Here is a 139,852-nt window from a genome sequence, read left to right on the forward strand (position 1 = left end):
TCACACATACTAATCCTGAGCTTTCTATCGGCGATGAGGTAATCAGTGAGAACGGCATTCTAAACTTTATTCTCAATTTAGATAAAAAGAAGTGCACTGGTCCTGAAAACATTCCGAACAGCTTTGTAGTAAGATACTTTCTCTGGTGTTCCCGTTATTCGGCGGTTATCTTTCCCAAATTCTTCAATTCAGGCATTTTCCCCCTTTCGCCAAGGTCCTGCGTCTGCATAAATCTCGTGAAAAGCAATTTTTTTAACTATAGACCTATATCGCTTACCTCCAATTCCGGAAAGCTAACAGAACTTATCATACACAAGCATATAACACATTACCTTGAATTGAATAAAATTACCGCTAACATACAAGATGGATTTTGTCGTGGTTTCAGCACAACACAACTGGTGGAATTTTTCGCATGACATTATTAGAAATCTTGATATTGGCAATCAAATTGATGCGTTATTTGTAGACTTTCCAAAGCTTTTGACATGGTTATACACAACAAGCTACTAAGTAAACTAAACATAATTTTAAATAATCCTCGACTGATCAACTGGATAGCTAGCTTTTCTAACTCTCGCTCTCAATTCGTTTCATTTAATTCCACTTCGTCCTGAACTGTATATGTAACATCAGGTGTTCCACAAGGCTCTGTACTGTGACCCTTGTTATTTTTCATATTTATAAATGACCTTCCCAACAATATTAAGTCAGAAGTCCGTCTTTATGCCGACGACTGTGTCCTGTACCAGGTAATTTCTTCTTCTAGTGATCACGCCTTACCTACAGATTCCTTCAACAGATTTTGCACCTTATGTACAGACTGGCAGATGCGCATCAACTTTCAAAAAACCGTAGTAGTGTCATTACAAACAGCCATTTTCCTTCACAGCATGTGCACGCTTTCAATAACACAATAGTTCCCCCGGGCATAGCTGTACAAATACCTTGGAGTTATCTTGACGCACAACATGCAGTGGTCCCAGCATGCTGATCACATCGCATATATAGCACTAAGAAAATTAGGTTGCTTGAGATGAACATTATCTAAATCGCCAAAACACACCAAAGTAATAATGTATAAAACGCTCATTCGTCCTGTATTAGAGCACGCTTCACGCGTCTGGAACCCGTATAAAGTGTGCGACATCAACAAAGTCGAATCGGTACAAAGGAAGGCTGTTCGCTTCATTTGTCATCGCTACGATCGTAATTTTTCGCCCTCATTTGCAATGAATTCCTTGAATTTATCTCTTGTGTGTACAAGGCGACATATAGATTCCATTGTTCACTCATGCTGTCATCTAACTACTGATGATTACATCACACATGCCAGTGCTTTTCCAACCAGACGTCGCCACACCCTCAACCTAAAGCCTTTCTTTGCACGTACTAACATGTTTCAACACAGTTATTTCCCGAGAGTTGTCGAGTGCTGGAACGAGTTACCCGGTTCTGTTCCTCAATTGACACTGCGTGATTTTTTAGAAGCACTAGTGCGATAAGATTGCTTCCCCTTGTTGTCGTTGTTTTTTCTGTTATCTATTATGTTCAACTGCCCTTGTTTCTGTTTCTTATGTTTGCTGTACTCCACTCCTGCAATAGCCCTGAATAGGGCTGCAGTATTCGAAAATAAAAATAAATAAATAAATAAATAAGTGGCCTTTTAACAATGATCTTTGATTGCTTGGCGACTTCCTCGCTCAATTGCAATCAATAATTTTATTGGGAACAGGAGCTAGGCAAAGAAGGCGGTTTGGCAAACTGGCAATACTGGCAACACAATAAAGCCGCTTTCAATGCAGAATTGATATGACAATTAAGCTTAGTATCTTAGTGTAGACTATACCTTGCGTTCTTTTGTGTGTGGGCGTGTGTGTGTGTGTGTGTTTGAGGGGGAGAGTTGGAGGGCAACGCGCACTTTTTTCAAAATGGGTGTTGGCAGATAGCATATTTGTAGTCCGTGAGCAGGATCACTTAAAGTGGAGGATAATACATGTATAATATATGGAAATGTGTATTCCATTGAGTTTCTACTTTACACATATATATCAGCTTACGAATGGCAGCCGGTGTGTCTGCAAGGAATATCGAGTTGGAACAGATCTTGTGGATGGAACCACTTCGAGATATGCACCGGGAAAGATCGAGGAAAATGTATGGTTTTCCGGACATTTTTATGATGAAAGAATATCTGCTGAACAACTCGGTCGCTTTTCACACATCTTGATGCGCTTACAATGATGGTTTTAGATCAGTTGTTAGATTTGGATGGACGTAACGGAACACCACGGAGGTGGTCCAAATTAAATCGTAGTCCTCCCCAACAGCGTGATTTATAATCAAAGAGTGACATTGGAGTGTAAAGCGCACGAATTTCTTTATTTCTTTATCTTTTTTTCTGCTGAAAACACGTGCCTTTGCATGGCTATGAGAACTAGAGCCCGCATACATGTAGGAAAATCAAGTTGGACTCTTTCTATCCGTTGTGGAAGCGTGGCGCTTTTATGTTAATGCGCACCTGCGGCGTAGATAATGGGTATACACATGAAAAGGCTTAGAAAGGTTCACTTTAAGATAAAGAGAACCAGTCAGGACATCGCAGGAGCTGTAACTCTACACTAAAATTAAGGGCAAGATCATGACTATTAAGCAGAGATTGCGTTACATATCGGGCGCGTTCGTTATACTTGGTAACACTTTGTCCGATATCGGTTTCTGAATATGTCTTTCCGTGGTCGTTTGAGGTAAATTATCCGTAAAACTCACCTCTATGACATCAACGAAACTCCCGGTTACTGCTAAAAGCGCTTACCTCTGCAACGTTACTGAGTATTGCTGCGTTGACAACGTAAGGCGAATAAAGCTGTATCATGATAAATCGCGTGAATACGTTCTTGTCAACGCAAGTGCAAGATTTCGCATTGCCTGTTGCCTAACTAGTGTTCATGCTGCGCACGTAACATGGTGGCGTCTCCTTTTTAAGCTCGCTAGAAGGCAGAATGTCTGACATCAGTTCCGTTGAAGCTCTACCTGCCGCACCACACTAGCCATCGCCAAATTTTTTCCTGTTTCTTATTGATTCATTTCGACTTAGCTGCATGAATCCAACATGAAGCCACACTTTTTAGAAAACGCCATAATAGGCGCTATACGACGCGTTCAATTCGGCGGTAATTCAGAATGTCTATGCACGTGGTCATCTAACTTGTCCGCTGATCGAAGTGCACAAACTTGAAGCCAAGGTTCGAGATTAGCAACAATTTCCCGCACGAGCATTGCTTGATGTTCATTGCCACGCATTGGACACTTCCAGCGGCTAAGTCCTCCCGGTCAAAATATCACAAATGACCAGAGAAGAGGTCGGCGTCAATTTCCCTTTACGATGTGCATGTGGCAACAGCTGCAGGACGAAGTTCGTCTTTTGGAGGTCAATAATTCGCTCCGTGAACTTCAGGCTTTAGTTGTGTGAGAAAGAAAAAGCAATATCATGTCCGGTTTTCGACCAGTGCCGGAATCTCCCATTCACGCTCTCTGGCCACGAAATTGGAAGCCAACAAATTGCCGGGTTTCAGCTTTTTCTTCAGCGGCGTCTCCACGGCAGCTAGTGGAGGTGCCGACGATTACGTCAGAAATCAACGGACCAATCACCAGCGGTGATGGCGCCAAGAAAACGGGTCACCGCGGGAACGCTCTTTCTTTGTATGTTTCTCCGCAACTATGTGTAGGCATGCAAGTTTCATTACCTATGGAGTGCCGTATCTATATGAGTGCTAAAGTAACACATCGTAACTGTATCTTCAGAGCTTCGCGTTGTTTTTATTATCATGATGCAAGGAGATGTCGGAGCACATTGATATGGCGCCAGTTACTAATGGTCCATGAGCATGTTGTTCAGTTACATGTATAGTTCTGCGTGCTTTTGCGCAATTTTTTGCAAGCAGAAAGCAGAAGATTCGGTTAATACACGCACAATAAGCTTATTACATTGCAATCGAAGCAACACCGCGACATTACACAGGAATATTGAAAGCGCAAGGAGGTGAAGAACCTCAAAATACATATCATACAAAGCGACACTGAGAATCAAAAACATTGCTTTTATGAAAAATAAATAAGCGTTTTTATTCCTATCTCCCCCTCCCAAATACCTGTGTGTTCAATAGAAAGAGAGAGGGAGAGAAAGAGGGAGAGAGTGACGCAAATGAGAGAAAGGCACGGAGGTTAAGCAGAGTAAAAACCTCCGGTTTGCTACCAGGCACTAGGCAAAGGAAAAGTGGAAGTAAAGACGGAAAGAAGGGCGCGTACAGAAAGAAAGGCAAGAAATAAAAAAGCTGTCTTCAATAAATTTTCATTACTGCTACGACAGCGCAATTTGCCATAGACCCAATCACACTTGTCCCATGGCTTTGCCAGAAAGTTCGTACGGGGAGTGGAGTGGGTGGGGGGTGGGGGGGGGGGGGGTCACGTGGGCTTATAGAGTTTGCCGAGCTACCAAATGCCGGAATAATCGCTACATTGCCATTTCCAAAGATGCAGCACAGGAATTATTCAACGCTACGCAATGCCAAGCCAAGTAAAATCTATTTTTTTTTATAAAAGAATATATTCGTATGTCCCCGAAATTGTGCCCGAAATAACGGATATCAATGGTTCTCGGTTTTTTGTTTACTTTGTAAGCAAAGAATATCACACAAACTTTAGAACTATATCAGTTCGAAACCAGCAAAGCAGTGCATGCCACTGATATGAAAAATGTGAAGGTCATAAACGACCTAGTTGAGGACAAATATTGTGTGATTTTTTAATCTGTGATTGCGCAACATGTTTATTTGCCTTGTTTGACGCATTGTACAGGGTGTTTCAGCGTACTTTAGTCAGTGTTTAAACATATGCTGATGCACTCTAAGACGACGTGACCGAATGCATGTTGCTCACTTTTGTATGCAGTGTCATGCCATTTTTTGTATTTTGTTTAATCAGATAATTAGTGAAAATTTATTAACCAACTTCTGAAGCAACGAAGCTAGGAAAAAAAAATCCATTTAGAAAGTTGCAGCGCCGTTTGCACGTCATCCGAATAAGCAGTTTCTGTCTTCCTATTAGGTATTAGTGTTTTCCAGCTTACTGCGGATGCCCGCGAAATACAAAAAGAAAAAACGCGACATGCCCGCTTGCGTGTGGTGATTGCACTGCTCCCAAGTGTTCTGCGCATAAGCAGCAATAGCTCACTGCTGTTTAAGAAGCAACAGCGCAGCGACGCAAGCGTTGGTTGTTCGGTTTAAGCTAGCAGCCGTTATCGCTTGCGCTGCGTAGAGCGACTGACGGACGTGGTGCCGGCGGTAGGCGGCAGTTTCAGACAGCGATAAACAGACTATGGTGCATAGCTGTTAAAGCGCGAGCAATTTAGTGATGCCTTTTTTCCAACCAGGAAAAAGCAGACATGATCGTTGTCCCAGGAGCTTCAAGCGGACAGAGACGGCAAGCTGCAAGAATATTTCGAAGCTGGCAGCTGGGTACTCGACCGAACCCGATGACAATATTCAACACCTACGAGTCACTGAAGCAAACCAGAAGCTTCACAAGAAAGAGGCAGTGAGCTTCAGTCATAAATAATGAGGTTCGCTCCTACGTTTGTCTTTCGTGGCGGCTAATTCACACGCTAGCACGCGCAGCGTAGTGCACAGCTAGGTGTGTCGAACTCAACTACCTTGAGGATTTAAAAACAGCTGCACTGCACCCCTATCATCTGTAGTTACATCGGTGCCTGGAGTCAAGGGGTCCCCAAAAGATCCCCAAGTGGATTTTGATTCAGGAGGAGCAGGATTCTTGCTTTCTCACCAAGGTTCTCTGGACTGACGAGGCGAACTTTTCCCGAAATAGCCAAGTAAATATCCAAAACGCACACAATTGGAGGGAGCAAAATCTCCACGGGCTAGGAAGACCTCACCACCAATATCAGCGGTATTTTAACGTTTGGTGCGGTATTCATGACAGCACACTCATTGGCCCAGCATTTTTAACGAAACTCTGACCGGCAATAGGTATGTGAGTTACTCAAAGGGCCGGTTGAAGACTTGTGCTGCAACATGCCACTAGCCCGGCTTGATGCAATGTGGTATCAGCGCGACGGCGCCCCAGGCCACACCTGCTGTCAACCAGGAGCATGGCTTAATGTTACCTTCCCAGGGCAATGGAACGGGCCTGTCCTGTGGCCGGCATGGTCACCCGACCTCAACCTCCTTGAATTTTTCTTCTGGGGCTATATTAAACATTACGTATGCACCACGGTAATGACGGCTCCAGAAGCCTTACAGGAGAAAATTGCAACAGCATTTTACCGACAGTGCTCCAGCAAGTGAAAGCAATCCTTTTCAGAAGATCCCACTGTTGTATCGCTGTCGAAGGTGACCTCTTCGGGCACTTGCTGGGAAAGCGCATGAAAACTGAACGTAAATTCAGTGAAAGACGCCGGCTGGTCATTTAGGATACTCTTATTCTACCGTTTCCAGCCTTCCAAAAACTGGGTTTTTTTATTTAGGGATGTTCAATTAGCTTACAGCTATTGCGAAATGACGGTCATATTGCTATGGTAACCTCTGCGGCTGCTTATCGCTATAACGAACTGTCGCGAGGGGGAGCACATCGCTGGCGTAAATGGCACAGTCAACGCCTGGGTCGCTACCCTGTCGCCGTTCAAGCTGCAGCGCGCCTATGGCTGTTTGTGCGCGGAACGTTTGGGAGCAGTACAATCACGACGGGCAAGCGGGCATGTCACGTGGTGTTTTGTATTTCGCGGGCATCATCAGCAAGCTGAAATCCACTAATACTTAATAGATAGAAAGACAGAAACTGCTTATTCGGACGTTTTGCAAACCACTTTGCATTGTTCTAATTGGAACTTTTTTCAAGCTTCGTTACTTCAGAAGTTGGTTAATTATGCTTGACTAGAAATCTAATTAGGGAAATACAAAAAATAGCGTAAAATACTACATAAAAAATCAGCAACATGCATTTGTTCGCGTCGTTTTAGAGTGCACTCGCATATTTTTAACCTCTAGCTAAAATGAGCTGAGACACCCTGTATAAAGTAGCTTTTGCTTTGATAGGTAGATTTACTGGAGACTTATACTTATATTTAAATATCTTCTTGCGAGGTTTTGTGGATACATACAGTAAACTTTGTTTCCAGTGACAACTGTTTGCCCTTTATCAAGCTTTATCTTTGGATTTATGTATTCCATAGTATCTTCGCACTAGTAATGCATTTTCTGCAGAACTCCTGTTTTTTACATTCGATATCTGTTGCGACTACAATTTTGGTGCAATTACAATACACGACCAGTGACAGCTGCTCCTGCGCAACACACTGGAACAAAGGGCAGCGTCATTGAGGTTTTGCCCTTGCCGTTGCATATGTACAAAAATGTAAACAAGGGTCTTGAATGACAATGTTTCGTAAAAATATTTATCCTCAAGTCCTTCATTTCGCAGCCTTTACACATACCATATCAGCAGCATGCACTGCTTTGCTAGTTTCTAATTGATATAGCTCTAAAGCTCTTACGATATTTTATGTCCTTATTAAATAGATAGAAAGATGTGGAGGCATTGATGTCAGTTAATGGCACAATTTTTGGGACATAAGAATGTATTCAATTACGAAGAAATGCATATTTTACTTGTCTTGATAGTGCTTAGCGTCCGAGAATTCGTTTGTAGCATCTTTGGCAATGGAAACGCAGTTTTTATTCATGTATTTGAACACTCGACAAATTCTGTAAGGAGCAGGCTGAGCTCCAACGTGAGCCCCCCCGAACGAAATTTCTGGCAACGCCACCGATAAGCATTTAGACATTTGTGCCAGTGACTAACGAGTCTTGATTCCCGTCTCATCAAAGTTCTTGGGTTGCTGCTTTAAAACATCTGTTACTGACTTTTTCACGTCAACGTCCGTCACGAATCTGGTTCCCTCGCGCTTTATCTTCCATTGCCCCAAAATGTGCAAGTCGCAAGGCGACAGATCTGGGCTGTATGGCCAATGTTGCAGCGTTTCCAACTTGAACTTTACCAGTTTTGCGTTAACCTCATTAGCGACGTGGGGACGGGCATTTTCGTGGAGCGAAATGATCCATTCGTCAATATTTCACGTAGTTTGTTCGCGACACGCAGCCGATCGCGACACGCAGCCGATCCGGCATTTCACCATATGAGAAACAATTGATATTCACACGAGGTTTAGCAAATTCGATGAGTCACGCCACTTGCAATCGAAAAAAAAAGTTAACAACACCTTACCGGCCGAAATGATGGCATTTGGTTTGTTTGGGGTGGTGAATTCGAATGTTTCCATTGTAAGCTTTGCCATCGTGTTTCTGGCTCGTAGTAGTGGCACCATGATTTGTCCCCGGTTACAAATGCAGACAAGAAGTCGTCTGCAAAATTGATGCCGGATCAGACGAATCAAGGCAGCGCCGAACCTCTCCGTCTTTTGGCAGTGGTTCAAAATCTTGGGCATCCATTGTGCACACAGTAACCGATAGCTGAGATGTTCATGAATTATGGTGTGAACCGAACCGTGACTGATGTTCACACCCTCTGCTAGTTCATTGATTTTTATACCCCGTTCTTGTCTAATTAGCTCATGAACCTTTGAAATTGTGTTGGGGGTGGTTACACGGTGGCTTTGGCTCGGTGTTGGATCGTCTTCTGACAGTTTGCTCCAACGCTTCGCAATGGCCAATGAAATGCAGTGTTCAACTCACACAGGAGCCATAAGGCGACTAATTTCTTTTTGGGAAACACTTTCAGCTGTCAAAGACATCAGGACACCACGCTGTTCAACTTTTGGGGCGTCCGATATATCATTCAACCTTGTTCTACCCATTGTAAGAGAGCATTAAATAACATTTATCCTCACACCTGAGTGTCACTTCTATAAATGAGAGATGCCTGTGTGCTACGCGCTGTTGCGATAGTCCATGACGTACCAAGTTCCGTGAAGTTTATCTCACCGCTGACTACCACTGTTGCGAAATCGGGGGTCAGCGTGGCCAGCAAAGTTTCCGTTGTTGGTGCCGTGCCAGGTGCCGGGAGAAAATGGTTCAGAGGAAACGTTAAGAGAATGAAGAAAAAGGAATACATACAAAAAGGTACATAGCTGAGATTACAAAATGGCTACAACTATCGGAGCACAATATGTTAGCGTCTTAGCATGTCCCAGCGACACAGTTTCCGAGCGTCCTCCTTCTCAGCCATGTGGATTCGCTTTTTAAGCCTGCGTCGTCATTATTCCTGGTTTCCACCTATCTGGCGTCAGGATAACAATCCTGCGGTCGGTGAGGTGGTCGCCCCTTTCGGTGCGCCCCGTCGGAAACGCCCACCCCTCCCTGAGCACCAAACAGGAAAGTAGGAGGAGCGCACGCTGACCCCGACCCCGGCGGGGTCATGCCAATTTGGGCTGCTGACAGGCGTGCAAATTTGTAGCCTTGCAGCGACCTCACTCCGGCGTGTACAGGCCAATTGGGGCTGCTCACAGGTGAGACGAATGGAGGCGTGACAAGTGCATGTTGCAGGTGTAGCATCTACCCCGATTTGTAGGTCCACCGGGCAAAACAGCGCATGCCTCGCAGACGACAACTGAAGCGTCAAAGCGCGGGTTGGGTTGGCTTACTTCTATTTGACTCGCCCTCGTACATTACAAATGTGAAGTTACAATGGAATATACAAATGCATGGCTACAGCTTGATAAAGCGCAATAAAGTATCATCGGAAACGAAGTTCAGTGCACGTATACACAAAGCTGCGCAACGAGATGTCTAAATATACGTATAAGTCCCAATAAATCTACTCATTACGAAAAGGTAACTGCATATAATGCGTCAAACAAGGCAAATAAAGATGTCGTGAAAAATAGATTCACAGATAAAAAAATCCTGCCCCCTCCCTTCCTTCCTCCACTCCTCTTGATACATCGCGCGCGACGCAAGGCGGCGCGTTTCCTCCTCCCTTTTCTCCCTTGCACCACACAAGACTGAGCCACCATCGTCGATCCCCCCCCCCCCCCCCCCCCCCCCGTTCACTCGCGCATAAACCATGCGGCAATCGGTGTCGACGTTATCACCCTTGAACTTCATAAGGAACATTGACGGCGACGGCCGTAATGCGCCTGGCGTGTCAATACAACTGCTATCGCAATAATACAAAAAGAGTATCTGCCAACTGAAGCGCCATGTGGCCCATTACTTTACGCGAAACAAGAAGTGACAAAGTCGAACTTTCACCATGCGACAATTCGCTGCGCCGCAACGTCTTTTTTTTTTTTTTTCTTTATGGGGGAGGGCACCGAAATGCAGAAACGGAAAGGAAAGCATGTTGGGGGGGCCACAATCGAACGCCTACTTCGGGCACTTCATGTAGCTACCGAAGGAATATCGAAGAAAACTTCCAACACTTGGTCCACAGAGGACCCATACGCATACTGCTCGGGATCCTACACCACCGAGAAAAAGCATTCCGGAGAGGTTGCACTCAAGCGAAAACGCTGCACTCCATTGATGCCCCACAGTGAGGGCTGTAACAGAGCAGTAACCAAGTGTATTCTATCAGCTGCTGGTGTAAATTTTCGGCAGCCGCGTAATCCGCAACATGTCTCTTCAAAGGTTTAAGACGTTTTACATTCGGTTAATAGAATATTAGCTCTGTGTTTGGATGGTTCAATTTTGCGACACCAGGTGCCTGCCGAGCAGGGCGTTCACGATGGCGATTCTGCTCATCCATCAGAACTCCAAACTCACTTGACTTTACGGGTGCAAACCGGAGGCGCAAAAATTTCTTTGTTCAGAAAAGGTTCTCCTTGTCAGTAGATGTCTCGAATCACGGCGGCAGTTCCAATAGAATATATGGGTGATAATAAAGATTAAACGAGACGTGGCATATCCGTTCTGAATTTTTAACGTGAAAGTGTTTTATGCCGGGTCCGCCATCTACATCCTGCAACGGGTGTCGACGCGAACGCGTAATGTAACCTCTCTCTTGACAGGCCTAGATGGCTCCGCCATCTACGAGCAGGGAAGCGAAGTACTGCATCACTACTGTAAACAGCGCCCACAGTGAGCGCTTCAGTAGTGTCACTGCTGCGGAGGCTCCTACCGGCTGTAACCTGACGTAGACGGTGTAGGCATTCTTCTGAGCTCGCTAAGCAGTTTCCGCACATGGTTTGTATATCGCGTCCGACTAGTCTGTGAGGCCTCGTCACCTACGGGGTGAAGCTTCAACATGCGTTAGCAGTGCTTTCGCACCGGCTACCGTTTCCCTTGCGGTGGAACCAACGAAGAAAGCCGTTAACCGTAAACGTTAACCGGCGCAGGAAGGCAACGTTGTCGACGGACTTATCTCGCTTTTATCCTTCCTGAAACACGCCAGCATGAAGCACAACCCGTTCGCGCCGCACGCTGTGAACTCTGCCACTCGCGCTGCTGACGTTAAACGCGTCTCAGTTCAACTGGCATCTCAAGACTACAGTGCCGGTCGAAAATGCTCGTGCCTTCGCCGATGAGACTCGGAAGCGGCCGCCGCTCGGCAAAAGGACGCCGAGCGTCAAGCAAACCTGCAACACCATCGTGCAGCCGCAAATTGTGCTCCTTTCGATGCAGCGGACAGTCCGTTCACAAACATGCTCAGCTTCTGCAAAGGCGTGTACGATTCCTGAGAAAGAGGGATCAATCATACCTTTTTAAAATAAACTTGCGTGCTTCGTAAGATTTGAAGTCTCGTGGTTTTGAAAATAAATATGTGTTACAATTTTGAACTGCTAGTGTAAGAAAAAATTTGTAGAGGCATCCTGTGCAACTAGTAGAGCTTAAACAAATGAGTATTACGTTGGAATATCACAAATTTGGCTCCATTCGCGCCCAATTGGGGCTACGTCGTATTGTCGTGTTCTATGTTATTAAGGACTCGGGCACTACTGTGAAAACGTGCCATATATGCAATGCTTCGATTTTTGTATATGGTATATAGTTCATGTGGAATTGCGCCGTGATTGTGAGTCAGTGTTCGTAAAGTCTCTCGACTAATAGTGTTATTCGATTTTCTGGGAAGACATTACAGCCAGTTTCGTGTTTGTCATCATCCGCAATATCCGCGTCGGTCGTCTTGTCCTGATACCTAAGCACAATTCAACATCACTTCGTCTAGTGGAATGGAGGCCAATCACGCTTCTGGACGTTAACTACAGAACCTTCACACCTGTTGCGTCTTGACTCTTGGGAAGCCTGATGCCTTTCTTTCTGTATGTCTCACTCTTAGAGATATACATAATCTCTCGTTCGTTACGCGCGAAATAATGACGTAGACGCTGAACAGGTCAGCACGTGGTCTTCTTGGAGATAACTGTACCGCACAACAAAAAGACGCAGTAGTACGGCAGAGGGTGCACCAATGTGATAGGTCCCATTCCCAATAAAGAACAGGAAAAGCCACTGAGTACGTAGCTGTAACCACTGGGGCACTCCAAGAAGCTCTTCAGAAAAGATGCACTTAAAAAAAAAACAAAAAAAAAAACCTTCAGAAACTTTTCAAAAAAAAGAAAGAACACGTCGTGCGCTGCCGTTCCTCGACGCAATTTTGTCGATCGTCGACAGCACTCTCGGAATCCAGACGCCGCACATCAGCTACTCGTGAGTCATCATGGCGTATTCGTTTGCGTAGTCGACGTAGTCGTTGGCACCGCCGATGTCTCCCATAACGAAGTCCATCATAACACTGGAGGCAAACACAGCCTTCAAATGCGCCTCACCGGCTGGTTGTAGCCACGTGGGTTTCGGTCAGGTGGTGATCAGTGCGCTCGGCGTGTGATGGACCGACCCGAATTGGTTGTCACTCATGGCTCTGGCTTGCTTGGACTGGGCAACGACGACAACCGACGTCGGCGAGGTCCTTCGCCTGTGTGGCGGCTGTGTCAAGCTACGGCAGCAACTTGGCGGCGCTATTTGAATGCGCCCGTTGAGAAATGCACGTGAAGCGGGGCCTCGACGGAGCAGTGCTCGCCGATTGGCTCTGACGTCACGAAAAGGAGCGCCCCGCAAGTGTGACGTGTTGGACGTCGATGAACGCTGCCGCCTAGTAATCACTCCCGTGTTTCTTCAGCCTTTTTTTAAAGCGAAGCTGCAGGGACAGTTCCCGCAGTATCGCGTCCACGTGTTGAAAAAACTGACATCATTACAATGGCTCCAGCGGTGTCGTCTTCCTCCACGGCTTATTCTTTGGCGCCCCTCGGCGCTACCGCACGAACAAGCTGGTGGCACAGCTCCTGCGTTCTCAGTCGGCATACATTAATTAAGAAACACAAAGACATAACCAATTACGGGGAAAAATAATGAACCGTCGGAATTTACCCAGAGATAATCACCGGGGCCACACGTTTCAGCTTAGCTCGTTAGCCATCTGTACGGAGTTCTAGGGTATATAGTTTTTTTTTTCTTTCTGATAGGTCCTTCGTCCTAGGGATATCGGGAATGATATGCAGATCTTGAGAATTATGAAAGTCTAGGTAATAGAATTCCGTGCTGCTCCAGCCACCAGACTTTATTCGAGAAATCAAGAGAAAGTCTTACTCGAGCGCTTTTCGTTGTTCATTCATTATGTGGTTCAAAACAGCTTGTGGCAGATCGCACAATTGTATTCCTTGCGTTGATTTACAGGAAGCGACGGACATTACTTGGAAAATCAGTTGCAATGCACATACACTAATTGAATTATTCATTAAGGATAGTCTTAGTTCTTCATATTACGGCATGAATCGCACTGTAATAACACTAACCGGTGAGTTCGATAGAGGTATTCTCTTGCCAATAATTGTAAAGATGACAGCAGTTTTTAAATGTTTTGACTGTTAAAGCGGGCGACAGAATACACTGGCGTACCAATTACTTTGGCGCTTCGATACGTAAAACAATGTTTCTACAAAATGTTAAGACAACCAGGCATTGTTCCCAATCTTTTACAGTGCATATCTAGAAGCGGTGCCATCCACAATATCTATTTCAAGTCGATATTCCTTGTAGACCCACCCGATAGAATTCCTAAACTGAATGCACACGCCGAAATTAATAAAATTAGATTTTTATTAGCAGAACATTGTTAAAATGTATATGTATTTCTATTCATCGTGCATGCAATGTCCGCCACCTTAATTCATTTAGCTCAAGGGCTACACTAATGCTATCTGCCACAATTTATTTTAAAAAATTCTGCATAGCTTCACCACCACCACCACCCCCTCAAAAAACAACACCCAGTATAGCGTACAATAATCTACTAAGGTTGTCATATCAATTCGTTATTGATTGCAGCTTTTTTGAGACGTACAGTTGCTAGTTCGAATAGCCACCTTAATTGGTTGCCTAGCTCCTGGTCCCATTCAAACTATTATTTGTATTTCAGCAAAGAACACGTGGAGCTGTCGAACATCATTCTTAAAAGGCCGCTTATTCCCGGCATGGTCATTACAAATGGACATGCGTGTGGCGGTATAGATCAAGTGACTTTTTTGATATTGACACGTGTACTTATCTTTATCGGGCGACCACGTTTCGCCGCTTAACAACTGTAATCGCACAGTGCGGGACGCGCCTGCATGTATCCGACGTTTCTGGAAAGTTATCGATGCTTCTACCCGGCTGCCTGTTGTCGCCGAACCTCGCGTTATCTGATTTCATCGCTTGACACGAATTGTGTAGAACTTTGTAGAAGGCATGCGGGTCCCAACGATTAGTCTGGAACATTCGATGACTGCTGTATAAAAGCCGACGCGCTTGACCCGCTGATCAGATTTTCCGACGATCGCCGACCTTGTTCGCCACTATCGTTGTGCTATAAGTGTAGCCTGTTCTTGTGGGCACAGGTTCGCCCAATAAAAGTTAGTTTTGCCTTTCACAGTATCGCTACTGTGTTCTTAACGTCACCACCACGTGACATCTGGTGGAGGTGCTTTTCTTTCATGTACCGGACGCCCCCGACAAACCGTGATCCAAGCCCGGACCGCAAAGACAGCACCAACGTAGTCCCGGACCATCGAGCAAGCTGCCGTCTTCAACAACTGCCACCGGAGCATGGACTTTTGCCTGAAACCAGGAAGATCACCACCAAGTCCACCCCAATGGCAACCCCAGCATCTCCCATCGTGCTGCAGCAGCCCAGGGAGCCTCCGACGTTCCGCGGTTCAACGTTAGAGGACCCGGAAAGCTGGCTTGAGACATACGAGAGGGTCACTGCTTTTAACAAGTGGAACAGCGACGACAAACTGCGACATGTCTTCTTCGCATTGAAAGACGCTGCCAGGACGTGGTTCGAGAACCGAGAAGCCACCTTGACGACCTGGGAGCTATTCCGAAGCGGCTTCTTGCAGACATTCGCAAGCGTTGTACGCCGAGAACGAGCCCAAGCGCTATTAGAAACCCGGGTGCAACTACCAAATGAGACCACCGCGATTTTTACAGAAGAAATGAGCCGCCTATTCCGCCACGCCGACCCGGAAATGTCCGAGGAAAAGAAAGTCCGCCTACTCATGCGTGGTGTAAAGGAGGAACTTTTTGCCGGGATGGTACGAAGCCCACCGAAGACTGTGGACGAGTTTCTTCGCGAGGCCACCAGCATCGAGAAGACACTCGAGATGCGAAACCGGCAATTCGACCGCCGCACGAACTCGACAAACTACGCCGGAGTTCAGTCACTGGCCACCGACGACCTACGCGAGACTATCCGAGCTGTCGTGAGGGAGGAGCTACAAAAGCTGTTCCCATCATCACAGCCTCAAGTGGCTACGATTGCCGACGCCGTGCGTGAGGAACTCCAACAACAACTTGGAGTAGCCCCTGAATCGCCGCAGCCTGAGCCGCAAGCGATGACCTACGCCGCCGTCGCAGGCCGTCAAGGTCCCCCTCCGCGACCGCGCCAGGGCCCTGTCACGCCGCAATTCCGTCGTCCGCCGCCGCCGCCGCCAGCACGACCACCCGTCGCCCAGCGCACCTACGCGAGGAAGACGGACATTTGGCGCGCTCCTGACCACCGCCCGCTCTGCTACCACTGCGGCGAAGCCGGCCATGTGTACCGCCGATGCCCATACCGCGACCTGGGATTGCGAGGCTTCGCCGTGAACGCACAGCGCCCGAGGGAAGGTGAACGCCCTCGTGACATCGCCGACTACCTCGCCGCTACTCAGTGGAGCCCTCGACGCCCGTCCCGTTCGCCGTCACCAGGCCGCTACCTGTCGCCGCAGCGCCGACCATACACCGGCCCAGCCCGGGGCCGCTCTGCGAGCCCATATCCGGAAAACTAAAAGCAGCAAACGATGGAGGTGCGGTTGCTGTTCGTCGAACTGACGAAGATCCTCCGCCGCCGACGAAGACTACAAAGAAACCATCTCGACGACCTAATGACGACACGCCGCCGTCCCGACGAAGTCAGGAAGCCAAGACTACACCGCCGAAAGATGGCTTGACGACGCGGCGTTCCAGCTTCAGTTCAACACGACGCAGCCGTGATCCGACGCCAAGACCCATCTGCAACGCCAGACGAAGAACCACCGACCTCGACGTACTTCTCGACGGCCACGCAGTCACTGCCTTAGTCGACACAGGGGCCGATTACTCCGTAATGAGTGGACACATCGCCGCCCAGTTGAGGAAGGTTAAGACTGCATGGGAGGGCCCCCAAATTCGGACCGCTGGAGGACACCTCATTACGCCGACTGGAATCTGCACGGCAAGAATTACCATTCATGACCGGACTTACCCTGCCACCTTTGTTATCCTGCAACAGTGTTCACGAGACGTCATTCTCGGCATGGACTTCCTGAACCAACACGGCGCAATCATCGAGCTGAAGTCGCAGTCAGTAACGCTGTCGGAAGATCAAGCGATACCGTCGGAGAGCCCTCGTAGTCACCACGCCTTGAGTGTGCTCGAAGATCAAGTGAGCATCCCGCCTCGCTGCAGCATCGTTATTTCGGTCGGCACCGAAACATCCGCTGACGTAGAAGGCGTCATCGAAGGCGACCAACGTCTACTACTCGACCGTGAAATTTGCGTCGCAAGAGGGATCGCTCGACTGCACGGAGGAAACACGAAAGTGCTGCTGACAAACTTCAGCCAGGAGTTCAAGCACATCAACAAGGGCACGACGATCGCATTCATCGAGGAAATACAGGAAACCAGCGATGCGTTTGTCCTCTCGGATTCTGTCGTATCTACCCCGACGACCGTAGTTCCCGAGCCAGACTTCGACATAAATCCAAGTCTCCCCGTGATTAAGCAGCAACAGCTCAGATCAAATTTTCAGTACAGCAACAACTGGCAACGCGACCTGGCGTCTATAAATGCAGGGACAATTTCACCCCGAAAAAGGAAAATGCGTTCTCGACCCAAGTAATCTAAGAGGTGAGCTACCGCCTCTAAGGTGGACGCGCTGGGGAAACAAAATACGCACGCTTACATTTCGGGTGCTCAAATATTCTTCATAATTCCTCCCAGTGTCGTGCTCAGGTTTGGTAGGACCAAGTTCAAGACTACGTCACACTACTTTGTCAGATCAGGCGACACTACAGCTTTTTTGGCAAGCCACCTTCACAGCGTAGATTGGAGCCCATGATTGTAATTTTTTTGTCAAAATCCGGAGAAAATACAAGAAAACATAGTTCATGCTTTCTCAGAAAACTCATCACACTTTATCAGCAGCGCAACATCTGTTCGTAAATTCCTTCCCGTTTGTTGGGTCTTGACTTCTTGTATTACCTCAAGCACCAGCAACATGGTGGCACGTATTTTTGATCCCAAATTGAAACTTGCCTTGGTGCCTACCCTTTTCAGCTCCCGGATGTCTTCATCTCTTCCTTTGTTTTGTACATTGACATATTTTTGACAGATACCCCCACCAAAAACCGGGGTATTCTCCTCCTCTCCCCCATTAAGGGCGAGGTGACTGACCTAAGCTTACTTAAAATTGCTGTGAAGGAGAACTGTTGCTTTCCTGAAGTTCACCCATGTCGAAACGTTGGCTTAAACCGATATTTCATCTTCAACTACTGTTCGCCCCTCTAGGCCTCCAACTTCCTGTACGCTTCCTTCTTGTTCAGAAAAACCACTTGGTGGACACAGAACGGCAAACTACGATTGTCAAGCACTTCCATGCACTACTATCGCTGGTAGCTTTATAGGTGTCGAGGCTGTAGGTCGTGTTCACTACGAAATTATTCATACATTAAGGAAATTATGCCTAAACGTCCTCATTCTGAGAAACACACGTCCTCATAAGAATAATTCTTTTGCTAAAGGAAACATATCTAAAATTTATCTGCTTATTTATAGTTAGGTTTGCACACGATGGAAAAGTGTCGTGATATCGTGAGCGCTCGGCTTAAGGTAGGTTCTACGCGACCACGCTCAATCGCTGCAGCTGGAGTAGAAGTGGAGATGAAACCTGACTGCCCTCTTGCCTCCCTCCCTCTCTCCTAGCGCACGAACATCTCGCCGTAACATCGTCCCCCCTCCCCCCTCCCCGCTTACCTTATTGTGCGTGTGTGAAGATGCAGCACTCGCTCCCGCTTTCCTTCCTTGCGAGCGCGACAATACCACCCCATGAAGTCGCTACCCTTCTCGGCTCACTCTCGCAAGCTTTCGCTCCCACCTACAATGCAAGGCGCGTGGACGCGATGTTATCGACCTTGGATGGAACATTGTGGCGACAGCAGCGGAAATTGACCAGGAGGGTCCATAGGATTGCTATCTCAATAAAGATAAACGGGTGTGCGTTGTTGGAACGCGACGATCGGCCATGTGTCCATACTGCCAAAAAAGAGAATCAATAGATCAATATTTTTTATGTCACTGATACAAATTATTAGGAGAAAGACTTATAAACATACCGCTTGCTACATTAGGGTTAATCATATGATCAGAAATGATACTAACTTTCGGTGCGCCCGTTCTAGGTTTTAGCCATAAGGACGTGTTTGATGCCGTTTGCGGTCACATACAACGAACTAAACTAATAAATATTTTACATGTTCTCTTGTTTCTTTTTGTTTGTTTTTGTGTTTTTTTAATCGAATATGCAATACTTCAAACATTAAGTGACAGTTCAAGCTCACAATCCTTCGCCAATCCCCCACTGTGGGTACGAGCCATAGTATCAAGCAATCATCATCATCATTCACCATTAACTGGACGAAGAACCCGTACGCACCCACCGCCATGGTTCTGTGGTTCATTGCTGCCAGTGCGATATTGGGCGTGGTCTTCCTAGGCCTCTACAAGCAGAACTGGCCACTGTGGCCTTTGGGACTCGGTCAGCGGAGCGGCGACGACGACTTCTACGGAGCGCCACCGCTTCTGGTGCACAAGCGCGATTCTCGTAAGCTGCAACGAAAGCCTCGATTGCACGTCGCTTAGGACGCATTAAATAAACGTACCGGCGCGTGCGGGTTCGTCATTGTAAGGTGCGTGGGAAAATGAGCGTAGCACTGTGAGACTTCCTTCATTGCGCTCTACGGCTTCCAATATGTTTGCAATGAAGCTTTTGTCGTTTTCGAAGACATCTACTTAGTATCGATACCGTGGCCTAGACATGAAGTATATTTTGAATCTTGCGGAATGATTTGATCTTGTCGCCATCCTCGTTACCCCACTTCTCCCCTGCAGCCATGCTTGTCTCATTCGGCAGACAGGCGACAGTGCGCACACACCCTGCATTTGGTGTATGTTATCAGATGCGTTATCACAGGGAATAACAGTTTCCAGCACACCATATTTCCTATACTAACCCGCGCTAACATGACATATACGCTAATCTTACTTAACCCAACCTTACTATAGCTTGGTCCAACTTTCGAATTTCGACGTACCCATTGGCTCAGTGGTTAGCATGTCGTTTGACTGCCGAGATAGTATTGATAAGACCGTATCGAAAAAATTACAGGGTATCTTAATGTCTCTCACAAGAGCTGAAAGACGAAATTCCTCTTATCGTTAGGCTATTTCTCGTCATCGCTGCTCACTACTAAGCATTTTTATTCATTTGAAATCAATTGCGGTCATTACAAGTCGTCGTTAGACACGTTGGTCATATCAGTCATTACATGTCATTTCGGTCATTACTGGTCATTACTGGTCATTTTTAGTCATTTCTTTTCAATTGTAGTCGTTACATGTTGTCGTTAGACATACTGGTCATTTCATAGTCATGATTTGTCATTGCAAGTCATTTCAGTAATTATCTGTCATTACTTCTCACTACTGAACATTCTTGGTAATTTGTAATCAATTGTAGTCATTACACGCCCTAATTAGAGACGTTGGTCATATCCTAATCATCAGTACTCATTAGAAGTCATTACAGTCATTATTAGTCATTACTTGTCATCACAAAACATTTTTAGTCATTTCCAATCAATTTTAGTCGTTACAATTCATCGTTAAACATATTGGTAATTTGTAGTCATGCGTATTCATTACAAGTCATTAGTAGTTATTAGTCATTACTTGTCATTGTTATCCTCTACCAATCCTATTATAACATTAGCATTCGCAAACCCTAACTACCAATAATTTTAATTGCTTAATCTGTCTTCGTATGGCGTGATGACGCTTCGGCGGACACTCTGGTGGTCAGGTCTGCCGACCCAAACTACACCATGGGCCTAGAAAGGGTTACGCCTTAAAAAGCGTTAGTCACGAACACCATTCGGTACACTTCCAGGAAGGCGAGCAGTGATTGCCACGCTGAAGAGTAGCCGCCAGTGCACTTGAAGGTGGCGTTCCTTTCAGCTCCAGCCATGCAGAAGATTTCTCCCTTGCCGGTTTTGCGCAGCGCGCCCAGTCCTCGACGACGTCCACGCGGTGATCGAGCGAATCGACACACAGCGCTACGAGAGCGTCAAGCAGGCTCTCCAGGTGGCCCGTGTCGCACGCGACAGCATCCCGGCGGAGTTGCTCATCGTCATACTAGCGCTGGTGCTCGGCGTGATCTACGAGAGGTCAGCGAGTGATTTTATTTATTGCTTTCCGATTTATTGTTTCACGGGCGGCCCGTCGAAGCGTTACGGAAGTCAAAAGGGTAGAAAAGTGGAGTACTTTGTAGATTTTCGCGGTTACGCGACTATCTTAATTGTCCAGTTATTATTTCCCTTTGGTTGATCTTTTGGTGCTCTAAGCCATAAATACGAGTGGAGTTTGCTAGACGAGGAAAAAGGGTGTCGCATTAGGCAACTGTCGAGATGAAGCTACAAAGAAGAGGTGTGCTACAAGCTTTAATAAAGACAGAATCATTACGAAAAGTTTATTAAAAGAATATAGCTTTGTGTCTACTTCTGAAGGATATTGCAAGGTTAAGCGTGGGTTTGCTCATTTTCCACCTATCTACAGCAGAGCCAAAGCGCCAACATTCTTTAAATGAACATATCGCCGTTATAATTTTATATATCCTACTGTACATCTTCTCATTCTATAGATCGCTACTTGCTGGAGCAGTGTGTAATGTAAAGGCGGCATCGTGCAACCGGGAAATAAGGTTCAAATATTCCAGATGACGTAAAAGGCAGCGAAAAATACACAATCACAGAGGAAAAACGAAAGGAATCGGGTATTGAAAGTTTCCGCAGATCCAACGCAACTATAGAAATCTACGTGGGGTGGTTACTTAAGGGCTATAAAACTACGTGCAGTGCATATACTCTTTTTATTGTCATTTATATAACGTATATTCTCATGCCATAATAATGTATTTAATGAAGCAGCAGCAGCGTTGGAAGCGGTGGCGGTGGCAGCCGCAGCAGCAGCAGCAGTTGCAGATAACAGTAACAGTACCATATGCAGCAGCAGCCACCGCCGCTGCCGCCACGGTTAGTAAAAGCCGGCGAAGGATCCCTAACTTCAGAAATCTCGTCAGTTCCCCACAAACGTTTAGCGAATCGCATCTCCCTCACAGAGAGTAGTCATCTCTTCTCCTATTACTGAAATTTTTATGGCTTGCTAGAAGGCAGCGACGAACGCGAGGTGCACCTTAAGCGCACTGCCCGTCTATCGTTTCAGGTGTGAGGATACCTCATGTGTGAGGTGTGAGGGTAGAGACACCCTTTCATCCAGTTACCCAGTTCTTGCCGCCATTCGAAAGCGCCAGAGCCCTACTGATTTTCTCTGGCGTGGTTGTGTACTGCTGTGGCTGCTTGCCGGATGCCTTTCGTTGCCATGTTCCGGGCTATCCTTGTCTCTCTCTGTATGTGCATGCATGTGTCTGTGCGTGTGTAAGTGTGCGTGGGCGTGTGTGCGTGTTTTAATGTGCGCCTTTTTTCATATGTGCTCCTCTGTGTGTGCGTGTATGTGCTTATGAAGGTGTTTTTGTGTGTGTGCATGCGGGTCTTTGTGCAGTCTTGTTTTTGTGAGTGCGTTTGCACATTTCTTCGTGTGTGCGCGTGCTAGTTAAGGTACATGTCAGCGTTTGTGCATGCGCGTGTGTATATTTGTGCATCCATCTGTGCGTGCATACAAGATTGCGTGTGCATTTGTTCATGTGTGTGTGCAGGTTCATGCATGTTTGTGCATGTAACTGTTGTCGCGCATACAAATTCCATATGGCCTCTAGAGTTTGACTCTAGCTTTCAAAATTGGTGCAGTCGCTTCCGAGATGAAAGCTTTCTCCATTCACATGCACTTAGATGAGTGTCTGAATAAACCTTCCTCTTAAATGTCGAATTTTTGTTTGTAACTTTGTTGCGTATATATTACCAAGCCAAATAATTTCTTTGAAGAAATTTTAACTGGTGACATACTTTTCCCGGGGCAAGTGTGGGCGATTTCAAGAAAATCGCAAGGGCTTTCCTACAGGCTCACAGGCGGCGTTGTAGAGGTGAAAACCAAAATGGTGCCGGCGGACGCCGTGTCCCCACCTTAAAAGTTGAGCCTGCTATGGAACTATTGTACGAGGCGTAGCTAGAGTCTGTACACACTGTTATGAACGACCTGTCGGATGTGAGCGAAATTCAGGCAGACGTTGCCATGATAAGATGATTTGCCTCGGCCCATAAAAGGCTGTTACGATAAGCCTAGACATCGACCTGGCAAGTGTGAGAAGCGTTCAGGCGGGCGTCCCCATGTCGACATAATTGCCCTCTTCTTCGAAAGAGCGTCACCCTTTCTATTCCCCGAGCTGACACAAAGGGAAGGACGAAGAAAGGAAAAGCCGAAGCACAGGAGGTCGTCGACGGCAGAACCTGACGAAAGCACTAAAACTTCCACAGGCTCCCCAAGAATACATCGACGACAACAAGGCCGAAATGGGTAATTAAGACTGTCTTGACGCCTGTATTATCGATTTTTCAAGTGTGAGACATGTTCAAGAGGGCGTCACCATGTCGATATAGTTACCCTCTTCGCCGAAACAGCGTCATCCCTCATCACTTTTATTCCTCGAGCTGACACATGGAGAAGGACGAAAAGAAAAGCCGAAGGACAGGAGGTCGTCGACGGCAGAACCTGACGAAAGCACTAATACTTCCACAAGCTCCGAAGAAGACAGCGCCGACCACAAGACCGCGAGGTCTAATTTAAGGCTGTCCTGGCCACCGCGTTAACCAGAACAGCTCGAGACTGGGAAAAGTCACAGCCATGTACCAATGAAGGGAATACATTCTTTTCTACGTTTCTTTAATCTTCACGATGGCCGGCTTCGTCGTTGTTTCCAGATTCTTGCGGTGAAGACCCACCTCGCGCGGTCGAGATCGTATCAACACGCTAGTGTAGCTTGGTGGCGATTCTATAGTGTGCGTTGCGCGACTCGTAAGCGCAATCTTGGGTCACAGTTCGCTCAAGAAACATGGATCTTAAATATAACACCTCGAATTGCTTAAATACAACTATCAAGGTGAAGTCCTTGATTATTTCTGTCGTTTTATGCGACATTTCTCTTTTTGTTAGCATAAGCGTGATTACACGGCGGTTTTCCTAAAACTAGAAATAGTGTGTCCTTATAAAAAACCTAATAACAAAAGAAAACGGCGTTTAGCACGTTTTCTTTATTCTGTAGTTATGTGTGGCCGTTTCCGCGTTCCTAAAAGTTATAGGAGGGTTTTCCACTCCTTTCTTTATGGCATTCAAACCTTTGTCTAACCGACGTCCCAACACAATCATTCCTTATCTCTTCTGCATTCCCAGTTGCTGTCGTCGCAAGCGAAGAAGATCGTCGTCTAAAGCTTCCTTTAGTTCCGCTGCGTCATGTCGCAGCAGCTTGACCTTGCATGACCTGTTCGGTGACGGGTTGCTGATAAGCCCAGAACAAGGTATGCAAACGAGCGTGTTTAAACGGACACCAAAGTGAAACGTCACGTCAGCTTAGATTGATAGCCGTCTTTCTAAGCGTCATTTTTTTTTTGTTCATTTGGCGTCTATGAGTTTTTTGCCCCAGAAGAAATAATTACACACGAATAATTAAAATTCTTGAATTGCGCGATGAAAGACAAGGGCCTACAGGTTAATGTCACGTCACAAATTTTAAGGTGTCTTCTAGTACGCGGGCCTTTGTGATGCAGTTAGAGCCATCCAAACTGGCTAAGCGCAATTTTTTACAGTTTTCTTACGCGGTGTGCTTCATCGTTACTGACAAACAAATTACTGCACACGAGTAGACGCTGTGAAAATCTATGAAATCACGGCGAGCTATGGCAGGAACTTCAAAGTTGCTTCCCCACTTGTATTTCGTCACTGTATCGTTAGTGGTTTACCAAGTCCATTCTCAAAGTAATACTAGCCCGTTTGATATTGCCGAAACTTAGTTTACTAATCCAACGAGACTATAATCCTTCGCTTTAACGTGCTCGTTAGAGAACTTGTGTTTTCGTATTCTCGAACTAAAAGCACGTGTTCTACAGCTCTTGCCGCAACTTGATCACAACATGCTGGAATCGTTACTTTACTTAACAAGCCACATTTTGTGGAAAGCTAGAGTAATTTAGGAACAAGCATTACGCCACTAACTGCTATTTAAATGCCTGGGAAGATAATTTTTTAGGCATCCTAGAGGATTTTAGGTCGTTATGCTTTGATAACATTATTCCATACTTTCGAAATTTCAAAAATAAATTGAGCGCCACAACTGTGCAAGATCATTTGAAATTTCCTTAGACGTCTATGATAGCTGTATATTCACAGGAACGTTTAAACCGTACAAAGGTGCCATAAGATACCGTGTTTGGAATCATATAACTATTCTTAATGAAAAAGACATCTGGAAAGCTTACGCCTTACTTACATTGGATAAATCATATATAAGATACGTCCAGATCATGTTTTTTTAAATGTTTCCAAAGTGGGACACCTGTTCTTCGTGCATTGTTATGAACTTGCAAACTTTATGCTTCTTTTTATGTAATTTACAAACGCTTGGCAAGTTTTATGCAACAAGTGGGATTTCGGCGGAACGTTTTATTTCAAACACTCGGCAACATTGAGCTTTTGCAACAAGTTTGCCTGTTCAGCTATTATTTGATCAGAACATTTCTGCTCTTGACATGTCACTGAGATGATAACCTGTAGTTGGGCGCGAAGTAAGACGTCGCTTCGTAACAGTGATTTCACAAAATAAGCAAGCGGTTAGTGTAACTGGCATGCGTTTGACGGTTGTTGTTCCAAAGCTGCGGGAAACTACTGAGGCTACGGATACCAAAGGTGGTCGTCGTGCTTGCGTAGCTGTAGTTTTATGGCACGGACAAAATGGCGGATACGGTGCCTCGAAGGCATTGCAGGAGCGTCAGTAAACGGGGCGCGTATAGCCCATTTTCTCAAACGATACTCGACTGGAAACCATTTCTGCAGTTTGCACTGCTCACCACAGCGACCCTCCTCGACCGGTGTAGATGCCATGCGTCTCAAGGCGCGGCCTCCGAGATCGCTACAAACATGCAATCGTGGAGGCCGCGCTCAAGAATTTCCGTACAGATTGCTGATACACGGCCTCCGAGACCCAGCGCTCAGGATTACAATTTGCTTGCGCCATTTCGGAGGCGATGGAACTGACAGAACATCTGTGGAGAGGAGGCACTGCTATTCCTCGCGTTTTCTTTTTCTCTCTTTAGTCGAGTTAGAGTGTCTACTGGAGAAACGTTCTGAAACACGGGAGTTATTGCAGACTAGAAATGGTAATAAGGAAGAGTCAATATATCCCCACGGCATTAAAACAGTTGCGAGGACATATAACGCACCCCCATATCGTGATCCCCCCCTACCATGCTTTAGATTGCACGGCCTCCGTGATTGGTGCCTGTTTCGAATATAGGACGCCTATGCCAACAAACGGGCGCAGCCCGTCACGCTGCTGGGTATAGCCTTCGACATTCTTTGCAAGAACTGCCACCCGTCGAGCTCCCGGGTTTATCGAGCTACGCTGAAGCAGACAGCGTTGGTAACAAATTATCGGAACGTGAATGCTTGTTTTGTCACGATGCGCCTTCTGCGCTCACGTAGGCGGCAGACCGGACAGTCTCTCAACAAGCTGAGTGTGATTCTACAACGCAATTTGCCTAGCCTAAGAGTTGCTCTCTAAGATATGTCGGAACGGTCGCATCTGTACTCATTGTGCAGCCGCTCAAGATATTCCTAACTGCAAACCAGTGTACACACTTACGGATCCGTAAGGGTGCAAATTGGTCTAGAGTAGTGGCGCGTTACTCGAATATCACCTAGTCGATTCGAATAGCGAACGTTAGCATAATTAGATTCGATATTCGAATATCTATTATTGTTTTTTTTTTCGCACATTCCATAGATTTGGTGCAGATGCCCACGCAGTGCCACATGTCGCGTGCACACCAGAGCTCTTCGAGCCCAATGTGGGGATCGCACACACAGCGCCCGAACGCTCCAATTCGCAGAACGGCACGGGTGCCCCTGTGTCAGTACAAGATTGTTCCGGGTCGACCAGACCGATCGAAATGACAACACTACGCGGACAGACGGAGCTGCAGCCACAGCTGTCCTCACTCCGTGAATTGCGAAAGCATGTGCCAAGATCGGGCCGATTAATCGCCGATACGTACGCAGATCGTGTTGGATACGCAGCGACGAACTTCGCGCCACTTCAACAGCCGTCAATCTAACCCGCACGCGTGGTCTCGAAACCGATCATTGATGAGCCACCCGTAGGAACATATGTGCGGCAAGCAATCTGCTACGGCTGGAGGCCCATAACAACGTAGGCGAGCATCGAATTTTCGCCACGGCCGCACTGCACAGTCTATTAGGCCTAACGGCGCTGCTTCATCGAGCGTTGCCGACTAAAGTTACGGTTTGGTGGCTAATCAACGCAGATCTATTCCATGCAGCGGTACGACACGACGAAAGCCGGCATACCACCTCGCAAACGAAAGAACGGGATGGCACCAAAGTTGTTCACTGCCGCCATCATCGGGGCACATGAACCATACGGCGACATCTCGTACCCGACACCATATTCTTACACGGAGATCGGTTTCTTTTTGTATCTTCGAGCAAACCGCCACAAGACTAGCTTTGGATTTACAAGGCGGACGCAAAAGTGTCATGATAGGTTGCATGCATTTGCGCGGACAGCAGATGAACGAAGGGAGAGGCGGTAGCGAACTGGCCTTGACCCTCGAAATTCCCGAATCTTTGACTGGTGGTCAATTACGCCTAACCTGACAATGAAAAAGCCCGGCGTTTCTCTCATGACCGCTGGCGCTGGCTAGGAGTGAAGCGGTGTGGTCGAGTTACGTGAGGCGTGGTCCTTTCGTGTGTCTCCAAGATTGGCCTTGCGGTAACCTAACTAACTGGGACAGCCCTTCTGTATATTGTAAAAAAAAAAAAATGGAAAGCAACAATTTCTACGCAATAAATAAAAGTTTGCAGCAAAACGCAGGTACAAGATATATAGTCTGAGAATCTCTCTGGTAGACAGAACAACAAAATGTCACTGATTCATTAGGTTCAGAGGGAAAGAAAAGCACTTGAGTTTATAAAAAGTTCTGTTGATGAAAATAAAGAGGATTTTCCAGACCTTCATATAGATGACCTGAGCTGTCTTCAGTGCTGGTGCACTAAGTTGGTGTTCCTTTGTTAAGAGCAGACGTGCTGCATATCTGCATTTCTATGTACTTAAGTTACTGATAGCTTTCTATTTTGCTGTGCATTGTTAGGAGGCTCCGGAGCAGGTGCATAACCGCACTTTCTTGTCCAAAATCTGTAAAGAATAAAATCTGTGAAACACTTCCCAGTATTGGATATCCATTCAATACTGAGATTTTTTTAATGCTAAAACATCCAATGGCTCATTGAACAAAGAAGCCGGCTTATGCAGCAGCGAAACGGCACTTCAATTCATATTGGCTGCGACGCTACTTCACGAGCGCGCCTCGACAGAGCAGAGAGAGGGAAAGGGACCACCTGCTGTACAGTAGCGCGCCAGGTGTTGCGTGAGGGTAGAGGGCCTCGCCGCTACCGGCGTCATCCTCACCCTCGCAAGCCTTTGTTATCCGTGCGTACCTTTACCTCGCAAAGTCTCGCCTGCGTTCTATAGCCGGCCTCCGTAAGGCGAAATCAAAACGCGCCAAGAGACGCAACCTGCTCGCTTGTACAAGAGGAGTTCATAACTCGAAGGACCGCTCATCGCTGTTCTATTGGACATTAATCCTTTCACATTCACGAATCAGAAAAAGGGCTTAGGTATCCTCGGATTTTTTCTTAATTCGATTCGATATTCAATTCGAAATCCATTTGAAATCTACTATTCGTTATTCGCCTCCGCCCCCCCCCCCCCCCCCCCCAGCCTATAACTCACACCATCGCACTCTTCACGGGAGTGACGGTGTGATTTATAGACAGAAAGCACCCTAAAGGGTGCAAATCAGTTTATATACAAACAGCAAGTTATTTTTTTAACGCACCACAGCGCGCCTTCAGAGACACGTTGGTATCAGGTACGCGTGGTGCCACGTTTTAATCCCTCATGTGGGAGTGACCCTTCACTATTCTCAACGCAGCGAGCCACTACGGCTTCAGCGAGCAAGAGCCGACTGCTGCTGACAAGATCCAGGAATGGCCCCTGGGCGTCACGCAACGACATCTGCAAGGTGACCAGCCTCACAAGCGCGAGTGTGTTGCTACGAGGCTTAGTGAAGCCGACGAACGCAGTTTTAGAGCTGAACAGGAAGGGCAGCGTTCGAGGGACAGGTCCCACCATTTTTCAGCCGCCAACAAAGCTGGTGCTAAGCGAAGAGACGGTAGCGAGGTTCGGGGAAACCTTGCGGAAGATCTGTACTACCGTACTACTTCTCCGCAATGGAGCAGTAAATACAACGCCGAGGAAATTCCAGAACTCGTAGACTACGGCGATGAAGACCAGCCCTTACTGGAGTCGTCCGACGACTCTTCCGACTGCGAAGGCAGCAACGGTGAGAAACGACGCTCTGGAGGTGGTGTTGATGGTAAGCGTTATGCAATTTCTTTTTATTTCGAATTGTGTACTGTTAAACCGTGATTGACTTGGTTATATGTTGAGGCGACGTGTGCACGAAATTGTTTATTTATTTTATGTTAGTTTTATTTAAACTCGTATTCATTACATTTCAAACTGCAGTACTTAGATCAACAATCTTGCCAATTGTAACTGAGCATCTAGAACATAATTGTTGGTGATTTTGTACTTCTAATAATTCACAGGAAAAGTAGTATCGGAAATAAATGTTGCGTCCCGTTCCTTCAATATCATTCATCTTGATCGACAGCCAAGAACACGAAAATAGCTGAGAAGATTTTTTTACGGCAGACATGTGCGATAAGTGGTACAAACATGAAAACGGGAAGAAACTAGAAAATGCAATCAATGGAGAACACTCGGAACTAAATGGCGCAATGGCAGTAAACATTTACAGAGGCATAAAAAGAAACAAAAGACGTGTTATAAGTATCTAGATCACGAAAATAAAAACTGCGCTCACAAACCACCAGTTAATTTACTCGAAAAGGGAACCTCTTATTGACGCTGTTTCTTGTAATTACTTCTTCGAAGGAGGATGAATTAAGGTAACAAGATTATCTGTATGGTTGCGGGCGAAGTGAAATTGCAAGTTTATAACCATTCTGATGCTGGGCATGAGATAATAGTTGAAGGCTACTGTACGTTAACCGGGTGTATCTTTTGGGACAGTTGACAGGGGAAAGAAAAGGCTAGCCCTGAAGCCCGTCCTGGCCCTGCTGCATGAACAATTGGGAACGCACCAACAGCATCGTTTCTGATGTGCAATCCATTAAGTCCCTCGCCAAACAGCAGCTACATATTAGCATCACAACCAATTGGGCACTTCGAGTGTGCTTTGGGTCTTCACTTGCGGTCTTCGAAGCCTTGCAATTGTCTTCTGATACTTGGAAATTTGACCATGCACATGGATTATTTCTTTTGGCTGTGGAGTGTATTCTGAGAAAGGAATAGTGGAGATTCCTGCAATACGTAGAATGACAGACGCAAAAGGTAAACAATGCTGGAGCTTTCAAAGTTGTGAATGTAGATCCTCCTTCTTGTAAAGCGTATTTTTCTGATCTGGGGCAGCGACGGCCTTTGGTATTAAAGCATTTCATCAAAAAGAATGACTGTCAAAGGAGCACTGTTATAAATGTTAGGAAAGAAGCACCTTTCTGCGGTAAGGACTCCATACACGATTAGAACATGCAATCACGAATCCTCAGCCCAATTCAACACAGCGAACAATGTTCGAGCGGACATAGCTTGGTACAGACGTTGTAAGCGCGCGCATTATTGTCATACTCCAAATATGGCACGCGCATCACTTTAGTAACAGCCAGTTTTCTTTAGAAAATCTGGTACTTCAACATGCTTCGTTGCGCTCACCTTCTTGCATAAATCAACATCAAGCCATCTTCACCGAAAGGCATGTGTTGATAGGCTGCATTTCTTAACGAACAATTTCATATTCACTTCTGTTCGAGCTTCGTCACTGTTTCGAATGTGCCCCGCAGCTCGGATGCTGCCACGTTATCACTGTCATCACCACCCACTGAGACGCACGATAGAAAAAATGAATGCAAAATTAAATTCAACGTTACAAACGGGCAGCAGCTCTTAATAGCTTCAAGAGCACCATGAGCACTCCATCACTCGTTCGTGAGGCTAACAGTGACACAATGAAATGCGAAGTAAGTCTTTACAAACGTGCAAAAGAACTGCTTGCGGCCTTACCATGAAACGGCGACGAAGCAGCAGTGTCAGACGCAGGCAGAACAAGCCAACAACGATCCTCGGGCTTTTTTACAGGGAAACAACGTAGCGCGCCCGGCGACAGGCTCTGCAGGAGCTTAGCACGTGCTAGGTCGTGCCGCTTGTCAAGCTGCTAGCTATGGGCGTAGCCGTAGCCATAGCTGCAGCCATAGCTAGCCCTTCAGCTAGCGACGAAGTGGTTGCAACCAGCTTATCGGGAAACAAGTAGCGCCACCTACCGGAATCGGGGAACATCCAACGCGGCCGTGCAACTTCTCGAGTGGCTGCCTTTATTGTTTACAATGTTACTCGAGGAGAGCCCGTCGCTCATCAGCATATAGTAGCGAAATCGGATGATTGAGGCACGTTCTGGAATCTGCACCGCCGCCTTGGCTTCCGTCTAAAAAAAATTCAACGTCAAATGAATAAAAGCGGCCAGACGACAGTAGCTTTCATACCATTTTACGACTGCCAACTACCATTGATGTCGCTGCTCCCCACATGGTACAGGATGACAACACGTCGCATGTCCGCACGTAAAAACCAGGAATCTATGAAGTTCACAAAGAGGATAGATGTTCCTTGTTATTAGGTTCAATTAAACTGCGTTGCACAATGTTGGTCGAAATGAAGAATGGCAGACGGAACAAGAGCAAGAAGGTCCGGGAACTACCAACTGTAGTACAGGTTTTTGAAGGTGACCGTTTAGGTAGACATGGAAACTAGACGACAAGCTATAAAAAAACACAAAGATGATCACGTGATGAAAGCCAATACAAAACAATTGAGAAATACAATCATAAAACTAATTCCTAAGTTAGTCAAATTGCTTTTAGCGGTACCGATGGCTCTCGAACTTTGACTTGCACCGAAGCTGCTCTTTAACTGAATTTGCGCGCCGTAAGTTAACGTAAAGTGAGGCGCGCAATAAGGCGAGGGGGGGGGGGGAGCGAGGTGGACTATTGTTTAATTTTGATCAACTGGGCTTTTTGAACGCGCAATGAATGCATGGTTCACGAGGGTATTTTGCGTTCCAGCCCCTATCGAAATGCTCGCGCCGCGCCGAGGTCAAACCAGCGAGTTCTTGTTCCGCAGCGTATGCTAAAGCAATTCAGAGAGCTCGGCAGGTGGTGGGGGGGGGGGGGGGGCATAAATACTCGGATTACCTTTTGCGCCTCACCCGATATGCGCAGACCGCTCCGACGTGAACAACAGTGGCCTCTCGGAAGAGACTGCCTACATGGAGCTGCCGAAGTCCGAGCGGTCATCCGAAGCCGCGAGCATCTGCTCGTCGGACACTGCAACCCAAAAGGAGTGGCTCTCGGTGGCTGCCGCAGTCGATCCTTTCGCCACGAGTAATCCTCTGCCATCGCAGCAGCTGCGACCTCATAACTTATTCGGCCAGCTACTCGAGGCCTGCAGGCAGCCGAAAGCCTTATCATTTTCCGCCGTCCTGAAGGAACTGTGAGTCTGCGTAACATTGGAAGTACTTAGACGTACGAGTGACCCAAAAACTTCAGTTTAGCGACCGTTCTGCAGTGGTAACTAAATTGATACCAAAGCAATATCAGCCAGAAAAAACGCCGACGCACTAGATTCTGGCAAATATTTCAACTCTATAAGCAACTTAACGTCGTTGTCAAACGAGTGGGTCAGCAGGGAGGCGTGTCAGAGGTATTAGAGAAAGAATGCTAAAAGAACACAGACATAATGACATATCGTAAATGCACAGCATGTAGTTTTCCAATAGCATAGTACAGTTTATTGTCCTGAGATGGGGAGCTTCTTTTTTTTTTTCGGAAATTGGCCACACTCGACCACTGTGGTCATGATTGACAAGGAATGGAGTGATGCTTTTGTTCGAGTAAACACGGTGGTGAAACGTTGCAGTTGCGTGGACACCTGCGTGAAGCTACACGAGAGCGAGTACGCGGACATCTTCGTCGCGTCCACGGAGCGCGGCGACACCATGGTGTTCAAGGTATTCGACTGTGCGCGCATCGGGAAATACATGCGGTGCCTTATCAACGAGGTCCGGATTGGCTGGTGAGTCGCTGTATAATTTTCCCGCTCCGGGCTTCTGCATAAACGATCATTGACGTGCCATTTCCGATTTGACTTTTTTTTTTCTTTTGCGTTAAACGCAAGTAGTAGACCTCCAGCTCCCTACGCCCACCTCTCCCCATAAGAATGCTAATATAGGAAAATAACTCACTCACCCGCCGTGGTTGCTCAGTGGCTATGGTGTTAGGCTGCTGAGCACGAGGTCGCGGGATCGAATCCCGGCCATGGCGGCCGAATTTCGATGGGGGCGAAATGCGAAAACACCCGTGTACTTAGATTTAGGTGCACGTTAAAGAACTCCTGGCGGTCCGAATTTCCGGAGTCCTCCACTACGGCGTGCCTCATAATCAAAGTGGTTTTGGCACGTAAAACCCCATAAGAAAGAAAAAATATAACTTACTCAAATTGCACCTCCGTTATTTTCCGTACTGGTAATGGTTGTGCGGCCCAAAGTAGCTCCACAAAAACGAGCCCGCGCTGCCTACCCGCTTTACTACCTCCCCCTCACCATTCCCTTACCGCCCATCAGAGTTCAATCTGGCGCCAGATCCAGACCAAAGCATTTATTTCTCCATATCTGGCACATTTATTTCACCCCGGTCTCCATAATCCACAATGTACCACCTGCCGAGCGCCCCGGGCAGATCTTTTCCACTGTCTGTGGAGCTGCCCCACGCCCATGGCGGTAGAGCCTATTCCCAATCCTTCCTTTTCCTCGTGGGAGGCCGCTCTTCGGGCCACTTGCTCGGATGACCAGCTCTGGCTGGTGTACCGTGCTTGCCTAGAGATGTCGGCCAGGGGGCTCCCGGATAAAACCAATAAAGTTTTATCCATCCATCCATCCCTTGCAAGCGCGAGCTTGAGCCGCGATCGTCCGTTACTCTTGCGCCCGCTTGTGAAATACGCAGTTGCTGCCGGACCTGCCGAAGCACATTGCCCCCCCCCCCCCTCCCTCCTCCATTTTGTCCCTCCACGACCTTTTGCGCGCAGGGAGACGGCGCATTTGCTCTCCGATTTCATCCCTGCCGCGCGACAGATTAAGCCACGATTGTCAGTTCCCCTCGCGTGCTTTCATTCGCACATACATCATAAAGCGTGTGGTGACGGTGTTATCGCCATTGGACTCTATACGGAACGCCACGGAGACGGCAACGGCAAAAATACGCCTGGAATGTCCACATAATTGCAGTAGCAATAATACTACAAGGATTGTATTACTGATTTTTCTCGTGAAGAAGCTCGATGCTCTATTGATTAGACCACACACGCATGCATATAACGACAAAATAACTTGTCCTTATGTAGTGCAAGCTAGCACTTTTAGACGCTTTGCGAGTGCGCCGCGTCGCATAACTACATCAGTAGATATTTGGGCTTGTTGGTACAACATTTTGTAGTTCTTTTCCTGTAGCGCAAATAGCATAAGGGCGTAGAGGAGAAAACAGACACACCTAGGTGCTATGTGTGTGTCTGTTTGTTCCTCTACGTCGTTGTGCTATTTACGCTACAGAAAAAGAATGCATTACTACGCTTTACTCGCGGAGGTCAGAGCGAACACACTGCTAGCTTAAACAAACGGAGTTTCTTTTTGATTGCTTGAAAAATTGTACTCAGTTGGTGGACCCGAACTTGTTTGATGTAATTTGCCACGGATTAGGCTGTCCAATAAATTGTGCTCTTTAATTTGCCTTCATCTCTACAGGTTCCTCACAAAGTTGGCTGAAGGGCTAGAAAATCAAACAAGAGGCTTCCCTCAGCTCCATCTGTAAGTTTACGACAAAGTGCACAGGGCGAATTTTGCATTGAAAGCACAGTACAGGGGACTAATAAACCGTCTACACATTTTGGTAGGTTGCGCATGAAAAACTGTTTGCATTGCTTTGGTGCAGTAATATTGGTAAATAGAAAAATAACGACTATTCTTGCCGTTTTAGGGATACTATTAGAGAATATGAAATGAAGAGCACCTTACCTGCTTTCAAATTTCGTTCCCGAGCTGCAGCACTTGTGACGTCACGGATTCGATGACGTTTTTGCATGTTTATGACTTTTTGTGTCCATTTGAGTCCATCATAACTTGTAAGCTAAGTAGTGTATCTTTTTGCGAATATGCAATTCACTAGTTTCACGCCATCAACACTTCTGATGTCAAGGAGAGAGGTACCGTAAATGTCGTGGTTATGTTGATACCGGACTTCTGCTTTTGCTCGTTCTACGCCATAATAAACCTATCTGTGGAATACTTCGCAGTTGCAGGTGATCACGCCAGCTCGACCTAATATTCCTCTTGGTGATCATTTAAAGGTCGCTGACCACGAAGTTAAGCAGCATTAGTGGATTAAGTTTTCTTTAATATCTAAAGTGTTATCCATACGATGCGAGCAGGTTTAGGAAGGCTAAGTAATGTGGAGAAGCGACGGCCAGTTGGCGATATCATCTTGTCTTCCGCGCACTAACTTTACACAATATTCTGAATTGTGAGTGTGTTCCTCCATTTGATTGCTAATCGATAAACGAACAATTAATTGTTTTCCAATATAGGGGCAGAGTGCACACAGCGAGTTTCAATAAAGTATCGTGCTTTATATTAATGCCAACACAAAAAATATCTTGTAACCGATGACGTATTACGGACATGCTCGGCTGCAGGGAAATGGGAATTTGAAAACAATAAAATTTGGCCTCCAATTTCCGTTCCTGTGAACCACTCTTTTTTTTTTTTGCCGCATGAATCAGAATAGAGTTTTGAAAGAACGCTTCACGTGTCTGAAGAGATATTGTTGTGGTTCTATAGTGTTTCTTTAGCTGCCTGCAATCATCTCTATAAGAGACTCTTCATTGTTCAAATTATTAGAGAATTGTAGTGGATCCAGCATTCCGGCATGCGCGGGAGTTATGCCTGTTGAGTGTGGGCTAAAACGTGAACGGCCAGATTAGTGGCGTCAGCTGGTGGTGCAAAGCTGAACTAAACAAATACAGCCAGTTACATATTCTGCATAGCTACTGGCCTAAATTTTCGACAGCATCGCAATGTGTTCATAATTACTGAGCTGCCGAAAACTTGCACCTGCAGCGAAGCATAATACGGTAGGTTACTGCAATTTCAGCTCTGTTTTTGTCTGGTTGAGCTCTACGCCACCAGGCGGCTGCACCGCTCCGGCTGCTCGCGTTTACGCCTCCGCCCATCCGGCAATCTGCCCAAACCAGCCCCGTATGCCGGAATAGCGGACAAGCTGAAAGTCTGTATAGCTAAGCGATAATCAGTTGGAACTTCTCCCTGGTTGTTCGCCCACTCATTTCTGTAATACCGAAATGCATTGAGAGAAAGAAAACGAAATAATATAAAGCAAACACTTCACAGGAGGAATATTTGTTTTACGTTTTTTTCCCGGCTATCTTTCGCAGGACATGTTGCGTTTGGGACAGCTATCCCGTGCTGCTGGAAAGTGCATGCACCACCTACCTGAAGAGGAGAGGGTCGGCAGATTTCAGAGAGTGTGAGCATGCTATGATAGTTTTCCTTGCAGTATGTTATTTTCGTCTGTTTAATGAAAAAAGAGGCTCTCCTTGTCCCCTAAGCTGTTTGTCCTAACTAGTCTATTTATTCAGTCAAAAGACTCAATTGTCGCTTGGCTCGTCCTATTGCCTGCCTTATTGAGGCGTAAACAAAAGGCGAAGCATGCGTCTTCACTGACTTAATGAATGAATTTCGCGCCTGTGCAAATTCACCGTACAAGATTAAGGATTAATTTAGGGCTCTAGGTGTTCTGTTCTGCACACTGATGCCTGAATGTATTTGCGAAATTAGTTTTCAGCGCCTGGGCTTGTGCTGCATATTGACGTTTGCACATTCGACTACTATTGCTTCCAACACGCATTAGAAAGTTGTCCCTGCCCGGGAAATACAGAAGAAGCTCGATATGACAAATATGCATTACCGATTTGCGTGAGGTGAATCTAAAATGACGGTAGGCTTTTACGGACAAACTAGGGGACAGAGACGAGACCAAATAGACACTAGCGCTGGCTTTCAATTGAAATTCATTAACTGAACCTATTTATGTCCAACGCAGGCCGAGAAATGCTAGCGTTTAAGCGCGGACCGCATGATAGACAATCTAGCTCATATCGATGCGTCGTGACTATCCTATCGACCCACGCACTTCATTCCCAGGCGATTAATCTCTGCCGCCGCAGTGATTTATCTAGCCATATTATTGCGAATACATGCTTATAACAAATATTGGACATACGAAGGAATTCTCGTGTCAGACGTGGCTTTTCAGCGTGAAGCTTGAATATTTTGGGGTAAGTTTTCCATTGCGATGGTCATCAAGCCACGAAGCCAGAATACAGCTGGGTTAGAGTTACCTGCTGATATGAAGTGCATATTATTATATTAAGTGTCCCATCTTAGTTGCGACTCTTACTGGACACACCAACACTACTATCTTCATCATATATAACGTACTTCGCAGGACGAGGGTCTCTCAACGAAATCTCTCCAGTACGCGTATACATCAAAATTAGGTTCTTGGGACACTTTCACTGCTTACGGAAATTACACTTTCAGATGGACGAAAGCTGTACTCACCCTACGCCCTCATTTGCATGGAAAACGCTGGTGAACCGCTCTCCAAAATTACGGTAAGTTCCGCCATGAAATTAATATCACCTGCCGTCCCGATCACAGCACATCCTCATAAGTACAAATGCTTGTATGGTGGATTGGTCAGAAATTTAGGCTATGCCAACGATTGCGTCAGTTTTATATCTTCGTACTTGGAACTAAGAACATCAGCCAATTGCAAAAAAATATGCCATCTAAATATAACCATTCGAAGCCAAAGAAAGCATCGGCAAGGCAAGTGTCTTCATCTATAAAACTGTCGTATTTACAGATTAGCGCTCAATTTGATTCTACAAATAAGGTATGGGCGATAAGGTTCGTCAAGTAACGGTTTGATCTCGCCGTCATCAGTTCCTCGTACCGGGAAATTGAAATAAAAGTTTGATCGATTAAAGATACTTTACTGTGAGGTTTCCTACGCAGGCAAGCAAAAATGTGGCTGGTCGGCTAGCTGACTCACTTTGCAAAGTATAGTATAGCCTACAAGCACTGGTTATAATTGTAAACCCCGGATAACATTCCTGTCAGACTGAATATGTCAGCTTATGTTAAAATGCCGAAGTTAAACCGAATCGGGCTCGGTCAGTAGTAAAGAGTGCCAGGGAACTCCGTAGGCTTGTGGCTCCGGTTGAGCGAGACAAATTGTAGTTTCGACGGTAGCAGATGGCAACATCATCGTATCCTTATAGTAATCATTAACCAAATATTTTGTTGAAGACATCTTCAATATTATCAAGAGCACACTGTTTTATTTTATGACGGCTACCATTTTTGGCATGTGTCATGTTTATTGATTTGTCAATCATCGTTAAGACGCGCATAATGTATTTTGGCATTTTTGAAGTATTGTCCCCGATTCAATAGCAGGAAATACTGGTCCAATCCGATTCCGGGAGCGACGCGACGCGAATAGACGTATACATTCTCGGACGAACGCGAGCAGCAGTCATCACACCAGAGTTTACAATCAGTCGTGAATTATTAACCTACGCACTTGTCCCGTGGGCCACATTTCGGACAACCGTGTTCACCGCTATAGTTGTGGTGCTTGTATTGCTAGGCGCAAGGTAGCCACAAGAACATATCAATCTCTTAAGTCGAAATAATTCTGTGGTTTTACTTGCCAAAACACGAGATGATTATTGGGTACGCCGTAGTGGGAGGCTCCGGATTAATTTGGGCCACCTGGGGTTCCTCAATGTGCACCAAATGCACGGTACAGAGGCGTTCTTGCATTTCGCCTCCATCGAAACAGAGTCACCGCGGCCGGGATTCGATCCCGCGACCTCATGCTTAGCAACGCAACGCCGTAGCTACTAAGCAACCACCGCGGCTAAGCTGCTAACTCACGCTTTCGGCAGTTCTTTTTCTTTAATTTTTCTCCGTCACTACAACGTAAAAAAATCACTTCTGTCATACAGATTCAGCATTGTTCATATATTGCACTCATTAGCACCGCACTAAGTGCCCGCTTTGAGCATTACCCTACGTTAACTTTTTCTTCCTCAGCTCGGGCATTTCAGCAACGCCCTGCAGCTTCGATCCGTGGTCCAGCAGGTGGCGGTAGCCTTAGCGGTCGCTGAGGCAGAACTGGAGTTTGAGCTCCGGGCCCTGACTCCTGGGCACGTGCTGGTGAAGCCTGCAGGCCGTCGCGTAGCGCACTACCGCTTCATGAACAGCGTCTTGTTCGTCGAGTTGCACGGATGGGAGGCGTGCGTCGTGGATTTTGCCGCATCCAGACTTTGCCCGGGTGGAGGTGCGTGAATGGTTGTTATAAATATAGGGCTAAGCGTGCTTCGAGTAAAGAAAAAAATATCAACCAGACCTTTCCATAAAGAGCCTAGTTTGCTTTACAGAAACCTGTGATACATTGCATGCGCCAGGTGTATGCCATGATTCTATGTTTTATTAGCAGAACAGAGGTTCGCTAACTCTGGCTACTCTGTAGCTCAGAATTCAAGCATGTATACATGGCCCACCATTCGAAGTAAGTCGCGGATCCATCCAAATAATGCTTCACATTTAACCACACGGCATCGTCTAGCGTGGTTCCAGGTGGGTTCAAATGATCAATGTCATAAGTGCGGGAAATGTGAACTATGCAGCACATGCTGTTCGAGTGCATCGCCACGAAAGGCGTGTACTGCAAGCGTCAATGTTTTTTTCGGTGTAAAACCAGCGCTCGCTTTAGGAGAAATCGCACCCTCTTTTGAGCAATTAACTTTTTTGCAATTATCCGTCGTTGAATCGGACTGCTTCTAGAAAACTTTGTTATGTCGTACTTTGAGTAAAAATGCAATGTTTAACATCATCATTTGCAGCATCGTTATAACGTGAAGATAAATGGCGAACGAGATATTTTACGAAAAAAAATTATCGCGAGAAATTCTTCATCATTAAAAAAGTGACGAACATTCATCTGAGGAAATATTTCAACCGAAAAAATTCTTGAAAGGAAAGGAAAACCGTCATAAAAGAATTTGTGGATTCTTTTTCTGAGAGGGCACTTGAAGGTTTGCTCACGCAGTCATCTCAGACTGTGGCTGCTGCGTTTATAGTTATCTGTGTTCACTCACTGTATTTTTGGCAGCAATATATCTAACTTGAAATTGAGCAACTCAAAAGCATTGCAGGTATATTGTTCGTCCGACAATGGGTACTAAACTGTTTTTGCATGAAAAGTTGATTAGAAATGGGTTGGTCTATCAACTGTAATTGTCATGAGCGTGAACCACCTGATGAAGCCAAGACATACTTAAGAGTAAAGAAGAAGAACTGATTTCAATCGTTGGTTTAAAATTAATGAACTTGTGGTAAATCCGCGACCAACTTCATATTCTTCATGGAGGAAAGAGAAATCAAAGTGGCAGAGAACACCGCCCAGGTGGGGCCCCGTACCCACTTCTACGTTACGTATTGGGTGGTCTACCAAATTCCGGACGTGGTGTCCACTCTTCCGTTCTCTTAGAAATCTTTATGTATGCCGTACTTAACTGGTAAATTTGCAGCGGGCGTTAGACGCCTCTTAACTCGGTGTGTGATAATCTCGACATTTCGAATACAAGTCGAGTGACCTTTGCTACGATACGAGGACTGACTATGCGAAGTTGTCCAGTGGTCGTTTTGAGTGCAAATAGACGTGACAACAGTGCTCACTAGAGGTTCGAGCCAGAAAGGCAGATGCAAGCGGTGACTGTACAGAGCTGATGTGCTGCAGGGGAGCCGAAGTTGCGGCGGCGAGGCACCATATGCTCAGTGAAGGCACGGGCTTGGTAACCTCTTCTGAATAACTTCCTGTATTTTGATAAGCATGCGTCCACTTCAAGTAGCCTACGAATCCGTTAGATATGTTTAAGCAATAGAATATTTCACTGGAACAATCTCAGCATAGTTGCATCCATTAAAACAACGTGCAACACGGCATCATTGCTCTGTGGTACTTCAATATCTGGTGACGAGCTCGTCCGGCCCATTATTAAGGGTTTTTTTTGTTGTTGTCAGGGTGTGACAAATACAATGACCTTACAGTTTCTCTTTTACGAGCGGTTCAGTTGCAAACTCCATTTGCGAACTTCATTTGCGAACTTCATTTGCGAACGACATTACTTGAGTAAAATGAAATTAGGAAGCCTACATAATTTTTTTTCTACTCTATCTTTTTTTTTCTCAAGCACATTGCATGCGAATTTAATATTTCACGCTGGTTAGAGATCATAAACTTTTGGGTAAACATTCAACATTCGAAGGTTGTTTGTAATAATACTCGCATTTTATACGATCTGCATATTGCGCTATTGAACACCTCTACTAGCCACAGAAGTAGGGTGAAGAAGACGACTGCGGAGAACCGCGGCATTGTTGCAAACACCTCAACAAGTATGCAAGCCTATTTAGTCTGTAATTTGAAAGCAAATGCAACAGATTTGTGTACCTTGTCAAAAGTATACTTTCATATTCTGTAAATATATGGCATCTTCTATGCGAAATCTTGACCCGCCGTGGTTGCTCAGTGGCTATGGTGTTGGGCTGCTGAGCACGAGGTCGCGGGATCGAATCCCGGCCGCGGCGGCCGCATATCGATGGGGGCGAAATGCGACAACACCCGTGTGCTTAGATTTAGGTGCACGTTAAAGAACCTCAGGTGGTCGAAATTTCCGGAGTCCTCCACTACGGCGTGCCTCTATAAGAAAGTGGTTTTGGCACGTAAAAACCCACAATTAAATTTTTTTATGCGAAATCTTGAGTGCGAAGTACGAACCGATGTATGATGAGACGTACGCAAATGTGGCCCTTTGTGAAACCAAAGAAAAAAAAGTGGTGCCATACGAATCATTGGAAATGGCGCAATGCTCAGTTGATAACCAGTGCGCCTATTCGACATGACATCCGGGATATCGAAGGCGATGTGCTGAAATTTACGTGATATTCTTGAGCTTTGATGTGCCCGCGTCATTTGCTTAGGCCCTGTTGTTTTGTTTTAGGACCTTCTGTACGAATAGTAGATATTTATCCGCACTGCATATTTGCCAAGACTCTTCGCTAGTACAAGCTGCTTACGTAAAACTTGCATAACCAAGTAAGCCAAAGTTAAATTTCGTCGCAACTAACCTCTGTTTTCTGTTTTCTGTTTCCTTGCTTGACGGCCTTCCGTGGCATATTGCACAGCCACGTCTAGAAACGCACCGTATCACAGTTCAAACTGCTCGCAACATCTGTTATGGCAGGTGTGAATTAAATCTAAATGTAGCTTGATGCGCACTGTTTTGCCAACTCGCCGTATTTCCACGCTGACGCTCCGATACATCCGTACGTCATCAATTTAGAGAGACCGCACCACTACTGCCTCATTCACGCACCACATTTGCACGTGCTACCTGTGGCACGTGCCCTTGTGAAGGCTTATGCTCCGTTTCACACATTGGCAACGCTGCGAAGGCTCCTCTAACTTCTCGCATTCGCGACCAAGAAATAGTGACGCACTGATGAAAGTAGCACATAGGTATGCATCATGTGATTCGACGTGCCAGTAACTTTCATACTCTTGGGTCCCAAATTATGAGGTAAATATTACGCGGAATGCGTCCCGAACGCGTACCTATTCGTCACTGAACGCGCAATGTGACGAGTTTCTGCAACGCCTCCTAGCGTTGGTTTCTGCAAGCGCACCACTTGCGTTCGCGACCAAAACATTCTACATCACGTGCTGGTTAGCGCCGGGGTGCCCAAATAATGCAAATTTTGACGTAATCTTGTGTCCACAAGTTCTGGTTGTAATGCATGAAGTAGCTATTCTACAGTAAACGTCGCGGTTCAAAAAACAGCTGCACCGCGAAGGACTCTTAGTGAGACTTCTCTGACCACACTTCTTGGGTAACTTCCACAGTGCTGCATTCGATAAGCATGAAACGAAGTATAGCCAGCTTCACCACCTGGCTCCTGGTAGGTGGTAGCGGTAACTGTAGAAAAGTAGAAGCACATACCTTGAAGCGCTCTAATCTTAGTGTCGCCAATGTAGGATTCACCGATTACACGGCGAGTTGCACCCTGGTAAATGGCACTGCTTGGGGATATGTAATGCAGGCTGGCTGAAAACCTGCAAATAGCCGATCCTAAACACAGAAAGAGTGATGGCGCTGTAGTTCACGGTTGGCTTATTTCTAATTTTCTTTTTTTTTTTGGAAACAGGAGAGATGCCCTTCTACGTTGGCCTGCACGAACTCCCTGACGACAAGAGGAAGGCTGTGGGCGACAGGCTCGCTCTCATCGACAAAGTTATCAGGTGCGTTCAAAAATCGAGGCTTTTAATTGTTTAACGTTGTATACATCTTTGGAAGCAATCATCTGCCTATGAGAGACGCCGTATTTGAGGGCTTAAGGATCACTTGCATTCGCGAAGGTGCCGCCTAAGTTAGCTACACGAAAAAAACCAATGCTGCAGTTTAATGTTCACACTTCCTAGTCCATTTTATTTGGCGATCTGTTTGCTCAGAAATCGCTTTGAACACAATGCGTTCATCCTTCAATGGGAGCATGCTGAATATTTTGTGTGTCGTGGTAGTTCGGTTTAAACTCGTAGCCGCATAGGCCAGATTTTCAAGGAATAGCTTTATTCCGTCGCTTGTGGCACATTGGTATGTCGGAAGGAATTTGTGAACTCAGCGTGACAGAAATGAATCTATGGTGTCCGCAGCAACTTCCATCTTATCATACTTGTTCCTTCGAGATGTAGATAGAAAGATAGAACCTTCCCAACTAGTGAAAAAGCTCAACAAGTCCATTTTAGGTCAGAGTAACACCATATTGAGGGTCGTTCAACGTATGCTAATATTTTGTTTGAATTAGAATATGGCCGCTTTTGCCGGAAATTGACTAAGCGGTGGCATGCCCAAGAGTACAATGCCTTATGCCCATTGAGGGAAAACACGGCGAAGGCGAAAGATGGACACAAGACGATGAGCAAAACGAGAACAAGGTAAAAGCGGGAGCCTCTGAGCCACTTAATCGATTGGCCAGAAATATAAATTTCAGAATTGGTGTCCGTGCATGTATTTGATAAGTCACAACACTATACTGTAGCGGTGAAGGACCACGTTGTGTGTAGCTCAAAGAAGTTGGTGCTCAAGAGATGGCGCTGTCGACTACAAGAATATGCGGCTGTCGCATTAAATTATCTCGGCGTCCAAAGCAATCGCCCATTTCTGCTGGTTTTATTCTTTACGTCTGTTATTCGGGCCGAATTCACAGGGAGTCTGCGTCATGTATCTAGGAGCCGTACATGAAGTTTGAGGGGAAATTGTACGCAGAAGTTTTATCAACGTTTCGGAACATTACAATCTCATTGTCTCGTCCTCAGGCCCGACGCATCCCGCTTCGAGCCTTACACCAACGTCATCTTCCTCCACGACCTGGTTCATGGACTACTGGAAAAGCACAAGCAGATTTTCGCGTACGGCATGTCTTCCTGGACAAGCGCCGAGTGGGAAGCTTGGAAGGACCTCTTGCGGTGGTCCGAGGAGATTCCGGTTTTCATCAGCGCAGGAGCTTTTGTAATCGCCCGCATTGTGCCCAGCAATGTGCTCGCCGAGTCTACTCATATGACCGAAGAAACGTAGAGCCATTCCAGCCGTTGACTTCCGCGAGGGCTAAACTCTTCTGTTGATATTCAGAGAGTTGACGCTAACTAAAGTGGAATGAAACTAGTTTGTTGTGTAAAATACCGTTGTTTCGTAAGAGACTTTCTTTATTTGGCAAGATTGCTGTGTGGGCGGAGGAGAGGGTTGCCGGTCACGTGATCGTCGATATTGATGTGAAGAATGCGCTTTTCACTGCGGCAGGATGAAAATTCGTCGCCGACTCGTGAACAGATTCTGGGTATCGTCTAATAGAATATTTTGTTTACGAGATATTCTGGCAAAAGCGTGATTATGACGATTATGGTGATTTTTCCAAAGACTAGAGCAGCAAAATTGGAGATCCCTCAACAGCTTTAGCAGTGGAATGAACCCCTGCCGTGACCTGATACACACAAGAATTACCGCATAATGTACCACTTCGCTTCCTGTGTACATTTCTTTTTCGTTTAGCTCCTCATTGTCGCTCTTTAAAGTAGCAGGCTAAAAACTCGCACTTCCTATGGCCGCATCACAGATTAACATAACCATACAGCTTAAAGGTAATCCTCAAAGAACCAATAAATAAAATTGAGCATGACACACCTACGCTTCGTTCTTTTTTGCTTTTTTTATCCAACTGAGCGGTTTGCTAGTGAGACTATTGCAACCTACCTATTAGTGAATGAGTTCCCAGTGAAGAGTGCGGCTGACAGGGTGACCGGGCCTTTTTTTCATTCGTGACAGGCATTAAAAGCCTCCAGCGGAATGTGTTTTCGCGTGGAATACGAGCATTTATGAACATGCAGCCGGATGCAAAACGCGTAAAGTGCACTAAAACCCGACAAAACAGGTGGAAGACAAAGCAGCGCAGCGACGAGATGTAAAAATCGTGAGAAATAAATCTGCGAGTTGAACAGGCGAGCGACGGAACCTCGGTTTCGGAGTTGTGGGCTTCACACCTGTGCTCTTGGGACAAAGGAACGACGACACAGTAGTGCAAACAATCACAAGTGCATTTATTGCACCTTTCATAGACTAATGCTTGCTAGCCAATTTGCTATCCAAAATATGCCGATGGGCGCGCGACAAATCGCGAAAGTCCGACTCACCGCGACCGGATAACGAGCGAATATGTTCGCCCCATGCTGGACACCAACACCTGGTCGTGCGCGCGTACGTTCACGCGAACGGTGGCGCGTTCGAACGATCGTGTTCGTCCGTTCCGAGGTAGGCCTCGCGAGACGGTCTCGCAGACGCATGGATCGGCGCATGCGCAGAACGTCCGCGCCGCTTTCCGATCACCCAACCAGAGAGGAAGAGCCTTCTCCTTTCCGCGCCCAAGTAACCCCGCTGCTACGTGGCGTTAAGAAAGCAACACTCCCGCCATCTCTCGCAATGCGCTTCAACCACACCGACTGCCATGGACACCAGGCCACGCGGCGAAGCTGGATTACAGGAGACGGGAGCTATGCGGGAAAACAACATATCAGGGAACGTGTGAGAGTCACGCATCCCCACAGCGTGCAAACCACAGATTCTCGTAGACATGCCAAACCAATGTTGCGACACGTTCACAAACACCTGTTCATGTAAGTTGGCCTTGTACAGCTGATGACAAGTTCAAATAATGAACCAGCAGCTCTAATTCAGCCGTTGTATGCAATCGCTCATCACACCATTAAATTTAGAGCTTGACATAGAGGTATCCAGAACAAAATATATTTGATGCTGAAGCATCTGCAACTCAAAATAATTACACGTCATGTTAAATCTTACTACGATAGTGCTGCAGCATTTTCAGGCGAATGATAGTACAAAAAAGCCGGGAGACAAGGACAAAGGGCACGTCCATAAGATGCCACAGCATTGGATAAACTTAATCCTGTGGATGAAAACGAAGCTCGACAAACGTGGTCAGGTAATAAACTTCGGTGTTAACGTACTACAATGCAACTTCAATGTTTTGTCGTGAGGGTACGCGATGCATTGTGCCCGCTTGCTGCAGAAATGTCTAGGTTCATCGAATCGGGGATGAATTATCTCCTATCAGCGATCCTGTCCATGTGGTAACTCATATTTCGAAAATTAACGTAGGACACTTAATGTATGGTAAATTACATTACGCATAACGATATATTTTTTCGCATGTGTAGCTTTTTTTTTTACTGGGAACGTGAACCGTGAAGAAAGTCTTCATAGCTTTTGTGGTTCCACCTCTTCTTTATGAAACAGCGTAGTATGCTGCGTAGGACAGCAGCACTATAAACACCTCACCAGGCGCTGTAAGCCAGGCTTCTGCGATCGGCCATGGCGACAGACAGCGTCGACGGCTGATAGCTTTGTGTGCGCTGCACTGTTTGTCAAAATGAGCGGAGATTGGGGTTTTGGCCGCGCTCATGAGCAACTGCTATTTGGTCTTGTGCGTTTTATTCTGCGTAGGTGTCCGAGGACAAACCCAAACCCTATGTCAGCAGGGGAGTAAATTTTTAACCCGACTGGTACGCAGTATAAAAAAAAACCCTTAACTGGAATGCGATATGGGACGACGGGTTTCCGCCCATTTCGCGTTAGTTTTCCTTGCAGTTTGTGTTCGCGCCGCTTAGTTCGCGTTGAAGCTAGAGAGAACACGAAGGTCAATTCGCTCGCTGCTGCTGCTGCTGTCACGCTTTCTCACTCTAGAGTTGTGACACCGAGTGTGCGGGGTCATCGAGTGAGGTGTGTTCATATTTGCTTGTGCGCGTAACACCATGCTTGTTAGTTTAGCTAGTAAGCTAATGTTTACAAGGTTAGACTGTCGATAAAACTACTATCCGCACTTTGTATAGCTGTATATAATTTGCTATCGCAATCGATGCTGCAACATCTTTCAATACGTCGAATAGATTTCTAGAATTGTTGGGTCATTCGCTTACATTGACAATCACCATCAACGTTTATATTGCACTATTTCTTTTTTCTTCGCATATTTTATTCCACTGTTGGTGATTCAATTGTGCCATGCGATCTGTGATGTAAGATGCAGGGCGAGTCTAGGTTACTTCGCAATTTAAAACAGTCTGCTACATATAAATAAATTCTGGGCTTTGTCGTGCCAAAAGCAAGATCTTACCTCCTCCTGTATTGCGCCCACAGAGTGGCTTTGATTAAAAAAGTGATCAGCAAGTTTGTTCCTGCACAGCTTTTATTGAAGCATTTTTGACTCATTTTGTTATTTATAATCATCTTCTCATTTTGTGCCACGCAAAGTAATCATGAGGTATGGTGATACTTATACGCGCCAGATGTCTTCTGAAACTTGTATATGTGCATATACGTACACCTATTATAAAAGCGTACAATGTGAGTATCAGTGTATGTATATACATTTATCGCTCCCCTGTATTTATATATCTTTCTTTTTTTTTTCTCTTTATTTCTCGATATTGTAAAAGTTTGTACGCTGCCTGTCACGTTCTGCCAGTCAAGCCCAATGTGGCTTTGGCAGGCCTGATGAATGTATTTGGTTTTATAGAAATAATAAAAGAGATTATTATTATTATTATTATTATTACTATGAGAATCACCGTAGTGGTGGAACGCCGACAAATTTTGACCACCTGAGCTTCTCTAACTGCACGTTACACGGGAGTTTTCGCATTTCACCATCATCAAAACGCGGCGGCCGTGGCCAGGATTTGATCTCGTGACCTACAGCGCTAAGAGATGCCACGCCTTAGCCAATAATAAACCACGGCGGGTGTTCAGATAAGTATTCAGCGAGGCAAGAAGAAAGCATCTGACATTTCGCTCGTTTTCGAGCGCAGCTCATAGGCGCCCATTCCTGCGTTGAGCGTCGTCGTGCCTCGGCGTCGTGCCTCCGCGTAACCGAGCGAACGAGCACAGCGAATGATAGAGCGAACACGGAGCGCAGCGGCGGATGAAACACGGCGAGAGTGAACAGAGTGCGAGGAGGAAAGATGTGGAAGCCACCTCGAAGCACCACCAGATGGCACTCATGTCCGCGCTCCGCGGCAGTGGCGGGCTCGCCCATGTGGGCGAAAAAAAAAAAGAACCAGAAAGCACGCCTTCGCGCATATTGTTCTCCGCAGGCGTTTCCCGGTAAAGATTACGGATGGATAAGCTGCAGTTGCCGGGAAGCGGCAACTGTGTGGCCAATGATCTCGCGATATATTGAGGCATCGCACCAATCGGTGCAATGCCTCAATATATCGCGAAGCGGAAACACGTATAGAGCTGCGCCCAAATTTCGCATTAGCAAGTATCGTAATCGTCGGGGAATGTTTTCCTGTTGCTCACCGACGTCTTCTTTTTTTAATTGAAGCAGGTTCAGACACATTCTCAACGATGAAATAAAATGGTTCGTGCCGAACACCGCGTATATCTTTGTTCGTATGCATCTGCAGGTGGCGCTGAGCTTTGCGGCTGTTAAGGGTGGGCGAAAGCGCCTGCAGTGCTTGGAGAATGACTTGTGCAACTCGACAAGGCATCCTGCTGTGTTTGGAGGCACCATACATGCGTTCAACTATGACGCGTCAGAAAATCGGGTCAGGCGTGCCGATTACTGTTGCGGTTATCTCCGCGAGGAAAGTTGGGGCATACATCATGAACCGCGCTCTTGCGGTTGCAAGCTTTCGTATTTTGCGCATGTTGGGGAAGCTGTTAAGAATGGTGCGGGCCCAATATTAGATTACCAGAGTTATACTGCTTGGTAATAAGACTTCTGCCACCACCAGGATAATATTGTTTATTAGACATACGCAATTGATTAGCGAAAGTTAAACAACTTCCCAATTGTTTAATTCAGGGTATAATTTTTGATGATAAAACTCACACTTAATTCTATAAAACAGTCCATTCAACTGTTTATCATCGAGCTATGCCCAGCGGAATTATTTTTCACGCTTTACACGTACAGCACGATATGTAAAAAGCCGCTTGATTGAATGCCCGCGTGCCGAGACACTAGCTATCCCATCAGTGATTTCAAGGAACTGCCTACGCTAGTTCCACTCATGGGTTTTAGAAAATGAGATATGAGAACCGCAGCTGAGGCGCCTAATCTGATAAGAATGAGTGAACAGTATTTCCCATACAAAGGTGACCGAATGGCATCATCTGAAAAACGTAAAGCTCAAGCACGTGTCAATGTGCTATTTAAAGCTGATAGGAAAACTGCGTGTGCAGACGGAACGTCCGAAAGTGGTGAATGGCTGACAATACGAACCGAGGCGACTTTTTCTAAAGAACATGGAGTAAAGAAACACGTCTCGCATCACAAACAATGCAATAAGAACAATACATATAATTTTTGATTATTCCCAGATTCCAGGGCCTTATCTTGTGACTTTAAGAGCATAAGTACACGCGCCACTGCGCGTTTTCAACACAATTTGGCCTCAGTCGATGAAACAGGACGCCACGTATACAGAGGCGGCCACAACACGGGCTTCCAGTTAGGTGCTTGCAGAATGCCTTCCATGCCATGTTAAGAATGGCCGTACGGGGTGACAACGTGCCAGCTTTCAGCCCGCTGCACGTGTTCCAATCCGGCCGACGGGGCGCACTTCGGAGAACTGCGAAGGGCCGGCAGCCACGTGGCGCGCGATCAACTCAGGAAATTGGTACTTGGCCGAGCCACCCGGGACAAAGCAGAGTTCTACGAAGCCCTCTGACGTCGGCACTGAAAGCTGGGCGGTACCGAGAACTGTCCGGCCTTTTCACCTGTGTGTATGTGCGGCACGTGTATGTGAGCCCTCATCCTCCTCCAAGTCGACACACCTCATCCTCCAAAAAGGCGGGTCATCTTGAATGACGTCGAGCTATGACGTCGAGCAAGGGCTTATAAGCAGCGGTTGCCGGCTGCTAGGGTGTGCTCGTGTCGTGCTCGTTGTCGGGAGCTGAGTGCTCTTTGTCAAGATAGAAATGTACTAGTGAGCTGTGTGCTCGTATATGCTGTTTGCTGTATGTTAGTCTTGCGGGCTCCATATGGGAGTCGCGCTAGACTGCCAATTTATCTTGCTTAAAATGTTAATATGTAAATAAATCCTGTTCACCGAGTTCCTGTCTACGACCTTCATCTCCTTCAAATGGTGGCAGCGGCGAGATAGTCCGACGACTCTAATAGCCCGCACTCAAAACAAATGCGTAGGTGCACAGCGCGTTTCATGTAGTTCAGAAGACGGTATTTTTTAGATGCAAGTTCCTGGTTATTGAGTTCCTACGCGTATTATTCTTTGCCCGGCTTCTGCCTGCGCAAGCAACATGCTCCCAGGTTATCATTCCTGGCAATCATTCGTCGAGATTTCGACAAGTGTGAGTATTGAAATAAGTTACGTGTTGCCGGGTTTCACAAAAGGTGCCACAAACTTGGTCGCGTCGCTAGATTCAGTACACAATGTAAACTAACTGCTCCACAACGATCGACTTGCCTTTCGCTAACTGCGTCAAAGTGGCCGGTGGGTGAGGCCACCGAGCTTTTAATGTCCCGAAATAAGCTTTGTATTGTTGGGGCCCATGGAAAACATCACAAGCTTGTCCCAGTAACGGTCAGTACATTCTAAACTAGCTACGCCGCAGCGGCGGACCTGTCATTCGCTAACTGCGTCACAGCAGGCGATGAGGCCAGCGTGCCCTACGCCTAAAGTGCCTGAAACGCAGCGTACTCTGCCAAACAAAATGTCTTACCTTGCCATTGTCAAATACCACAGAAGCGCCATGTCGAAGAGCAGCACGGATGCAAAAACACGCCGAGACAATACACTTTACGTGAGCTACACGGAAAGAGACTTGCACGCCGGACCAACGAACGCTCACAGGTGTGGCCAGCCTTGCTTACCCGTTGTCGTGTAGGTGGTGTGCCTGGAGTGTCATTGGCTTGTCGTTAGGTAACGTAAGATAAAGAAGTCGCAAATTGTCTGTGCTTTCATACCCGCCGTGGTTGCTTTTTGGCTATACTGTTGGGCTGCTGAGCAAGGGGCCGCGGGATTGAATCCCGGCCGCGGCGGCCGCTTTTCGAAGGGGGCGAAATGTGAAAACACCTGTGCGCTTAGATTTAGCTGCACGTTAAAGAACTCCAGGCGGTGAACATTCCCGGAGTCCCCTACTCTGGCGTGCCTCATAATCAGATCGTGGTTTTGGAACGCAAAACCCCATAATTTCGATTTCTTGTTTCATACGCAAATTAATTTTGTTCTAGTGCGAAGGAATGAAAGATATTGTCTTTTAACTTCATTTCACATTCTTTTTACCGATGCCCTCTTCGGCTAACTGATGATGTGAACACTAAAGCGGGATATGTTTTCTCTTGCCGGTTTTCGCGGGGTGCCCCCCTCTTGTTGAAATCGTTTCTCCACACTCTTAAACAAATATACGTCCTTTGAGGTGTATATCTGACACACAACGATAATTGTCATCTGTCTTGCCCGCATTTCCTTTCTTTAAAACGCTGCGCTCGCTAATTTCCTGTCGAGAATGCTCTGTCGTGCTGGATGCTGTCTGTGACTTGGAAGTACCAAGCTCGCAGCGTTAGAGAAAGGAAATGCGAACAATACAGATGACGATTATTGTTGTATGGCAAGAAACGACCCGGAAGGTGAACATTTGTTTAAGATTTAGTGTACTCTGCCGAGAAACTGTTCAGCGATGCAACCTCAGCGTAGAAAATTTGACACTTTTAGTTGGACGTACGTAAAAAGCCTGCGTACGCTACAAGGCTGTGAGAAAGAAGTGCGCATGCGCAGAACGGAACGCACGTATTTCACGGATGCGTTTGTACGCTGGCAGCAAGATGCTGCGTGCGTAACGCGCGCCTGGCGGAGTGACCCTCTCGCGTGACCTCCAGCGGACGGGAGGTCATGGTGGCGGCAATGGCATCAGACGCGGGCAGCAAAAGCAAACGCGGCGCAAATCGCGTTGAAGGACGATGTTTTCATGCTAGCGGAGGTTCAGACAAGCGGTTTTACTTGTATGTCATTACGATGGCAACCGGCGCACCGATCACCGAAGCCACGCCGTTAGTGAAACTTACAGTATACATCTGACGCTTGGTGCCGCGTCCAGAAACGCTTGCACCTCGTGTATGGCATCTCTAGTTGACCAAGGCGTATCATGGCACTTTAAACCAAAAATATTGTGGCTCGCTTCCTTTGCAGCGTACGCAACTTATTGTGTACTACGTACGCATGTGCTGCTTACGCCCAACATTTAAAAAACATTTTGCACCTTTGGGGCTTAGCCCCACAACGATAATAGTTATCTATCTTGCCCGCATTTCCTTTCGTTAACGCTGCGCGACGGGTACTTCCGGTTCACGAATGGCAGCGTGACACAGCATTACCGACAAGCAAGTAGCGAGCGTAGAGTTTTCAAGAAAGGAAACGCAAGGAATTCCAGATGAAGATTATCGTTGTGCGACAAGATACGCCCCAAAGGGTGTAATATTTTTTAAGAGTGCAATCTTGCACTCTAAAAACCCTGTACACCCTTTAGGGTGTATATCTGACACGCAACGATAATCGTCATCTGCCTTGCTTGCGTTTCCTTTCTTGGAAACGCCGCGCCCGCTACTTTCCTGCCGGCAATGCTATGTACTGCTGATAACACGCATGCCGTTCGTTACTGGGAAGTACCGGGCTTGTACCGTTAAAAAAAGGAAATGCGGACAAGACAGATGACGTTTATCGTTGTGTGGCAAGCTATGACTCAATGAGTGTAAACTTAGAGTTCGTACACTCTAAAGAAAGTTTGCCCCCTTTGGGGTGTGTATCTGCCACAGAACAATAATCGTCATCTGCCTGGACGCGTTTCCTTTCTTTCACGCTGAGAGCCCGGTACTTTCCAGTAACGAACGGCATGCGCGTTATCAACATGACATAGCATTCCCGACACAAAAGTAGCGGGCGCGGCGTTTTCAAGAAAGGAAACGCATCAAGGCAGATGACGATTATTGTTGTGTGGCAGAGATACACTCCAAAGGGTGCAAACTTTTCTTACACTCTAGAAACAGTTGCACCCTTTGGGGTGTACATTTGTCCCACAACAATAATCGCCATCTGTCTTGCCCGCGTTTTCTTTCTTTAACGATGCGAGCCCGGTACTTCCCAGTCACGAACGACATGCGCGTTATCAGTATGATGCAGCTTCTCAACAGGAAAATAGCGAGAGCCGAGTTTTCATGAAAGGAAACGCAAGCAAGGCAGATGACGATTATCGTTGTGGGACAAATATGCACCCCAAAGGGTGCAACCGTTTTAAGAGTGTAGAGTGCAAGCAAAATGACACCTATTTGCTGCACAACGATAATCGTCATCTGTCTTGTCCACGTTTCCTTTCTTTAACACGGCGACCCGGTACTTACATGTAACGAACGGCATGCCCGTTATCAGCATGACAGAGCATTCTCGACAGGAAAATAGCGAACGCAGCGTTTTCAAGGAAACGCAAGCAAGATAGAGGACGATTATTGTTGTTAGGTAAATATACACTAAAGGTTGTACATTTGCTATACACTCTAGATTATTACACTCGCACTCTTAAAACGGTTGCACCCTTTGGGGTGTATATTTGTCCCACAACAATAATCGTCATCTCCCTTGCTTGCGTTTCCCTTCTTGAAAACCCCGCTCGCTATTTTTCTGTCGAGAAGCTGCGTCACACTGATAACGCGCATGCCGTTCGTGACTGGGAAGTACCAAGCTCGCAGCGTTAAAGAAAGGAAACGCGGGCAAGACATGACAATTATTGTTGTGGGACAAGATAAGCCCCAAAGGGTGTAAACATTTTTTAGAGTGTAGGCAAAGTTACGCCCTTTGGGGTGTATTTCTGCCACACAACGATAATCGTCATGTTCCCTGCTTGCATTTCCTTTCTTGAAAATGCCGCGCCCGCTACTTTCCTCTCGGGAATGCTATGTCATGCTGATAACGCGCATGCCGTTCGTGACTGGGAAGTACCGGGCACGCCGCGTTTAAGAAAGCAAATGCGGACAAGACAGATGACGATTATCGTTGTGTGGCAAAAGGGTGTAATTTTGCTTAAGAGTGTAAGAAATGTTTACGCCCTTTGAGTCGTATCTTGCCACACAACAATAAACGCCAACTGTTTTGTCCGCATTTCCTTTCTTTAACGCATTTTCTTTCTTTAAATTTAGCGTAATTTAAGGAAAGGCAAACCTAAACGAATGGAGGCACCATCTGATGCCTCGTGTCAAGCTCGTCCTAGCTAAGACAGTTCATTAACAATCACCCCACTATTCCTATGCTGTCGCAGCTCGTCAGGCTTATGGACACCACAATCGCCGAACGACCTCACGAATTTGACACGCTATGCCTTCAAAGCTTCCATTTCATGCGCCTAAAGAAAACGAAATCTTTAGTTAACCATTTATTGGCAGCTACAGTGAGAGCGCTGCTATAACGGCGATTTGCACTAGACCGGACACCGCCATGTCTGACAACGCTGTGTTTCAGCGTATGTAAAGGAAATATGTGAGGCGTAACGCTAAGAGGTAGAGCAAAAAGCCGTGTGGACCAGAGAGCAAAAGGGGATAGCTGATATTCCAGTTGATATTAAGAGTAAAAAAAGTGAAGCTGGGCAGGCCATTTATTGTGCAAGGCAAATAACCGATGGATCATTATAGTTACAGAAAGGGTGCCAAGGGAAGGGAAGCGCACTCGAAGATGGCAGAAAGTTAGGTGGGATGATGAAGTTAGGATTTGTAGGCGCAAGTTCGAATCTACTAACGCAAGATAGTACCGGGTAAGTGGAGATCGCTGGGAGGGGTCTTCGACTTGCAGGGGACACAAAAATAGGCGGTGGCGGCGGCTGCTGCTACCGCTGCAGCCGCTGCTGATGATGATCTATCGATCTTTCTACCTCTTAGCGTGACCCAGTGACCCAAGGTGTCTACCAACTTGGACTACTAAGTATGTTCGCCCTCCGATTGTCATCGTACCGTAGTCGTCACGCGATCGTCATCGTGCACGGGTCGTCAACCCAATGTCCCCATGTTGTCGTCACCATACTGTCGTCCTTATACCATCGTCATCATTTAAAGAACCGTCATCTCATTGCCATCATGGTCACACATGCATTCAGCATTGTCGCGTCAATGTGGCTTGTTGCATCCTAATGATATTTGCCTCATTTTGCATTGACTTTGTTCTGCATGTGTGTATTCTTAGGCTTCGGGTGTCTTTTACAACCTACGTCTGCAGATTTTCTATTGAAGTAAGCTCTTCTGTGCACCTCAATTAAGGCTTTGTTGCGGCTTCCTTGCACAGGATGAAGGAGAACACTAATATTATGCAGGTCCTACGTACTGCTGAAATCGAATTTACGCGGCGCATATTGCAGGTAGCTGGCTATGGCATCGACTCGGTGGCGATGCGCCTCTACCAGCTTTTTGACTCTCTCGATGACTTCGAGCGGGTGCTCATTGTGGACATGCTGAGGCTCAGAAAGAACGTGGGCTTGCCTAACTGCTCGATCATTGGGAAGACGTCGCCCTTCCTATGATTTTGCAATAATATGTATTACTGCATAAACTCGCATAATCATATGCGTTCAATTACTGCCATCATAATTAAAGAATCATCTTAGATACGAGATGCAGCTGCTTATCGATTCATTCCACACTGTAATGAATTCATTAGCACGTGTGTGCAGACTCACCAAGGATTCTACTCAGCCGCACTCACACGAACTCAGCCTCATGAATCGGTCCGAGACTGAGTAACTCTTGAGTGAGTTCACTGAGCCGTGCATAAATTACCTGATACGAAATTTGTGACAAGTGCGGTACATAAGCAGACAGTGCCTAGGGGGCATTGCTACATCGAATGAAAATAAGGACGATTGTACACATTGCTGCCACTTTCATAGAATTGATCGCTGCATGAAACTTTCTGCTCATGTGGATTTCAACATGTGCATGGAATCTGCATAATTTTTTTTCCTGGATGCTGCTGTCTATATTTGCTTTAGCGGGTGGGGACATTCTGAACATTCCAGCATAAAGTTGAATAAATGACAGCGGTGCAATATAGTGAGAAAAAAAAACACTTACATCACCGCAACTACAACAACCAGAACCTGATACAAACCCCTACGCCTAACAGGATGCTCATGAATGTTGAATACATGTGCAGACGGGATCGCACTTCGGCCAGATGGCCACCATCTTTCGAGAAAAAACCCAGTCCAACAACGCAGCGAGACCAAGCATGATCAGGCCGCTTGCTGGGTCCATGGGAAATAGGAACATACGTCGAACCTAGCAATTCTCGGGAGGTAGCCTCCAAGAACGCTGGAGCAGTCCGCAGCAGGCCAGTCAACCACTATAGGCAAGCACTTTCAATCTGTACTGGTACTTCGGCAGGCCTGTATTGTCTACATTTTAAAACTTGAATGTGGTCTCCTCAAAACTTCACAATGATTGGATTCTGAAACATGCAGAGGTAAATGGCTGTTCACGAAGAAAAAAAAAAAAGCTCATATAAAAGCATAGAGGTTATTTTCGCTCTTTAACACTTCCCCTCACAACAATATGTAGTATGCAAATGACATTCAAGCAGCTTTTCAACAGCAAGAAAAGGAATCGGGCTCCCTGTTTTAAGCATTGTGTTAAAAAGCGGGCACTACAAGCAAGCATAAGATTTTGCTGACACAATTCGTTCAGAAATGAGAAATTAAATTGTACCTTCACGCTTTCCTTGTGATTTCGTATTCTGGTTGATCAATTTAATTTGTAATGGCTCCTATTAGCATGTTGCAACATTGATCTAATACAGGTTAAGCACACGACTAGCTTACTAGATTGGGATGCTTCCTTTAATATACACTTGAGAAACATTTGCTCCAGTTGCTGAGATTTTTCGGTAATCTGGTGTTTTCAACCCTACCGGAACATAATGCGCTGAACCAGGCAGAATCAAACGCATGCCAACGAGATTGGTGAATAGTTGCGAAAGTTTCCTACTTCACGCTTCCCGCTACGAATACAAAATTCTAGCGTTATATTTTGTTATTAGACAAACAAATGTTCTCTTAATAACGTATTAATGTTTGCCGTGGGGCTACGCCGCCACAGTACGCAATGCAGCGGATTGATTTAAGCTTCTTGATGCTGATTCACGGGATACAGACAGCGCGAGACAGAGGACGCGAAAGTAGACAACGCCCATGTATGTTAAGATTTTATGATGCTACTCGCACAAGCCACGGTAGCTCCTAAAAAAATTTAGGCGTCGGCTTTTACGCCTCTCGAAATATTCAGAGGTATTCTACACACAATTACAGCAGACGCGCCGCGACGAACGAAGCAAGGTAGCATTAAGATTGAGTTTGACAACAATATTTCCATTCCACGCTCAGTAAACGCACACAGATCATTTGCGGCTTCCTTCAGGGGCAGGCGTGAGTTGTCGAGTTGGTGCTTGCTACTGCGTTTGATGCGAGAATATCGCTAGGAGACGGCAGCGCTTATGTGCACTTACAAAAAATTTGCACAGATATCTTTTTCTTAAGCAGGCGCTAAGCACGGGTTGCGCGAGGACCTCGCTGCGCTGACGCGGCGACTTCGGTGCAGCCTGATTCTGAATACTGCATATGGGATGATGGTATAGATATGTAGGCTTTCTTATAGATCACGTGCTAATTTCTAGTAGCGCTGGCCGAACTACGCGGACATAGAAAGTGCAAATATTCACTCAGCCAGCGGAAGCGATGGCGACAGGAGGCACGCTGAACTATCAGTGCTCTCTAGAGGCTGAGGCCGGCGTATCGGCGAGACATCGGCGCAACCGGAACCGCCATCTACCCGAGCCTGCTGCCGCTTTCACACGGCTTGTCAAGGTTACCTTGGGTGCGGCGTTTTTTCTGCAGCCCGCTTCTATCCCGCAGCGGCAGCGACGGCGAAAGGACGGCGAAGAACTACTCGCTACAGGCTTTGCCGGTTGGTTGTAAGCGTTTTACATATAGCGTACGCGTATGCACCATTAATGTCGTCGCTGTTGCTTCCTTGTGTTTTGCATGCAGGTAAACTGTGACAGCTTCGTTGTTTTGTGAGTTGTGCGATTCCTTCTTTGTTTCTGGGCTCAGGAAAAGGGACCTTTGTGGTATTGTTTGTATAACCAAAGCTGAAGTTTTCAAGGTCGCTTCTTCGAGCACGTAAATACAAGCTGAAGTCGCCAGCATTGGCGAATCTATGGGCTTCATGAATGAGCGCTTTGAACGCTTTAAGGCAGACGTTTAAGTATTTCGTCAGGAGCTGACTGTGGCGAAGGCTGAGAGTGTGTAGTGCTGTAAGGAGAACGAGGAGTTGCAGAAGGATCTGAGGGAAGCATATAAGGAGATCGTCGAGCTAAAGCACTGCACTAGAAATATGAGTGTTCAAGAACAAAGCCTTCTACAGACTACGAATGAGAAAATAAAGAAGACTGTCGCTAACATTAGAAAGTGCTGAGCAACTGATGTAACTGATAAAGCGATTGGCATCGCTCATCGTGCATTGCCCAAAGATGAAAAGAAATCAGATGTGGTCATCAAATTCCTCTCTAGAACTGCGCGAGACAAACTGTTGACTGCAGTAAAAAAAGAAACAAAGTTGGACACCAGTCATCTTGGCTTCGACACAAGTGACCCAATATATATTAATGAACATTTTTGTATGGAATTGAAGGTTCTTATCAGTAAGGAGCGACCAGTAAGGTGTGAAAGAAAGTGACATATCTGTGGGTGTCACAATACAGATTAATCATCTTTCTTGCATGTAGCTTGCGATGTTGATTTCGCTCAAGCAGCCTAAGCCATATACGATTTCTTTCGTTACAAATAACTACTGTGTTTTCATGTACATGTGAACTAGGGCCATATAAAGTAAAACTATTCCAATATGTTTTTATTCCAATCTCTTGACGTCAAATACGCTTAACCGCCGACGCAAGCATCAGGCGGTCATCCGCAGGGTTGTCAGAACAAATCAATCAAATGCTCCCCTCGTTCATAGGAGGACACTTTTGTTTGCTTGAAAAACGAATAACATTGCCTGCACTGAGTGGCTTGTGTTATTTAATCGGCTCACAAGAGGCGAGGAGCATGCTCAAGTGGAGAGGGATTAGATGGGGCCGAGCCACTGCACTGAATATCGATAACCGGATGAAGAGGGTGGTGCCGGAGTCTGCGTTTGGTCCGCTTTCTGTTAGCTTGCGGTGGCTCGTCGACAATCGCGGCGGCATGCAACGGAAGCTTAAGAAATGACGCTAAAACGGATCCTCAGCAGAGAAGAGTTGGCAGAACGAGTTCGTAAACGTGCAGAAAGTTCTCGAAAACGTTACACGGCCACGGAAAAGGAATTATTATAGGCAAGTAAACCCATGCTATCTGGCATGGGCGAGTAGCCAGTGCCGGAGCGACCGGCGGCAGCCATATTTTATTCCTTTCGGAACGGGGCAGCCTGCGGCTATTCAGAAGAAAATTGAGTTTTGTTCGGCACATTAATGCATCTTTAACGCGTATACGCGTCACTTTGATGCGGTAAGTTTTTGCTGTTTTGTGGCGTTGCGTGAGAGGGTGGTGAAGTGGGTGCAGCCCGAAATCTTTTGACCAATAGCCGAGGGCTAATGGCAAAAAGGCGTCTAATCAGAAATAACTATTTTTTTTGTTCGGTCAAATTATGCCTAATCAGTGCGTACACGTCATATCAGATAGGGAGCTATCGCGGTTTTCGCGACGTCGCCTGACAGACAGGAGAACTGGGGGTGGTCCAAAAACGTTTTTGACCAATCGCGTTGGGCTGATTGCATAATTGGAATAGAAAACTTTGGAATAGTTTTACGTTATAGCGCCCCTAAACTCGCACGTTACAGAACGTTGTAGACACCCACTTTTTTCCTCCACATTAACATGCAATCAGCCTTCTCGAAAGAAGAAAAAATTCTTTTATTTCTGGAAGTGCTCGATTTTTCATTTTATTATTATGATGACAGAGACTTGGTGACGCCCTGACATCGACGTCACCCATTTTAATGGATATAATGTGGTTAACCAGAACTGACAATCTAAAAAGGGTGGCGTGTATGCCTACATGTAAAGGCATGATTGAAGCATGAAAGGGATGAAAATCTCTCTGTGAACCGATGACAGAACCGATGACAGAAGTTTCAAAAGTATGTTTTTGTAGTAACGTATAGGCCTTCAGACGGTAACATTGATTTATTCAGTCAATATCTAGAAAACCAATTTTCGGTCGTTATTGACATCAATTACACATTAGTGCTCGGTGATGACTTAAGCATAGACATGTTGAGCAACACATATATACAGGCTCGATCTTCAGACCTTCCTGCGACCTTTTTTCCCAAGTGTACTCACTATGCAAACCCACAGTAGTACTACTAGTTCTGCTCTCCTAAACTTCTTTATCGAATACTGTTTCATTTATCCAATGCAGGCAGGGGCTCTTAGTGTCGCGATGAGTGATCATTTGCCCGTATTTTTACTCATGAAACCATTTACTTAAGGTAGTCATGCTCCCCCGGCCACTCATTTTCAACGAAAAAGTCTGTATGCGCTGTCGTATTTCATAAAGCCAGTTAGTGCATTAAATAGTTTAGAAGAACTTGTTGTTGGGCGAGTTGGTAGATATTAGCGAACATTGTTTAACTGCGCGAACAAACGAACCACAAAGAGAGCGAGGGACAAGGACGGGCGCAGTCCTTGCGCCCGTCCTTGTCCCTCGCTCTCTTTGTGGTTCGTTTGTTCGCGCAGTTAAACAATGTTCGCTAGTGCATTAAAGTTGAACAACGTATTATCATGTTCTTGCGCTGACCTCGTGTATGACTGATTCATTGATTCTTTGTGCTCTGTGTAGAAAAAAAGACCGCTGTCCTCATAAGGCCTTAAAAGGTCAAGTGGGCTGGCAAACTCTGGCTCAGTTACAGAATACCTAATATAATTAAAGAAAAGAGTAGGTTATATCAGGTCTTTCTCATAACGCGAGTTATGAACGCACTAAAAGCTTTAAGGTTTACAGAAATAAACTCACTAAAACACAAAAGCAAGCTAAACGTTGTTGCTGCTTCACAATGTTCGATGGTGTTATTGACACTAAAGGCATTGGAAATATACATAATTCTGCAATTTCATGTAAAAGAGAAACTGGTTATATTGGCGAGCGGTTAATTAACAATGAACTGCTCAAGCGTGCGTTAATAGCCACCAAGTTTAACGAGCACTTCCCTTGATTAGTCGATATCACCTACAGTCAAGGTTCTTTTGTCACTGACCCCTCCCGCCTTAAAATATTCGCTATTTGTTCATCCAACAGATAAACAAGAGGTCATTAATTTGTTTCAGTTTCAAAAATATTACTCTGTTAGACAACCTGTATTGTTAGGGCATTCGCGGAGTCATTGTAGCTCTTACAAAAAGTTATTTATGAATTCTGCATCAGTGTGTTTCAGTTAACCGAGAGCTGTCATTGCCTAAGGGTGTTACAATGGCGTATGATGAGGAAGGTACTGGGGCCCCTTTTATTGGATATTTCGGTTGATAATACTGAAAGAGTTGACAGCTCTGTGAATTGCCATTTATTCGGATGACACAAGCCTTTTATTCTGGTAGAACCGTTGCTGATCTTACTGTATTTATTAATGAAGTACTAAAAATATTATCTACTCACTGCAAAAAGCTTCGTACGCATATATTGCTCTAGAACTAAACAGGTACTGTTCCGAGCGACATCGGAATCATGTAAACTATCTCAGGAATTATTCTTTAAGAGTAATAAAATATAACTTTCCCCATTAGTAAAACAATTGTTAATTTCTGTAACCCATACTTTTTATGGGATTACCATACTGAGCACAAAGTCAAACATTCTGGAGTTCTAGCCTATTGCGTAGACGTTAACATATACTACTTGTATCTCAAGAACGTTTAGTGTAGAATGCTTTCTTTATTCTCATCTAAATTATTGTTATCTGCTTTGGTCAACAGGCTCTACAACGTCTATATATACTGTGGTCTGACTGTGAAAAAAAATATGTATTAAAGTATATTGCAGGTGCCTCTTATAATGCGTGCACATCTGAATTGTTTAAGAAGCTCCGAATCTTGATACTTGATTGTTGCTACGAGTACCAGCTATTACCGGTTTTTATATCTGGAATACGTAGAGAAAGAAGGTACATACATTGTAGGTAAGTTATTTGGCTTACAACTTAGTCCAGTCTGTCGTCTAACTCGGCATACAGAGAATTGGCATCTACCATGTTCTCGTGCAAATTATGGACTTCAAGCTCTTCCTTTCTGTCTTCCAAATATGCTTAATAGGTGTAAATTAACAATTGAGAACTTACATGCTTTATCAAAAACCGCGTCAGTTAATGATAATGTGTTTATTTCAGTAATTATAAAACATCCAGTTTTTGTGCTATGCAAATATTTTATTCATTCATTGTTGTGAAAGACCCCACGTGTACGTTTATGTACCGTTGTTTTCTGCTGCCTGTGCTTGTTTTGTATTGCTTTAGGGGTGATGAGGCTCGTCAAATTGCCTTTATGCAGTTTTTTTCCTTTTCCTACCCAACCACAAATGCGCATTCCTCATGTACCACGTGGTTGAATAGATAAACTGAAACACAAGACGACACACAGCCCTGAACGAAGAGCTACGAATAGCTATGAACGTGAGTCATGTCTACTCGCGCTGAACTTCGGGAATCGCTGTTGCGCAATCCAGAAAAATTTTAAACTTCAAAGCGTTTTTAAATTGCGTAACATGGATACCATTTGCCCTTTTTAAAGACAAGTTGATAATGACATAACGCACAACTTCTTTATTACAACATAGGAATTGTTCAGAGCGTACCACTGAAGTTGGGAGCAAGAAACCCTGAGCATTGCACCAGTCGCATCGTTGAAATCGCAATCGCGTGATAAAAGCCATCGGAAAATCGCATTGCGATGCGTAAAACTAAACCGGCCTTTTTCGCTCCAGTCGCAGCATGTGACATAGCTTTTATCTATACTTTTCTTTCAAATCGGGTACGTTTCTAGCCTCATTCGTGAAGCGGTCCCTAAGATAGTGCAGTCTAGTGATGTGTGTCAATCCAGATGACGACTAACATGGGCGCTACCGGCACTGGTGGTATCGGTACCACTGGTATCGCCGTGGACTATCGCCACATAGTAGCCTTCTTTTTTTCCCTCGTGGCAGCTAGCGTATGAAACCTTGCTGTTGACATGCAGCGCCTCTTGTCGAAGGTGAAGACACTGTAATTTGAGGTGTCACTGGCCTCTCCGAATAAACTATGTGGTTCATACACCCAATTCTTACCGCAAAATCGCTTAGGCAGACTGTCTTTCCTCTACTACAAATGGACGTTGTATCGCCGCCAAACATTTCTTTCGGCACACCTGTGGTGTTGGCCCTGAAAATCGCATGTGGCAGATAGCATATTTATATTTCTTCACCTGGATCGCTCGAAGCGCTGTACTTGCACGAGATATCGAGGTACATAGCCGACTAGACAACAAAAAATTACTCGTTAGTTTTTAACTAAGTACATTACTAGTGCATATTGCATGTTTACGAATTATGCAATTATCAAAGAATGCACGACATAGCCATTTGAAAAGAATTCTAAGGATGACATGCGTTTTAATATATGTGCCTTCAAACTAGGGGCAAGAATGCGCTGTTGTTTCATTGAATTATTTAACGAAACAGCTTGCTATGCAGCGACTGGTTGAAGCAACTGGAACGCCCATGTATTTGGTCGCACATTTGGGAGATGAATATCTCGGAAATAGTGTCACCTTGGAAATCAGTTGCATGCGGGCACGACACGCCTTTAGAGTTCACCGGCCAAAACTCGCAAATAGCACTATGTGCCCTAACGTACTTAATTAAGAATAATTAGAATTTTCAATTTCTCGTGCAAGTAATGACCGACCCTTGGGCGGATCCAATTTGAGAACTACAACCACGCGATCTGCCACAGGTGATATTTAAAAATTCTCTATGGTCTAAATTTCAACTAAAACCCGTAGTATAACGCAGTTTCCTTCGAAAGTGAAACCATTAACAGCGATACCAAAACATTTTAACAATACACGAAATCAAACTCTTTTTTTTTGTCATTTTTGTTACACTTCGGCATTCTCACGCCAGCCATATTTTGCGCTCGATTCCTGGTGCCAAACTGCAGTCCTCTAGGTGTCACTTTGCTCTGGTTTCGTGCACCATACGGGTCACGTTAAGGTGTCTGCGGCTTTGACCTGCACCTAAGTCTAAATAAGCCAAATTTTCTGCCCCATCGCAAGTCACGGGAATCGAACCAGGGACTTTGTGGTGAGCAGCGGTTCACCGCGGCTGGTGCAGGCGATGTACACAAGGCCACACATCTCGCATAGGGACACATGCGCTGAGCACAGGCGTCTGTCGGAATCGCTCGGACATGGAGCTGTTTTGATAAATTATGTCCACAACAGAGGCGGCATTCGGGGACGTCGGCATTCGATGAACTCGTGCTTATCAGCCTCACTTTTTATTCAACTGCTCAGGTGAGCAAAGGTTAGGGCTGGGCGATACTCGCAGACTCAATAAAGAAAAAAAATTCAGCTAATTTGATAATATACCGCCTCTTTGGTATTTCTCAGCACTATCGGCCTACGGATAAGCGCACGTGAGCCATAAGCCTGCCGTTTCGATGGCGCAGTTTCGAAGGTGCAGCCGCTGTCGACTTCAGAGAGCGGCAGCCAGGTTCAGAACGCTGAGACTAGATTCACTTAGTGAGGCCTATCCCAGCTGTGCGTATAATTTTCATCATTCTAACTTATAGTCCACATCATAATGAAAGCGTCTCACAGAAATGTCTGTTCATTGCAGCTCTTTAGTCATAACACTTTTCAAGTATAGACATAATTCATACATGATTATTTTATTTCACTTTATTTCCTTTAATTTCTCTTTGGCATTTCATCGACGCAGTGTCCTAAATATGTGAGCTAGAATGTGCCTAAAATTACCGATGAAGAATTTCCACGTTGCGGAGATAACGTGCACTTTTTGTGACTGCCAAGTGCAGCTGTCACTTTAGAAATACCACTGATGCACGACACTGGTCGTTAGCTATTTTTGTAATAACGCTCGGAACATGCGTGGTCATTGTCGTTGGAATTCTCACTTAATTTTCAAGTATTGTATAACGAAAACAAGGCTGGCAAGTGGTTATTCGTGTTCTGGCAGATTCGATATATTGCTCTCAAACAATAATAAGAATTTACTACAATGAGCTAAATATTCCTCTGAGGTGGGTGAAAAGACGCTAAAATATTCCGCGAGCAACTCCCTACATACGTCCACGAGAGAGTAAACCTTCCCGACAACTGGAGCGTATGTAACCGTAATGTTTACCGGGAAGCGCTGGCCGCGAACACTATGCACGAAGGCGGGCTTTCTAGTAGAAACAAGGCCTCTTGCTTGGGGCGCAATGTGGCATAGGCCAGCGCCATCTGGAGGACTTGCAAAGAATCGGGCGCGCCACTTTGCGCCGGACGACCTACTCGCAAGCCGGCGCGGGCAAATGTGGGACGCCGTGGCTGGTTTATGCATGGTAGAAACGCTGGAACACCGGTTTCTTTGAGTATTCGCGTAACACAATCATGTTTTCTCGTATAATCAAATAACAATCCGACACTATCGTGTGTGTAGGTTGTGTGTAAGTCGTACTTTACAATTTTTCTAGGTATTTTAGCTTGAGAAATCGAATTAGTAAAGTAACTTCCTTGCCGCACATGGAGGGCCTGGAATATGGATGGTTGAAAAATCTTTTGGCCGAAACGACGTCTGACGCCGACGCTGGAGTTTCTGCGACACGGGGTCCTTAACGCTCTCGCGGTAATATGAAGCTTCCGTGAAGTCTAGCAACGAAAGGTTTGTTTACGTCGCATGATCATTGGGATGCCGTTGACACTGCATGTTAGCTCAACTGAGAAGCTTGCGAGACAAAAGTGAAGTTGATGGTATCTAGTGCGCCCTGACAATAACAATGAAACGAAGGAACGGCCCGTCAGTAAACACATATAGTAAAGAGTACTAAAGCAGGTCGCATCACGCACGTAGGCTCATCCCCGTCGAGTTTATCACATATGTCATGAGGCTAAAACCTCAACGATAAGAGCGTCACCCATCTTAGGAGGCCATAGCATCAATAGCAAGGAGACGTTCGCACCAAGATAAATGATTTGCCATATACACTCTTCCTGCAATTGTCCATGCCATGAATGAGCACTTGGATACCACTGCCCAGATTTCCAAGAATGCCGGACACCACGTACTACATGTGCGGATTTGCGAGCGGCCTCAACTGGCGGCCCGTCAAATTCATGCAGCGCCTGGAGACCACCAGGGTCTGCCGGCTTTGTGGAGTCGTGCCGCAAAGCATAGCCGTGCTGCCTTGTGCGCACTTGTTGTGCGGCTCCTGCTTGGACGGATGCGCCAGTGAAGATGGCCACGCCTGTCCACTCGACAAGATCTCGTTCGAGGCCGAGTCGGACGTTTCGTGGGTAACCTTTCACCAGAAGCACATGGAAAAGCTGCAGGTATGGTCAGCCTCTTCCTCATTATCATTATTATCATCCTCCTATTCCTCATAAGCATATTCACTGGCATCCTAATTACAATCATCACCATCAAGTTATTCAATGCAGAGCGACGCTTCTCCCAACGATTTCCTATTATTCACATACTGCGATCAGCCGGCTCCAGTCTATGCCTTCAGATTTCATCAGCTGATCAGATAACCCTGTCACTTACCATCCTTGTTTCTGTTTCCCTTGTCTTGAAGCCTATATTAGAGATTTTTAAAGTGCCCGCAAACTAATTACCATTGGTAGTTTGCCGGGTTACGCGAGGCGTAAGCGCAGATGGCGTAAAACCCGTTTATTCTGGAGAGCAGCGACACTGTCCTTTTCGCACGCGCTTTCCTCCTCAATTCGCCTCTGATTTCACTCTCTCACGAGCTGGCGCGTTCTGTACGGCATGCTTATCGAAGTAGCGGCCACCGGGAACCGCGCAAGCATCAATGCGTGTGCTTGTTTCATTCGTTTCAAGCGTTTTTGTGGAATTCATCGCTTAATGGCACTGGTGCGATTATGGTAAGCTGCCGGTAGGCCATGCTGACGAATATTTTCGAAAATAGACTCCGAGACAAACTAGCCGAAACGCTCGGAAAAATGGCTGACAGCGGCTTGCTCTCGACGGTCGCACCGCTTTGGCCATCCATTGTGCGGCGGAGTACGGTATGCGGAGAGCTTAAGCAGTGAAGAAAATTCACGCTTTGATTTCATATCCATGGCTTTAAAATAACTTAAGAAATATAAGCAAGAAGATACACAATGGATTTTTACAGTACATACACTTTTACTGAGGGCACCAAAAGCACTTCAGCCAATGCCACTACGTGAGACGCATTCTGGCTTTGCCTGAAGATTTATTAAAGGAAAAGATGCATGCGCTTGAACTTCACTTACGTCGCTTTACAATAATCCAATAGCATGCAACATGTACATTTTGCGAGAAGTGAGGGGCTGGTACCCGAAGAAGAAACCTAGTGCACGCTGGCATTTTCACGTGCCGCAGGCAGGTGAGTACTGCGGGGAAGCTGCCGTCGCAGGTGCCTGCTACTCTCGATTGTGTGGGCCTTGCGTTTTTTCTGTTCACATAGGCTCTAGAGGCGGGAAAACATACCGACCTACCAAACATTGGTTCCGAAAGGGTGTGTTTTCCAAGAATGTATTAACAGGTAATAAGAAGCATAACTGTATTGGATAATTGTGCCTCGCCTTGCAAAGAACGGCGTCTTTCGAAATTGCGAAGTCTTTGCGCGTCCGGTTCGTAGCCATTGTTTTCGCTTCACGACGTCACCTTTTGCTCAGGTGATTGCGAACAACCCTAGTCCATTTTCCCGCCTGCTGTTGCATTGAAAAGCGCAGAAGCCACCCATCTTTCCAGCAGACAAATCTCGCCTTACTTGAAAAACGCACGTGCGCCGCAGCAGCCAGACGAACACGTGACCGTAAGAAAGTAGTAAGAAAAGTAAGAAAAATAGCTAAAGCAAGTTTCATGACACTTCCTTGACGTCAGGGTTAGCTTATAGAGTTGTTTCACGTTCCGCAGCGAATCAGCGCGCAGGAAGCGCAATCGTGGTAACAGCGAGGAGGAAAGAAATGAGCACAGCGACGTGGGTGAGGGCGCGGCGCTAAATATGTTATAGTGTCACTGCTTTCAAGAATAAAGGGGTTTTAATGCGACCGCATTGGCGGCGCCACCTGGCGCCAATAACCAAGTGTACTCTACTTCACTGCTGGTTTAAATTGACTGCCGCGGCATCACCGTGAACGAATGGCAAAGTATTTTTTATAAAGATAACTACTACTCCCATGTACAAGCGCAGGAAAACGACCGGATCCGTAAATATGACCAAGCTCAGCCAAGGTCAAATTGGGACTTAGCCAGCCATTACCGGCGGCTGCTGCGTACGCCGCGAGGGCGCCCATATCTTGAAAGCGATCTGCAATATTTACGAAGTGCTGGCAGTCCGCGTTCAAGCTAGACGCAGCATTATGGTCGATTCGTTCACTGCTGCTGCCGCGCGGAGCAGCGTCTATGTGTTGTCTTGTGCATGGTGCAGTTGTAGATGCGGTAGTTATTGACGGCGCCGAGCATAGTCTCTGTCCTTTCCCAAGGCACGCAAAACCGTGCTATTGCTCGAGAAACTTAGCTTAACCGCGTTCAAGCAAGGGAATTTTTTTTTTCAGACACTACACTCATGAAACACGAAAAAGTGACTGTGAGGCATGCTGGTTAAACGAAGTGACAAAAGATCTCGCTGCCAGGATCCGGTAGCGCAGTACTAGTTCAAACGTATTGCTATACACCGTGTACCGGACACGATAAAGATATTCTCTGATACTCAAGAAATTGTCGGTTACTTCATCCACGCGGTACACGCCCTGTCCAGCTCCACTTGTATCGCGTAATCTTCTATATAACAACCGCTACGCCTGCTTGCTCTGTGATCCGCCACGCTGCTTAACCATATAGTTTAGTACACAACCTCAAACCCCTCATTAAGCAGAGCCTTTGCAAGAACTTATTTAGGCACTAAATAGTAAACTAAATATGTTCTTCTACAGAGCCCACAGGATGATAGTTGAGCGACAGTGCACTAGTAGGCTTACACATTTTTGTCAGCAAATTTTTCTATGGGTCCTGTTCGACCACTGCAATGGGTTAGAAGGCGTGGTTCTCTACAAACATGATAGAGAGGGCGATAGATTAATGCTGCTGTGGACATATGAACCTCCTCGTGAGTGGGACAGGGAAAAAATTTAAGAATTCTTCTTTGAGAGTGTTATAGAACTTACTACCTTGCGAAGAATGCAGACCTTACCGGCATTCTCTTATTTTTTTAACGCGTAAAGGTAAGCTGCTGGAACACCCACAACGGCTGCGACTTCGTGGGCACAGCCGGGGACCTGCTGGAGCACTTTGAGAAGCACTGTTCCTTCCACGCCACCAGGTGCCCTCGCTGCCGGGACGCAGTGCTGCGTAAGGACTTGCCGAGACACTACGAAGTTGGATGCAGCGGGGTCGCGTCACTGCAGCTGAGCGCTGCCGGGCACGTCTCCTCAATCGACGTGTCCACACGGAATGCTAACGACGAGCCGGCGGTCGATTGCTCTTGCCACGACATGCTGACGTCCATCCAGGGCAGGGTCAACGACCTTGCCGAGACCCTGGCGAGACTCAGCTCCAGACAACTTCAAGAGGAAGCGATTGAGACGGACTCGACCACCACCCTGGGCGCAACGAGACGACAGGCCGCGGATTCTGTGCATGACCTAACGCCGCTGCCGGTAACCGCGGATCTCCGGGCTCTCGTGTCAGCGTTGAACGAGATGAAGGTCGTCGTCGCTGAGGGATTCCGGAAACTGGAACGAAAAGTGCGGATGGAGGATCTCCCGGCTGGCACGTCGCCGATGCAACAGGCGCAGGCGGACGTCACCAGCGGACCGGCAGAGGGTAGACCACCTCCGCCGTCTGTACTCCTCGAAATGCCGGGCAGTACTGCAGGACACCATGACGTCCAGAGCAATGACGCTGCTACAGAACTCATTGTGTTTAGCTTGCTGTACAAGCCTTGTGAGGTGGCGGAGCAGTTCAGTAGAGCGAAGTACTTCGGTTCTGATATCTACCTGGACAATGAGAACACCGGCGTGAGCGTCAAGTGCTACATGCGAGGGAACGCGAGCTTCGTCGCTGTCGAAGGCATGGTTAGCAAGCCCGAGAACTGGAAAGTGCGCGTCGTCCGGCCCTTGCGCGTTGAAGATTTGAGTTCGCCGCACTTGAGGAAGTGGGTGCCTGGAGAAGTGTGGGAAATACATTACGGTTTTCCGCCCAAACCTCCGGAAGTCAAACTGTGGTGCCTTCTTGACACGAGCACCCTAGCTAGAAAAATGATACCAGACGGAGGATTTCAAATAGACTTTTCGATGGAACTGGAACGGTGCGTTTCCCTGTGACGTGAGAGAGTGCGAAACGCTGAGAATTCTTAAATAAATGTTTGGTGTTCGCGCGAAAGCAACCGTTCCGCTCGATCGGCAATTATTCTTTCTGGCAATGCAAATGCACTCTTATATGAAATGTCATATTGCAATGATAAGAAATGTTTGACACCAACACTGCAAGTTTGCAGGAAGTTGAAGAAAAATCCCGGACCATGATGAATTTTTCTTTAATTGAGAAGCTTTCTTTCTGACAAACCCCTATGGGCCGCGCGCGCCTTTGTAGCTTCATGCTATGACATAGGCTGACGTCAATTTCTCGCTTTCGTAAACTTACCTCCACCTTGAGAGCTTCCGCAGGACTGATTGACCTCATTCAGTGGCCCAGTGCTTAGAGTTGTCGGTTATTTCGCCCTCGCTCTGCGATCTGCTAGCCTCCTGCTTAGCGCAGATGGTAGAGCGACTGCCCGGGAAAGGCGTGGGTCATGGGTTCGAATACCTAGCTAGGACAAATTTTTTTTTTCAACTGCGTAGTTTCCTTTCTGAGAAACCCGTGTGGGTGTTTTTTGTAGCTTCATGCGACAAGACGGCCGGATGTAATTTTTTCTCTTTCAGTCTGTCATCGCCATCATCATCACTATAATCATCAGCTTATCTTTAAGTCCACTATAAAACGGAGACCTCTCCCTGAGATCTCCAGTTACCCTTGTTTTGCGCTAGCGACTCCAACTCGCTTCCGCAAATGTCCTAATTTCGTCACGCCACCTAGTTTTCTGTCGTCCCCGAGTGCGATTCCCTTCCCTTGGCACCCATTCTATGACCCTAATGGTCCAGCGGTTATCTAACCTTCATATTAGATGGCCTGCCCAGCTCCACTTTTCTTCCCTTCGTGTGAACTATATTATCCACTACCCCCGTTTACTGTCTCATCCACACCACTATCTTACTGTCTCTTAATGTTATCCCTAACGCTTTTAGTTCCAATGCTCCTTGCGCGGTCCTTAACTTGTTCTCGAGTTTCTTTGTTAGCTTGCAAGTTTCCGCCCCATATGTTAGCACCGGTAGAATGGAATAATTATTCTATGACTGATGCGTGATTACGGCAATGACAACACGTGTAGAATCTGTCTCGCGCGCAAACGGAGCGAAGCGTGGCGCGACTGCCTCGCTGATCTGGAGATCGCGAGAGCCAGCGCGAGGGTGACGTGTGGGTGCGATTAACAGCCGCCGCCGCTGACAGACCTTCCACACGACGCGCCAGACTCTGGCGCCATCTCGTACTCATCATCGCCGCACTACGCGTTTCTTCTCACGCTTTCGCCCTGCCGCCCTCCACATCCCGCCTCAAGGTTCCACTTTCCGCCCCATGGTTCCACTTTCCGTCTCGCCGTTCCACTGCAGCCTACTTTAGGCGTTCTTCGCGCTTTCATCCGCCGCTGCGCCCGTTCCCTCGGTTGCGCCTATAGGACTACACCGACGCCCTCCGCAAGAACGGCCGCCTGGGAGCTGCGCTCTAAGAAAGCCAAAATATCGCAGTGTAGACCTAGCATAATAGCACAGTGCGGCGAAATTGGATGAACACGCCTGTCAACAGTGATGAGTAGCTGAAAGTGCACATTGTACAATTCGATTATGCTTCGGGCACGCGCTACGCTTTGTTTGACGCCAACGCTGTATATGCATGTTCAAATACATCTGAATGGGTTTCGGTAGCTTGGGACGGCCACGAGCGGATCTTTTTTGTTACAATAGCGACCGCCACCTGCAGCTAAACACAAGGCATCTTGCAGTTACCTTTTCTGACAAGAGGAACGTAGATGTCGCCCAGTGTGAATAGAAAGCAAGATATGTATAGTGCAGCATACAGGTGAGACTTGCTTGGCCCACTAGAGCGCACAGGCAAGGATGTCAATTGTGGCATAAGGTCGACTGTCTTCCTGTTGTTGCAAATAAGGCAGGTGGTTAACTGAGCCGGAATAGCAAAACGTTTAAGAGTAATCGCGCGAGGTTTACCACGCAAAACAGAATGCTTATGAGAAGCTTCTCATAACCTATTTTACTTGAATTATCTTGTAAGTTGTTGTTATTCATTGGAAATGCTTAGTTGCACTCGTATTACTTGTGCATAAGGCCATTGTCATAGCAACAGACATTTTCATATCGATGGAGTTTTTTTACAGTAGAGTTATTCAGCGCAGTTCTGTAACCCATTTTATGTCATTACTGTAAAAGCTGAAGCCAGATTTTATTGCTTGTCGCGGAGGATTCTTATGTGTCATTAACGGACGTAAAGTATAGCATGTGGGCTTGCTTGCACTACACCCATTCAGTATATTCTACCGGCTGCAAAAAGTGTGTTGCCATAGCAACCCTTTATAACAATATTAGTAGGGAAACTTTTCTTTTTGTTCACATTTGAAAAGAATTGTGTTACAACCGCATTAACAGTACAGCTTTTATGCGTCTCTGAATTTAGAATCAATTAAACATCGCAAATCTTCTTGAACACAGAAACTGTTTTAAAGTGCTGTTTTCAGCATTCAAGAAGTTTTGGAATGCTAGAGATAAATGAAATTACAAGATTTATTCAAAGAAAAAAAAAAGCCGCAAATTTGCTCGAAAGGTTAAGCTTGATTAGCTGGGATAGCAAATTATTAGACAACTATACGAATTATTAAAACTCGTAGTTTTCTCGGCCACGCAAACTGCTTTAAACATTCGCTTACTAATTAAATTGACTAACTTAGTGTCGCGTCTGCACGGCGGAAAATCAACACATCTCATATCGATGACCGCGGACAGTCGCTATGAGGGCGCTGACGTGATGAAGAGGCGGCAGCAGCGGCGAGCGAAGTGCCCTTCCTGCGGGCTCTCGCTTCAACGCAAACCAGGCACGCCAGAACCACGGCGTTGGGCGCGCAGCCGGACAGGCGGCTCTGGCCTTCAACGCATGCAACAAGCCTTCGCTAGTGCTTCCCCTCTTCTATTGCACACGCTGCTAGCTCAACGATGGCGCGCTCACGCAACATCGAAATTCGATAAATAGCCCGCTTGCGAATAGCCCGCTTGCGACATAAGGGAAACGAATAGCACAGGGCTAGACATTGATAAAGCTTCGCGTCAGCCTGATTGCAAAAGCACGCAGTGCATCGCCCGGTTCATTTGATTAGTGCTGCAAACTTCAGATCTTTCGTTTGATAGCCACTTGCCTCGAGCGGCTGTTACGCTATGATATTGTCGTGGTACGCTATGCCGTTTCAGTCGCGGTTTTAGTCTTCAGCTGGCACACGTTGGTCTTCCTGTATTTCGTCGCGCATATAACGGTTTTAGGTTGGTAAAATCGCTCGATGGTTCGCTAGCGAGATCATGAGCTTTTTCGCTCATGAGTGGCGGTGCGGTAGGACAAAGGAAACGAAAATTTTCGTTTTCGTTAGTTGAGCGTAAATGTTCTCACGAGCTGCTCTCATGTGCCGAAAAACATAGCTGTGAAACGAGGGGGAGGGAGGGGGGGCGATACCGAAGATAGTAAAGTACCGTGCCGACCCGCGGCGGAGGTAACACTGGCTTTAAGCCCTCCGCCAACTTACAGAAATGAGTCTGGGATCTTAGGTCGAAATAAAACCCTAAACCCCGTACAAGATATTAAGCTGATAAGAATAGATACACCTTGATCCTCGTCGGTTATGTCTACGTGCGCACCACCCTCTCCTTGTAGGCGTTCCAAGGGCTTTCGTGTCTCCTTTCCTTTCCTTCCGCTCTTCCGTTGTGGTGGTTCCGTAAGCGTGTTGCCCGCCAGGACAGCGAGGCGGAAAGGAATGCGAACCGTCCATGGGCCCCGATCCCGCGAACTTGGAACGTTTCACCCGAGCGACGGCCAAGTTTCTGAGGGAGTTTGTGGGAAACCAATTTTGTGTGTTCTGTGTGTGACCGCTGGTGGTTTTCTAGTGACAACCATTACTATACACTGCGTGACCTCGACCGAGGCAGGATTGCTTTGGCTACGGTAAAGCAGTGTGTGCCCCCGGAAGTGCGGCGAGGTGCGTGTCTGTTCTACGTGACGGGATTCGTTAGTAAAAGGTGTCGTACCGCGTTTAGCAGGAATACATGGGTATGTATGATCATCTTCCGAGGGTCATCATTGTGAAGGTGCGACTATTGCCGCGCTTCGCCTTCCAATTATCTCATGCGCCGTTTGACGCACGGCAATAGACAGTTCGCTATTAAGCGGGCCACATACACAGCTTGGCTGGTCATTCACCTTCACAGAGTGGAATGGCACCTAATTAGTATTATTATTTTACGGTGGCGTACAATAAGGAGTCGAAGAAAGGAGAACCAGAACTGGCTGGCAGCAGCCACGTGGGGTAGAGAGGCGGGTAATGGGGCAGAATACTTGCCTTCTTTGGGGTGCCTCGAAACGAAGCCCCATTGGTGCTGCTATCGAGGCAGCCTGTTCGGCTCTAGAAGGCTAAAGGCGCGTAGAAAAGGAATGGTGAGCGAATAACAAACTAAAATAAGGAGGGCCATTGTGAAAGAACAAGGAACGAATTTTTAAAAAGATTGTGTAGAACGACACAAGAATAACACATGCATGTGCGTCACCCACACTTTGCTAGCCACAAGCATCCTGCAAATGGTCTACAAATAAGAACAAGATTAGAGCAATATGTGAGGCTATAAGCAAAAGTCTAGGTTTGTCTCCTTCAAAAATGATAAATATATCGTATATAATAAAAATTAAAAATGATACGTGCTTCATTGCGTTTGGACGCACGACCAGTGGCAAATAAAATATCGAAGATTGTCGCACATGGCAAACTAAGTGAATGGCGTTCTCTCTAATGTGCAGTACGTTGCACTTAAGAGTTTTGAGTAGGAGGGACAGTCCAACATTAGGTGACTCTGTGTTTGTGCCGCTCCGCAAGAAGAACAGAACGCAATGATTTCCAGCTCTTGTCGGTGCAATGGTTTAGCCACCATGACACACGCTATACGAAGCTGCAGCGACAAAACTCGACGGCAGCGATGCAAACCGCGCCTATAAAATCGTGCAGAAAACGATCTCGCAACTGGAACTCTATTATCAGGGTGCTTTCCAAGCAGGTGGAGGCGGATTACCATGTCGACGAAGCTGCGGCATTTAAGCGTATTTAAGTGGGCAAGGGCACGTTGTTTGGCTCGCACAGAACAAACTTTAAACAGAGGCTGTGGTGCTAGCTGTGCTACTAAGGCAACCTACTCGTTTTCTTTCTTTGCTTTATTTCACCCTCCTCTCTTTCTATGTGCTTTAATTCTTTATCTTTCTGTCTCCCCTTACCCGTTCCCCAAGCACAGGGTAGCAAATTGGATATCTATATTCCAATTAAGCTCACTTCATTTCGCATCTCCTTTATCCCTCTATCTCTGTGTTTGTTTTCTTTATGCTCTTGAACTGCCATGTTTGCATTCAGTCACAAGACTAGTCTTCGAACATGGGTGTACATTTTCTTGGTGAGAGTTCCGACCGGCTTCTATGTCTTAAATTATGCTTTGCGGACGGACGCGACATTACTAAGGGAGCAGCTTCAATGAGGGAAAGGCGGAGAGGCCGGCCTTAGTGATGCTACTGTAACCTGCTGCTTCACGTTGGGAGAAAGGGGTTCGGAGGAGCGACAGAGATATGCTAGAAAGATTAAGGTGGTATGGTAAAAGTGATGGTGACAGTCTACAGTTCGTGTGCTTCATGGCATCTTCATTAATACTAGAGAGTGGTGCAAGGTACTGAAGGGTATCTAGGAGACCGTCTATGGCTTGCATGATTTCCATGGCGTTTCTCGCCATAGGGACGTCTGAGGAAGGCGTACGAGCTTCCTATATTTACATTTTCATCGCCGTGATTTTTGTCCTAGTTACTTTCCAGAGGTTGCGTCATCAGTTAAAAGAGAAAAAGAAAGATAAAGGAATTGGGAATTTATGCGCGAAGGGAATCGTAGCACTGACAGCTATAGCAAGGTTGAGATTTGCTCTCAAGCTTCTCGGGTGGTGTACAAAGAATGCCCGTGGGCAGCCTACTGGCACGAAGCATCAGTGTGGCATAGAGAGAGAGAGAGACAGACAAGAAGGAAAGTCAGGGAGGTTAACCAAGGTCTCGCCTGGTTGGCTATCCAACACGCGGGCAAGGGAAAAGGAAGCTGCTGCTGTGAACAGCACCGTCGCAGCTATCAGGCGTCTCTGAACGGCCGCGTGATGAGGGCCATTACAGGTGTCGCACTGTGGCACGGGAGCTCCGTAAACCTCTGGAAGTCGGCATTGGTCGTGGTCGAATGTCGACTCGTGCCGCCAGCACTGCTTCCACCACTGGCGGCATACCACTAGAAGTAACTCAAACAAATAGACTCCTTCATAACGTCCGTGGTGATTTGCGGATTAGTTGAAGGAGACCGGGGCGCAAGCGGTGCTTACGCCGCTGCACACCATCACCGCTGCATACCATCGTCATCATTTACAGAACCGTCATCTCATTGCCATCATGGCCACACATGCATTCAGCAGTGTCGCGTCTCTGTGGCTTGTTGCACCCTACTGATATGCGATTTGCGCATATTTGTCACATTTTGCATAGACTTTGTTCTGCATGCGTGTATTCTTTAGCTTCGGGTGTCGTTTACAAGCTGCGTATGCAGATTTTCTATTGAAATAAACTCTTCTGTGCACCTCAATTAAGGATTTGTTGCGACTTCCTTGCACAGGATGAAGGAGAACAGTAATATTATGCAGGTCCTACATAATGTTGAAATCGAATTTACGTGGCGTGTTCTGCTGGTAGCTGGCTATGGCACTGACCCTGCGGCGGTGCCCTTCTACCAGCTCTTTGATTCTTTCCATGACTTCGAGTGTGCGCTCATTGTGGCCATGCTGAGGCTCAGAAAGAAAGTGAGCCAGCCTAACTGCTCGATCATTGTGAATGCGTTGCCCTTCCGATGATATTGCAATAGCATGTATTACTGCATAAACTCGCATAACCATAAGCTTTCAATTACTGCCATCATAATGAAAGAATAATCTTAGATATGAGATGCAGCTGCTTATTCATTTAGTCCATACGGTAATTAATTTATTAATTAATTAATCACCAAAAATTCTGCACCGCCGCGCTCACACCAACTCGGCCTCGCGAATCGGTCCGAGACTGTGTAGCTCTTGAGTGAGTTCACTAACCCGTTTATAAATTGCCTGATACGAAACTTTTGTCAAGCGCGGTACATAAGCAAACAGTGCTCAGTGGGTATTGGTGCATTGAATGAAAATAAGGACAAATATACAGATTGAAGTTAGTTTTACAGAATTTATCTTTACATGAAACCTTCGGCCCATGTGGATTTCAACATGTGTATGGAATTTGCATCATATTTTCCCTCAATATTGCTGTCTATTTTAGCTTTAACGGGTGGTCACATTCTGAACATTGCAATACAAAGTTGAATAAATGACAGCGGTGCAATATAGTGACAAAAAATACACCACCGGAAGTACAACCAGAACCTGATACAAACCCCTACGCCGAACAGGATGCTCATGAATGCTGAATACATGTGCAGACGGGATCGCACTTCGGCCCAGTTGGCCACCATCTCTCCCCCCCCCCCCCCCCAAAAAAAAAAAAAATGTAGTCCGACACCGCAGTGAGACCAAGGATGATCAGGCCGCTTGCCGGGTCCATAGGAAATAGTAACGTGAAACCAAGCAGTGCTCGTGAGGAAGCAGCTACGAATGCTGGAGCAGCCGCAGCAGGCCATTCAACCACTATAGGCAAGCATGTTCAATCTGTAGTGGTACTTCGGCACGCCTGTATTGTCTATATTTTAAAGCTTGAATGTGGTCTCCTCAAAATTGCACAATGTTTGGATTCTGAAACTTGCAGAGGTAAATCGTTGTTCACAAAGAGAGCTCATATAAAAGCTTAGAGGTATTTTCACTGTTTAACGCTTCCCCTCAAAGCTATATGTTGTATGCAACTGAAATTCAAGCAGCTTTTCAACAACAAGAAAAGGAATCCGCCTGCCTGTTTCGAGCATTGTGTTAAAGCAAGCAATCAAAGCAAGCATAAGATTTTACTAATACAATTCGTTCAGGAATACTAGAACAAGTTGTACCTTCACATTTTCCTTGGGCTTTCTTATTCTGGTCGATTAGTTTAGTTTGTAACGGCTCCTATTAGCATGTTGTAACATTACTGTAATACAGTTTAGGCACTTGACTCGCTCAATAGATTGGGATGCTTGCTTTTGTTTACGCTGGAGCAACATTTGCTCTTTTTGCAAAGATTTTTGGTAATCTGGGGGTTTCAACCCCATCTGAACATATTGCGCTGAAGCAGGCAGAATCAAACGCATACCAACGAGATTGGTGAATAGTTGCGAACGTTTCCTGCTTCACGCTTCCCACTACGAATACAAAATTCTAGCGTTATATTTTGTTATTAGACAAACAAATGTTCTCTTAATAACGTATTAATGTTTGCCGTGGGGCTACGCCGCCACAGTACGCAATGCAGCGGATTGATTTAAGCTTCTTGATACTGATCCACAGGATACAAACAGCACGAGACTGAGGACCCGAAAGTAGACAACGGCCATGCATGTTAAAATTTTATGATGCTACTCCCACAAGGCATGGTAGCTGCTAAAAAAATTGAGGCGTCGGCTTTTACACCTCTCGAAATATTCACACAATTACAGCACACGCGCCGGGACGAACGAAGCAAGGTAGTATTAAGATTGAGTTTGACAACAATATTTCCATTGCACGCTCAGTAAACGCTGTTACGTTTCGCCTACAACGCGCGGTAATGCCGGCGCGGATGCAACGGACGCCGGGGCTTTGTTCAAAGCGGCGGACATTTTGGCCCGTCCGACGCCACCGCAACGCCTACCCGCCAAGCGTGTCCAGGCGTGTTTCAGTGCCACGTGTCTTCGTGTGTGCGTGTGTGTGTGTGTGCCCTCGCTTGTCAAAGCGCGGCAGCCGGGGAGCGGAGTTCCCCGAATGAGGAGCCTGGAGGTCTCTCGGCTCAACCGTTCGCGCCGTCGTGTGGGCGGGTTGGCGATGCGTCACTACACTCGGTTCAGCAGGTCTCTCGGCTCGACCGTTCGCGCCGTCGTGGGCTCATGCTCCGCCGTCCCGTGACCTTCATCCCGTGTCCTTCATCCCGTGACCTTCCCTTTTGGACCGCGACGCCGAGAGTATAAGAGCAGCTGCCCCCGGACGCCAGGAGAGAGGCTCCGATTTGTACTGTTGAGTTACGTGCTCTCCCGTCTCTCCACTTCGGTCGACCTGACCGGCCGCTCTTTTGCTATGTTAGAATAAACAAGTTGTTCTGTTACCAGTCTTCTCATGCTTTGCCGGGACCTTCGGATGCTTCCAGTGCCCCAGGCCGCCAGGCCAACGCTACCCTTGGGGCTTGCGACCCATTCGCAATAACGGGCGCCAGCACCGAGACCCCAACAACTCGTGCCAGCGGTGCGATTCCAACATCTGGTTGCCAGCGGTGAGATCGCGACAACGGAGGCCAGCAGCGAAGAGATGCGGTTGAATGTATGCTGAGCAGCACAACGACCATCCGGGAGCAGTGCAACGAGCCCTGTGTGATGACTGGTTGCCTGCAGCGGAACGACTGCGCTGAAGTCTTGGCTGCAAGGTTTGGTGAGTGCGGGACTTTCTTCTTCTGAGCTTTGCCAGGCTTTTGTTAGTGTTAGAAACAGAGCTGGTAATTGTGGTTGTCGTTGCTACCGGGTTAGTTTGCGGCAAGACAATAGTAGGCAGTAGAGAAAGCAGCATTCAGAGCAGCCATGGATTTGAAGTCGTTGCGCAAACCGAAATTGCTAGAGCTTGCAAGAGAGTTGGGTCTGGATGTCTCAGACAAACTCAGAAAACCAGAACTGCTAAGGGCTATTCTTGAGTTAGAAGCTGAGGATGACGAGCTGTCGGAATGCCTTGAGACCACTGAGGAGAGGGAGACGGCAAAAAGACAGGAGCGCGAACTTAAAGAGCAAAAAGAGAAACAGGAGCGCGAACTTAAAGAACAGAAAGAGAAAGATGAGCGTGAACGAAAAGAACAGAAAGAAAAAGAAGAGCGCGAACACGCTTTGGAAATGAAGCGTCTCGAGCTAGAGATGGAACGCGCTCGTAATGGAAGTCAGGCACACGGTGCAGGAGAACGAGTATTGTTCAAAATGACTGACCTGATGCGGCCGTTTAAGCTTGGAGAGGACATTGGTTTGTTCCTGGTTAACTTTGAGCGAACGTGCGAGAAGCAGGGGTTCTCTCGGGAAACGTGGCCACAGCGCTTGCTCACTTTGCTACCCGGCGAGGCGGCCGACGTAGTCGCTCGCTTGGAGAGAGAGGAGGCAGAGGATTTCGACAAAGTGAAATCGAGTCTGCTAAAAAAGTACCGGCTGTCAGCGGAGGCGTTCCGTCGGAAGTTTCGGGAAAATGAGAAAGGCAGAAGTGAGTCATATACAGAGTTTGCGTACAGGCTTATGTCAAACATGCAGGAGTGGCTCAAAGAAGAGAAAGCGTTTGGTGACCACGAGAAAGTTCTGCAGTGTTTCGGGCTAGAACAGTTTTATAGTCGGTTACCTGAGAACGTGCGGTACTGGGTCTTGGATAGGCCAGACGTTAGTACGGTGGCTCGAGCCGCTGAGCTAGCCGAGGAGTTTGTGACGCGTCGGGCTCGCGGAGCTAAGGACGGTCAAAAGGGTGAATTTGGCTCCAAGTTTGAGAGGCCGAAGTTCACACCCATGAGAGCAAAGGGGGATACACGTAGTGCGGATGCGAGTGAAAGCAGTCCGACCGAACGTAAGGAGACGGCGGCAACCGAAGCCGAACGCAGAAAGCGGTTCGAGACGAGGCAAGCGCGCCTGTGTTATACGTGCCAGAAGCCGGGTCACTTTTCGGCGCAGTGCCCAGAAACAAAACCAAAAGTCGTGTTTTTTTCATTAGGCAGCACTGACGAGAACATCAAGCTTCTCGAGCCTTACATGCGAGACCTCCTCGTGAACGGGAAAGAGTGCCGAGTGCTTCGCGATACCGCAGCTACGATGGATGTCGTTCACCCCTCTTACGTAGAACCCGTTATGTTCACGGGCGAGTGCGCATGGATCAAGCAAGCAGTGGAAGCTCATAGCGTGTGTCTGCCGGTAGCAAAAGTGCTTATTGAAGGACCTTTCGGAGCACTTGAGACGGAGGCCGCAGTGTCATCTATGCTGCCCCCCCAGTACCCGTACCTATTTTCGAACAGGTCCGATCACCTCCTGCGCGAGAAGGGGCTTTTGTTTGGTGAGGCTAGCGTTCAGGCCTTAACCAGATCGAAGGTTCGGGAGCTCGCTGCAAAGGCGGTAGTTGCGGGGCCGACGTTGTTGAACGATGAGAAAGGGTCAGAGGCGCAGCAAGCTAGTATTCAAAGCACGCCCGAACGGGATAAAATTGAGCCTGTAGCGTTAAGGGCACCAGATACTGGAGAGGAAATTCCCGATGCGGGAAAGTTAGAAGAGCTTCCGGTCGAGCTTCCGGGACTAGGCTCAGTGACGAACAGGAAAGACACCGATCAAGTCATTAGTGACTTAATAAGTAAAGCATCGCTGTCGCCTGAGCAGAAAACCGAACTACACCAGCTCTTACAAGAGTTTCAAGGTCTGTTCTCTGAGAGGCCTGGTAGGACTTCTGTCCTTACTCATGACATAGAACTTACCTCCCCAGAGCCAGTACGATCCAAGGCGTACCGGGTGTCACCCCGCCAGAGCGATATTATGGAGGCTGAGGTAAAGAAAATGCTACAGCTCGGTGTTATTGAAGCGGGTGAGAGTGATTATACCTCCCCTTTGATTTTAGTTGAGGTACCGGGCAAGGAACCTCGTCCTTGCGTCGACTACCGCAGGCTTAATTCCATCACTAAGGATCAAATTTATCCGATCCCTAACATCGAGGAGCGCCTTGAGAGAGTGAGTAGCGCTCAGTTTATTTCCACCCTAGATCTTGTCAGGGGTTATTGGCAGGTTCCACTTACAGAAGAGGCTAGTAGGTATGCGGCGTTCATTTCACCAATGGGGACATTCCGTCCTAAAGTTTTGAGTTTTGGTTTGAAGAACGCGCCATACTGCTTTTCAAGCCTCATGGATAAAGTGTTGCGGGGACAGCAAGAATTCGCTTTACCGTATCTAGACGACGTAGCGATATTCTCCGCATCCTGGCCTGAGCATATGGCCCACTTGCGGGCAGTGCTAACCCGCCTGCGCGATGCGGGCTTGACAGTCAAGGCTCCCAAGTGCCAGTTAGCACAGGCCGAGGTTGTCTACCTCGGACACGTGATTGGTCGGGGTCGTCGCCGCCCCTCTGAAATAAAGGTGGCCGCTGTGCGAGACTTCCCGCGACCGCGCACGAAGACCGATATTCGGTCGTTCTTAGGTGTCGCCGGCTACTATCAGAGGTACATCCCCAGGTACTCTGATATCGCGGCTCCCTTGACGGATGCTCTAAGAAAGACAGAGCCGCAAACAGTCGTCTGGGATGAGACGAAGGAAAGAGCTTTTAGCGCCCTAAAGAGCGCCCTAACAAGCCAGCCTGTGCTACGATCGCCCGACTACACAAAAGGGTTCGTTGTTCAGTGTGATGCTAGTGAGCGAGGCATGGGCGTTGTACTGTGCCAACGGGAAAATGGAGAAGTAGAACACCCCGTCCTGTATGCTAGTCGTAAGCTGACCAGTCGTGAGCAGGCGTATAGCGCCACCGAGAAAGAGTGTGCGTGTATCGTGTGGGCCGTTCAGAAATTGTCATGTTACCTAGCCGGCTCGAGGTTTATCATTGAAACGGATCACTGCCCTCTCCAATGGCTGCAGACCATCTCTCCCAAAAATGGCCGCCTCCTGCGCTGGAGCCTCGCTTTGCAACAATATTCCTTTGAGGTGCGTTACAAAAAGGGGAGTCTCAACGGTAACGCCGATGGCTTAAGTCAAAGCCCCTAACGTGGGAATCAGCCTCAAAATTGCTTGTTACTGATGTTTTTCTTCCTGAGGCAGCATTTTTTTTTAACTTATTGCTTTTGTGTAGTGTTTCAAAGTGATGATGTGCTTTTTAGTGCAATTTTCCGATTTGTGGACGCGTTCTGAGTGCTGCTAAACTACTGTAAGGAACTAGGCAGCAGTATAAAAGGGGAAAGAGCCTGGCAGGGCTTAGTGAGGGTTGTGCCGTGCTTGCTGACTGAGCGGTTGACTTTCGGCGTAGTTCTAACGCTTGCCGGAAACGAGAACAAAAATGTCAACTCTCCCGAAGTCACTTTGCAGTGTCCTGTGTGCACCTGAACGTGAGAACGAGGCCTTCTCTGTGCGCTGCGCTCAAGAAACGCCAAAGGACGCCCGACTACGGTTATGAGCATCATCGAGCGACATCCCTCCGGACAGCGGATGCAGTCCCCTGACCATCGGGATCTCCTTCCCCCGGCGGGGCGGTCTGTTACGTTTCGCCTACAACGCGCGGTAATGCCGGCGCGGATGCAACGGACGCCGGGGCTTTGTTCAAAGCGGCGGACATTTTGGCCCGTCCGACGCCACCGCAACGCCTACCCGCCAAGCGTGTCCAGGCGTGTTTCAGTGCCACATGTCTTCGTGTGTGCGTGTGTGTGTGTGTGCCCTCGCTTGTCAAAGCGCGACAGCCGGGGAGCGGAGTTCCCCGAATGAGGAGCCTGGAGGTCTCTCGGCTCAACCGTTCGCGCCGTCGTGTGGGCGGGTTGGCGATGCGTCACTACACTCGGTTCAGCAAGTCTCTCGGCTCGACCGTTCGCGCCGTCGTGGGCTCATGCTCCGCCGTCCCGTGACCTTCATCCCGTGTCCTTCATCCCGTGACCTTCCCTTTTGGACCGCGACGCCGAGAGTATAAGAGCAGCTGCCCCCGGACGCCAGGAGAGAGGCTCCGATTTGTACTGTTGAGTTACGTGCTCTCCCGTCTCTCCACTTCGGTCGACCTGACCGGCCGCTTTTTTGCTATGTTAGAATAAACAAGTTGTTCTGTTACCAGTCTTCTCATGCTTTGCCGGGACCTTCGGATGCTTCCAGTGCCCCAGGCCGCCAGGCCAACGCTACCCTTGGGGCTTGCGACCCATTCGCAATAACGGGCGTCAGCACCGAGACCCCAACAACTCGTGCCAGCGGTGCGATTACAACAACGCACACAGATCATTTGCGGCTTCCTTCAGGGGCAGGCGTGAGCATTCGAGTTGGTGCTTGCTACTGCCTTTGATGCGAGAATGTGGCTAGGAGCCGGCAGCACTTATGTGCACTTACGAAAAATTTGCAAAGATATTTTTTTCTCAAGCAGGCGCTAAGGATGGGTAGAGCGAGGATCTCGCTGCGCTGACGCGACGACTTCGGTGCAGCCTAATTTCGAATACTGCACAGGCGATGATGGTATAGATATATAGGCTTGTTTATAGATCACGTGCTAATTTCTAGTAGCGCTCGCCGAACTATATACGCGGACATGGAAAGTGCATATTTTACTCAGCCAGCGGAAGCGACGGCGACAGGAGGCACGCTGAAATATCAGCACTCTCTAGAGGCTGAGGCCGCCGTATCGCACTCGCCGAGCCAGGGGCGTTACAATGGCGCAGCCGGAACCGCCATCTACCCGAGCCTGCTGCAGGTTTCACGCCGCTTATCAAGGTTGTCTTGGGTGCGGCGTTTTTTTCTGGAGCCCGCTTCTCTCACGCAGCGGCAGCGACGGCGAAAGGACGCACGCTAAACTACTCTCTGGAGGCTTTGCAGGTTGGTTGTAAGCTTTTTACATAAAGGGTACGCATATGCACCAGTAATGTCGTAGCTGTTGCTGCCTTGAGTTTTGTATGCAGGTAAACTGTGACATTTTCTTTGTTTTGTGAGTTGCGCGATTCCTTCTTTGTTTCTGAGCACAGGAAATGTGACCTTTGTGGTATCGTTTGTATAACTGAAGCCAAGGAGGATAATATCTCGGCTGGCTTAGGCGGCGTTGTGAAAGCTCTTATCGAAAAGCTACCGAACACATCAAAGCCATAGTGAAACTGTTGGCTGACTCGGAGGAAAAACTTGATACTTATTCATCTGAGGTAACAACTGAAGTTGGCAAGGCCGCTTCTTCGATCCCGTAAATACGAGCTAAACTCGCCAGCATTGGCGAATGTACGGGCTTCATGAATGAGTGCTTTGAACGCTTTAAGGCACACGTTCAGGTATTTCGTCAGGAGTTGACTTAGGCAAAGGCTGAGAGTGCGCAGTGCTGTAAGGACAACGAGGAGTTGCAGAAGGACCTTGAGGGAACTGTCAGACATACAGACAGACGCTCGTCATCTCATGACCAAGAATGATCCCTTTTTAATACACCGTCGTGGAATATGTACAGCCAGAATGGTCACATGACTTGTGTCAGAACTGGTCAAAGGAAATGGAAAGCATTGCGCTTATCTCCGCGCGTGTCTGTGGCACAGGTACACACAGTGCGTATCGGGACGACGCCACATCTTCCCCGTTTTACAAGCACTGTGTGCCTACCAAGAAAGGAAAGCACTATACAAATCATGTCGAGTCATTTCGGCGCTCGTATTACACGCCGATATCCCGTCGTTCTTTGCTCCGGTCTCGAAAGTTTCGTTCGGCGGAAGGGTCTTTTGGGTGTCGGACGATTGCTCAGCCACGATGTCCGCGTTGTCGGTCGCGTCCGTTGGCAGGCTGCTTTGTTGAGGCTGTTCGGCCGGGACGGGACTGGTTTCTCCTACGTTTGGGAGCGGGAACAGATTGCGTCTGTTTCTGCGTATGGTGTTCCCTGCAGTCTGGACCCAGTAGGATCTTGGTGTCTTCCCAACATAGCTAATACTTACATGCTTTATGAAAAACCGCGTTGTTTAATATGATGTGTTTATTTGAATAATGATAGAACATCGAGTTTTTGTGCTTTGTAAATGTTTTATTCATTCATTGCTGCGAAATACCCCATGTGTATGTTTATGTACCGCTGTCTTGGGTTGCCTGTGGTTGTTTTTGTTTTGCTTTAGGGGCGATGGGGCTAGTCAAGTTGCCTTTATGCGTTTTTCCCGTCGTACACAGCCACAAATGCGCGTTCCTAATGTACCTTGTGGTTAAATAAATAAACTTAAACATAATACGACACACAGCCCTGAACGACCAGCTACGAATAGCTATGAAGATGTACCATGCCTCCTCGCACAGAACTTCAGGAATGACGTTGTGCATCTCGAGAAAAGTTTAAACTTCAAGGTGTTTTTAAATTACATAACACGGATACCATGTGCCCCTTTTTAAAGACAGGTGAATAATGTCATAACGCACAGGTACTTTTTATTAGAATAAAGGAATCGTGCAGAGAGTACCACAGAACTCGACAGCAAGAAACCCTGGGCGTCGCACTAGCCGCATTGTTGAAATCGCGGTCATGTGCAACGAGCCCTTTGAAAATTGCACTGCGACGCGTGTGACCATACCGATATTTTTTTTTTCGTTCCAGTCGGAGCATGTGAAACAGCCATTGTCCATACTTTTTTCGCGTCGGATATGTTTCTAGCCTCTTTCATTGGGCGGTCCCAAACAAAGTGGAATCTATGTGAACCAATCCCGAAGAAGACTAACATGGGTGGTACCGGTACCGGTGATAATATGATGCGGTAACGTTGTTCCCGGTATCAGTACTACCAGTAGTATGGGTACCGGCGGTACCGCCGCAGACTACCACCACACTATAGCCTTCTTTTTTCTTCGTGGTAGCTTCGTGGTAGCTTCTTGGTAAACTTGTTGAGACGGTGCGCCTCAGGTCGAAGATGCAAACGCTGTCATATGAGACTTCGCAGACCTCTCAAAGTAAATTCTATAGTTGACACACCCAATTCTTACCACAAACTCGCACAGCCAGACTGCCTTTCGGCGACGACAAATGGAGGTTTAATCGTCTTTGAACGTTTTTTTTTTTTTGGCGCACTTGCGGTGCCGGTCCTAAATGTCGCCAGTGGCAGATAACACAGTTGTTCTTTCAGGTGGATTACTCGAAGCGGTGGACATGCACGAGACATCGATATATATATATACATAACCGACTAAAATAAAAAAATATACTCGTTTGGTTTTTTAACTAACTACATTATGGCGCTTATTGAATTTTTACGAATTATGCAATTATGAAAGTATGCAAGGCATAGCCATTTGGAAAGAATTCCGAGGAAGACATGGCTTTAAGATATGTGCCATCAAACTTGCGGTAAGAGGAGATAGAGATAAGAGGGAGGCAGGGATGTTGACCACTCGAGTTCAGTTAGCTACCCTGCGCTGGAGGAAGGGAGTGGGGGAATAGAAAGAAAGGACGGAAAGAGAGAGATGGGATAGAGAGAAGTCCACGAACAGCACTACAGAGTCAAAGGCACTCGTACAAGCTAGACTTTCTCAGGAAGCCCAGAGTGCCTTTAGTGCCTTCTGAGCCGATGATCGGTGGGGACGGTGCTCTAGTATTGTCTGTTCACTCAGAAGACGATCATCTACTTTCCTGAATGCGTTGGTCATAGATTGTCTTTGTGCTTCAAACTGAGGACCATGGCAGAATAGGTGGTAAATGCTCTCCCTGCAGCCTTAGACATCACATGCAGGACTGTCAGCCATTCCAATGAGTGCTGAATAAGTTTTCGTGAAGGCAACTCTCAACGACAACCGACACAGAAGAGACATTTGATGTCGGTGCAGTCCAGCCGGAGGTATGAGTTGCAGTGAAGGCTTGAGTCTGTGCAGTCTGGTGCACGTCGTATGTGCGATGCTCCACTCAGCTAACGAGACTGCGCGTGGTAGAACACCGAACCGTCTCGCAGCGTCTGTCCTTGAGAGAAGAATGGGGACGCAGTGGTCTTCTTGGTTTGACGGCTGAGCTGCCTTATCTGCGTCATCATTTCCTATTTATTTACCTATCATACCTCAAAGTTCCCTGAACAGGACTGTACATGAGGGGTGACATCACACTGCATGAGGGGTTACATTACACGACATAACGTTACACGAGGGGTTACATGACACCGAAATGGCTTGATATCCAGTGAAAAGTGATATAACGACCCTTTTTTCTCAAATGATGAATGAGTTCCACGATTTCGCACGTCAATTGATTGTGAGTTCCATGTCGGAGAAATGACTGTAAACATTGTAAGGCCAGCCTTGAATCACAGAAGACTGCCCATTTTTGAGGACTCTCTGTGTTGATCGCACGAAGCGCACCCTGGATAGCCGCGAGCTCTGCAGCTGTAGACGTAGTGATATGGGAAGTCTGGAAGCGTTGTGTTATTCTCCTTGTTGGTATAGCTACAGCGCCAGCCGAAACTAGTCATGTGGTTGAGCCATCAGTATAAACATCTATGCAGTCGCTGTATTTCTCGTGCAAAGAGTAGCAAAGTAAGTTGCTTGAGTGAAAATAACGGCAAGTCTATCTTTTTCTGAAGTCCTGGGATTGTGAGGTTTACTTGAGTACGGCTCACACACCATGGACTAATCGAATGTTTTGCAGCAGGTGGGTACCCTGAAGTAAGAGAGGCGTGGTGCGCGAAGAGAGTTGCACGGAATGTCGGGTGGGACCTTTCTACTAGCAGACTTGCGAGGTAGTGGGCGGGGCGAATTGTAATGCGCACACACATTTTTTCAATGGTAATGTGTGTTCCTATACTGTAATCTTGAGCGATTGTAATAACTTTTACCGTTGACGCGCTGTGCGGTAGACCAAGGCATATTCTGAGGGATTGGGCTTGGATACCTTGGAATGTATTCAGGTTAGTTCCGCAGGTGTTGGGGATGACCGGTAGGCTATACCGCAGGAATCCAATAAAGAGGACCCTGTACAGTTGCAGCATAAATAGTATTGACACACCCTAGGTCTTTCCAGGGAGTAACCTAAGCGTATGGCAAATTCCCATCAATCGTTTTCTCACATAATTCACATGAGGCGTCAGGAGAGATTTCTCTGAATATAACCACTCCCAAACATCTGTGACTTGTGCTGTACGAGATCAGCTGCTCGTAGACGGATATCACTTATGGAGACATTGGTTTCGTGGTGAATGCCACTACTGCAAGCTTTTCACATGGTACTTGAAGTCCTTGTTCTTCAAGCTACGATGATGTTAAAGTGTATGCCTTCTAAAGCCGCGTGCGCAGCTGAAGTCGCGTCACACCCGATGTCCAAATACAAATGTCGTCGGCATAGATGGAGAGCCGCACGGTGCATGTAAGGATGTCGACGAGTAAAATGAGTGTTAAATTGAGGAGCGTTGGGTTCAGTACTCCACCCCGAGGGACCCCACGGTTACTGTAAAGCAGGGAGGTTAGGCCATCTTCTGTAAGTATGGAAAATGATCTCCTTTGCAGGTAGCTACTAATCCAGAAGCAGATGTTGCCGCCAAGTCCTACTGCCTCTAACCTGCTGAAGATCACTTCGTGTGTTACGTTATCATATGCTCCCTGAACATCCAGAAACGGGGCAGCAGATAATCTTTTGCAGAATTTCTGGTGCTAGACCTACGTGACCAAGTCGATAACGTTGTCTATGGAAGAACGGCCATGCCTAAAACTTGTAATTGCGTCTGGATATACCTAGTAATGTTCGAGGTACCATTCTAATCGTGCTGGAACCATTCTCTCTATTAGCTTTCCGATGCAATGGTAAGAATGCACTTTTATTCCTTTGACTTCTTTAAATAAACAGCTTGTTATGCATTGGCTGGCGAAAGTAGCTGGAACACCCTTGTATGTGGTCGCACGTTTGGAGGATGAATATCTCGAAAAAGTGGCACCTTGGAAATCGGTTCCAAGCTGGCACGACGCGCATTGAAAACTCACCCGCTAAAATTAGTAAATATCAATGAGTCGTAACGAATTTAATTAAGAGTAATGAATATTTGTTTGAAATAATTACTCCCGCATTTCTATTTCTTGTGCAAAAAATGTCCGCCTCTTTGCGGGATATAACCAAATGACTAGAACCACGTGATCTGTTATAGGCAATATTTAAAGGTTCTCTATATTCTAAAAGCTAAAACTCGTGTTATATCGCACTTTCGTTCGCAAGGGAAACCGTTCAGAGCGATACCAAAACATTTCCACAATACGCGAAATTAAACTCGTTTTTTTTTCTTTCCTGTCTTTTTTCTTCTTTTTTGCATTCCGGCATGCTCACTCCGTTAAGCGTGTTTGTTAAGCATGATCTGAAGTGAAGTGAAGTCGCTAAAATGACGGTGGACGAAGAAGGAACCCACACACACAGGGCGCCGTGTGTGTGTGTGTGTGTGTGTGTGTGTGCGTGTGTGTGCGCGCGTGTGTGTGTGTGTGCGCGCGCGCGTGTGTGTGTGTGTGTGCACGCGCGCCTGCGTGCGTGCGTGTGTGTGTGTGTGTCCCTTCTTCGTCCACCGCCGTTTTAGTGCCTTCACTTCAGATCAGACCTCGCTCCGGGCATATTGTGGCGTCTGATTCCTGGTGCAGAACTGCAACGTCGTCTTCTAGTTGTTTTCATTTTGCACTGGTGTTCCCTCACCACCACATTCAGGCGTCTGTGGCTTTGACCTGCACCTAAATCTGAGTACGCCAAGCTTACTGCACTTCGTCCCCGCCGGAGATGCGGTCGGGAATCGAACCAGTCACCTCTTGGTGGGCAGCGGTTCACCAAGGCCACGTATACACACCGCGTCATGGGTGCAGGCGGTGTACACAAGCAACACGTCATACAGAGTACAGCCGCCTGGCGGAGCCGCCCGGATATAAAGCTGTTCCGATAACTCCGGTCCACAGTGGCGGCATTCGATGAATATGTTCTTATCAGTCTCACTTTGTGTTCGACTGCTCAGGTGAGCAAAGAGTAGCGCTGAGTGATACTCGCAGATTCAATAAAAACGAACAGAAAAATCTGCTTTTCCGATAATATACCGGCTCTTTGTGTTTTTCAGCACAATCGGCCTACCGATAAGCCAACGCGAGCCATAAGCATGCAGCTTCGAAGGTGCAGTTTCGAAGGTGCAGCCACTGTCGCCTTTGAAATGCCGGAGCCATATTCATAACTGTGATACTTGATTCACTTAGTGAGGGCTCTCCCAATTGTGTTCATAATTTTCTTAATTTTAGTTTATAGTCCGCATCATAACGAAGACTTCTCGGAGAAATATCCGTTCATTGCAGTCCTTTGGTCCTAACCCTTTTCAAGTATAGACATAATTCATACATGATTTATTTCTTTTTATTTCCATTCATTTCTCGTTGGCATTCCATCGACGCAGTGTCCTAAACGTGCAATCTAGAATGTGTTTAAAATTATCGATGAAGAATTTCCACAATTCAGAGATAAATAACATGAATTTCTTTTATGATTGACAAGTGCAGCTCTCACTGTAGAAATACCATTGAAGCAAGACAAAGGTCATCAGCAATTTTTCTAATTATGCCCTGAAGATGCGCTGTTGATTGTTGGAGTATTCAAGTAATCGTCAAGTCTTGTATGAGAAAAACCAAGTCTGGCAAATTGTTAGTCCCGTTTTGGCAAATTCCATATATTGCTCTAAAGTAATATTTAAAATTTACTATAGTCAGCTACATATTCCTCTTAAGCGGATCAGCACGCCCTAAGATATTCCACGAGGAACCCCCTACATAATTTCGATAGGCATTAAACGCGTATTCTTTAACACTTATAGACAGGAAGCCATTCGCTAGTCTTGGCGAAAACTGCACCAAAACTGGTCACCCATGTGTGCCGAGTGAGCCGAACCAATTGTACTTCTGCAAATTTCCTAATCTTATCATTCACTCATTGGCCACTGATGACATCAATAAACTAGGGTTGTTCGAATAGCGAAGTTATCAAACTTGATCGAATAGACATACTCGAGAAAAGTGACCTCTTGGTTGTGAATGAAGAACCGAATTTATCCAGCTTCAAAACCAACTAAAATAGGAAGGTACCGCGGTGCCTAGCAACGAAAAGCTTGTTTATGTCATATGTTCATCGTAATGTCATTGACAACTGTATGTCAGGCCAACTCAGAAGCTTGTGAGACAACAGGAAAATTGATAGTATCCAGTGCACTTTGACAACGACAAAAATGAAAAAAAGGAACGACTGGTCATTAAATACGCGTAGTAAAGAGTACAGCAGCACGACACATTCTGTCTACAGGCTAATCACCGTCAAGTGTATCACCCATGTCATGAGGCCTCATGTGACTAAGGGTCATGTGACTAAGGGTCTCAAAAGAACCCAAGCCACTTTACTGCTCCGCATTCGCACGGGCTCTGCTCGTACCCCTGCGTGGATGTGTAAGACTGGCCTGGCGTTGTCACCATTATGTTCAACGTGTGGTGTGTGCGGTGACATAGAACATTACCTTATGTGCTGTACTATGTATGACGCGGAAAGGAGCGTGTTATTCGGGTCCCTCAAGAGGACAGGAATTCCCCACAGTTCTATACAGGACATTGTTTTCCCGCGCGGGAACCGGTTAGATAGGAAGGAGGTTTCTCGCCTTCTTTTAAATTACCTGCAGGACACGGATTTGGCCTCCACATGGTGTGACTATGTGTAGTGTAGTTGTGAGGTCTGTGTCTGATTTATATGATTTATGTATTTTAAGTGTCGCTACGGTGGAGCAATTGCCGGCAGCTACTGCAAGGCTAATCCCACCAGTAGCCTACAACCACTCAACTCAACTCAACTCAACTCAAGCCACAGCATCAACAACAATAAGAGCATCACCCATATTAGGCGCCACAATCGACAGAAAGAAGCAGCTGTTCACAGCGAGTTAGACGCTTTGCCGTATACCTTCCTCCTACAGTTTTCCAACGAGGTCGCGGGATCGAATCCCGGCCGCGGCGGCCGCATTTCGACGGGGGCGAAATGCAATAACACTCGTGTACTTAGATTGAGGTGCACGTTAAAGAACCCAATGTGGTCGAAATTTCCGGTGTCCTCCACTACGGCGTGCCTCATAATCAGGAAGTGGTTTTGGCACGTAAAACCCCATAATTTATTTTACAGTTTTCGATGCCATGAATGAACACTTGGATGACATGGCGCAGGCTTGCAATCATGCCGGATACCACGTACCGCATGTGCGGATTCACGAGCGGCCTCAACTGGCGGCCCGTCAACTTCAAGCAGCGCCTGCAAACCACCAGAGTCTGCCGGCTTTGCGGAGTCGTGCCGCAAAGCATAGCCGTGCTGCCTTGTACGCACTTCCTGTGCGACTCCTGCCTGGACGGATGCGCCAGTGGGGATCGCCACGCCTGTCCACTGGACAAGATCTCGTTCGAGGCCGAGTCGGACATCTCTTGGATAACGTTTCACCAGAAGCACATGGAAAAGCTGCAGGTGCGGTCAGCCTCTTCCTCATTATCATCATTATCATCCTCATCCTCAGAAGCATATTCATTCGCATCATAAGCATCATCATCACTGTCATAATCAAATTATTGTTCACTGGCAGGGGGAAAGCTTCTCTCAGCGATATCCTATTACTCCTACAAATCTGCAACATTGACGAAGTGCACGGAGTGCTGGCAGTCCGCGTCGAAGCTAGACGCAACATTATGGTCGATTCGTTCGCTGCTGCTGCCACGCCGAGCAGCGTCTGTGTGTTTTGTGGTGCAATTGTAGATGCGGTAATCACTGACGGCGCCGAGCAGTGTGTCTTTTCCCAAGGCACGCAAAACCGTGCTATTGCTCGAGAAACTTAGTGTAACCGCGTTCAAGCACGGCAAGTTTTTCCGGCAACTACACTCATGAAACACGAAAAAGTGACTGTGAGGCATGCTGGTTAAACGAAGCGTCACGAAACCTCGCTGCCAGGGTCCGGTAGACCAGTACTAGTTAAAACGCCTTGTTATATACCGTGTACCGGACACGATAAAGCTAGTCTCTGCTATTCAAAAAACTGTCGGTTACTTCATCCACGCATTACACGCCCTGTCCAGCTCACTTGTATTGCGTAATCTTTTATATAACAACTGCTACGCCTGCTTGCTCTGTGATCAGCAATGCTGCCCAACCATACAGTTGAACACACAACCTCAAACCACTCATTAAGCAGAGTCTTTGCAAGAATTTATTCAGGCAGTGAATAATCAGCCAAAGATGTTCTTCTACAGAGCCCACAGGATGATAGTTTAGCGACAGTGCACTAGTCGGCTTACACATTTCTGTCGGGGAATTTTTTTATGGGTCCTGTTCGACCACAGCAATGAGTTAGAAAGCGTGGTTCTCTACAAACATAATAGAGAGGGAGATAAAGAGATGGTCGTGCGGACATATGAACCTCCTCCTGAGTGGGACACGGAAACAAAAGTTGAGCCTTGCGAGTGTTATAGAATTTACTACCTTCGGAAGAATGCAGCCCTTACGGTCCCTCTCTTTTTTTCACCTGTAAAGGTAAGCTGCTGGAACGCCCACAGCGGGTGCAACTTCGTAGGCCCAGCCGTGGAGCTGCTGGAGCATTTCGAGAAGCACTGTTCCTTCCATGCCACCACGTGTCCTGGCTGCCGGGACACAGTGCTGCGTAAGGACCTGCCGAGGCACTATGCAGCTGGATGCAACGGCATTGCTTCACTACAATCTGGTGTAGCCGGGAGCATCTCCTCACTCGGCATAGCCCAACCCAATGCTAAAGACGCCGGAGTGCGTGAAGTGGCGGCCGACTGCTCTTGCCACGACATGCTGACGTCCATTCAGGGCCGAGTCAACGACCTCGCCGAGACCCTGGCGAAACTCAGCTCCAGGCAACTTGAAGAGGAAGCGATTCACACGGACCCGAGCACCAGCCGGGGCGCAATGAGACGACCGGCCGGGGCCTCTGTGCACGATCTGACGTCGTTGCGGGGAACCGCGGATCTCCGGGATCTCGTGTCAGCGCTGAACGAAATGAAGGTCATCGTGACACAGGGATTCCGGAAGATGGAACGAAGAGTGCGGACGGAGGACCTCCAGGGTGGCACGTCATCGACGCAGCGCTCGTGTTCTCAGGGGGCGGTCACCAGCCGGCCAGCAGAGAGTCTACTGGCTACCCGGTCTGGACTCCTCCAAATGGCGGGCAGTTCTGGTGGACACCATGACGTCCAGAGCAGTGAGACTTCTGAAGAACTCTTTGTGTTCAGTGTGCAGTATAAGCCGTGGTTGGTGGCGGAGAAGAGCAAGGGGCTGAAGATAGTCTGGCACCAGATTTTTGCCGGCGGCGAAGATACCGGCGTGTGCGTCAGGTGCGTGGTGCAGAGGAACGCGGGCTTCGTCGCCGTCTACGCGATGTCTACGATGCCTGCGAGGTGGAAACTGCCAGTCGTGCGGCCCTTGCGCGCCGAAGATTTGAGTTCGCCGCACTTGAGGGAGTGGATCGTTGAAAAAGCGAAGGAGCCGAGTCGCGAGTTCCTGCCCGTGTCGGCCTACGCTCCGGACTTGCGCTTGCGGTGTCTGCTGGACGCGTCCGCCCTGGCGGGCAAGACGAACGCGGAGGGTGAAATTCGAGTAGATTTTCTCGTGATACTGGAACGGCGTTTTGCCGCGACGTGAAAGAGTGCGAAACGCTCAGCGTTCTTCAATGAACGTTTCGTGCTCGTGGGCAGCAGTTCTTCCGCTGGGTCGGCACTTTATCATTCTGGCAAAGAAAATGTATTGTTACATTGAATGTTGCAGTGCAGTGGCAAGAAACTGGTACAGTGCTTGACATCAACACAAAAAACGTTGCAGAATGTTAAAGAAACATCCCGGACCGGGACGAATTTTTTGTTCAACTGGAAAGCTTTCTTTCTGAAAAGCCCCTATGGGTCGCTTTTGTAGCTTCGTGCTAAAGAACAGGTAGACGTCGATTTTTCACTTTCAGAAATTCTACTCCACCTTGCGGACTTCCGTAGGAATGATTTGCAATATTCAGTGCCCCAGTGCTTAGAGCTGTTCATTTATTCGCCCTCGCTCTGCGATTTGCTAGCCTCTTAATTAGCTCAGATGGTAGAGCGACCGCCAGGAAAAAGCGTTGGTCCCAGGTTCGAATCCCGAACTACGACAAATTTTTCTTCAACTGCGTAGTTTTTTTTCTGAGAAACCTGTATGGGTCACCTTCGTAGTTTCGTGCAAGAAAACGGCTGGATGCTATTTTCTTTCCTTTTCAGTCTTTACTACTACACAGTTAAATGAACCAGGCATTATTTTGCAGAAATGAATGACATCACGAGAGTTGGCGAGAACAAAGAGATGTCGCCATGCATATTTCATTTTCACAAGCTTGCTGTCTTCCCCAGCCTCCACTCACAGAAGGAGTCAGCTTTTTCATATTCTAGAAACGTAATTTGCAGATAAATCTTTATATTTTTAGCCCGTGTCCCTCCAAAGGACTCTGTAGCGGTTATAAAGCATTGTAACCCTGTAATCTGAAATATTTTTCAGTTTCGTTGCCTTAGCTAATATAACCAAGAAAAGTCGTTGGTTTCCGGATCAGTCACAGGCAGTTACTCAAATAACCACAGTTTCGCAATTTTAAAAAATATACTCGGGGTCACATAAATTTAAGCTCCCACGGGCCAATAGTACCAATGGTCTCAATTAAGCGAAAAAAATTTTGGGCGTGTACAAGGGCTTAATTTTAGAGGGATAGGATTAGGAATTTCTAAAATCTACAAGCCGTTAAACCGCTCTTGTCCACGTTTAATGAAAGAAGAATATTTTTTCAAGAAATTCATGCTAAGCTTCTCAAAGCAAATATTGATTCTCTTTCACAGAAACATTTTCCCTCGTCAAATTAACATTTCGCTGAAAACTCAAAATATTTGGGACCCCCCCTAAATCTGCCCTTATCGAACACACCCGGTTTCTCTGTTGTACTCGGGCCCCCTCTCCGTGAACCGCTCGCTGGCCTTAACTTGCTCATCAAGACACGAGCTAAAATTTCATTCAGGATTGAGCATCACAGGACGGCAAGTAAGATGCTAATAAGGAATACGCAGTTGAGTGTTTTTTTCTGCGTCTCTGTCGCTGTATTTTGCAACGCTATGTTAAAGTAATGCATTCTTTGCCTCTTACGTCGGGTTTACCGACGCTGGCTGCTGCTGCGTGGCTCTTGCCAAATGCGTTGGTCATACTGAAAGTATTGTCGTCGTCACACCAGAACTGTAACACCATTGTCATCACTGGTGACGACTTTCTAATAGACAGTTTTAGAATTTTAGAATAGCGTCTGTTGCCTTACGTGATCATTAAACGTTACCACATTGGTGGGACGTTACGGTTCGCGTCCTTCCAAGTCTTTTAGTTTACCGTATGGAAACGCAAACGTAAGCAAGACGTTATAAAATAGGGCGCCGTCTGGTGCCTCCTGCCACACATATCCAAGCCAACACGATCCACCAGCAGCCATCCTGCTGTTGTTATGTGGACGCGTCTCGTTAGGCCTACGGGCGCCAGAATCACCGAACGATCTCGAAAAATGGACGCGCTATGCGCTCATAACTAGTCTTTCAGGTGAGTGTAGAGAAAGCAAAAGCTCATTACGATAGTTGCAGGCGGTCAACACGAGTGAAAGTCTAGCCATCACGAGAATTCCCGCTGAAGCGAGAGCCACGGGTGCCGCCATGTTCGACAACGCTATTTCTTAGCGTCTGTAAACATTACGAACTTTAATCTCGCCAAATAACGCACGTTATCATAGCGCACGTAAACCAGAGAAATCTAATAACGTTCCGAGAATGCGGATTGAGGACGACGCTACTTCTTTATGTACGTAATGAGTTTACGTTCGGTTGCAAACGCTATTCTAAAACTGTCTAATGTCTTGCCCGATTGGCCGGTACTAGACATAGTGTCCACAAAAACCCCGATATAATACGAATTGAGGCGGCACGCGATGACAGGTGATGCACGTAGTGCGGACGTGTGCTCCATAGACAACACATCATCGTCATAGTTCCATCGTTCTCATCTCATCGGCTTCGAGCCCCCGTTTGACCCTTCCTTAGTTTTCAGGTGATCGTCGTCTTACCGCTGCATTCACTGTCGCTGTTAAAGCGGTGTCATATCGTCGTCATCCCGCCTCCATATTCGAGCCGTCATCGCCATGCAATCATCCATCCGTCCGTCGTTCTCAGTCCAACGTCGCCCTGCATTTATTCTCATTGCGTAGTCACAGAGTCGCCTTCATGCGGTCGTGGTAACGCCTCACGGAGGCGATGGTCGTGCTCGTTCTATCGTCGCTATCTTGTAGTAGGAATTTCAGTGTAATCACGCGCGATCGTCATCATTACTTCGCTGTCATGCGCGGCATGCACGTGATCGAGAGCAACAAGTTTGTGTAGAGCGAGACATTTCCCAGTGAGAATGTGTCCAACTGGGAGGCGCGGTCCGTACATGTACTTCATAGTCGCTAAGCAGGTGCAGCGTTCATTACCATTGCTACTGAAAGCTTCGCAAAAATCAATTGTCATAGCGCGTTGGATCCGCAGAATATTTATTAGATTAGCATTCTTTGCCTATTTCGTGCGCCTTGAGATCTATCTATCTATCTATCTATCTATCTATCTATCTATCTATCTATCTATCTATCTATCTATCTATCTATCTATCTATCTATCTATCTATCTATCTATCTATCTATCTATCTATCTATCTATCTATCTATCTATCTATCTATCTATCTATCTATCTATCTATCTATCTATCTATCTATCTATCTATCTATCTATCTATCTATCTATCTATCTATCTATCTATCTATCTATCTATCTATCTATCTATCTATCTATCTATCTATCTATCTATCTACCTACCTACCTACCTACCTATCTATCTATCTATCTATCTATCTATCTATCTATCTATCTATCTATCTATCTATCTATCTATCTATCTATCTATCTATCTATCTATCTATCTATCTACCTATCTATCTATCTATCTATCTATCTATCTATCTATCTATCTATCTATCTATCTATCTATCTATCTATCTATCTATCTATCTATCTATCCTTTTTCGATGATCCAGTGGCCCAAGTTTTCTCCTGGCTTGGGCCAGTAGGTACGTGCTCTTGGACGTATTGCCGCCGTAGCCGTTGCACCGCCGTCATCCAGGCTTTGTCATCCGACACTAGTCACGTCGTCGTTTTCACGCCATTGTCGTCGTACAGTCGTCAGGCATTCGTTGTCGCGCCGTCGCCGTGATGTCGTCGTCGTCGTTCCACTCGAACATTGTTATCCCACTCTCAACAGCCGTCGCCGTCACAAAGTCGTCATACCATTGCCTTCGTGTCGTAGTCGTCAGGCTGTCGTTTTACCACGTTCGTAACTACAGGATCGTGATACCAAAGGCTTTATGCCGTCGTCAAGATATTGCTTTCGTCGTTCCATCGACGTCGTTTCCTTTCATTAATACTAGCGTAATCATGTAGTCGTCATTCTATTGTTAATATACCGCATGCCATCGACGCCATGCCGTGGTGGCTGCCATTGTCGCCATACAGTCGTCGGGATGCCGTCGGGCTTGTTTTATCGCCGTCACTTCAGCTTCATCATACGACTATCATTTGCTGTCGTAGTCTCGCCATCGTCGTAATACACACCTCGTGACCTCATTGTCCTCGTATTATTTTCATGCCATTGTTGTCATTGCGTCGTCATCATGAATTCGTTGTCATACCGTCACCGTCCTGCCGTCGTGATCACGTTGTCCTTGTTATTTTCTAGGCACTATATACTTGTGGTTCCAGCGTCGTCTTTCCTTATCCGCCATTTTAGCGTAATAATGCTGTCGTCATTCAATCGTAATTACGCCGTTGTTGTCAAGGCATTGACGTCATCGCCTCGCCACCAAAAAGCCTCCGTCACGCATTCGCTGTCATATCATTTTCGTCATTCCGTCGCGGGGCCACCGTCCTCGTCGTTCCAGCTTCGTCACCCTCTTGTCGTAATACACTCGCCGCAATTCGGTGTCCTCATGTGCTACTTGCCACGCTGCTGTCTTTACATCAGTGTAATCACTTCAAAATTGTCATTTCGTTGTCATCATGTCCCTTTCGTCATGTCTGCATCACCGCAGTTATTCCTTCTTCATTCCATCTTTGTCACTGTAGCCTGCCCTTCACTACATTCATCATATTTTCGCGCTTTCAGTGCTTGTGCTTATACGGGATGGAAAATTCCGTTCTCTACGCTTGAATTACCGCCAGTTACTCGATCTCGAAATTTGTAGACAACGTGCGCTTAAGAATGCATGCTTCATTTCTTGCGCACCCTTTCCGAAGAGGCAGGTGAGGCCAACGCTGGGATATCTGACCAAAGTGCAGGAACACGAATAACGAGAATAGATAGAACAGCGTTGTTGATAGGTACGCGAGGAAGGTCAAGTAGATATGAAATCTACGTCATCATAGCTGCATTACAGCTGACTTGCGACAACTCAAGCCGGATAAGAACCCAAGAAAGCAGTCGCCCCGTTTAACCAGTGCGAAAGAACGTAGTCGAAAGAACCAGTGCGAAAGAACGTAGTCGAGCTGCTACCATGCACGATCAGGGAACAAGTGTGGTGCACGTGTTGAGCGGGCATGCCGTCACCGGCGTGAACTGGAGACCAACGTGGTTTGCCGAAGACGTGCCACATTCGCGCATCTGTGGCCTCTGCCACACGGTACCCGAGAGGACGGTGCTGTTGCCGTGCTCGCACTTTCTGTGCGGTGCCTGTAGCGCGGCGAGAGATCAAGATGGCCGCTGCGTGTGCCCCTTGGATATGAAGACATTCGAAGAGGACGAGTGCTCGTGGATTGACTTCCCTGCCAGGAGAGCGATAAATCTGAAGGTGAGAGGTTAAGTCCTCGTTCTGCATGATGGAACCAGAATCGTAGTTAGAAGGTACCAAGCCCGAATAGTACTGCTTAGAAAACATTTTGTGGTGTCGTGTGGGGCTTGCTGCGGCGGTAGATATAAAGGCGACTGGAAGTTAACAATGAAACGGCGCTTTAAATTTCATTTTGCGTGATCAGAGTAAGAACGACGTATGTTTTTTGCCGTAAACTTGTAGGCAGAGGGTTTTTTTTACTTGTAGTCAGTCAGACGTTTTTTGTCAAGCTTTCGTCCTTCTTTCCCTTAGGAGAACCAGTTGCGTATATATGCTCCTGTACCGCAATAAAAGCTGTGTTGAAAGTTAGCGCTTCTCCTGGTTAGTCTTTGTGAATCCTCCTTTGAGCGCTATGCTTCCAGTGTAACTATGTTTTACCAACCAGCCCAAGCCTATACTCTTCTGATGACTTTTGGCCATATTTTTGAAGCGCCTGAGTATACGAACCATTATGATCCCTCGTGGCAGCAGTATTCTCTGACCGTCTACCTATAGATCATGTTGCTCTTTTCTTTCTTGCTTTCTTCTTTAATTTGCGCTAGGAAACTCACTTTTGCAAAAGCCCTTTTGCGCGGTCGCGCCGAGGAATACACTTGACATTTATCGACGGGAAATTTTTTTCCCGTTCATGCCAGCTATATCTCTTAGTTTACGCCTAAAAATCATATTGAGCCACTGCATTCACCAACTATCACGATGCTTTAGGACGTTCTGTATTAGTCATGTTGGATTTTTGATAGGCGGTGTCATTTGAGACACATCACAGCTGCACTTTTTCATCACGGGTCATTTTTTCGATGTGTAAAGTTACGTTGAGTCACCATAAGCAAACTATTTTCAGCCATAATTTTAATTTTCTGCCACGACTCGAGAACAGAGGCGGGATGTTTACATTAAAGCTCCATATATCCGTTATCATTCGCAGTCTTTTATGTGCCGTGGCACAAAAAACTATTACTAATCTGAGGACGTGTACCTCAAAACTTAATTTGAACACACTTATTGCCTTGAACATTGGCTCCCACGAAGCTGAACTCGCTCCATAACTGGAATCACCACATGCCAGGTTGGCTGATTGATTAGAATCCAGCGATAAGAGGGCTTACACTATATTGTCACGTCGTAGTGACGGTGAAGAAGACAGCAAAACTGTGATTGACGAAACTAACGTTTTATAGGGCGAACCTGTGCCCTCAAAAGCAGGCTAAGCTCAAAGAACAATGATAGCGACGAACACAGTCGGTGATCTTTCCAAACCTGATCAGCTGGTCAAGCACGTCGGCTTTTATACGTCATTCATCGAAGGTTCCAGACAAAGCGCTGGTGTCCGCGTGTGTTCCAGAAAGTTCTAAACCATTCGCGTCACGCATGCATGAAATCAGATTACACAAGGTTCGGTGCACCTAAGACAGCCGATAGAACCATCGATAATGAGAGCAGCATTCCGGGCAAGTTGGTAATCCATTGCTGAAATGATATTGCCCGACAAAAAAACGACACGGACGTGAGAGAAGACGACACACCATGCGCTTGGTGTGTCGTCTTCTCTCATGTCCGTGTCGTTTTTTTTGTCGCGCAATATCATTTAACCATGGATAACATTCGAGAAACTTCGGACACATGCAGATGCATCCTGAGCTGTGCGATAACATTTCATAGGCGGTGAAACGTGGTCACGCGATAAAGATAAACGAGTACCCATGTCCATATGGCGGCTGTTTCGGAATCAAAACCGTGACATCTCCCAAGCCTAGAAACAAACCAAATGAGTCGTGCTTACTGGGCGTCAGGGACCGTTGTCTGTTTTTGTTTCCCTCACTTCCACGGAATATGAAAAAAAAACAAGAACAATATCGTTGTATGAAGATAAAACAAAGGAGACGCCAACGAAGGCAAAAATTTACTTTAAAAACTTGACGTTTATCCCCTTTTGTGTATGGGGGCCCAACGTGGCATTTTTAAATTACTATTCCAGACTGAATATGATTTCGTCAAACTGTCAACTTCATCAAAGTCTCTGCGTGACGACTTCGTTCTAATAAAGCATTCTTTGTGCGGACATGGCTGTTTTAAGCGAAGCCATGCTAGAGGCAAGTATCTCACACTCACATACTGGCATTCCCATGATGGCGCATCACCAATTATGAAACTAGTATGCAGTAGCTCCTGATTTGCCACTGTGTTATAGCGCAAACTTTACAAAACCAAAGCTTAATGCTCAGCTCAGAAGTCTTAGTCTAAACATTATCACAAAGACGCACCAGCGATTGAATGCAAGGTCATGGGACGCAAATACGTATTTAAAAGGAGCACTATGGGGTGCATCTCCGTCAATATTTCCACCAGCGCATATGCTATCAAGGCACTTTCATAAAACAGTCGTCAGGAACCACCGAAGTCATACTTCTGTAACACGCTTCAGAAAGTATAGCGTTTTACTGCGTGGCATAGAAATTCGCGTCACGTTACTATGGCAACAAGTAATGACTGCGACAACAGCAAAAGTATTGGATCATACGAAATTGTTGCTAAAGCCGAAGAAGGATATGGTCGCCAATGCTTCCGCTGAGACGTCTCTAAATCCGCATCATTTATTATCTCTTCTTTAGCTACGTCATTACATAAATGTACATTTGAAATCGCGGCACGTTTGCAATCTGAGCAGCTATTTTTCTATACCGAGCTACGACAGCCCTTTATTTGCCTGAATTTGAGCCTATTACAAAGTTTACTTATTGATAGGTTCTGTTTGCTTTCGAATATATACACCCCGACTGCACCAGTGCTAACAGTGAGCCTTCTTTTCTTTGTTTCCGTTTAATTTCCAGGCACACTGCTGGAATAGGGCTGATGGCTGCGACTTCGTAGGTACAATCACAGCTGCATTGCAACACTACGAGACAGAATGTGCCCACCACGGCCTCAAGTGTCCGCGGTGCGAACGAAGGGTACTGCACCGAGACCTCGGGGCACATTACGTGGCGGGTTGCGCTCGAAGTGATCCCTATGCAAGCGGTGCACAGCCGAGTCTGCAGAAAAGTTCATTGACCATTCGTGGTGTGAGTGCCACGCTGGAGGAAATCACGTCCTTGAGAGGATTGTGTCACGACCAGCTGTCTGCTCTTCAGATAAAAGTTAACGGGCTCTTGGAACTATCCAAAACCTCGGATGCAGCGCGAAATCCGGATATCAGCCGCGTGGTCAGGGACTTGGAAAACAGCTTGGCATGCAAGTTGTAAGGAATAGCGGCCCAAATCACCCCTATGTTCACGCGTCAACTGAATGCCGGTCTGAATAAACTAAAGGCATTTCTCAGGGAACCAGGGATTGATCAAGTGCCTAATGGGCAGACTGAAATTAACAAACTCGCTGAAGAATCAAGGGCTCGCGAAACCGCCTACTTAGAGAAAACCACTGGTGTCCTTAGAGACTCTGAAACTAAATTGAAGGCAGATGTGAATAAAGTTAGGGCGAATATTTCTGCGACGCTGACGCACCAACATCGGTCTCTGGAAAGAGCAGTTGATTCTTTGCCGCGGAAATGCGTATCTCCGGAGAATGAAGAGGCCGCTGTTGTAACCGCTTCAGGGGAATGGAAGGTTCCGTGGCACTTGGGAAAAGAAGCTAATTCTGCTAAAGTTGGAAGTCTTCGCTTACGCATTCATGAGCACTCTAGAATTATTTCGCCAAGAAAACCAGCCACAGCAGATCGACTATTCGTTTGGGATCATCCACGCGATCTCTCGGTTGAGGCGGTGCCCTATCATGTCTCATGGAAAAGCGTAGGTACATCCACTGCCTACTATATGACTGTGAAAAACGCTGATAAACTATTCAACTCTAAGCCCGCCTTTTTTGCCGGGTGTATGAACTGGCCGAGTAGGGATATCTGCTTCAAGGTATTCATTTCCGCGTACAGGCTCTTTTCACCACGTTTATATGTGGAAGTGCGGTACATCTGTATGTCGGGGTCTTCTCACATACTCTGGGACGATTTTTCGCGGACAGCACTAAACAGCAATCCACACGATAACCTTTCCATCAGTAAAGCAACGCCGCACGATTACCACTATATAACGGTATTCCACATTTTTCTCCGATATTCAGTGTAACACAAGATAAGCTCGACGCGGGCGGCTTTATAAGAGACGGATATTTGAAGTTTACGCTTGACATTTTTATGAAAACGTGTTTCGGGCCCTGAACAGAGTTAAGCTATAAGTAAAGCTTAGTTCCAACCAATTCTAGTGCTTCATTCGCACACACAAAAAGCCTATCGTTTGGCTGCTATCGTTACATAACCGCCTCTGATGGGTTTGTTTCTAGCACCGAGAGTTTTGTACCAGCATGCATGAGCATTTTGACTCATATCACGGAAAGAAACTATTAAAATTTCTAGCGATTTTAAAAACTTCTCATGCATTTTTTTTTTACTTAACAGCACAAAGGCAAGAATCACGGCGCGGTTCGACAAATAGACTTCGGCCAAAAATGAAGCTTCGATAACGCGAGCCTTTTAAAGAGCTGTCCAGATATTTTCAAGTTCAGCTTTGTAACCTTTTGTTCATGCTAAACATGTTGGTGAATAAAGCACTGTAGTGAGCTTGTTACTGAGAATGTATAGAGGTAGGCTGCATCCTCTGCGGAGCGAGGCTAGCGATTGGCTGCGCATAACTGGACGCTGGACACGCGTGCATTTGTTAGTGTCATGTCGCAGCGTTGCGCATATTAATGGATTTTTGTGCACCTTCATATCATTTTGCGGTAATATTTTTTTTCTGTTTACACTTTTCAGTACATGGTGTCGTTTGAGCCGCGTATGTGCAGTGAAATAAAAGCCTATGCACGCTTCAGTAAAAGCTTTGCAGTGATTTCTTGGCCCAAGAAAGAAGATCGAGATCAAGAGGACGTTCACATAACAGCAGCCCGTGGTGACAGTAAGCGGCTTTTATACTTCCATACTGGCAACCTCGAAACCTGTTTCTATGTCAGAGCAGTATACAACAAATGTGGGAAATAAATGGGCACTGATAGAGAACATCTGGTTCACGTCTATTAGGCTGCGATTCTGTAATAGCAAAACCAGTGCTCTTAAATTTATAGGAGGAAGGTTGATGTCACAAAGGGCGCAGACACACACAAAAAAAAAAAACTAATTGGGACGTATCAAATTTCCAACACGAGCTTACTGCAATATCTTGAGTGTTGACAGCGTCTTCTTGCACTTGAATGATCGTTTCCTCATAAAATAGGATTAGGTTGCGTAATGAAACGATGAATGCATCAATCCAGCATGTTTGGAAAACTTTCATGTGCGTATAGCACCCAAGAACGATATTTTACTATCACAACCGCTACGTACGCTGACACAACGGTGGTGTGGTTCCAACGCGAAATGTAGCACAGTGAAGCTCTATCCATATTTAATTCTCCACAAATAAAGCTTTTATTCGGTAAAAGCAGTAAAATAGCTCTGAAATTAAAGTTAGCCTGTGTCAATCTTGCAAACATTTTTAGCAGCATTTAATACAAAGCCAGTTGTCTATCAGTGCTACAACCTACCAGCTACGAAGTTAAGCATTCCGGCAGTCTTTAGAATTTCTAACAACTTCGTAGTGGCTGCCTACCAACGATTGGACACCGACGTTCACTTGAAATATGTTCATAAACTTTCTGCCAGTTTCCTACCAACTATCTATAAGTACGTTAATTTAGACCAGCTGGTAGCATTGTCAGAAATTGTCCACCGATATTGAACCACCTGTCAACACCTTAGCATCATTCTACAAACACTCGTTCAGGCATCATCGTGACATTGTTTTTTTTTCTATTTTTTTTTTACGTGCCAAAACCACTTTCTGATTATGAGGCACGCCGTAGTGGAGGGCTCCGGAAATTTCGATCACCTGGGGTTCTTTAACGTGCACCTAAAGCTAAGTACACGGGTGTTTTCGCATTTCGCCCCCATCGAAATGCGGCCGCCGTGGCCGGGATTTGATCCCGCGACCTCGTGCTCAGCAGCCTAACACCATAGCCACTGAGCAACCACGGCAGGTCGTGACATTGTTAGCTATTTAAAACCTCTAACTGACAATTTCGCTTTCGACATTCTAAAATCATCGTCCACAATCACTCGGAATAGCTTTATTGAAATGTATCAAACGTTGCTAATAAATGTATATCAGACGAGACTTGCAACATTAAGTTAACCAAGGCACCAATATAATCCACTAGGATGCTTGATGGAGTGCCAAAAGCCGCAACTATCCAGTTTACTTCTCTGAAACCATCCACGTCGGGTCATCTTGTATGCATTGGAATGTGATCTTAATAGAGTACGCTAAAGTTATCTAAGCTTTTGACACTGCAACTGCAGACACCCGTACCGAAGCAGCCACTGTATAGAAGTGTGTAACAGTGAGGAAACGTTGCGAAGATTATGTAACCGCTTAAACATAGAAACAACAGAAACTGATCTGTAGTTGTGCAAAAGTGCCCAACATTCTCACTATTAGTTGAACCCCTGCTACATGAAATATCTGCACCTTAATGTGAGCTTGTTTCTAGGAAATTATGGGTTTTGTACCCTAGAAGAAAAGAAGGCTGTTATGTGAGAATCATCATCGAATACTGAGAGGTACGCTTTAAACAGGAAGACACAGTTGCTATTGAGGCACGCTCACAGGCGTTAAATCATATGCAAAAGATTCCGCTACCTATGGTCCTGTACTGCCTAAGCAGAAGAGGTCAAAGAACATGCATTATCAGTCTTTAGCTACCATTAACTAAATCATCACAGCCACTGTGAACATCTTGTGGTACTACACATCATGTGTGTAGCCACTTCCAGTGAACCGCACGACATTGGTCGTTCATTTGTGTGAGGCTGCACTATTTAAAAGATTTGATGGCTGTACAGTTCGCACTTGTAAGAGTCTGCCGAAATGACACCAAAGAAAATAGAAATCAAACATATCATTTTCATGAGACTTCAAAGTCAAGTATTTACCTTTTATAATAGGAGACAGAAAGCTCTCAGTTCAAAAAACTGCTCACTGCTGGTGCAGTACACAGTTTTGAAAGCCGACAGTGCCAATTTAGCATCATCATCACTCAGCGCGATGAGGCATGGCAGCTGGCAGAGTAGTCACAGCGAAGCCCACATCATTGATCAAACAAAACGCCGTCAGCTTTCTGAACACAGTGTTTTTTAGCTGTTCACAACTTGAGCTTCCACGTGTGAGTGAAAAGTGATATATCTAATGGCTGAGCCAGAACACAGCATAACTAACAAGAGCAGCGAAAGTAGTTGAACTACTGGTACAAAACACGACAAAGCACCACTACTACTCTCGGACCATGCCGCGCCGGTGCGGTGAAGAAAGCGATGACGACTGTGACGGCCTTTCCTGCATCGCGTTTGACCATTCGCAAATATAAGCGTATGCGCTAGAAAGGGCATGTTGTATTGCCCCATTCAAGCAAAGGTAATTAAGCCATTGAATGTGAACACTACATTTCCTCTTGGTGACAGGTGTGGCGGAACTATGGCCACATGAAGTTTTCAGTGCAATCATATAGAAGGTATTCGTGCTCCTTTCTTGTGGAAAAGCACTAAGAGGGAGAAATGTAGTCTATGGACGAGGTTGAGCAATAACCTCACAGGGCAGCCGACTTCAGCTTTTTGCATGATTCTCCTGCGACATATTTATAACCCCGAAGACGATATTTTCTTCATGTATAATAAAAATTGAAAAAGAAACACGTCTGATCGTGTAAATTACGTGGTTACTCTATTTTTCACCGCACCAAGTACCGAAACTTAAGAGGAAGCATCAGCTCGGGCCCAACTCCGACGCGGCCTATTGAAATACATGCAAAACGCAAAAACGTTTTTCTGAGATAACCACTCGACCGATTTTAATGAAATTTGTTGCATTTGAGAAAGAAAGTTAAATTCTAGTGACTGTTGGTAGCGGAATTTCGACTTAGGTCCTGAATTATGTTATAAAGATTTTCAAAAATTGAAAGTTTGAAAGAAATAGCAGCACGAAGTTTACAGATTCATAGCTCTGCATAAAAACAGATATTGAGGTTCTGTAAACGGAATCCATTAGATCATTTCAAGGGAACAAATTCGATAGTTCATTTTGTATTTTACGTGAATTTGTTATGTTGTTTTCAAGGGTTCTGCGAAAGCTCTATTTCCATATTATTACATTTTTCGAGATTCATGTGTAACATATCAATTTTGTCCGCTTTGGATGCACTATTAGATGCGATTCACAGAATTATCACTTTTTGTTGTTGAGTTACAGAGTTGTAAACTTGATAATTTCGTTTTTCGAAAATTTTCGATATTTGCCAATTTTTAATAAAAAATTTACGACCGAAATCAAAAATCCGCAAGCAACAGTCACTATATTTAAAGTTTTTCTTTTAAATGCAACAAACCTCGTCAAATTTTATGCAGTGGTTGCCGAGCAAAACGAATTCTCTATGTACATGTAATTAGATAGGAGCAACCGAGCTAAAGCTTCCTCTTAACACTCTGGACAATGACAAAGCCGATGGAGAGATCTAGAATCCGGGGAATAATAAAGTGGAACACACCCGCCACTGGGCTGAGCATTTCGCGCTATCCTGCATTGCTTTCGTGTGAGGACATACTAGACATTTCCTTGCACAGGGCTCTGTAACAGATCCCTCTTCCACGGCAGCTTTAATGGAACATGGAGTGGGCATCACACATTTCAAGATTGCACATATGACACCGTTTACAGCAGCTAAGTTCACTAGCATTCGAGAAGCAGTCCGTTGCATACAACGAAGACTTGCGAAATGGACACTATTGTGAATGGATGCTCGCGCCGCTGCGCTGACTCTAATTGCTGTCGCTCTTGGACGACTGCGCCAACTGTTGCTGCGCGTTTACTAAGCTGAACGGCTTCGGCCATGCACACAGGAGCCTCGTAGGAAAGAACTTCACTCGTTGGGATTCGTTTCGAGACTGGTTTATTTACAAAAGATAGATCGGAGAAAGGAGAAAGGAAAGAGAGAAGGAACACAAAATCCACGTTCTCTTTTGGCCGCCCCGAGGCCTTCGTCCTTGTCAGGGGCGGCCGCGCCTCGCACTGAGTAGGCGGTTTGTCGAAAAGCCGGTGGAACGGATCAGGCTGCTAGTAGAGGCCCCGTACGGGACGTGGTGCAGTGGGGCGCCTCTCGTCTGTTCGCCGGCTCCCTCTCTCTCTTGTGTCGTCGGTCCCCCAACCGCGGGTGGAAAAACGTATGGTGGTTGTTTGCGACTTCCAACAATTATTTTGTGACTCAAAGCCGGCACTCTAACTGACAAGTAATTATATGAAGCATGGGACAACGTATGGCGTTCTGGTTTACGACAACATGGTTCTATTTCCCGAGGCTTCTTAATTCGGGCATACGATCATGCTCCATTGGATTCATAGACATTGTGCAATAGATGGAAACAAACAAGCTGAAGCAAAAGCAGAAATGGCACACATTGACGGGACGATTATAAATATTAGAGTTTCCTGGTATGACATCAACGCCTTACAATACAATTCCTCAAAACTTATATGGCGTGACAATAGGACGCTCAGGGATGACCCCGATCACCGGCAAGAGCGCTTTGATAGGCTTGACGCTGGTTTGTGATTCCAGCTTCCACTTCGGCTGCAGCAGTATCAGGAAACCCAACTCTGTTGATCACGGTTTGGTGTGGCGCACACTCGCAGATACCTTGATAAGAGTGGACAGGGACGGAACCCTGATTGTAGAGTCCTTAAACTCTGGAGAGAATAAATAGCACATATGCTTCGCATGTGCCCTCTCAATATGCGGCTGAGTGAAGGACACCTAATTTTACTGTTGACCACTAGACTCGCGCCCTTTTTCGAATGAGAAGATTCTGAGCACTTGGAAATGAATTGATCATGTCTGACGTGCCATAAGACCACTCCAACAAATTTCTATGTGAGGTGGGCTTAGACCACGGAGCAAGAAACATTCAGGAGTGGAAACTCCGTTGTTTGCGGCGACCAGAATAGGTCACAAGCCCGCGGAGCCACTATCAGTCTGGCGGCACCTGGCGGCCGAGAAAGAAATTACCGCCGGTTCGGTTGCCAAAGCAACCGGTCGCGCTAGTTGCTTGCGTTCGGCCCCCGCGCGCCTGGCACAAGTTCTACTGAGGGTTGGGCAGTCACACGCGCCTCTGCAGCGATGGCCGCCTGGACAGCGACCGGTGCTACGCCTCAACCATTTGAGCACAGTAAAAAATAAAAGGCATTCTTTTCGCTGATCGCTATAATTAGGTAACCTGTAGCTTGCGGTTGTACGCGGCCCTGTTGTTTCACCCACGCGATGACTGACTGCATCGATGTAAGCGCTGCTGGCATTCGTCGAAAGCAAACATACCTTCGATTTCTTTGAGCATATTACCAGGCTGATTTTCGTCAAGCTCATGGGCCTCACACGCTGTGTGAACATCGCTGACGTTCACCGCCGTTGATGTTCCTGGCTTGTCGTATACGCTCATTCTTGATCTTTTAACGGTAGCAGGACTGATATTTGATGACGCTTCCCGGTGAGTCCGCTTCTTTTTCGGGGATGTCAAAGATGCTGTAGACGGAAGAAAGATGCAAGGAACAGCCTCTGGACGCAGTCCAGGTTTTTTTTATTGGGTGGTCCAGGATTACCTCGCCTCTAAACTAGCGTAGTATTTATCCCGTCTCGTCATGTTGCTCGTGAAGTGCTCCTCACAGACGTAATCTCTCCATGCGAGCTGGCGGCCATCCCCAGAAATCGCCGCAGCCCTTGGGTGCAGACTTTCAAGGTCATTCGGAGCTTTGATTATGCTCACCTTTTCCCTCCAGGAGTTGCACTCAGTTTTGCAGTTTTCAACGAAACTCTTGCATCCCATCTTACGCTAGCACATTCCAAAAAATGGCATTTGCGCGTAGCAGCCCTGTTAGTATTACGGTCCTCTAACAGACACGACAAGAACAGTTGGTGTTTGACTTGTAAGGGCGCACAAACGCAACGTTACGGCGTGCCCGCTGAAGCGAACGTCCGTGTCGTCTGCTTGTCGTCTGGTTTGAGCGGAAAACGCGGGTGCCGCCGAAGATAGCGCGCCCGAGCTGTCCGCCCGGGCGTCTGTTTTTTTTTTTCCGCTACGGTTTGCATGACGCGCCTCATGGCGCCGCCACTGCATGCACCCCCGTCAGCGTATGCTATTTTTGTGACTTTATCTGGTCGCCCGCGCGCGCCCTCGCTGACGGGAGTTTCAATTCCTACATATTCTTCCTCCGTGGCTTAGACTCTCGTTTCAAGGACTAGTGTGCTATGAACGCTGTGTGAAAGGTGTTTGAGCGATAATGTTTTGTATGGTCACGATTACTTCTCAGCGTAGTGCGTCTATAGTGCACATCGGCGCCCTAGACTACGTATGAATAGAAGCTAATTGTACTATTGCATCGTCAGCTGTTCTCTCATTTCCCCTTAACTCGGTAAGGAGTAGCAGGCTAGAGACACGCTCTTCTGGCCGAAACTCTCCTCCGTTCTCTTCATTAACATCTTCTCCTCCGCCTAGGAAGGTTAGTTTGTTATGCAGGACGGTATAACCATCTATTTTTGTTTATTATAGGCTTTAGCGCAGAGTTAAATCGAGGTGACGCCAACCGCTTGGTGAGTTTTATGCTGGCACTTTCCCTTTCGACAAAGTCACTTATATTATTTCGAAATGCCTTTTTTTTCTTTATTTCCAAAGATTGTCAAATTAGTTTCGGCAAAATTATGACCAAAATCAGCTACGTAGTACGAACAGAAATATTCTAATTCTCTGGTAATATTGCCATAATCCCCCTTCTCATGTAGAGTTAGTTCTTTTCCTGTTTCTTGGGTTGGCCTATGCGTAATCCTTAAATGCCATGAAAAATAATATGATAATTTAATACGTCGAGCCAAGTACGTAAGCGAAGATAAATTATCAGAATGGGAAGCAAGCAAAATGTTTCCTTTCCAATACTTGCTCAACTCAACAGTTTTTTTTTCTTCGCATGCGCCACATTTATATTAGTGCTTTTGCCAATTGCTTCACACTGTTTTTCCTTCTTGCGGTGCACGGGGCTCAGGCCCTTCGTTCCCTGTATCCATTTCTCTTTTCCAATCAAGAATTGTGAACTTTTAGATAGGTTTTGCATGATTGATCACTTCGGTTTGATTCGCGGGACCTTTCGAAAACATTCTGTCGTTGGCGGGTTTAAGGTGAGAACAGGGACAATTTTTTTTTGACCGTTGATAGCAGGGCAATGGCACAGATTGTGCGCTATACTTTCTGACATACATGAAAAAAATTGCTACATGGTGCTGCTGCCTATAACAATAAATGAGTAAGTGCTTGTGCATGAGAGCCAAGTCACATATATTTGGCAAAATGAAGTTGCTTCACGACGAGGCGATGCTACGGTTCGAATGCATGGTAAAGAGACTGTGCGATACTCGAGGAAGTCCCACTCCGGAGGTCTGCAGGCGAGTGAAGTTTCCGTTTTTTCTCCCTCTTCCGTTCCGAATCTGTCATCAACACCGCGCGCCACGGTGAGAGAGAGAGGTTGTGAAGGGCGCACAGGAAACGTGGGTTGGTGGGGGGAAGGCAGAGGGTAGTGTTTGTTATGCCTCCGGCGCCCGACTCCGCGCCATCTGGCGACGTTATGTGCGGTCACGTGATTGCGAGCAAACGTATGCCTGGGCAATGCCTCCTTTACTAGATGCCTGCCGCGTGAGCCGAGAAGCTGGTTCCTGCCCCTGTCCTCTTTCCTCCTCTCCACCCGGGTCGGGTGCGAGCGCTGGCTGCGGTGGCCGCTGCAAATCTAAATCACGCAGCCCTGCCTCCGAGATTTTCACGGCGTCTTTCGCGATCCCGGAGGCTGGACCCGCGGTCTCTCGTGAAGCCATTGGTCGAGCGCGCGCCAGCCTAGTAATCGTCACTTCCTCCGCAACAGGAAGTACGTCGGCTGCGAGCGCGGTCTCTCCGCGACTACCCGGAACTACGGGAACCTCCGCTCCAATAGGAAGACTTGCGACGCGGCAGGTATCTAGTAAAGGAGGCATTCGCCTGGGTGAGGCCGTCGAGGCCGTCCGTCTCTATCGCCACCATGCCCGAACGCGGTTGTCGGGCTCTCCACCGAGTGTGCGACTCGGTGAGCGGCGTGAATTGGCGCCCGACGCGCTTCGTTGACGAGTTGACGTTGAATCTTTACGCCTGCTGCGTCTGCCAAGTGATTCCGAGCACGACGGTCCTGCTGCCCTGTTCACACGCTCTCTGCGAGCAGTGCCGGGCAGGCTCTGTCGACAAAGATGGCGGAAGCGTCTGCCCCCTGGATGGAGAACCCTTCCGCGAAGACGAGTGCCAGAAGTTGCAGCTTCCGGAGAGGAAGAAGCAGAAGTTAAAGGTGAGTATTTCTCACTTCTTTGACAGTGAAGAGAAATTTCGTAGCCGCTGGGAAACATTACTGTATTGTGTCTTGTTCCTTCTGATGTCAGGCGTTTCGAGTCCCGTTGAATAGGAGGGGACGGATATATAATATTGATGGCTCGAGGTGTATCGATGTGTGGCCCGCTATGAAGGCGCCATGTCACGCCACTGCGAGGTGTATGGCCAGGAATCGCTTCCCCATTTGCAACTGCTGATTTGCTGGGGTTGCCACGTCTTTGGGAGGAAAGGTAGCCGAAAATTCCGGAATGTAGCCAGAAGGGTCGCCAAATGCAGCAAGAGCTTCATTTGGTAGCCAAAAAAAAAAAAAAATTGTCACGAGGCGGCAAACCAACATTGCAAATTTTTTAAGCGAGTATAAAGAGTAAAAGGCAAAAAAGAACTGTAGTTGTCTGCTGCACTGATGGCAAACGATAATAACAGAACAAAACAAATCTTATCCCATATTATTGTACAATTACCATAATGACTAGCTGAGGTTTTTTGATAATTTTTGCCGCACAGTTCCACCTTTTCTCATAGCAAAAGCGGTGTCGCTAGTTTCTGTACATTAAGCTCCCTGCACTTTGCCATTGCACCACTATGACTTCGCTCTAAGCGTCCCCATTCAAACTGTATCAAATCTCGCACGCTGTGCCCTCCCTGGCGTGCAATCACAAGGATTCTTAAGAAGCTTGCATAGTCCCGGTAACTCTAGTCTCATGGCTGCCATGACACGTTTTTGGTTGCTGCAGTAGCTTCTGGCACCAAGAAACACATGGTCTTCGAGATCCGCTATCGAGATAACCGTTGCTGCGGCCGAAATTATGACACCACCAATTGCATTCGTTCAATGCAGCAGGCAAAAGTGTTGCCTTCAAGGTTAGCTAATTCCTGTCACTCAGAGAGAGCTACTTCAATTATCTGTCCCTGACAGTTGTGGCTGCCCGAGGCGGTTGTTTCAGCCAATAAACGTTGCGTATGAAGCGTCTCGGGCAGTCCTGGTCAGCCCTGGACGAGTCGGAGAGGCGCACTCATGCATATGGTGGGTATGATATGTTTTAATTTGCTGGATTTACTTCCGCCGCTTGCAAAACACGAAGGCATGGACTTCGACATCTGGCTTTACGGGTTGTCGCTTTGAGGGAACCGTCGGATGATGTGTGCGATTTGGACACTACCTGTACCAATTGCCACCGCCAAAAGTAGGCATAGGTAGCCAAGTCACCACCTACAATTTTCGGCCGTGAAATCGTCTAAACGTAGGCAATTTGCCGAGAAGTTGTTAATCCTGGCAACCCTGCACCTTCCCCTGCAACAGCGCTATTCTCAGCCGCTAAAACCGCCGACGTTCAAGTGACCGCATCCGGTCAATTGAAATTAAGTAAGCTCACAAAGCGTAGAAAACTTCAGCGACTCGAGCAGGCAAAACAATAGCAGTGCCGAGCGGAACCACTGAGATGCTCGACAACCACCTATTTCTTTAAAAATAAATGGTCAATATTTATAAGGCGTAAAGAATTGCATCTCCAAAATATCTTGTACAGTTCATGTCCTCCTGAGGGCCGTTTAAATTGTACCTTTAAACGCAAAATGATACCCCCCAAAATAAACAATAAAAGTATATTCATTCAGAGAAAGGGGGAATCTTGCCTCACTAATTGAGAGCGATCGTGCTTTACTAGGCACCCACCTTTCCAGGCCCCTGCTTTATTTTATTACATTTCCAATGCAAGCTAAAATGACAATTTTGGAACTTTTTAAATTGTTAATTAAATAAAGTTATTTAATAAACGTAAATTGAGGTACGGCAGCCTCAAACGCTTCTCCAACGCCCTCTCCGGAAAAGCGCAGTCAATACCAGCGCTACCCGTCATTGCAGTGAAGATTAATTGCGAGTCAACGGCACCGTATAAAGTAGGATGAGTAAACTATTCTTTTTTTTTTATTGCGATAGCAAGTGAATGGACACTCCAGGTGCATTTCTGCCGTCGCCGTCGCCGTGAGGTTCCGTATAAAGTCCAAGGGCAATAAAATCCGTCCCCGCTCACCGTATGCTGCAAGTGCAAATGGAAGCGTGCGAGAGTGAGCTGGCGATCGCGGCTCAATCTTACTCGGCCCGACCAATCAGCGTACCCGGGCAGCCACACACATTAGGCCGGGCCACCCAACTTGAAAGCCATCTGCGACGGGTACAGAGTCCGCGCTGGGCTTTTTTTTCGCGACTTCGTTCACGTTGATGCGAGAGGCAACACGAAGGTTACTGCGCCGTGTGCCTAGGGCGCTACCGGCGCGGACATACAACTATTTTTTCATGACACAAAAATTCTGTTTGTGCACAACGATGGCAATACAAGAAAAGTGGCGGAATCATTTCATACACTGAGAAAAGGCGGTGGGCTTGTCAGTCAGCCTTCCGTAACCGTTATCTTCGAAGGAAATGGGCTTGCTGAACCGGGCTGAACAACGGTGTTAATCTCAGCCGCGACCACGAAGCAGTGTGTCGGGAATGACAAGTGATTTTATTCAGATTGAGCATGCGCGCACGCTTGACGTAGGGCTTTAAAAAGCTATCGTGTTTTTTTTCTTTTTTTCCAATAAGCGCAGTATTAAGTCAGCTGCCGTGTGCGTCCCATCCTCTATTGTGCTGTCCGGTGTTCGTTTTTAGCGCTGTTTTTTAAACATTATTTTAGTACCGCCGTTACATGCCAAATGCTGCATCTTCATGTACATGGAAGAAGTAGCCATCCCCTTGTGCTTCCTATGGTAAAAACCACAACTAATTGCCTAAACGTAGACAAAGATTAAAATACGTATGTGTAGTACATTGCTATTATGATGCTGCATCAATGATTTTCAGCTCAAAGTTCCTTTCCACCATCTGTGACAGCACAGAGGACTGAGATCAATTTATTCGCAAATTTGTTGAAAGCGGATGACAAGAATATGAGTACACCACATCTGTGCAGTTCCACCGCACACCGGACTTTAAATCCAAAATAAGTATCTTGAGTAACCGCTTCCGATAAACGGTACAAAAAAAATGTAAGCCAGTACAGAATATAGTGTACAATGGAGCTTAAGAGAATGTATGTATGCAGGTTTAAGCGAACACTTTCAAAAATCTTTAAAGGTTGCCTATGGCAGATATCACAATTCTAGTTTGTGAGCTAGTCAATTCGAAGCGGCGGACAATACTTCCACAAACAATTGAGATGCAAAACTGACAAATTAAAAAAACTCGCTAAATAAGGTTTCATCTAATTGCATTAGGGCCCATATTGCAATTAACAAATTCTAGCCGCTGAGTTCGCACGGCGGATCGACTTGGAACGAATGTTTAAGATGACACCAGTTTCGAGATAAAAATTCCCGAACTTTGCGGAGAAATGAATTGGCGTTCCAGTTAATTTGTTAACAAAACGATGTTTCATGCCCTGAAGCACACAAGTAACTGGTAACGCCAATGCATTTTTCCGCAAAGTCTGGGAATTTTTATCTCGAAACTGGTGTCATCTTGAAAATTATTTTCAAGTGGATCCGTCTTGCGAACTCAACGGCTAGAATTTGTAAATTGCAACATGGGCCATAAGATAATTATATATAAAGTTACTTAGTGAATTCTTGTTAATTAGTCGATTTTGCATTTCGATTTCTTGTGCAAGTAGCGTCCGCAGTTTCGAATAGACCGGCTCATAAACTGGAATCTAGTTATCGGCCACAGACAACCTTTCAAAAAATTTGAAAGTGTTCGCTGAAATGCCATGTATATGTAAACATGCATGCACATTAAAAAGCAAAGTTTGTTAACCACATAATCTGCTTGATTTTCTTTTCAATTAAAGGCCCACTGCTGGAACGAAGCCCACGGCTGCGATTTCGTCGGCCCCCTGGCGGCGCTCCTGGGACACTTCGAGGCAGAGTGTGCCTTCCACACTTCTCCGTGTCAACGTTGCGGCGAGAACGTTCCCAACGCTAAGCTGGCCGCCCACTACATGGGCGGGTGTAGTACTAACAACTTATCATCTGCGACGCTCGTTGAGTCCTCGACACGAGGTGAAGCCGCCGCCTCCTCCTCCGCTACCGGTGACGTCACTACGACTGCGCAAGGGATCGAGGGCAAAACAGGGAACCGCTACGAAGACGAAATCCCGGCGCTACAGAGCCACGTGAACGAACTCACGGAGGCTGCAACAACCCAAGGCGCCCAGCTGCGAGCGTTAAACGCGACACTAGCGCTCCAGACTCTGAACGCCAGCGTGGTTGCGGCCGCCGCAAAATTCACGGACGCTATCGGCGAGGCCTCGCAGCTGCATCAACGCACACTCGCTTCGAGAGAGGAGGAAAGCTCTCGGGCACATGATGCTGGGGCGATTGCAAGCGCAAGCTATTCGGGCGCAAGGCCGCCAAGGCGGAAGGAGGCGACGGCCATCCTTCAAAATTTAGAATTCCTCGCTGCCCAGTCTCTGTGGTGCCTCGAACGCCTACTCAAGGTACACAAAAACCCACAGTACCTACCGGAAGCTCGGTCGTCTGTGCTGTCGCAAAGCAGAGAGAAGCAGGCGTCTTCCCGGGAGAACACCTGCACGCTTCGTTCCGCGAACACTAACGAAATCGTTTATCTCGTGGTTATATCGGGCTTCTACGAACTGCTACACTACTACTACGACCGTACCGTAGCGTGTCGGTTGTGTCACGGAAACGCGTGGTGCACAGTGACTTACGGTATATTTAGTGTAGCCGAGGGTGGACAAAAATGGGGGCTGAGATTAGACTGGGAGAATAGCTGTGCAGAGAGCAGCTACTTGCCGCACGTCGTTAACGTATCGGAAACCAGCGTGCCGTCTGTTCCTTACTGTTTGAAACGAGAAGAAGCCGAATGCGACGCGCGGACGCAAGTGTTCTATTACCATTACTCCGTGAAAAAAGTACTTGACGGGAAGCTGAGATTTCAAATCGTCATACACGACTGCGAGTGAAGTAGCTTGGCTCGTCCCGTGACGCGTCGGCACTTATCCCACAGTCCAGTCTTGCCGTGTGGGGCTACGAACCAACTCTTGTATCCTGCTGGATGTTGGACAGTATACTGGTGTTTTATTTATTCCGAGAGAGATATAGATAATTGGTTCTTGTTGGTCTATTATTGAAGAATGCTTTCAGTTTCACGAAACTACGCCGTTATAGCGGCAATTTGTGACCGTTTTTCGGTTTTTTCAGATATTGCAAATAAACTTCCAGGTTCTCCTTTTACTCATCCAGTACGAAACGCCGGGGGAGTTGAGCCTGTCATTTCTCTTGCAGCGAACCTGTTAAAGCAGTACTAGCGCAAAAAGTTTGGATTTAGTCCTTTCTCTTGTAGTAAGTAGCTAATGCCTAACTGTTTTTTTAGCTAATGTGTTTTTTATATGTAACTTGGGTTCCGTGTCTATATTTATTTTGCCACTCTACTAATTTTGATGTTCCACAATTTTTAATGTGCGTTCATGCCTGTGTGTTCATCTGCTTGGTTCCGCTGCCTCTCGGGCTCTGCCACTCAAGCCCGATGAGGCTTTGGCAGGCTGGATGTTTGTGCAATTTTTCCATACTTGGCGCAATAAAGTATTATTATTATTATTATTATTATTATTATTATTATTATTATTATTATTATTCAAAGGAGGGCGCCATATCTCAGTTGAGGTGGCTACTAGAAAAGAAGAAAAAGATGGTGATGGCTGTGGACGTTCTCCCAAATCTTGCAGTTCGCAACGGGTGTCCACATTTGTGGACACTTTTTCTAAAGCAAAGTACGCCTCAACGGAAACTTAACGAGGGATTGCAATCGCGCTCGCGTATCGCTCTGCATCTTGGTTTAACCTGCTTCCAACGTGGGGCGCATCATTTCAGATGAGACGGCCGTTTATAAAAGAAATAATGAATTAGCGGCGAGCAGATAACAAGATGCTTACGCAACCTCTGTCCACATACGTGTGACGGCAAATGCCGGCATGCGGCAGCGCGTGCTCTGTATGAAATACCAATGACGATACAGCCAGCGTCTCGAATTTTTTTTTTCCTTTGGAACGTAGCTATTAATTAGTAAACATGCAAATAAAAGTCCCCCCTAGTACGCCCCATTCGAACGGACAAGTTATTTGCACTCTTTCCGGTTTTTTCCCCCCAGCAGTCTGTAGTTTTTTATTCCTCACGACGCATTTTACCTAGGCTCCACTTTGCAGGTCCGCTACGAGTTTGTACCCATGCTGCGGTGATTGGCTGAAGGCGTGATGCAGCACCGCAGCCTACGTAGGAGGCACGACTAGCGGCACGCAATCAGACCCGTAGTACTTCCGATGAGTACGAGGAATGGAAGGATGCTCACAGCGTTTCCAACATGTTTCACTATGTTCGACGCTTTGAGGAGAAGTGTTTTGCGATTGTGTTGATTTGTTTCTGAACAAGACACTTAAGAAGTGAGATACGGCTATCCGTATTTAACATACATCCTGCTTCGTGAAGCAGTACCTCGCCTTCTCGTGTATCACTGTTCAGGTATCTCTTTTTCTAAATTTATCTATTCTTCCAGCTGGAAAGCTATGACGACTGTTCCCGGTATTTTTACAAGGTTTCAAACGACCAAGCTATGTGTCATTTACATAGACTTTCACATTTAGGCATCCATGCAAGGTATATCTGTTAGGCGAAAATGTGATTACACGATCGTATACTGACTTGACATTTTCGACTCTAATTCATACATATTTAGTGTAATGAACGCCCAGCACCTCCAAAATCCACAACATATGTCGGTAAGCGCCATAGGGTATTAAATAATTATATTTTCTAATAACCCGATTCGGTTTTATGTCTCGTAATGTGCGTGTGTCATGCCGACGCTGAAATTGTTCATACGATAAGACTACATCAAGGTATGTGTAAGCTGGTAGCTAAAAGCGCACATGTGTAGAAAGTGGCGGTGTGTTACAACTGTCGCCATCTGTGTGTCGTGGGCGGAACTCCTACGAAAAAAAAATAATATAGAAGAATCATGACGCCACACTCCGCCCGTAGCAGAAGTGATGTCGAGCTCTCATGCTACATGGCCCGAATGTTCGAACTGTTCTCCGGCGAGCCGTCTTTTTCTTATTTCGTTTCCTCATCGCAACTCGCCTAAGCTGACGCGGCAGCGTGCCATTATATTATACGAGCGGATTATGTCTTGAGGCGAGCTAATTACAGTGCCAGAAAGGTTTCAAAAAGCTATTGCACTTATATTCGCATACATCTATCAATCCAGTATCCATAAATAAAAAAATATGTCTCGATAAATGAAAAGCAGATGTCCAACGCATACTCCAAATGTAGCAATATATGCGAAGCCTCGCACAGTCATTGACGCCCTCGCAACTGTGTGCGACACCACGCGCTCGTCACCAAGAGTTATCAGACAAGACTGCGCTGCACCATATTATCACTTATCAAGCATTTCAACCTGCTTATTCGGCTGCCTCTAGTGCATTCACAGCCTGTGTTACGGAGAGTGAACGAACATAACTAGCCGTTTCTTCGCGCAGCGCCACTCATTCAATGTGACGGCGGGACCCAGCGCGTCGGATGCACCAGTGTGAACGCGCACATTAACGAACAGTCTACACTCACCCCTTTCGCCGACGAATACGCCTGCTGCTATCTCAGGTAAAGCTTGAAGTAAAGCACACGCCTTGAACAAACACACAAACAAATGCAAAAAAAAAATACTTGCGTGACACCACCGGGCTCATGTGAGCAACGCTATTCGGCATGACACAATAGCTGTACCGAAGATTGCGCAGGCCAGATATCTCTTGCACTAGGAGCAATGGTCGGTAGGGGTCGCTAAAAACCATTTAATACATTGGAAAATAAAAAAATGAACACTTCCTGTTTTAGTATGTCAAACTTATCTTTAATCAAGTGTTACTTTATTTTATGGTATTCTGATTAAAATTTTTTGAAATTAGATTTTTACACAGGTTTTTTTGTATCAGTGTTTGTCCCCTCCCCCTCCCCGCTCCCCTTCACATAGCCGCGCTTCAGTAGTGCTCCGCTGACTCATGTCTCCGGCAAAAGTTTTGCCATGCTCTTAGTATATTTGTCACCAAGATTTGCAACCTTGGTTTATTTATTTATTATTTATTTCATAATACTGTGAGCCTTTCTCAGGCTCTGACAGGAGTGGAATCAACAATACGTAGTACAACAGGTTTGGTGTTCCGGAACATGAATAATAAGACACATAGCTTACATAAATATTCGAATCAAAAGTGTGCAGAGCTGTAGAATCATACGATACATGACTCATTATCAATAAAGCTATGGCTACAGCAAACTAACAAAAGGGACTGCTCTTCAAAGAAAGATTCAACATTCGCAACAAAAGCATCAAGTAACACATAATTCACAATATGGTGGGGCAGGTTATTCGATAGTTCTATGAATCGAGGAAAAAATGAAAATTTGAATAAATCACATCTAGCAGCAAATAGTCGTATGCACATGTCGCGGTTGATTCTTTTGGGGCTGTGGTGAGGTGGCTCTAGGTACGCATATTTAGTTACGGTGATGCAATCATAATATAGCAAGAAAAGAAATTTCATACATGCATTTCGTCGTCGGCATTCTAACGTCGAGATGCTAGCCCCTTTTACGGAGAAGTGTCACGCTATCGTAGTGGGAGTAACGGGAATAAATAAAACGGGGTGCCAAGCTTTGAATTCTTTCAAGTTTCGTTTTCAGATAAGACTGAGGGGGTTCAGAACTATGGCGCTGTACTCAAGAATGGGTCTTACTAGAGTCTTATAGGCGTTTAGTTTTACGTGCGGGGTTGCCGCTGACAATTTTCGTCGGATGAATCCAAGTTGTCGGTATGGTTTTGTACATATGTTATCTATGTGAGATTCCCAACTCAATTTTTGAGTAAATGTTACCCCCAAGTATTTTACTTCCTTGCTATGCGTCACAGCAGATCCTGATAAAAGGTAAGTAAAATAGATAGGCATATTTTCCTTGTCATGGTGACGTGTATGGTGGTGTCATGTTTCCTTGTTATGTATATCTAGGAGAGTTGATTGTTGGGCTAGTTGGTTTTTGCAGAAGTGAAAAAGTAAGTTAGCGCAATAAAAACCACAGACACAAGGAAGGTGGTGTTGGGAATCGCACCGCTGGCACGAGTTGTTGGGGTCTCGGTGCTGACGCCCGTTATTGCCAATGGGTCGCAAGCCCCAAGGGTAGCGTTGGCCTGGCGGCCTGGGGCACTGGAAGCATCCGAAGGTCCCGGCAAAGCATGAGAAGACTGGTAACAGAACAACTTGTTTATTCTAACATAGCAAAAGAGCGGCCGGTCAGTTCGACCGAAGTGGAGAGACGGGAGAGCACGTAACTCAACAGTACAAATCGGAGCCTCTCTCCTGGCGTCCGGGGGCAGCTGCTCTTATACCCTCGGCGTCGCGGTCCAAAAGAGAAGGTCACGGGATGAAGGTCACGGGATGAAGGTCACGGGACGGCGGAGCATGACCCCACGACGGCGCGAACTGTCGGGCCGAGAGACCTGCTGAACCGAGTGTAGTGACGCATCGCCAACCCTCACCCACACGACGGCGCGAACAGTTGAGCCGAGAGACGTCCAGGCTCCTCATTCGGGGAACTCCGCTCCCCGGCTGCCGCGCTTTGACAAGCGAGGGCACACACACACACACGCACACACGAAGACACGTGGCACTGAAACACGCCTGGACACGCTTGGCGGGCAGGCGTTGCGGCGGCGTCGGACGGGCCAAAATGTCCGCCGCTTTGAACAAAGCCCCGGCGTCCGTTGCATCCGCGCCGGCATTACCACGCGTTGTAGGCGAAACGTAACAGACCGCCCCGCCGGGGGAAGGAGATCCCGATGGTCAGGGGACTGCATCCGCTGTCCGGAGGGATGTCGCTCGATGATGCTCATAACCGAAGTCGGGCGTCCTTTGGCGTTTCTTGAGCGCAGCGCACAGAGAAGGCCTCGTTCTCACGTTCCGGTGCACACAGGACACTGCAAAGTGACTTCGGGAGAGTTGACATTTTTGTTCTCGTTTCCGGCAAGCGTTAGAACCACGCCAAAAGTCAACCGCTCAGTCAGCAAGCACGGCACAACCCTCACTAAGCCCTGCCAGGCTCTTTCCCCTTTTATACTGCTGCCTAGTTCCTTACAGTAGTTTAGCAGCACTCAGAACGCGTCCACAAATCGGAAAAATTGCACTAAAAAGCACATCATCACTTTGAAACACTACACAAAAGCAATAGGTTAAAAATCCTGCCTCAGGAAGAAAAACATCAGTAACAAGCAATTTTGAGGCTGATTCCCACGTTAGGGGCTTCGACTTAAGCCATCGGCGTTACCGTTGAGACTCCCCTTTTTGTAACGCACCTCAAAGGAATATTGTTGCAAAGCGAGGCTCCAGCGCAGGAGGCGGCCATTTTTGGGAGAGATGGTCTGCAGCCATTGGAGAGGGCAGTGATCCGTCTCAATGATAAACCTCGAGCCAGCTAGGTAACATGACAATTTCTGAACGGCCCACACGATACACGCACACTCTTTCTCGGTGGCGCTATACGCCTGCTCACGACTGGTCAGCTTACGACTAGCATACAGGACGGGGTGTTCTACTTCTCCATTTTCCCGTTGGCACAGTACAACGCCCATGCCTCGCTCACTAGCATCACACTGAACAACGAACCCTTTTGTGTAGTCGGGCGATCGTAGCACAGGCTGGCTTGTTAGGGCGCTCTTTAGGGCGCTAAAAGCTCTTTCCTTCGTCTCATCCCAGACGACTGTTTGCGGCTCTGTCTTTCTTAGAGCATCCGTCAAGGGAGCCGCGATATCAGAGTACCTGGGGATGTACCTCTGATAGTAGCCGGCGACACCTAAGAACGACCGAATATCGGTCTTCGTACGCGGTTGCGGGAAGTCTCGCACAGCGGCCACCTTTATTTCAGAGGGGCGGCGACGACCCCGACTAATCACGTGTCCGAGGTAGGCCTGTGCTAACTGGCACTTGGGAGCCTTGACTGTCAAGCCCGCATCGCGCAGGCGGGTTAGCACTGCCCGCAAGTGCGCCATATGCTCAGGCCAGGATGCGGAGAATATCGCTACGTCGTCTAGACGTATCCAGCTTTTCTGGACATGAGGGTTTAGTTCGCGTGAGTGCCACCACGTGGCGTACTAACCTTAATCTTTTCAAACTTCCCGCGATGACGCGTGATGACGTCAACCAAACAAAATAAAAAAATAAAATAAAAGCTATCCCTGCGCATTGAACTTCGCCACAATGCTTGTCCCGCCGGTGTTATCAGTGGTCTTGATCAAGCGTATTCGCTCGTCGCCTAGAAATTACTCGTCATCCTAAGAGCGTTTAGTCGCGACGAGCAATGGTTGATTCTGGGCTTTTGATGCTTTTCTTTTCTTTTCTTACTTTCTTTTCCTTTTCTTTTTCTTTTTTTTTCATTCTACGGAGTAAAGAAGCTAGCCTAATCGTCAGAAGTACTTCGGGGCAGCCTTTTTTCAGTCGGCACACATTGTTAACGTCCGAGCATCGCACAGCGTCTACTAGAGACGCCGTCGTGGACGGATTTCGATTTTCCACTATCGAATTCGTTAAGGTGCACAAAATTATTTCACTAGCGACATTGCAATGCGCCCTCATGGGCTACCGCCGCAGCTGCAAATCTAGATGTGCTTAAGCATTAAGACATATACATGGATAAGTTGGTTTTTCACCTTAACACAAAAGTCACGATACAGAAGTTGAGCAAACTGTTCCTGTGTCGTCGCAGGGTGTGAGACCGGGCTAGTTGGTATTCCATGCTAAAGTCACTAGCGCAAGAGTGGACACGGGACACTAGAGGCGACAAGGATAAGCGCAAACATCCAACTGGGCGCTTGTCCTTGTAGCGTCTTTAGTGTTCCCTGTCCACTCTTGCACTAGTCACTTCAGTTTTTGTCGTCGTCCGTTAGCATGCTATATCCGAAGCTGTTCGTAATATTACGTCTACATTTACTGGCCACCAGGCCAGGTACACCATTGGGTACGACACATACAGTACTTGCAGTTAGTTTCCAAAGTCGTCTCCTATGGCGGTTGTCCGCGTGCGTGAAGCAAGAACGACATTTAAAATTATTGTGCAGTAACATATGCGGGATTTGTGTGTTCTCCACATTCTCTACCATGTTGCCGTTCCGCCTTTATTATATAGCCGCAATGTAGACTAGCAGCTATCGAACGCCATAAAGGCTATCCGCATACTCAAAGACCTCGCGCACAACTCCTGTCGCTTAATTGTATTCAAGAGTTGTGCGAGTGCCCAGGATATCCTTAACGAATGTTACATAACACATTATGAGGTTTTACTTGCCAAAACCACGATTTCATTATGAGGCACGCCGTAGTGGAGGATTCTAGAATAATTTAGACCACTTGGGATTTTTTAACGTGTGCCTAACCTTAAGTACGCGGGTTTTCGCATTTCACACCCATTGAAATACCGCTGCCATGGTTGGGATTCGACTCGAGACCTCGGGATTAGCAGCCAAACCCAATAAAAGCTAAGCAACTACGGAGGGAAGGAATGTTGGCAGTAGGAGGAAGGTAACAGCCGGAAGGTGAGACAATTTGTTCCAATCCTCATTGCGCGAAAATCGGTACCATCTGTCGAAGAATGACACCGTAGAATGCACTGTATTCAATGAGTGGAAAAATTATGCTAATCCTATGTATGTGCGAACCGATGTAAGCAACGCTTTCTGCGTTTGTTGTCATTGTCATGCGCAATCTCCACAGAGTAGACAGGCACTCTCCAATGAAATGCTGCCAATGTTTGCCTGATTACGCCTGCCATTGTGATGCAAATAAACGGGCGCCTTCAACTCTTTTTCTCAGAAATAAACGCTCAATGAAATGCTGACGTGATCCTAAACAAGATCAACAAGCGCCGTAGTGCTCGACCTTACGACGCCCATATTCGTAAGCTTATATTCGTGATTTTTTTTTTTTTTTTTTTGGGGGGGGGGGGGGCGTCGTTATGCTCTTGTACCCTAGACATGTCCCTCGGACGTCTCTGATGTGCTCGTTTTTATTCTCAAGTACGCAATGAAAACTCTCATCGCTGCAAGTTCATGATGTATTGGTGGCAGGCCACCATGGCGTGTCGCGCAAGTATAACCACGCTGATTCGTTTGGGTTGACATATACTATTTTGTGCGTCATACTTCGCCACATTCATTTTTCAAACTATGCCAGAGCTCGAAAAGGGCGGCCAACTCACTACGTCCCTTACCTCTGTTTACTTCCGCAAAATGTGTGTTTATCGCAGTGGTTACCAAATACGCCCAGCAGTATGCTACGACACAAGCCTTTATGGCGGCTGAGCAACTGAAGTCGCAGGCTTTATTCAACATGGCGTCGACGTTCAATATGGCTATCCTCCATTACTTTTCGCGGACTTCGCTCACCGCCTTCTCTCCAGTGTCATCTCTTACGCTACTCGCTCCTGCTAGACACAACACAAACACGCAACGACCTTAATGAAGTATCAATTACAGGCTAGTTGACACACTGTCGACGTATATTTCCGCTGAGCACCGGGATTGGAGCGTTGTCCTGTCTATGGTGACATTATCCGTCTACAGCCTCTCTCAACAACACCGCTCGTTACTCATCACGTTTTCTTTCTTTTTTTTTTTTTTTTTTTGTCGGCAAGAGCATAGCGTATTTCCTCTGAATGTACTTTCGGCTTTAAGTGTGACCTTGCACGCCCGCTTATTCTGTTACGTTGACGGCGACCGTTGTCGTCAGGATGCCCCCTCATTCTGAGCTTCGCAGTCACCAGAGAGCACAGAAAGCTGTCTTCACAAACAAACCACCGAGATTCGAGCCCATCTCCCAAATGCTCCATCTTACATTTGGGAATTGGGCACGCTAACCATTACGCTACCACCTGCCTCCACCAATTTCTGTTTATCTATCTGCCTGGAGCAATTGCAGGACTTGTTCGCCAGGCTAAACCCGCCTGCTGCTACAATTCACCACCACCACCACCACCACCACCACCACCATCCCACTTCACGTTTTTGCCGCAGACGCAGGCAGAATGGATGCAGAAACGAAAAAAAAGTAAAGATTGCTTGAGCGGCCAGCTGACGCATGACCTTAACTTTGGCAGGTTATTCTCATTGGAGCGCATGTAGGCTTGCGGCTGTGTGCAGATTGTGGGTCGCCTTAGCTTTATTGTAAATTTGCTTTCACCGACTCTTTTCAGCTAGAACTCAAATGCCGGAAAAAATGATACCTACCGTTGAATATTTTTTTCTTGTTTTATAGCTCAGTTAACCCGCTTGGATGTAATCCTAACGAGCAGGCCCACCGGCGAGCGCGTGATTTCACGTACCGCGCTGTCGCGGGTAGCCAGGCTCGTAACGAGGTCAACATCCACAAAGATCCATTATGTACTTTCCATGAAATTGTTTCCCATTATCGACTGGGCAGGAGGACATTTCCACCCCCTCACCCTAAATTGAACAAACCTCAGGCTAGCACACTCAGACTTCTGCAAACCCGTTCGTATCCCTCTCCTCGGTCTCTTAACAGGATAGATCCTGCCCACTCACAGTCGTGCCCCAAATGTGGTCATGACTCATGCTCTTTTGAACACATGCTCTGGCTGTGCCCAGCCCTTAACGCCTCTCCACCCATCACGAAAGAACAATGGCAGGAATCGCTCAAGAGCAGCAATCTCCACATGCAACTCCAGGCTGTCCAGAGGGCCCACGACATTGCGGCGGAGCTTCATCTCCCGGTCCCATCGTGGGTGGCGCCACCGACTTGATCTTCGGGAGCCTTCAGTTTTAGCTCCCCAAGATCTCAGTCCCTCAGGACTCAAATAAAGTTCTTGTCATGTCATGTCGTTGTTTTCTTGGTTTCAACCGAAAACGCTGATTTACACAAATAGTGATCTTTTTAAGAAGTGGCATAAAGATACTGCATTTCGAGGTCATGTCATTGTGTCAATACGGGCCGGCACCACGTATCGACGAAAGGGCTTCACAGTGCCGATGCACGCGGCAGGTTACTCAATGAAGAAAACAGGAAGCGACTGTTTTTCAGTTCTCGCAACATATTGTAACAGATACGAAAGGCACGGACAAGAAGAGAAGAAAGAGAGGACGAAGAAAACGAGGAGTTAGAGAGGCCGGGCTGCGCTACGATCACGCTACCACCATCGTCGAATTCTCCTGTAAATAGAACCATTTCTTCGCAACTCCTCGTAACAGTTGTGGTGGAAGGTGCTGCGTAATCGACACCCGAAGACGGAGGCTGAGCCACAAGTTCTTCGACGGAGCCGTCACCTTGCTGGTCTCCCACCGAATTCACCGGAGCTGAACACGTCCCACGACGCAGAGGAACAACGGCCCATTCCAACTGCTGCCTCGACAAGTTCTGTTCTGCAACTGAGAGATTCGCGTACCTTCGCCTGAAGATCAAACGAAGACGTCGAGGAATGGCTCATCCATTATCACCGGGCGAGTGCCGCCAGCAGGTGGAACAGCGCTTCTCAGCTTTCGAACGTCGTGTTCTTTCTAACGGATACTGCGTTGGTGTGGTTCGACAACCACGAGGAAACATTCACAACATGGGGAAGATTTGTTTCGGAAATCAAAGAGCGATTCGGCGACTCCGCGACGAAAAAGAAAAGGGCAGAACAGACGCTACTGCAACGTGCGCAAGTACCAGGCGAAACCTGCACGACCTACATTGAGGCAGTAATAAAACTGTGTAGGATGGTGGACTCTGGAATGTCCGAGGAAGACAAAGTCGGGCACATCCTAAAAGGAATTGCCAAGGATGTTCACAATTTCCTCATTGCAAAAGACAGCCTGGCTTCCGTCGCTGACATCATTCGGCACTGTCGCACTTTCGAGCAACTAAAGACGAGGCGCATAACGCCGAAGTTTGGCAGGCTAGCCAATGTAACGACAGTTGCAAGCGTGGACAGCAACCAGCCCCTTGGTCTTGAATCAACGATCCCACAAATAGTTCGGGAAGAACTCAGCCTGCACGCGCAAGTGGCACATCCAGGCACTCACAGCTTCCGCCTACCCCTAGATTTTGAGCCAAACGTGGCATCCTTCTCCCCGTATCCTGCGGCAAGGGGCACTGAGGATTATGAACTCACGCCCCGACAGCAGTCACGTCTCTACGACAGAGGCCCTACTTATGACGCTCGGCCACAACGAGAGCAGCTGCGTTTTTACCTCCGAGGCCCTGCGGCTTCTGTCAGGCCACGACAAGAACAGCACCGACCCTACTACCACGACGCGACTTATGAAAGATATAACGGATTTCAGCAAGCAGCAGAGACACGTTATCCACATGACCACGAACTTTCTCGCCGCCCGCAGCCGTCTACCATTCGTTTCGAGGAAGACGCTGTGAACCGCGACCCTCCCGTGTGCTGCAACGGCGGTTCCACAGGCCATATAGCTGGGTATCGTCGCCAAGCCCGTCAATCACGTAGGACACCATCGATGTTCTCGCCACTCAGAACCCGTACTTCATATGACCTGCGGACGACCGATTTGCTTCCAAGGGATCACTTCTCACACGAGACCAGACGCAGTGATTCGCCAGCATCTGAGCGGAGTTTGATGCCACCAAATAGCCGTCCCCGTCGCTCTCCGTCCCCTCGGCGCCGTTCTTCCTCACCGCCCCCGGGAAACTAGCATCCGCGGCCAGTGGATGTGTGGTCGCCGGACAGTCTTTGCAAGAAATACCTCTGCCTATTGTGATGTTCAAAAACACAGTGAATGTCTCGATTAACGCAATACCGACCATGGCGTTAGTTGATACTGGGGCGACTGTGTCTGTGATGAGCCTCGCTTTCAAAAACCGGCTAGGCCACAAAGTTATGTTTTCTTGGAACGACGGTATTACCTTTCGTGGAGTAGGCGGCGAGTGGCTTCATCCCCTTGGTGTTTGTGCTGTGAGTGTTTTGTTGGCTGGGAAAGTGTTTGTGTCGGAATTCCTTGTTCGTTCTCGTTGTTCGCACGACGTTATTCTTGGTATCGATTTTCTTGAACAGTGCGGCGCTTCCGTGGACTGTGGTTGTGGCGAAATCTCATTGAACAAGTTATTTATATCAGCACATTCCGAACAAAGCTTGGGTGGTGAAGACGGGGACACAGACACACTCAGTGTTCTTGGTGAAGTGATTGTACCATCGTGGTGCCTGACGCCCGTTCGTGTTTCTACAACTACTGTTGATGCTGATTGTGTTGACCTTGTATAGTTAGGCCTCTCCGCACAAACTGTGCTAAAAAAATATACTTGTGCCCTGCTCTGTCGTGTGAATGACGAAAGGAGTCGCCACATTGTGGGCGCTGAACTGTTCCGCCACGCCGGTTGTCCTTCCTCGCGGTATGAAAATCGCTGTTTTCGATGAAGCCGTCTGTAGTTCAATAGCGGCACTAACTACGGACGTCTCTACAGCTTGCTTTCCTTGTGATAATCGCCATTCTGAAGAGCTAATGCTTGGCATGATCAGCAAGGCTCTCGGTACATCGGAACGGCAAGCACTGGTACAAGTCCTTGCCAGGCATGAGGCGGCATTCGACTTCACGCATAGAGATGCACCCCTTCATTTACCGTCGTCCCGCGCTCGTCACAGAATAGATACCGGCTCAGCACACCCCATCTGCCAGAAGCCCTACCGAGTGTCATCGTCCGAGCGCAAAGTTATTGCCGAGCAAGTCAAGGAGATGATGAACAAAGGTGTCGTTAAAGAGTCATCTAGTCCATGGGCAGCCCCAGTAATCCTGGTCCGAAAAAAAGATGGCTCCTGGAGATTCTGCGTGGATTACAGACATCTAAACGCAGTGACGAAGAAGGATGTCTATCCACTACCGCGAATCGATGACATCATTGATTGCTTACACGCTGCTTCTTACTTCTCAACACTTGATTTGCGATCGGGGTACTGGCAAATACCTATGGACCCTGCCGACAAGGAAAAGATCGCTTTCGTGACTCCAGATGGCCTATTCGAATTTAATGTTATGCCTTTTGGCCTTTGTAATGCTCCTGCCACATTTGAAAGATTCATGGACACAGTACTACGTGGTCTAAAGTGGGAGATATGCATGTGTTACCTCGGTGATGTTGTAATCTTTGGCCGCACGTTTGAAGAACATAACAAACGCCTCAGCCTCGTTCTCGACTGCATTGAGAAAGCTGGACTGGTCCTAAACTCAAGAAAGTGTCGGTTCGGCGAACGTCAAACACTGGTCCTGGGACACTTAGTCGACAGGGATGGCGTCAGACCCGATCCTCGTAAGATTGAAGCAGTGAGCTCCTTCAAGCCACCGCAGTCAGCACGAGAACTCCGCTCATTCATTGGCCTATGTTCGTATTTTCGTCGTTTTCTTCCCCGGTTTGCCGACATCGTTTACCCGTTGACAAGTATTTTGCGACAAAATGCCTCCTTCAATTGGACACCAGAGTGTGACGCATCATTCTCTCAACTGAAGTTTATACTAACGTCAGCACTCCTCTTGCGTCACTTCGATCCATCTTGCCCGACTGAAGTTCACACTGATGCGAGTGGAATCGGGATAGGAGCGGTGCTTGTACAACGTCACAGTGGCGCAGAACATGTTGTCGCAAATGCCAGCCGTTGTCTGAGCAAATCTGAACGCAAATATACGGTTACGGAACAGGAATGCCTGGCAGCCGTATTCGCCGTACAAAAGTTTCGATGTTATCTTTACGGTAGACCATTCAAGATTATCGATGACCATCATTCTTTATGCTGGCTGGTCGGTTTGCATGATCCCTCTGGTCGCCTCGCACGTTGGGCGCTGCGCCTCCAGGAATACGACTTTGTGGTATCGTACAAGAGTGGCCGTCGTCACGCTGGCGCAGACTGCCTCTCTCGGATTCCTCTTGCGACTACGGACTGCGAGGCTGAGAATTTTGACGACTGTCTCGCTGCTGTTACTCCTACGTTCCCTGACGCGGCAGATTTTCAGCGAGAACAACGGGATGATGTTACCCTTGATCCGCTTTTTGTCGCCGCCCGTACTTCTAAAGGCAGCGGTCGCTTTACTGCCCGTGATAAATTGCTGTACAAAACTAATTACTCCGGGCATGGAGCGCGTTTTCTGCTTCTTGTCCCCGAGAGTTTCCGCTCCGACGTTCTACGCGCCATGCATGACGATGTGACATCCGGCCATTTCGGCTTCGTACGAACGCTGCACCGCACGCAGGAGCGCTTTTACTGGCCCAAGATGTACGAAACAACCAAGCGCTATGTCGCTAGTTGTGAAACGTGCCAACGTCACAAGCGACCGACCACCGCAGCCCCGGGTCCCCTTCGGCCATTGACACCGCCCAGTACGCCGTTCGAGCAAGTAGGCATTGACCTTTTGGGTCCATTCCCGTTATCTAACAACAGGAACCACTGGATAATTGTCTGCGTAGACCATCTTACACGGTATGCAGGAACTGCAGCCATACCGTCTTCCACCGCTGCTTGCGTGGCGGCCTTCCTGCTCCGTTCCGTGGTCCTTCGTCATGGCCCACCACGTGTCATCATCAGCGACCGTGGTCGCCAGTTCACGGCTGATGCCATTGAAGAGTTACTTCGTTTGTGCACTTCACAGTTCCGTCATTCCACGCCGTATCATTCACAGACCAATGGCCTCGTTGAAAGGACAAACAGAACGCTGACTAACATGCCTGCCATGTACGTCTCCTCCAATCATAACTGGGACGACGTGCTGCCTTTCATCACTTATGCATACAACACGGCGAAGCACGAAACCACGAACTATAGCCCATTTTATCTCCTGTATGCAAGGTTACCGCGAAGCCCTCTGGACACTTTCTTACCCTTCGTTCTGCACAGTGATGATCCTGTATCGAAGACTTTGTGTCTCGCCGAAGAAGCGCGTCGAATAGCTCGTCTTGGTACTCTGGCCTCGCAAAGTCGTTCGAAAGAGCGATACGACGACCGTCACGTACAAGTATAGCTGCAAAAAGGTGACTTATTCCTCCTTTGGACACCGCAACGCAAGCGTGGATTGTGCCAAAAGTTCTTGTCACAATATTCAGGCCCATTTGTAGTTGTGGGCCGCCTGAGCGAACTCACTTACGTCAAAGCTCGCTTCCTGTGCAATGGTCGGCCATCAAGCAGAACTCAGCTGACTCATATTGCTCGCCTGAAGCCTTTCTACCTGACAACTGCGACACAAAATGGCGGACTGATATACTTCCTAAAGGGGTTTAATTTTATTTCTTCATCGCAGAACCGCAAGCACAGGTTGCGTCGCGCGTATACCGCAGCCACGTACTGTGGCCGCACTCCTTTTCCTCTAACAATGTGGGCCCCGGCGGCTTCACGCGCTCCCGTAGGTGGCGGATTGGACTGTCACTCCAGAAGTTTAAATACACAACCTCTTTGCATAGAAACGACGGCATGATTGTTATCATATTGTTGGCTTGGATATGTTTGGCACGAGGCCCAAGACCCTGTCTTCTAACACGTTCTTATGTTTGCGTTCGCGTCTTTGTCTTGAAGGGACTCACACCGTGACATGCTACGATGGTGCTTGCGTTTGGCGTATGTAAGGCGAAAAACGCGGTTCTAAAATGTCTGTTCACTAACTTGTGCAGTAAACCCATGTTTATAGTATTCGCGCAGTATAGTAGTAGTACAGTAAGAGTCACGAGTATGGCATCCGTAACCGCAAGCGCCACGTTATGGTCGTAACTTGTCGGGACAGCGTAGTTGTAATCCACAGACCCTGCCACTAAGGAATACGTGGCTAGGCATGGCTGATGAATAAGTAATTGCGAAGATTGGTTTTCAGTAAAGGTTTGTTACCAAGAACGGTGGGAGCCTAGACTGCCGCAAAGGGCGGATGCTGGGCGGTGACTCCAATCATTTACTCGGCACATCACACATCTACACTGGAATTCAACTGGTTTCGCCAACTCTTGCTTATATTCTCTCGCCTCTAAGCTGCGACTTCGCCTGCCACCCAGGCCCCAGCTTTTCCTCTTTGTCCCCCGCTTCTTTCCCAGTCTACTGAGACGTGCTTCCACTGATGCTTGCTCCTCCCTTTTCTCAATAAATAAAGGCATTCATCCATGCATGCCTAAGTTAGTGCAGAAAATAGCGTGTCTTTATCTCCATAACCACACTTTCTCTCACCTGGACTCTCCCATCGCAAAACAAAGTTGCCGTGTTCCAAATGACTGGGCGTCACATATACAATTTTCTAGGAATGGCCAGTAGCACGGCGGGCAATTCTCGGTGGGTGACGAGACATTATATAGAACACCTTCTCTGCCATATCCACACTCAGTGCTCTGCTTCGTGAGCTACTATTAGCCGCTACGACGATGTAGGAAATGAAAGAAACCTAGCTGGGCTGGTCGCGCGCAGTTCTTTTTGGATTCGTGATGCGTCAGTTTAAAATAATATTTCTTATCTAAGCCTAAATGACAGCGATATAGGCGAGGTGAGTTACGGTAGCTTGGACTAACGACGCTCTTCACGCAGCACTTTCGTCTTATGCGTGTTTGCGAACGGGAATGAAAGACAGGAGGGTAACACGCCTTCCTGAAATGAAACATTCAGAATAACCCTTTGTTTGGCGGTTGGACATATGTCGAGGGTGCCCAATACGAACAATCTGCAAGTCTGTATCACCTTGCAAAGGGGAACTCAGATGAAACGTTGTCAAACGGATAGGCTTTTAATTATCGTAAGTAGATCTTTATTGAATTTCCTTACCATGAAGTGAAAGCCGACTAATAAGCATTTAAATTTTCGGTGTTATTAAAACATCCTGTTAGTAAAAGGTTGCTGTGCTTTACAGCCCCCTAAATTAAAACGTAAGTTATGGAAAATAAATTGGTGCGGTAAATGTGTAAACGCAGACGCAAGAAAAGGCCTAGTTCATTTCCCAGTATTCTCTCAATAAAGATGGAGCACCTCTATACTCTCACGTTGTAGAAATGTCAAGAACAAAACACTTCCAAAAGAGTCAGTCACGAATGTTACTCATTATAAGATGAGCTTGCGCTGGAAAAGAAAATAACACTCAAAGATACCGATGGCTGCGCGCAAAGTGCTTCCTCTGATTCCGATCTACGGATCAAGGCGTCGGTTCGTCAGATTGGAATGCTCGTACATCGCAGCGCAATCTCGGGTCGGCAAATGTGATGGAGAATGTACGCCAGTATTCGCTTCACGCGCGCAATCTGATGATAGCGCTCTTTCGCTATTGAATTCGTGCCAACATACTGGATATTAGAAACACATGCAGGTGCATCTTGAGCTCACTGATAACTTTGGAACTGTGGTTAGACGCTAAAAAAAGCCCCCTCCCCCCCCCCCCCCCTTAGAAGAAAGAATAGAGTTGCTTTCAATATTAGCTGAAACATAGTGCTGGTGGTATAAAAAGGGCCCCCAACACTGCACAGCGGCGCCGATTGACATACAGGAAATTCAAGAGTGAACCACTTTACAATTACTGGTATTTATCAAACCAGCATATCGTGGTTTAATGTAGCCCTGTATTCCAGGGGCCAGTTCCACCACGGGTACTGTGTCGGAGCTCATATTTCATGTCAGCATTAATTGTCACAAACTCAAAGCATTTTTTCTTTAGATCTTAAATTAGACAGCCAAAATACATGCAGCGAAACCCTCACCTTAATATTTCAGTACTTTTCGTTCTAACGTACATATCTATGCTGACCCATGTGTTACAAAGTGCTGAAAATGTACCCAATGCTTTCCTCCAGGAAGCTGTTTTTATTCCTTATGATGCCAGGAAACCGAGTCTGATGCCACCAACGCTCAGAAACCTAATCGGGAGCGCGCACAGTGTTCTCGCACACCTTGTGGGATGTGCCGTAGCGCTGAGGTGCTTCTTGTATAATGTATGAGAATCGGTTGTAAAGACAGACGTGCAAGGTTGGGTCATGTGCTTAAGCTCATGAAGTTGATTTGTGCCAAGATAAGCTGTCCAAACTTTCACACTTACTTTATAAGAAGCCTATATACAGCACCATCAATATGCCGGCTGCTTTTAACTGCACGAAACAAAACTATTCGAACGATGCAAACAATGTTAACATCATTTTATTATTCAGGTGTTCAGATTGGTAACCTCTAGATGCGGAGTAAGTTGAGAAGTTGTTTGCGTAATTAACAAAGCTACGTTAATTAAATTTTCAGTAATGGTTTTTACGTGGTTAAAGAAAATGGGCAGTTTGGAGCCCGTCCTCGAGATTAAGCGGCCAAGCGAACAAATTTCGACTAAACATGCTTCTGTAAGAGCAATGCGAACAAAAATTTTCCAAGTAAACACTCTTGGAAGACGTAACTGATGCAGAAAAAGAACATCTGTAAAGTCAAAGAAAGAACAGCACTTCACGACGGTACACACACAGGGGGAACCAAACACAAACTGCGCTAACATTAAGCGCTGTTGTTTATGTGATAATGAAGCAACTAGCCCGTCAGTCATTCCTTCCAAACCTGTAAAGTCAACCTGACCACATCTAGCCTTTTGTGATGCTGTCATCAATAGTATGGCCCCGTGAACATGTTCCCCATGATCACATAGTCGCGTTCCATTTTTATTCACGCTGCTTTCTCGAAGGCAAGCATTTTAAAGTTTTAATGTCAATACGGCAGTGAACGTGTGCCGCCGAAAGATTGCTTGTTCGCAGAAGAGATGCATGACGGAATGATGGTGCAGATTTAGCGTGTCGTCGGCATCA

At 46.8% G+C, this 139,852-nt stretch overlaps 5 protein-coding genes across 5 annotated transcripts; all 5 read left to right on the forward strand.

Annotated features, from left to right (window-relative positions):
- Window positions 1–32,930: 32,930 nt before the first annotated feature.
- LOC126527638 (uncharacterized) lies at window positions 32,931–39,727 on the forward strand. The gene is made up of 5 exons (XM_050175449.3): window positions 32,931–33,315; window positions 35,036–35,098; window positions 36,739–36,830; window positions 37,907–37,980; window positions 39,473–39,727. Exons 1-5 carry the CDS (start codon window positions 33,044–33,046, stop codon window positions 39,725–39,727), a joined length of 756 nt encoding a protein of 251 aa, XP_050031406.3. The 5' UTR covers window positions 32,931–33,043.
- A 3,674-nt stretch (window positions 39,728–43,401) lies between these two features.
- Window positions 43,402–45,629, forward strand: LOC140213156 (uncharacterized). Its single transcript, XM_072284328.1, has 2 exons — window positions 43,402–43,742; window positions 44,817–45,629. Exons 1-2 carry the CDS (start codon window positions 43,654–43,656, stop codon window positions 45,073–45,075), a joined length of 348 nt encoding a protein of 115 aa, XP_072140429.1. The 5' UTR covers window positions 43,402–43,653; the 3' UTR covers window positions 45,076–45,629.
- Window positions 45,630–58,801: 13,172 nt separating this feature from the next.
- Window positions 58,802–71,738, forward strand: LOC126527639 (uncharacterized). The gene is made up of 3 exons (XM_050175450.3): window positions 58,802–59,026; window positions 67,389–67,680; window positions 70,564–71,738. The coding sequence occupies exons 2-3, from the start codon at window positions 67,399–67,401 to the stop codon at window positions 71,662–71,664; spliced, it is 1,383 nt and encodes a 460-aa protein (XP_050031407.3). The 5' UTR covers window positions 58,802–59,026; window positions 67,389–67,398; the 3' UTR covers window positions 71,665–71,738.
- A 14,594-nt stretch (window positions 71,739–86,332) lies between these two features.
- LOC126527715 (uncharacterized) lies at window positions 86,333–97,280 on the forward strand. The gene is made up of 3 exons (XM_072284504.1): window positions 86,333–86,435; window positions 94,743–95,034; window positions 96,091–97,280. Exons 2-3 carry the CDS (start codon window positions 94,753–94,755, stop codon window positions 97,219–97,221), a joined length of 1,413 nt encoding a protein of 470 aa, XP_072140605.1. The 5' UTR covers window positions 86,333–86,435; window positions 94,743–94,752; the 3' UTR covers window positions 97,222–97,280.
- An 18,320-nt stretch (window positions 97,281–115,600) lies between these two features.
- On the forward strand, window positions 115,601–121,637 carry LOC126527640 (uncharacterized). Its single transcript, XM_050175451.3, has 2 exons — window positions 115,601–115,992; window positions 119,858–121,637. Exons 1-2 carry the CDS (start codon window positions 115,696–115,698, stop codon window positions 120,989–120,991), a joined length of 1,431 nt encoding a protein of 476 aa, XP_050031408.3. The 5' UTR covers window positions 115,601–115,695; the 3' UTR covers window positions 120,992–121,637.
- The last annotated feature ends 18,215 nt before the right edge of the window (window positions 121,638–139,852 follow it).

This window comes from Dermacentor andersoni, chromosome 9 (genome assembly GCF_023375885.2).
Source record: "Dermacentor andersoni chromosome 9, qqDerAnde1_hic_scaffold, whole genome shotgun sequence".
NCBI classification, from domain to species: Eukaryota; Metazoa; Arthropoda; class Arachnida; order Ixodida; family Ixodidae; genus Dermacentor; species Dermacentor andersoni.

What these genes read in the sequence shown, in the direction of transcription:
- LOC126527638 (XM_050175449.3), top strand. Translation starts at nt 33,044, where the DNA reads ATGGGGAGCTTCTTTTTTTTTTTCGGAAATTGGCCACACTCGACCACT. An exon ending in GGCTTCCCTCAGCTCCATCT is followed by an intron (nt 35,099 to 36,738) that starts GTAAGTTTACGA and finishes TATCTTTCGCAG; the next exon opens with GACATGTTGCGTTTGGGACA. An exon ending in GTCGGCAGATTTCAGAGAGT is followed by an intron (nt 36,831 to 37,906) that starts GTGAGCATGCTA and finishes TTACACTTTCAG; the next exon opens with ATGGACGAAAGCTGTACTCA.
- LOC140213156 (XM_072284328.1), top strand. Translation starts at nt 43,654, where the DNA reads ATGCCCTTCTACGTTGGCCTGCACGAACTCCCTGACGACAAGAGGAAG. An exon ending in CTCATCGACAAAGTTATCAG is followed by an intron (nt 43,743 to 44,816) that starts GTGCGTTCAAAA and finishes TCTCGTCCTCAG; the next exon opens with GCCCGACGCATCCCGCTTCG.
- LOC126527639 (XM_050175450.3), top strand. Translation starts at nt 67,399, where the DNA reads ATGCCGGACACCACGTACTACATGTGCGGATTTGCGAGCGGCCTCAAC. An exon ending in AGCACATGGAAAAGCTGCAG is followed by an intron (nt 67,681 to 70,563) that starts GTATGGTCAGCC and finishes TAACGCGTAAAG; the next exon opens with GTAAGCTGCTGGAACACCCA.
- LOC126527715 (XM_072284504.1), top strand. Translation starts at nt 94,753, where the DNA reads ATGCCGGATACCACGTACCGCATGTGCGGATTCACGAGCGGCCTCAAC. An exon ending in AGCACATGGAAAAGCTGCAG is followed by an intron (nt 95,035 to 96,090) that starts GTGCGGTCAGCC and finishes TCACCTGTAAAG; the next exon opens with GTAAGCTGCTGGAACGCCCA.
- LOC126527640 (XM_050175451.3), top strand. Translation starts at nt 115,696, where the DNA reads ATGCCCGAACGCGGTTGTCGGGCTCTCCACCGAGTGTGCGACTCGGTG. An exon ending in GGAAGAAGCAGAAGTTAAAG is followed by an intron (nt 115,993 to 119,857) that starts GTGAGTATTTCT and finishes TTTCAATTAAAG; the next exon opens with GCCCACTGCTGGAACGAAGC.